Raw genomic sequence first — 113,955 nt, 5'->3', positions numbered from 1 at the left:
ACCTCATAGTTCTTGCAGCCTTGTCATTCATTACTGTAATTTAATGGATTACAGCTTAGAGTTATGTACCAAAAAATGTTAGTGAAAATAGAAGCTTGAAATTTTGCTCATCTTAGGACCTGTTTTATCTATTTTGCTTTGAGCTGCTACTGAGGAGTGTTCATAATGTTCTAAGAACTTATGAAAAGGTGTTTTAAAAAAGTTGAACTAGAAATAGACTAGTTTAATTGGATGAGGCCAGGTCACATAAGGCTGATCTGTTCAGGAGTTTAGAATCAACAAAATTATAACCTTTTAAGGAAGCCTATGTGAATTCTTCTTCCCCAGAAGTAATTTTTTTGAATTAGCAAAACATGGCCCAAGGAGAGCTTCTTTAATATCCTCAGTCAAATCCTGATCAAAAAGCATTTTTCTTACCAAATTAGAATTAAGTGTAGTAAATGTTTTGGACTGTCTAAAAAGCAGTGTTGATTAGGATTGTGTGTGTGTGTGGTGGTGGTGGTGGGGAATCACAAGAAACGAGATATTTAATTGCTTCAAACCAAGCCTTTAAACAACAACAAAAAAACTAACTAAAGGAAAATAATTATGCAATCAATAATTTATTAAACCTCCATTTTGTAAAGCCAGTTACAAATTAAACAAAGAAGTGCAGAAATAAATCTGCAATACAGTTAATGTCTGTTACATTCCCAATTGGGTTTTTAGCTGCCTGCAGCAACCCGTGAGCCAGGATATAGCAGTACAGTAGTATTGCAGGTTCAAGGGAGCAGAGGAATATATCATGGAGACTGAAGGCCAGGCTTCCTCCAAGTGGGGGTGCCCTCCATGCGTGAAAGCTTAATTGGCACGCTCCACTATACGACATGCCAGCTGCAGTGACTGGAAATTCTTGATCCATTAGGAGGGCACTTGGTTGAGAGGAAGCCTATCCTTGTCAACGTGCTGAACCGAAAATAAGGTCACGTGTCTCTTCTGCCTGTCTCCCTGGTTCCATGTTCAGAAACAAAAGATGCAAGGGCAACGGAATGGGACTCAGTCTGGCATATTAAGGCAATGTCTATAGAGAGATGAACTGTGATGTTTAGATCCCAGCCTAACCAACGTAATCACATTACATACACCAAATATTTGGGGGTGTCTCTAGTCGTTCCTCCTTGGTGGCAGAGAATGAAAAGATGGCAGTGGGGGAGTCATCTGGCCATGTTCCTCATTTGCAACCCCAGAGACAGGACAGAATGGAAGGTCACTGCTTGGGAAATCCTTTGCAGACGTCCATTTTCTATGGGTTCTGGGAGGGCTGGACATTCTGCAGCACACAGTTGGATGTAAAATGTAACCTTATCCCCTGAATGAGCCAGGTAAATGTTTTTCGTCAAGTGTCACTTCCCCCAACATGAAGCATGAGAAATTTCCAGAAGGTGGTAGGTGGACATCTCTAGCTCAGCATTCCTCAGCCAAGAGCTGAAGCTCACGCATGAGGAGAAAGCCCAGTCAGAGAAGTGTTGCTTAGCTGTATTAGGATTGGCAAACATTTGTACTGTGACTGAAAGTACAGGCAGTCCTCAACTTACGACCACAATTGAGTCCAAAATTCATGTTGCTAGGTTAGAAATTTGTTCAGTGAATTTTGCCCCGTTTTATGACTTTGCTTGCCCCGTTTGTTAAGTGAATCATTGCAGTTGTTAAATTAGTAACACAGTTGGTTAAGTGAATCTGGCTTCCCCACTGGCTTTGCTTGTCAGAAGGTCACAAAAGGGGATCACGTGACACCAGGACGCTGTGGCCATCATAAATGTGAATCACTTGCCAAGCATCCGAACGTAAATCGCATGATCATTTGATAGGCATAAGTGAAAAACGGTCGTAAGTCACTTTTTTCAGTGCCGTTGTAACTTTGAACAGTCACTAAATTAACTGTTGCAAGTTGAGGACTACCTGTAATTTAAATTCAGGACTGGGCATGGGCACACAATTCAAGAGCTTGCATGTCTCAATTATAAACTCTGAAAGAATACTTGCACATTGGGACAGAGGCTAGATAATAATCCTGTGCTCTCCAATATCTGGATTCTTATTCAGTCTCAGCTGCCATAGCTAGTAGAAAAGGGGTGGGAGAATTCTAACCCAAAGCCTCTGGGCAGCACCAAGAGAGACAGCAGCTTTCCTCTTCGCCCTGATGCCATTTATTTCTCGTAATTACTATCAAACCCAGATCAACTAGATCTGTAAGTAAACCTGTTCATTTTGCAGAAACCGCATTGAGGGTTCAGACCCTCTTATTTTCTTAGCAAGGAATTTAGAGCATTTTATAGTATTTTGTTTAACGGTTTTCCAAAATGTTTTCAGTGCAAGTGAGCCGATCTATTATTTTCTACACAAATCACATTTAACCTTAAGCTCAGAGTATCTTTCTCCAGCCTGGCACCTTTTAGATGTATTCAGTTACAACATATCCAGGAGGCATCAGACCAGAAGAGGAGAAATGCCCTCAGGCTGTTCTTTCTGTCCACGTTGCCACCAATTCTTCCCATTACTTATCTATGATGGCAGTGCAGAAAAATAAAACATTAACAAAATACTGCAAAGTCCAAACTCCTTGCCAAGGAAGAAAGAGAACTGCAGCATACAGGTGGAATATAAAATTTGACTTTATCCTCTGAATGAACCAGATAAATATTTTTTTTCTACTAAGTGGCACTTCCCCAAACATGCAGCATGAAAAGTTACGAAGGACTTCAAGAAGGAACAATGCCATGTCTTTACATTTATGCAGCCTTGTGACAGCTGATCTCCCATGTAGCAGGAGTCCCAAGCCTATAGACGTACTGAAAACTGATTTGGAATTTGAAGTCTTTGCTTGAAGCCACTGGAGATAGTAACAGTCTTAGAAAGATGACGTCTGTTGAGATGTAGCAGCTCATTCCTGAGAAATCACACATGCTCCACCCAAGGAAGAGCTAACAAAATCTCAGATGTGGAATTCTGGCTGATATTAACTTAAGCAACTCTCCTGCTGCTTTTATTGCAGAAATTTTTTTCGCGTGATGATCTTTCAAGCAAAGATGGCTCTTGCATTGTCCTTGCAGTAAGATCTGACCCACAAAGAGCGGGCTCAAGAAAAATCCACGTAAAACAGGATCTAACCTGTGATGTTCTAATTTTTATTATAAAAGGTCTGGATGTTCAACTGTAACCCTTTATGTGTCTGTCAGGCAAGATGCTGGAAGGAGAATTATAGAGTAATGTTTTCTTACAAAATGAATCTGCTACAAATTGGGCTGAGTCACACCACATGTCCTTCTCAGCAGCATAATTAACTCTGCAAATCAAATCACCTCATCCAAATACTTGCATGGCTGTCCAAGCTGGTGGCTGATCTGATGCTACAGCATTTCTTCACAATCATGTTGATGTAGGCCTTCATGATTTTAATTATTTCTCCCACCTAATAAAATAAAAAGAAGATTATCAGAACCATTTAGTAAACTATGACACCACTGTGGATTCTCTCGGGGTCCAAGACAAGTTGGAGACATTTTACAAATCAACAAAGCTGGACTTCCAGCTGACGTCATGGCGGTATTGGACGTGAGGAGTGGGTCTCCGTACAAAAGTATTCAGAGAAAGCTAACTATGGCAGTTTAAAAAGCTTATTTTTCTCCCTAATGTTCAAAAATTCAGAAGCCCTTATTGATCTATCCACAATTATATTAGAAGTTTGTAGCTTGTTTCCTGCTCTGAACAAATAACAGAAGGAAAACATGGTCTATGAAGGGGTTGCCTGATATTCTGACCAGCCACCTAACTTTCCAATTGAAGTTATAATTAGCTGCTCTGCCTTATAATTTTTCTAGCCTGGCGTGGTCTGGGAACTCCTGTGGGGTCATTAAGACCCTTTCAGGGGGCCTGCAAAGTCAAATATTCTAACCTTTCTCAGTTTTAATACGTAGTACAGTGAATATATTGATAGGTTTACTGTACTAGGATCCTTTTTCAATCGTTTTTAAGAATGTCAAGGGATCCTGTCACCAAAATGTTTCAGAACCTCTGGTCTAACCCATATCCTGCTCTAGAAGAGCCATTTTTGAGCTGTTTAAATTGTTGAGACAAGAATGCCCTAAAATGTACCTGAGGGGTTTCAAAGTACATCTCTCTTTCATCCACAGTCAGCTTGAAGGTGTTGGGCTGGGGGGCTCCAAAGAAGATAATCTGCTCATACTGGAAAGTTTCCAGAGGCTTTGGCTCTCCCCGTTTGTACAGTGACACGTTCTCTGTATTGACACTGAGCCAAAGATCGTTGGGAAATCCCCCTTCTTTGCACTATAAGAAAAGGACCAAGAAATGTTAGCAAACAGGGATGGTGTAACTGAGGAAATTGACGGAGTACGTGATGTGTAGAGATCTTTGCCCTGCTCCAGCCTCAGGCTCCTTCAACCCTTGTCTTTTACCATTAGTGCTTTTTGTAAATATGTATCAAAACAGGTGAAAAGTACTAAATTAAAATGGCTTCTTTACTCAGAAATTTTCTATGCTGTGTTTTAATACAAGGACTTCTCCACTTATAAAAGTCTCCATCTACGAAAGAAAGGAAAGAAAGAAAGAAGGAAGGAAGGAAGGGAAAGAAAGAGGAACAGGTGATTCTAGAAACCAAGTAACTTTCCTATGATCCTGAATACAAAAGGTGTCATCTGAATCTCACAATGCAACAGAAATCTAGAATCACCAACATGCATACTGCATGTTCACCCCCCGTTTCCTCCTTTTCCTTATTGCATCCCAGTTTTCTTCTTCAACTTGTCCCTCCTTTCCTTCCTTCCTTCCTTGGCAGCTGGGAATACTGAAAAGGCAAAACCTTTTGTTTCATGCTATGTTTCCTTCCTTGGATTGTTTGTCCAAATGGAACACAGCAGAAGATGTCAGGTGGATAGAGGCCAACATTTCACACATGCACCAAAACCAATTAACAGATCATGGGGGGGGGGGGGGAACACAAAACATCAGGAGGACACTTGGACTATGGGGTGGAGGTATGTGCAGAGATAGTGCTGCTGATGAGCATCACTGCGCTTTACCCCACACCTGCTTCCATGTCTCTCTTACCTCAACGTCAAAGAGAGTGGAGCCGTAACCTGACCATTCTTTCATGATTGCCATGTAAGCCACCATGGCCTGTTGCTGTAGCAACCCCTGCAGTTTGTTCCACTTTTCCGCTATGCTGGCCCGAGCTGCTGACAGTTCTTCTTTCACCCACATCTCTACCATCTGCTCCTCTTCCACTTTTTGCTTCTTCACTGAGCCTGTCTTGAAGCCGCGCTTCAGAGTGCCCTCCAGGAAGCTAGTCCGCCTTCTCTCCAGAACTTGGCTGCTGGAACCGCTGCTCTTCATGGACTGCAGAATTTTCGACTTCAGACGGTTCACTGGATAGACGCTGTCGAGGGACCAGGAGACTTTTAAATAGTCCCCATAAAGATACTGCAGTCTCAGCGATGCCAAGTGTTGCAGGGTCTCCTCTGGGCCAGGAAAGTGACCATCAATGAGACTTTCATGCGCCTGTTAAAAAGTCAGAAGTAACGATTATTCCCAGCCTTTTATATCTGTTTGTAGTGTAGTGTGGTTAATAGTATCACATTTCAGGATATACTGCACAGGTGATACTAGTACTGAAATGTGTAAAATGTGAGCTTGCAACTATTATGATTAAAACCTGTAAGATGTTCAGTAGCCTAGACTCTCCTGACCTTGGAATTCTGTTTTATCGTAATTACATTATTATGATTTGTGTCTTGTTTTCTCAGGTAATGTAGATCGACTTGGCTTGTTCACAGCGATGTGCCAAAGCATGCTAATTCTTTTTATCTCAGTCTGATCAATCTAAACACCAACCCCCTGATCTATTGGCTTAAAACCTTTGGCTCAGTCAGCTCCTCACCCAGCCCTGATCAATGCTTCTGGCAGCACATAACTCTGCATCAAAAACTCCCATTTTAGGGACTATGGAATTCCCTCCTATTTTTTTCCAGTTCTGTCTGTTTTTTTATAAGCTTCCTGCCTATGATGAAGCAAGCAAGGCTTCATCACTTCACTGCCCCCTTTCCAACTGGCTCAGTGGTGGAATTCAAAATTTCTTACTACTGGTTCTGTGGCCGTGGCTTGTGGTCATGTGACTGGGTGGGCATGGCCAACTCAATGTCACTCATATCACTCACCTGGCCCCTCCCCTCCCAGCCATTCCTTGTCACCCAGCCTCAACTTATCTATAGTTCTGTACAAATGTTCACCTTTTTTGACTTTATTATCTGCATACTATAGATGTACTTTCATGGACCACTGAAAGGAGGAAATGGCTCACATGCTTTGCCCAAGAGTGTGATAGGCAACAGGCTTTTAAGGGGCTGCCACAAAGAAGGGGGGACAATGTATTTTCCAAAGAAGCAGAATGCAAACAAGAAGCAATGGTTGTAAACTGAACAGAGAGAAGAAGCAACCTAAAACTAAGGAGAAACTTCCTGTGAGTGAGAACAATTAACCAGTGGAACTGCCTGTCTCCAGAAGTTCTGGGTGCTCAATCCCTGGAAGTTTTTGAGAAAAGACTGGACAGCCATTTCTCTGAAACGGTATAGGGTTCACCCCAAGGTCCCTTCTAAGTATTATTCTGACACCTTTCCCAGGATTTCTACTCAGAGTTTGGCATCCTCAGTTTTCTTGCCTGAGCTGGGGGTTGGACTAGAAGACCTCCAAGGTCCCTTTCAACTCTTGTTAAACACATGTGTATTTTATGTTCTGGACTATTGACACTGAATGCATGTAAACCCTGAAAAATACGTGGTAGCCCTGGGCAAAAGAAAGGCAGAAAAATCACTCTAGGTGTAGGGACAGTGTAAAATATTAACACATGATAAATAATGGAACGATTAAAAATAATAGCACAGAGTTTTCTCTGTCTCTCTCTTCCTATTTTTTCTTTCTTTCTCTCCCTCTTTCTTTTCTTTCTCATACACAAACACACACAAACACACACACAGCACTTAACAGATAAGCATTTTGGAAGCAGCTCCTTTAAATTTCTTCAAGGCTGGAGTGGATTCCCCCACCCCCTCTGTCAGACCGCACTCCTTCTCACTCCAGCGCTTTAACTCACAGGGGGAAAGCGATACTTGCAGCATCCATGGGGAATCCTTGGAGAAGTTTTTAAAAGACCTGCTTCCAAAATGCATTTCTTTTACATTGCAAAAGTGCTCCAAGGCTCGATTCACCCCCGCCCCCCTGTCAGACTGCACTTCTTCTCACTCCAGCACTTTAACTCACAAGGGGAAAGCAATACTTGCAGCGTCCATGCCTTTCTTCCTTTCCCCCGGGGAGAAAGAGGACGTGGGGAACGGAAAGCTTGGAGAGCGATCACAAGTAAGCGATCGGGCGACCGGGTTGGGGGCGTGGCCAGCCAGGGATTGCCACCGGTTCGGTGACCCATGCCAAATAACTGCTACCGGTTTGCCTGAGTAGGTGCAAACCGGTTGAATAACACCTCTGAACTGGCTGCATAGAAGGCAGCAGCAGTTTGAGAAGATGTGTTCCGATGCTCAACACCTCCTCAAGCTATTGGTACTGAACTCTGAAACAGACATGTTTTTCAGCCTCCCAATATTTCAAATTTTCTGTCAAGGACTAACTGGGTGACCTTTAAAAAATTGCCCATTGTTGATTGGGTTTGGGCATTTGCTTGGCATTGCTGACAGCGGGTAATTTCACCTAAAACAGGCTCCTTGGTTGGGCTAAAGGGAAACCTCTTCAATCGTACTGCTGGTTAAGTTTTGCCATTTGCTAACATGCTACATCCATCCTTAACCCAATGAAGTTGTATGAATCTAGCTGCTTGTTTTGTCTCATGGAAGGCTTACCTGCTCAAACATAAAGGCAAATTCCACTCCCTCCTTGGGAACATTTTCAACATCAAGAAAGCAATAGAGTTTAAAATACAGCTGCCAATGGCCGTCCACGTCCTCTTCCATGGATCCAGCAAGTCTAAAGACAAAGGAGGAGAGTTTGGGGATCATTTGGATCATGGATCAAGGGTTGTCACTGAAAACTACTTCTTGCAACTCCTTCCACAACATTTATAACAGCTCAGCACATAGTACCCCACCAACGTTTTCATATCACTGCAAATGGTAGCGTGAGTGGGACAGGGCAAATTATGAGATGTTGATACTGCTTGTGCCAAGTAACTTTAGGCATTACAGGTAACATATGGCCATGTTGGGAGGAGAGGGCCAAGAAACAGAAGGGGCTTAAAAACACTTTGTCCAGGACACATTTGTAATTTTGTGCGAGTACAGATTTAGATATATGAAGCATGGTATTGCAAATGAGCCATAGCCGCCTTAGCAAGAAGTGCAAAATATAATATTCTTAGCAACAAAAACTAAACTTAGAGGGGCTGGGGCCTTAATAATTTGTATGGATATTTTCACACTATGGACACTCAACGTTGCAGCTATGTCTTACACACACTTGAAGTCCAAGTATGGTTATTTTTCTTACCTTTCAAACTTGGCCAAAACATCTGCTACAATCACCCTGCTCTCAATGGCTTTATCTACATGTTTATTGCGCTCAAAGAGGGCAAACATATTCCGACTGTCTTCCATGGCCAGGCCCCGGATCAGCTTCTCTACCACCTGGAAGTAGAGAGAGAAAGAAGGAAAGTTGAGCCCAACCAAGTTATTCTATGTTCAACAACGGAATTGGGCTATAAGATGTGATTGGGAAAGGCTACCAACAGACTGGACAAAGGATGTACATTTTGAGACAGAGTTTCTAAGGAACTGGCCTGCAGATCAGAAGGGAAGAGAGTTTCCATTTCCAATTTTTTCATTCTTTCTCGTATCAGCCAGTGAAGAGACAGCAATGAAAGAGTTCCTAGGCAGCCCAACTTTTTTAAAAAAGTCTTCTTACCTCCCCTGCACTGGTGTGAGAATTGATAGTGATCTGACAGGAACCTCCTCCGTGGCAATAGACGGTAGTGGTCATTTCTTCCCGAGCGATAAGTGCTTGTATTTCCTCCTGGGAGGGGACAAATTCTCTGCTCTTGGTTCTCTTCAGGGAATCCGTGATGAACTGAGAATACCGGTCTACTTCTGTGCCCAGAAAGAGATCTTTTACTCTGGGATGGGGAAAAGAAGAAGTACAGTGTCCTGTAACACGTTTTGATTCAGAGCCTTCCATCATTTGTATGTGGCATAAGAGAAGCCAAACTCATTCAAAGGCCGTAAGTTATTTATCACCCACGAGACGATTTTGTCATTTGATTTAAAGACGTTATACTAATTTGTGCCTCTCCCACCAGAGGGTATTTAGAGTTTTCTGACGACAGGGCTAGTATTTTACATTTTGATTTTTATAATGCCAGGGAATAAAGAGCACAACCGTGTAATTGCCTCTCAGGAGAGGCAATGCAAACACATCACATTGAAGGTTTTACAATATACAGGACATAAAGCATATCTCAGAATCTCTCCCAGCATCTGGTCTAGTTTTAACTTTCAGCTGCGATCTACACCCAAAGGCGATGAAAGCATGAGCGTGCACAGAATACCTCTTACCTCCTGAGATGAAACTTGAGGTAACGGAGGATTCCCCGGCTGGGAAGGAAGGTACAGCTCATGCAGGTCATGAGCTGCCAGTGATGAAGATTACCAGGGCTGTTGGGCTGTGGCACATGATTGGTTTGCTTGATCAGCTGACAATAGACTTCGTCGCGGAGGCCCCTGAGGTCATGGCAGGTCTGAAGGATGCCTTGGATAATGGGGATAGGGTCAGACACTGACTCGATTTCCTGAAGGGAGTTGAAGATCTTCATGGCTTCATCCTGAAGACTGCTGTAGCCCTTCTCTTGCTGCACTGTAAGGGAAAAAGAGCCACAAGAACAAGGCAAGGGAGAGGACAATCAGTACAGTACCTCCTTGGGAAATATCTGTTTGTTAGGCAGTTTCAGGTGTAATAATCTCATGAAAATTACATATATGCTCCTCGGGGATATTGCAAAATACAGTTACTAATCTCCATTTTAGCCTTCTCTGAATTGGTATCCACCAGATGTCTAAAACTATAAATAGTAGATAAAATTTATCACAGCTGGACAGTGCCAGATTAGAGAAGGTGGCTCTACTCATTCACTGCAGTCACACAGGATAGTGTGCATAATTGTTCTCCTAGAACAATGTAGGATTCTCCACCACCTTCCTTTTTCCATCTGGAAAGGCACTAGATTCTACTCTGCTCTGAAAGGCAGAAAAAAGACAATCTGAGCTAAGAATATAACTGATGCAATAAGAAATGTAATAAAATTGATTTCATTCAAGTTAGAAAAGGGAACCAAATTACCAGCCTAATTCCTGAGGGCTCCCCTCTGTCTGGGTAAAATATATTTTAAATATTATTGCTATTATTAATTGCATTGTAATGATTTTAAACTTTGTGAATATGAGAGTGTCCCATCCTGTTTAAAAGAACAAACTCGGTTTTGCATGCTTAATCTAAAGGCAACAGCACTAAAAACATTTTTTGCTTATGTATACTTATGAATTTGTCTCACTAAAATAATGGATCTTGCTTTTTAATCAACTATCTATAGGACTACACTGTTCATTTTCAGTTTTCTAGATATGAGACTTGATACTCCGTAACTTTGCCCTGTCCTCTCACGGGCTACATTTTGACATTTTTTTCTTTTGCACCTTCTGACTCGGTTCCTCAAATGTCAAAGCCGTAGTTACTTACTGTTGATCCCAACGTCTCCATAAGGCAATGGCAGCAGTGGTGAGTGCAAGGGATGCTGGGTGTATCTCAGGATAGGATTCCTTCGGTAGATTTGCTCTACCACTTCAGAATTAGTATTATTTTCCTGAAGCAAACAGAAGGGGACAGGGAGAGAAAAGGAGATGTTACCAGTGGCTTTGCCTTTCTCCTCCCAATATACAGGGTGTACCAAAAGCCAGGCCCCCATTAGTCCATTCACAATAAATTTTATTTTTTTTCCAGAGAAAATATTACTGTGAATGTTGAAAGGTCATTACTTTTAATTACATTTAATTATTAGTTTGAATCAGCAATCTTCTACATGTGACATGTATGATGTACTAGATTTAAGCCCTGGTACAACATAATATGTAGCCTTTATTATGCTATACACACATACTGCTGTCAGTAAAGTCTGTGGTGAAAAATGTGTATGCATATAGCTATATAATATTATCAAATGCCTCTGATTTAGTGACGGGGATAGGAATAAAGGGGGTTCATACATTAAAAAGTGCATTTGTGATTAAAAACAAGAAAGGCTTGCCAGGACCCTGGAGTTGTGTTCATATCCAGAAAGAGATTGAACTATGGCTTCTGTGTAGAGCTCAATTACAACTTTGTGGAACTCACCCTAATGTCACGAATAAGTTGCTGCGTGGGTGTTTCAATGGGAACTTTGCTGTCAATGACTCCTTGGATGGCAGAGGCCCAGCGCATGGCTTCATTCAACAACTTTGTGTAGAGGTGGTATGAATGCTTTCTGCCATGCACAGTGATGTTCCAGTAACCTGCTGGCACAAACACAACTAAGGTGAGTGTGTCACTATTTCAGACCAGTAAATAACAAGCAAGGCAATAGAGAAGACGGGAAGAGGTGCTACTCAGCCAAGACATGAAGACAATATGTTCTGTTCAACTGCAGTGTGGTGCAGTGTTAAATATGCAGCCCAAAGGCTTTGAAAGCTATTGGTTCTGCTATCAGAATGCTAATTAAAACCTGTGATTAGGACTGCTCCATCATTCATTGAACATGGAAATCTATTTTGCTTCAAGAAACCAATGAATGAAATATTAAGAGCTGCAGGTTGCACAATATTGGTTTAAGAACAGCCTGGGCTCCTCAAGTATGAATGCAGAGCTAAGACCTAATTATATTTTTCTGTTTTTTTTTCCCTAGCCAGTCAGCAAGTTGTTAGTGGACAAGCAAAGCAAACCGTTTCTCCTAACAACTTCTGGATGAGAAGGGACTTCATTCTACTAACCCAGAATTCAAGGAAAATGTAAAGGAGTATTCTGTTTTTCTAAACATACATGAATATATAAAAGAAAGATCAACTGTATGCCTGAATTCAAATAATGATCTTTGTGAGAACATGGGTGTGTTAGTGTAAGAACTCACCCACCTACTGTTCTGATATAACCTGCTAATTTAGTTAGTGCTGTGTGTCTGTCTCCCAGGTTTGCTTTTCCTAGCCTGATATTACTGACATGTATCTCTTTTCCAATGTTGAGGTAAAATTGTCCTCATGGTTATCAGCATATACGGGTAGTCCTTGAGTTACAACAGTTCATTTAGTGACCGTTCAAAGTCTGAAAAAAGTGGCTTATGACCATTTTTCACAGTTATGACCGTTGCAGCACCACCATGACCATGACCATGTGATCAAAATACAGCTGGCTTGTCAATTGACTTGTATTTATGGTGGTACAGTGTCCCAGCCTCATGTAATCCCCTTTTGCAACCTTCTGACAAGCCAAGTCAATGGGGAAGCCAGATTCACTTGACAACCAGATTACTAACCTATGAACTGTAATTATCTTAACAACTGACGCAAGCAAGGTTGTAAAATGGGGCAAAACTCACTTAACAAATATCTCACTTAACAGAAATTTTGGGCTCAATTGTGGTCGTAAGTTGAGGACTATCTGTATCTTATCAAACTGTGATTTAATCTGTTTCTAGAATCTGGATGCGCCACATCTGCAACATAATTATACCTTTCCAACAATAACTGTATTTAGAATAAAAGGGAATTTTAGGGTGAGGGTATGGCTAGAGTCGAGATTAGACTAATTGTTGCTTTCATGTAATTCCATGCTCTTGTCAAGCTGCTTTACAATAGATGCTTTTAAGTTTTAATTTTGCCATGGTTTTTATATCATAAATATCTGTGAAATTTGTTGGCTGTACTGGCACCTTCTGACATTCTGCTATTCAAGGATTTTTTTTAGTATTTATTTTTCATTTTTCTTTTTCATAAGATCACGTGCACTTAAACAGTGGTGTTTATCATTACATAAAATAATAATTACGTAAAATAATGTTCACCATTTTGGTACCATGATGATTTGTAATTATTTCTGAAGACGATGAGTTCAATTTTATATATTTGATTATTTAATAAACAAACCTTAAATGTTAGAACCGCTGTACATTCTTTATTTACTGATATCATTTTTCATGCACTTTTGTTCCTTTTATGTAGCAATTCATTTTATTGTTTAAATATTTTTAAATAAAAAAATAAAATTTTGCCTATGCCTGCTCTACATGCAGCATGAAGACATTTGCATGAGGACATTTACCCAACAATGTGCTAGTTATGCCCATGTCCCATTACAAATTCAGACATATTTCCACCTATATATAATTGCACATAATGAATGCAATAAAATCCTCCAAAGTTTTTGCAGGTGTCAGAAGAACTTGCAACCTGCTTACACTGTTAGCTCTTACCGGTTTCTTTGAAGATTCTTTCATCGGGCTGGACCACTGAGCAGAGGCTGTTCAGAACAAGCGTCCCAAGCTTGGTGGCAGTGCGTTCGGAAGACTTGTAATAATCAAGGGCAGTGCTGGTCAGTACAAACCAGCGTTTCTTCAGCTTCGGAGACAATGTCTTGCTGTTGCTCTGGACCTCCTTATGTAGCCAACCTGGCAGAAAATATAGGATCCACGGACTCAGCAACAGAAAACTTGTGCTCCTTTAGTACATCTGGGTTCCTGGCTGCTGAGGGAGCTATGGTGAAGCATCAGGTCTTCCTTTTTTTAACTTTCCAGCTTCACCTTCTGACTTTCTATTTAAAGTAATTACACTAATATTGTACTATATGATACTCCCAGAGCTGCAGGTAGCTTCCAACAGTTTGGGGTATGATGTCCTCTAAAAATTGTCACTAAGTAATCATTCTCAACATGTCAAAAGAGGAAAATTATTAATCCACGGGGAATAATTATATTTCATATATTTTAAGTATATGAATTTGTATTAATATAATTGCACACAAACACACCCCAAAGTTGCATTTTCTTGAACTAAGCAGCTATTTGATTTATTTACTGGAGTTCTTATGCAACTCCAATCCAGCTTCTTACGCTTTCTTTCAATAAAAAGTCCAAAATAGCAGAGCAGTATCACAGATTATTAAATAACTATCAATAACATTACAAACAACAGCAAAACGCTCATGACTCCTGAGACACAATAACAACCCAAACACACCCAAGGGAGGGAGCTTTATATTAAGTTTAGCATGTTTTGTTCAGTATTATTTATAGAAACATAAACACCTGCCAGGTATCTTTACAGCAATCATCACAATCCCCCTGTAAGAGCCTTTCAACAGGTTGCCGGATGACCCACCTAATGAATTCCTGGCTCAGAATTTAATAGCTCGCTCTTCTAGTCAAGATTTTATCTCAATTCTCCTGGCCATTGATAGCTTTGTATCCAGCTGCTGCCAGCACTACTCTCTCTGTTTGTGAGACGGTTGAGCTGTGTTATGACTCTGGTGACTGGCTAAAAACGGCACTGTAAAAGAACCTTTTACTAGCAGAATGTTTTATCTTCCCAATTTCCTGGGGCATAAAATAAGCAAAATCTTGATAATTTTTCAATTAGTTGCTTTATTCAGCCTTTCCTATGTTTAATGACTTCATAAAAAGAACTATATAGCTCCCGCACCTACATTGGCTGGGAATTCTGAACTAAAGTTCAACATTTCATACTAAGTATTGATTTAGCTGATTGTCTATGGAAATTCTCAATCATCCAGGTCATGGTTGTCCCAAAGGTGCTTTTCAAAAGGCAACTGGATTTTCTTGGGGTTTTTTTCTCCTTGAACATGTTTTGCTTCTCACCCAAGAAGCTTCTTCTTCCATTCTGGAGAAACTGAAGAAGCTTCTTGGATCAGAAGCGAAATGTTTTCAAGAAAATAAACCAAGAAAGTCCAGTTGCCTCTTGGAAAAGCACCTTTAGGATTTAGCTGATTATTTCTGCCTTGGTCATCTCTGCATCTTCTTTTTTTTTTACCTCTCACAATAAACTCCTGCCCGTCAACCCTGGATTCGCCTTTGGGCTTCTGTAGGAGAGAGATCCAGTGGTGCATCTCTTCAGGGATGTCACTGTTGCAATGAATGACTCTATTTGCCGTGATGATCACAAAGGAATTTGGCCTGCAAAGTAGAAGGAAGGTGCTTCATCTCATCCTTGCCATGGAAAACTTACTGTGCTCACCTATTTAACATTTACATAACTTACTTCCTGGGAAGAGATGTGAACATCTCTATTTCCCAGGTCCGAGAGAGAGAGAGAGCGATCATGATGCTCACAAACATGCTATAGAAAAGGTTTCTGGTCTGATAGGCATTAAACTAATGAATACATAAATAAATAAACTGTAGAGGCCCCCCAAAAGCAGAGTATTTCCCCATAGACTAAACTGTTAGGAAGAAAACATACATGATGTAGGTTTCCACCTTGTCATTTGGAAAAAAATATGTTTAGTATTGCTTCCGTTATTGGGGGAGGTATATTTTGTAAATACCAGGAGCCAGGAAAGATAAGGTGTGAGTTTAATATTAATATTGACCTCATGTGCTGCTACTGGGCTTCCCACAATCACTGCATTTTGAGGAACACACCTGGAAATTAAAATAGTCCCAATCATCTGATCAAACCCATTAGTTTTTATGTTTTTAGCACAGCAAGCACTCTCTAACACAGGTTCCTTCCTTTTTAGATATTCTTCTCAGAGAATCAGATAAAATGGAATTAAAGACAAATGGATTATCTTGAGGGCCAAGATAACTTGCATTGACTCTCCCTTGCCCATACAGTTTAACTGTGGGCTAAACATAGATCTCTATTACAGAAAGTCTCTACCATTAAAACACCTCAGTTTATTTAGTTGCACCATTGCAACTTAAAATTCTGAAATCCAAATCTATGCCGATTTTATTGATCTTGAGTTTATGCTTCTTTTTCAAGGATGGAAAAAAACCAGGAGTCCTGTAGCTGCCAACGTTTTTGCCACTTTAGACTCACATGGACCTCCTCCTCCTCCTCTTTCCCAACAACCTCCTCTCCAGGTGCATATGGTGAAGGGCTCAAAGTTCACTCCATCCAGAAAAGCCACTCATCGCTATGGGGTGATTGTAGAAGTATGAGGACAGCCTTAGCTTCCTGCTGTGTGTAATATTTTATTCATTTATTTTATTTATTAAGAAAATCTATATGATCGCCCAACTCACAGTGACTCTTTTGTTTCTGTAAGAGGCTTACAGAAATAAATCTCTAACATAAAACCCAATACCCCGCCCCCATAACCATCCAACCAACCACCTGATTGGCTCTGTATCCTCTGGGGGGTACGGGGGGGTCCCCATGCCCATTGGCAAAACTATGTTTTTAAAATAATGCAGAAGAGGGGAACCACCCCAGGAAGGGGAATTGTGGAAATATGTTTCTCAAACATGAGTATTTGAGGGGTTACACACTATACAAATTGTTCCAAATAATCTGCTGAGGAATAAAAGAGTCCTCACAGCAGAGCTGTAAACTACAGCTACCAAATATTACTAAGGGGAGAGCAGTAGGTTTTGGCATTAATGATTACACACTAAAAAACACCAATGCCCTTGGAGAGATACTTAAAATGGGTGAAAACATTTTAAGCAGCTCTTTTTTGCAATTGTAGTTTATCTACATGATTTAAAACGCACAGGCGTTAACCACTTATTTTAAAGGAAAAAAAAGAAGAGCCTAGGGATCTAGGTTCCGCTCCTTCAGGCGTAACCGCACACGCCCCTATTGGGAAGTTTAACATATGTGGTTTATGAATTTAAATATATTTCCCTATAGCAATGCTGCTATACTATAGTAATGTTAAAATTATAGAAGGGAAAAAAACCCAATGAGAAAACAATCACAATCTAATTAAATACAAAGCTTACCTGTCAGGATTATCAGATGCACAGACAGAATCAATAAGCCCAACATCAAGGGTTCCCTTTAAAACAATAACATGAAGTTATAATAGTAAATATAGAACTGATATACTTCTGAAACTTTGTATTTTCTTTCCTGCCTTTTTTTCTCAAATTTGTTTCAGATAACCTATAATGTCCAAGGTGGCTAGGAACTAGCTGGCTTCTTAAATGACTGGACTTTAAGCATTCTGTGCCCTGCCTCTATCTCCCCTCAGATGGGGTATTAGGAACCATAAATATCCTCTTCGTGTATACACAGTATCAGACTGACTATACAAACATGCTTCTGTTCCAAGTGCAGAAGATACACAAAAGGACCTATCACAAATTTCCAGAAAATCTATATTACACTGTTTGTGGTGGCCTAAAGCAGGCGTGCCCAACTCCTGGCCCGTGGAGCAGCACCGGGCTACGCGGCCTGCCAGAAACCGGGCCATGCAACTAAGCAACTAAATCCCCCATCTGCAGGATACAGGAAGCACAAGAAACCACGCCCATTCGAGTCCCCAGAAAAAAACCTCTCTCCATGGAATTGGTCCCCAGTGCCCAAAAGATTGGGGGGCCACTGGACTATATTACCTATTGTTGCGATTGATGGCATCAACTAATGAGGGCTTTTAGTTTACAGTTTTGATGATTCTATGAGATGCCAATTAGACCATTTTGATGAGCAGCAACCGTATCACTAAGACATAATCAACTACTGAATTCATGAGAGACAACACAATCTTTCAAGCATGATGTTCTCTTAATTGTTGCTCACCACCGCATTCTTTGGATTGGCTTGTTCATCTTGCATTTCTCTCAGCTGTTGCTCTGTGGCGCTATGCACATGACTTAGGACATTAAACCAGTCACTGTCAAAATAAAATATATAATCAGAATTCATTTTAGATGGCCAGCAATACCAGGCTTATATAATTTACCAGGCAGATGGGTCATTATATCATCTTGTGGAATTATCCCCCCTGAATGTTTCCCACAAAGTTAACCAATTATTAGCTAGCTGTATGTTTTCTACGGAATCTTTATAAGGAATTTGTTTATTCTAAGTTCAACCATTACATTTATCAGGTTTTGCTTTTTTTATATGGCTAGTGAATCTGATCATGCATAATAAATCACAAGCTGTTAATCACAGTTTGTTGGATGTAGCCAATTGTTCTTTAACCAACAAACTCTCTGGATTTAGATAATAAGTCAAAAAGGAAAAAAAGAAAGTGTGACAGTGTGATAAATGACTCTGTCACTGACAGATGGTGATTGTCCAAGATGTTGGGAACAGGTCTTTCTCAGTTCTGCTATGTAACAACTTTTAGAAAGGCTTAATATTTCAATATAGATTGTATCATATGTTGTTCTCATAGTCTGACACAAGATATGTAGGATATATTTGCAGTCATAGGATAAATGTCTGCATATTTATTATAGCTGTTATTACTTTGGACTGGAATACAACTTATGAAAAAGGCAATTGTGAGGGCCAGTTTGAGTAGTCTAAAGCTGTGGCATGGAACATACAATTCACAAAGACTAAAAAGGCCATTAACGTATCAGTTTCATTAAATAAATCACCCAATTTAAACTGTAATATGGCACAAACAGATACAATACAGTTAAGTACCTTTAGATGATGAAAGCTTTACATAGTAAACAGACTACTATATTTCACTGTCAAAAAATTCAGATATTAAGAGTTCTGAGTAATCTTCTGATTCTTGAATCATAGTATAGCAACAGATAGGAAGTATCTGTAATTATGTGCTACTTTAGCAGAGATTACACATTTTCTAGTTCAGTGGGGCTTGTGAATTGGTTGCAAGGAGGATCTTATAGCTCCACAAAGGAAAAACAGTTGGTATTTCTAGGAATTGGAGCTGCGGAGGAAAAGTTTCAGAGACAGGCACAACTTTTGTTTAACCACATACCTGGCATCCTCTGGTGACTCCGCCACTATATGATAAACCCGATCACCTGTCACGATATCGAGGGCATTCTCTTTCTCGTGAATATCCACAATTTCCCTGCAAAAGACCATTCATTAAGAACCAGGCTGCCAAAGCTATCCAATAAATTTTAGGCTTTCTCTCTTTGGCATATTTGGCATTAAGGAAGTTTGGAGCTCATCTTGTCTTATAGAAGAAGCTCAGGTCATCCTTGCTGGCAAGGTCAAACATTCAAGAAAGACCAATAGAGAAGACTTTAGTATGGGTTAAGTGAACATTTCATAGTCAGAGACCTAAAAATGCTTCTTACTATAGCAGTCACCTATATGCAAATCCACGACAAATGAAGATCAAGCAGCTTTCTAAGACTGGGGAAGACAGTCGCATCCAAATCAGACTAAGTCCCCAAGTCCAGTTTCATATTTCCCAACAGTGCAAGTGTCTTGTCTGGATTTAACGTCAACTTGTTCTAATTCACCTAACCAGTATTAAGTTCAGGTAATATTGAAGTATGCTAAGTGCTTCCTTGAATTAAGGAAAAACAGAAATTAGTCTCATCAAAACACTAATAATGCTCCACTCTAAAACACCTGATGTCTCCCAGCAGTTTCATATACAGTAGCTATTGAGCAGCATGGGGAATAATAAGATGCAACATGTGAGATAAGTGAACAGCAATATCCCAGCACCATTTAAGGATATAAACTGTTGCAAAAATTTATATTCCCAAGGACCAATTTGATTAAGAGAATTCAGAAGGATATCACAGTTAGTGGTATCAATAGTTTAACACTTCTTCCATATTGCTATTTTTTCCACCTCAAAATGACTAATAATAATACATTAGTTTGTGGTTAAGGTTTAGAGCTGAGTTAACTTCTCCTTACATTTGGATACAGTTTGGGGCTCTCTAGTAGCTCTCAAGGCTGACTGTTTTTTTTTTCAGACCAAGCAATTGGAAGGATCCAAACAGGGGGTAAGAAAGTAGCCTAATATTGAAGATGGAGCTAATGGAAAGTAAGCAGGGAAAGGCGGGTAAAGAGCCTTCTTTATAAATAATGAACATCATAGAGACAAATGGGAGTCAAACTGACTAGAAAGTTTTCAGACAAGAACAATTTTGCATGAATGAGAACACTGGAATTCAAAAGTTTAAAATGCTCCCCTTCAGAGAAATGTCAATTTTCTTTCACAGCTTTTGAGCTACGTTTGAAGTACTCTCGGACTTAGATCCTAAAATTATTTTTCTGAAGACCAGGCTGCTGAGAATTTTGCTCTTTTCCTTCCAACAGTGAACAAAGAAGTAAAATAATGAGGTAGGTTAAATGGTCGAGCCTTGTTTTCCTTGAAAGGAAAGACATAATAGCATTGCCCGTACTTTGCTTTCCTGATATCAATTGTTCCTTTCAGCTTTTCTTCGCTGTCATTCTCAAAATACATCAGTTTGGCCTCTCTCAGGACAAACCAGCGCCGTTTCCAATTCCGCCGAGATAATGTGGACATGCCTCCTCCTTTCTTATAAAGCCAGCCTGACTTTAAGGCCTCCTGTTTGGCTCGGAACCACATAAAGGCCTCGTTTTTTAGGACACACCAACGCCGCCTCCAGGGGTTCATCAGCCCCCCTGCAAGAGAAAGAAACCAAGTTGGAAAAACACTGAGTATTAACCACATTTTCTCTAGCTGTATCTGACAAGATACTGATATATTCATATTTCTGTCCATGATTGTAAGACTACCCTAAAAAATTAAATACTTCCTATAAGTAGAGTTAAGATCCACCTATGGTTTAAACCAGTGGTCCCCAACCTTTTTTGCGCCACGGCCCGGTACCAGCATCACAAAATGATCCGCGGCCCGGTACCGGCATCAGCACGCATGACAAGGCAAGGTGAGCCGAGCGACCGGCCAGCCAGCCGTCCCCCGCTTCTCCCCACCACCTTCAACTCCTCCTTTGTACCTTTGTCGATGGGCTTCGCTTCAGGACGGCTTCGGGACGGTCGCTCGGCTCGCCTTGCCTTGGGTGCTGAAAGAATCCTCGCGCCTTAGTTTCATTTGAAGCCCCCCCCTTCGATGAAACTAAGGCGCAAGGATTCCTTCAGCACCCAAACTCCGCTTTCCAACCGGAAAAGCTCACCCGGAAGCACTTTCTTGTCAAACAAGATGGCGGCGCCCAGCAAACCAGTGGCCCGGTAGGAAATGTTCCACGGACCGGTACCAGTCCGCGGCCCGGTGGTTGGGGACCCCTGGTTTAAACAATATTGCTGTTCACCCCACTACTGTGACTTTGGGAGGCTGATGATGAATCAAGATAAAAACAATACTAAGTACATAAAAAGAAGAAATTACAAAAATCAATACGCATATAGGACTGATAGACTTTATTGGGCCATCAGAAGACGTGTCACTTCCGGCAGTGGGAGAGACATGGAGAACTCTAAGATCAACAGGGAGTGATCCATCCATGACAATAAACCAATGGGAATAGCTTCCAATTCACTCTGATTGCCAATATAAAAATAAAAAACTCACATCCCGTAATTTACTAACACCTATTTATGATTTTATTGAAAAAAGAAATAGGGAAAAGGGAAATTTTTTAAAGAAAGAAAGAAAAAAATACATTGCTGTATTTTTTTCCCCCTACAACACAAAGGACTCATAAAATTGATTGCTGTTATTTTTTGGGAGAAAGCCTTTTTGGTATTAGTGCTATTAGCGATTTTGAACCATTACTATACAGTTATTATAGAAGAAGCTTGCTACAATTGGGCAAACATGGCTCACAAAAACCAATGTGCCAACAATACAGAATCTGGGTTCATTTCCCCCATCTACAAAGCTCAACATATATACTCTTTTAGGAAATCCTGAAGATCTAGAATCCTGAAAAAACTTATCTGTAAAATGGGAGAAGTATCTTAGAGTATCTCTAATATGAAACCCAGTTTATCTACTCCTAAAGGTGATCTAGAAACTTGATCTAGAAACAACTTTAGCAAAAAAAAAAATCCTTTGAAACTCCTTGTCTACAATACGATATATTTTATACTGGAACGAAAACAGGACCAAGTAAGCAAAAAGAGAAAAGAAAGAATGTACCAAGTTAAGATGAGTGATTGAAGAGGCAGATAACCTGCTAAATTCATGGAACTGAGAAACCCCTTACCCTTCATGTAGAGATAGCTGTGAAAATATGCGGGCCCAGATCCATTGAACAGAGTGACCCGGCCACTACAGAATTCTTCATCTGTGTCCATATAAGTATCCCCTTCTTCATCTTTGGTATCTAGAAACTAGGAGAAAAATGAATTATTGTTATCTGGTAAACTATCCAGCATCTATTATTTCCTGGGTACAGTAACAACTGTATAGAAGTTGCATCAAAACCCCTCATTCAAGAATTCATTTAATAAACAAATAAGAAAAAAGTATGACTAGTACCAAGTTGGATGGACTCAATGCAGTGAAGGGCCAAGTTAGGAATAGAAATGGATCACCCTGGAGATAGTCTATTTATATAGTCATCAAGAATAAAAACTGACTTAATGGACATAATCAATCCATCAATTATAGCAGCCATATATAAACAACAGCATGGATGAAAATTCCAGAGGATTATATTAAAACATATCACACTGTTGTCTAGAATTGTCTAATTGAATTATATGCCTTGAGATATCTCTTTTAATAACAGAGTTAAGAAAAAATAGTGGGATCATTAATTTGATAAGGAAAATTTGCATGAAGTAATTTATCACTTTCTTGATGGGCAAAATATTTCTTCACTCAATCCCCACAAGAATAATAAACAAGATTCGGATCCGGCAAGAAGGAAGCCAGGATATATTGAGATGGATAAATGAAATAACTATTGAGAATGACTTCAGGATTACTTAGATAGAAGGAGATTTAGAATATTAATACTAACCTAATATGTAAAAACAACACAGAGGCTGGTTTTTGGCTCAGGCAACAGAACGATTAGAAGCAACCATTGAACACTATTTCAAGGTCAAAAGAAGTGTGCCTAGTTTGATATCAACTTTCTCTTATAACTTTTATAATGGAAGATATTTTCGATCATTAATGGTCTTTATGTGAATGCACATACACACACATAGAGAGAGAGAATCTCCCAGGGAAATAAGAAGCTGTAATATAAGGAAGAGTCCAGTGACCAAATATATAAAAACTGACGTAGATTACATATAGATGATCTAAGTATTCCCAGGATATATATATACAATAATGCTACAAACAGTTCATTAGGTATGCATAATAAGTAAGCCATAAACAAATGCGTTGTCACAACAGATGGTTATAACCAACAGGGTAAAAGACATGTTACGATGGACTGAACAAATTAGCATATGTGTCTCTGAGGGCATATGAAAATAATAACTTTATCCTGCCTTTCCTCCATTATGGAACTCAAGCCAATGTTGCTCATTGGAATTTATGGATTAAATTTGACAATGATATCAATTAAGGAAATATTAATGACATTATCACCTATGTAAGATGAAACAGGTTAACAGCAGGAATATTCAACTGCAATGGTTATGAAAGTTTCTCACCGAGTCCAAGCTTCCACGATTGGAATCCAAACCGTTGCTATGAGAATTGCGCAGGCCTTCCTCCCTGTTTAGTGGCTCAATTGATGTGTTGCTGACATCTACAATGCCATCATATTCCTCGTGATCATAATCTGATTCCACATCTGGAGGCAAGCTGTAAATTGGATCTTCCACCTCTACCATGTCATTCTGCGTTACTTCCGAGCCTATCCAGTATATACTTTTCAGATGTTCTTTCTGAGGGCTTCCAGCTCTCTCAGTAGAAGGAAGCAGAGCATTACCTTCTCTGTTCTCATCCTCCCCAGACACTGGCATATTTGGAGATGTGTCTTCCTCTGAATAATAGTTATCGCTGGTCCTGGTGCTACTGTCCTGGTTCAACAGACTTGGGCTGGGGACTGGCGGCCCTTCTTCATCAGCAGGAAAACCTTCATCTTCTTCTTCCTCAGCTAGTGGAGCAACAAGGCTACATTCAATGTTGAGAGTTCCTTCATTCGACAGGGAGCGTTCTAAGTTTTGCACACTTTCATCCAGGTTCCCAAAATCTAAAAGTTCTAAGAACTCCTGTGCAACCCTGGATGCTTCTTTCTCTAGTCTCTGTATTTCTTCTTCCCGCTGCCGCTTCATCTCATTCTTGGTATTCTCACATGTAATGGACACATGATCTGCCTTCTGTTGCCACTGCAGCTTCTCAATTTCCCTTTCCAACCGCAAAATCTCCTCCATTTGACGCTGTTCCTCTTCCCGCAGTGGATGGTTCTCCTTCTGATTCTCCTTCTGGGTTTTTAGTACTTCCATCTGATTTGAAAATGCAAGAAAATAACTAACTTTCATAAATCATTTTAGGCAGTCATCAATAGATCTGAATAGATTCAATAGTCATATCGATAGATTCAGGTGCTATCATAACCACCAAGTGGTGCTTCATTGCTCCCCAGTTCACAAGATTTGTTTAATTCTAACTTTTCAAAGATAAAAATATGGAATATTCATTAAATCTCCTTCAGCTGAATGTAATTCAAAAGAAGATCAGCATGGGTAGTGTATCTCCTTTGATACACTAGTATTTGTATGGTATTTACCCAAAAAACAAAACCCAAACCAAAGACAACTACTGTCTGAGGCCTGTTCTATCCATGGTTGGAACCAATGCTTTTCAACCAGCCCCAAATTAAGAGACAATAAACTGAATTCACTGGAATTCTTCTGTGAATACCTGTGATTCTAATCCAATAGAATCCCACTCAAAATTAAAACCCTGTTTTTTTAAAAAATAGTCAAAATCTTTTTAAATTTTGTAAGATTTCAGCACTATCAAATTCTGAAAATAGTTTTAGAGATGAAAGCAGAAAGTTTCCCTAGTGTGCCACCAAGATGTTGTATTAATTTAGACTTCTGTATGAATGCACAGAATCTAATTCCTAAAATATTGAATCCATTTTTTATAATTGCCTGAAACCTTCTGCATAACTTGAAAAAAAACCACCCTGTTGCTGGTTGGCTCAAAAGGAGAACATCAATTGTCACTGCGGTTTCAAAAGTTTCTGTGCGCCCTGTGTGTTCTGTGATTTACCTCATGATACTCCAGTTTGCCTGACAATCTAGTTGGCTTTGTATATAGTTGTGAAATACATTTATTTATATAAAGCTACAAGTTCGTGTCAACGTCTCTGACTTCATTTGGACATCGGCTGCTTAATTCCCTGACAGTTCTGCTAGGGTTCCTGAAGAAGAGGTGGAAGACTGGAGAAACAAGCGGACATACCTGAGCTACCTGCAGTGCTGCTTCCAACTCCTCCTTTTTCCTATTCAAAATAAAAAAGCAGTTATCCAATTAAAATACACAGCCTAGTTTGACAGGCATTTCACAAAGAAGTAACAGATAATCGCATTACCTTTCAATTTCTAGTACCGAAAATCAATGTAATTTTAAACAGTATACCTGCCTTTGTTATTTATGTCTTAGTTAAAAGCTGCCTTCAGAACCCTAGAATTTATTACAGCACATTTAATTAAAAGCTTGGGTTTTCTGAAGGCTGAATTTCCTTAAAGGTTTTAGAGCAGAAACTGACAGCTACTTGATATGTATGGACCATTCACACTATGGGCTGCCTCTGGCTAACTAAAAGAAATCAAGTTTGCCTTATGATGAATAATAATTCATCATCATCAAAAACATTAATTAAATTTGAAAAAAACACCCAGGTTAAGACAGGCAAATACCTGGACTTACATAGAACAGAAAGACACTGTTAAGCCTATTTCCCAATTCTGGAATTAACCTGGGAAACTGGAGGGGAAAGGGAGACACGTGCAAACAAAGATGGCTGAGCCTTTGGAAAAAGTTGAATTTTTTGAAAACCAAATGTAACTCCTTTTTTATAGATCCCATGGCAGAGAAAGAGGTTCATAAAAGAGCAGATGCTGCTGCTTTACAATTTCTAATTTACCTTTGCCTTCAGGATCACCAACCTTAAGTTGCTTTGGACCTGGGAATGAAATCTATTTATTTCACATAATATTATTAGTTGCATGTAATAATTTGATTCGAGATACAGAGATTTCTTTGTATGGAACTCCCTCTCTCCGACACTCTAAAATAGCTTTTTGGACTGCTTCGACTGAATCCTGGTAAGATCAGAATGGCTTTGGGTATAAAGAAACTCAAGATCCAGGACTTTTGACTTCCTTTGTTCTGGATGGGATGGCACTATCCCAGATAATTTTGGTGTGCAGATGGCAGTCGTGGCTAGGAAATTGTATAACTTTGCACTGTGTGCTAGTTGCGCCCTTTCCAAGATCAGGAGTCCTGTGCATATTCATTCAAGCCATGGTCACATGTGGACTACTGCAATGCACTCAACATGGAGCTATCCTGGAAGATCATTTGACAGTTCCAGCCAGTGCAGAATGCAGGCTGTCCTTGGGGCCCCTAGAGTGGTCCTTAGTATACTACTGCTCTGCCAGCTGCACTGACTGCCAGTTTGCTTCTGGGTGCAATTCAAGGAGTTGGTTATTACCTTTAAAGCCTTGCAGATTACTTCCCATCACAGTCCAATGGGATTGTTTCACCCCAACCAGGCCGGCAAAGGAGGCATGCTGCAGACCCTGTTGTTCAAGAAATTCTGGCTGGTGGGGTCCAGGAGAAGAGCTGTGATTCCTGCCTTTTGGGACATCTTGCCTCCGCCCCCACCAAACCAGGTGAGATCTGTTCCCATCCTGCTGACCCTCCATAAGAGAGCCTGAAGACCCAGCTCTGCCAGAAGGTCTTGGGCCCCAATGGGGGTACATTACGCTGAAGGGGGTTGACAGACTAATAGCAGATCCCACCTCCCTCCCCGCATCTTTTAATTATAAATTGTATTTTTATTGTTCTTAGACTGTATCTGTTATGGTTTTATTGCTTTTAACATTGTAAGCTACCCAGTGACCTTGCAGCAAGATGGGCAGCAAATAAATTAGACAGATAGATTAGATAGATAGATAGATAGATAGATAGATAGATAGATAGATAGATAGACATACATCTCTCAGAAATATAGCCATTGTACCTTTTCTTTTCCTTCTCTTCTTGCTTCCTTCTACACTCCCTCTCTTCTTGCCATTGCCTGTCTTCTTCCTCTTTTCTAATCCTCTCTTCTTCTCGTCTCTGCTCCTCAGCTTCCTCTTTCTGTCTCTGTTTTTCTTCCAGCAGGTCTTGATAGAGGTTGCGAGCTAGGCATCCACGCCAGTGCTTTTGCAGGACAATGGCAGATGCTTTCAGGCGCAAGAGAGACTTCTTCCAGAAGTGAGCGCGATAATTTTTTTGAATGGTCACAACACTGGCTAGCACTCTTCGATACTTCTTCCTAGTCAAAAGGCACACAAGTATGGAGGTCACACCAATATAATCACCTTTCTTCCTAAATTTTCCCTAGCTGCTGTTTTGCCCTGTTAAGTCTGTTCTGAATACCTAACACAATCAAGTTTCCATAAAGACAATGCTCTAAGAAGCTGTTTTGCCGTTCTCCCAAACTTAGCCAAATTCCAATGGAGTTTCTGCATCTTGAGACTGCCATTCATTTTCATTGTCATGCATGTGATGTGATGTGCTAAGCACAACAAATGGAATAATTTTGGGTCGATGCAAAATATACCTTCTCTATGCCAAACTCGACTTCCTAAATCTCCAAATAGGGATAGATGGGGCCAGTAAATAGTGGCATGTTCTGCAGCCCTAAGACTGTATCATGCAGGACTCTGAGAATCAAAACTTCCTTAAAATATGAATTCAATCAATAAAAATGGATTCACTTCTTTCCTGCAAAGAGGCTTATTCTCCTCAAAGATATATAGGTAAGATTTTAAAATCTGCTGAAAGCTGAGGGTTTGATCTAGTATTTAAAACACAGAGCTAGAGACCAGACCATGAGTTCAAGTTCAGCCTTGGCTATGAAAGCCTGCTCATTGACCTTGGACCAATCACTCTCTCAGACAAACTTACCTCATAGGGTTGTTGTGGGGAAAATAGGAGGAGGAAGGTGTGTTGGATATGTTTTCTACTTTGACTTAAAATCAAATAAATGCCAGTAGGAGTCTCATACCCAGGCTAGCATCAAACTGATGGACTGAGAAATGGAAGGGCTTGGTTTCATGCACTGGAGGAAGATGGAAGTAAGGAAGGAATACTGAACCTTCCTCGTGTTCATTTCACTCTCTCACTCTCTCTCTCTTCCACCGTTCCCAACCATCCCCCTTTTAGTTTGCTTGGCAAAACTTAAAAGTATTCCTATACATTCCCTATAGTTTGCAAGCAATATTATACTAACCAAAGGTATAAACAAAACCTAAAGACTTCTATTTTGCTTCTGACTGGGGGGGGGAGGGGGAGATGGGGGGGCGAGCCTCTCTCCTAGTTGGGGTCTGAGTATTGTTCATAGGTGCTTGTCTTCTTTGCAACCTTAAGGAGGTCTAAAACTGCTTTTAAGACAAACCTATACAAATCACACCAAATTAGTACTAACTTCTATGTGCAATCCTATAAGATATACCATCTATTTCTTATAGTAACGCCGCTGTACCTATGAAGGCAAGCAGTTGTCCCAATGGGCATATGCAGTACATTGCAATTTGCCTGAACATGCCGAGACAAAGCCCAGCTCTCTATGGAAGAAGAGACGATAGTAAGTTAAAAATAGAGACATAGGTAAGGGAGACACAGAGCAGGGATGAAACACAAGCCTGCATACAACTCTGCCCAGAGACCCCCGGAGTGAAAGAGGAACGGAGCGGGGCCGTTATGGCCTAGATACTGAGCTGTTCCAAATCAGAGCAGAGATTGTGCTTGGAGCTTTGAATGAATGGCAGAGAGAAGGGAGCCAGCCAGGGATCGAGATAAGGGCAGCTTCAAGGAGGACGAAAAATGCAACAGGAAAAAGTCAGAGCGCGTGGCTTAACTTTGCCTCTTAGAAACACTTGGAGGCTTTCGAGCAGGAATGGGGAAGCCAGGTAAGGAAAAAGAAGCGGGGTGGAGGGAAATCCAGTGCATGCAGCCGCAGCAAGCAGGCAGCAATGCAGCCCAAGCACAGCAGGCAATTTAGGCACTGACCTTGCCATGTAGCCCAGGACGTGGGCTCGGATGACGGTGGCCGCCTTCTTCAGCTCCTCTTCCCGGGCCTTTTCCAGCTTTTGTTCCAGAACCTCCTTCAGGAAAACCTAGTACCCCGGGGAGGAGTTTCGTCAAACACAAAGAGAGGAAACAGCGAGTCCCAGGCAGCCCCAGCAGATCCCATGCCTGCCTGCTCAGAGTAACCAGGCACAGCGGGCTTCTTTTACGCTCCTGCAGCGGAGCAGTCCCTGCTGCTCCGCCAGCCCTTCCCTTTCGGGAATCAGCACCAACAGACAAGGGAAAAGTTGAGCAGGGAGTGTCAGCCCAACCCCCGCACTGTGCTCAAGGAATGGGGGGGGAAGAGGGTGGGGGGAGTTGAAGGGAAGGAGGGGAGAGGAGGAGGCTGCACTGCTTTTACAACTCTTGTTTAACCCTTTTCCTGACAGGGCTTTATCTTTTTCTAAGGTAATTGGAGCTTTCCATTTAAAAATTCCCAAAGCAGTTTTAAGATACCATCTGCGTATAAAGATTGAGAGAAGACCACGGTGAGAGGGATGCACAGGAACACTGGTTAAAATATGTGAAGGGTCTCCCAAGACCCATTTCTGCACTACCACTAAATCATCCTCTTCTGGCTGCTAAATAGCATTTCTCCCCCATGCCAGTCTTTCTGTCGTTTTCTTGCCTGCTAAAAAGAACTGGAGTATTCCTTTGTATTGGTTTTTCCCTTCCTACAATTACCTCAAGAGCCAGGCTTAATTTGACATGCACATTAACAGATGGTGGGTTGCAATGTTTTATATGCAAATTTTCAGACCAGATTTTTAAATGGACTATATCCTAGTGGATATTCTAAAGATGAGGTATTACGATTCCAACTGCAGGGCCTGGGAATCATTCATTAATTTTCCACTCCTGCTTCTCATTCCTGGTTTATTATTTTAAAAGTGTATGCGTGTGGTAGTGGGGAGGTCTTCGTACTGAAACACCATTATTTTTTTTTAATCCACACTGAAGCAATGCACTATCTAAAAGATGAATCCCAGGATTCTTTGCAATGTCACAAAGGGTGCAAAAGCATCTTAGATTTAACATGTGACAGAAGTGAGACAATAAAAGATGGCTTTGGGCCACATTCTATGGAGTCTTAATGGTTTCTTCACCCACTCTGCTTTGGGTGACTGAATTGACTCACTGATACCTGCTCCTTATAATGGACCTTAATGGACCTCAACCAGGTATATTAAACAATAAACTCATAAAGATGAAGATAGATAGGCCTTGATAGTTTGAATGTAGCATTCTTCTGGGACTAAGGAGGAACTATGAAAGAATTTAATGGCATATCCCCAGAACTCTACTTTGGTCACTTCCATGGCTAATCTTTCACACTTCCAATTGTATTTCATATTTGCTTCTTCCAGAAACAATTAAAAAGACATCCAATGGCATCTTAGCAACACAGCTGAGTGGTAATCTTTATGGGACTCCATTCCTCAGCCTGTTTATTGAGACCTTATTTCTGTGCACTTGGCTTTCCAACTCCCTTAAGGTCAGGAGTCCCCAAACTTGGCAACTTTAAGACTTGTGGACTTCAACTCCAACTCCAGCTATGCTGGCTGGAGAATTCTGGGAGTTGAAGTCCGCAAGTATTAAAGTTGCCTAGTTTGGAGACCTCTGCTTAAGACCCTCAAGAGCAAGAGTCTTCAAACTTGGCAACTTTAAGACTTGTGGACTTCAACTCCCAGAATTCCTGAGCTAACATGGCTCGAGGAGGAATTCTGGGAGTTGAAGTCCACAAGTCTTAAAGCTGTCAAGTTTGAAGACCTCTGCTCAAGAGCAACCTGGGTCGATCTGACAATGCTCTAAAACAGGAAGAGTAGCACGGCCAGAGTATTCTACCACTATGATGTCCCATTTCCTCTTTGAAAGAATTCTCCATTTCCCATTTTGCCTCAAAAGTGGTGGTAGTGGCAGGAACCTCACAGTCACATGTATATTGTTCCAAAAGCTGTATTGGGAGTTGAGGAGAAATCACCACATCACTGAATTGCATAAATAAGCTAGATAAGCTGAATTGAAATATTAAAGAGACTGGGGGGGGTAGAACTTTGAATGCAAGCAATGCATACATAACAAAACACAATTGTTGCATATATTTTCTTGCTTATGCACCAATGTAGCAGCCTTTCTTTTATAAGCAAAAAACCCATAAAAATTTCAGATGTATCTACCACAAAAGAAAACCAGAAGCAGAGAGTACAAAATGGCAAAGGTGGCATTGAAGCAGAACAGAGCTTCTCTGATTAGCTGTACTTTCATTTGATCCCTGAAAAAACCTCAACCCTCCACAATTCACAACTGGCAGCTGCTCTGCTCCTAATGAGAAATACAAAGGCCGCCTTGCCTTCCTCTTCCTTTCCTGTGCTCCACAATTCTTTACACTAATCCCTTTCCTTCCTCCCCCAGACAATTGCTCGGTATAGAAATACCCCTTGAATACATGTTGCAGGAAGCATTTCCTACTCATTTCCCCATCCTGCTCAGCACATGTTGAAGCCAACACCCATACTTCACATATGCATCTTAACAGGGCCCCCTATTGCCCCGTAGGCAGGAACCAGAACAGGGCACACCTGGAAGGCTCACTAGACAGGGACACGGTACCTGCGATCTCACAATGCCTCGAGAAATGAAGGGGGATGCTATGCTTCCCTGCCGTTTCATGCTGAGGAAATTACAGCCCATTCCTTAGGCCAAAACAAAGGGACCACTTTTTTCATAAGATAAACTCAGGACTGTTTCAAGACCCATTTCATTATTATTTTTTTCAGAAACCTGATGAAAAGAAAGCCTGAGCTGCCCTGGGCTACAATTGCCAACTGCTTCATTTCCCCACTCCTATGATTGTAAGTAGCATGAAGAAATGCAGCCAGATTAAGTTTTTACTTCTATTTAAGGAAATGTTTAATTCCGTTGGATCGAGTCATTATCAAAAAGCACAAAATAGGCTTTTACAAGACAGACCATAGAAAGAAATACTATCATAGTAAACAAATTACTATCTAAAGAAGTCATATATGAATAACCCAACCATATGGGTGTATATATTATGCAGGCATTCTTACCAGAGATTGGATTTAAAAAAAAAAAAAAACCTGCTGTGCTCATAGAGTGAATCTTAGTTTCCTCCCATGTATTCTGTGCAGTACAATGGGATGAAAAACACATCCTTGTAAAAAGTTTTGGGCCATCTTGCTGACCTACAGATGGCCATGTTCTTTGTTAATTCTAGGAGCTTGATGGTTGGAAGGTGCTCTAGTTGGGCAAAGCTATTAAATGGAGCAATCTCTGATGTATTTACTGGTCTAAATTTAAGAAGGAAAACCTCATGCAATTCACGTTCCTTCCCCTCATCTACTCTCTGCTCAAACCCCACAAGGGCCTTCCCCTAATGAAAGGGGTTATGAGAACCAGCCCAGTATTAATCTCGTGGGTTTAAAAAATGTTCCAAGTTTCCTGAATCATACAGGGTATCACAGTCACATCCCATTGAACTGACACCGAAGATGTTTCTATCCCAATAGCACAAACGGAAAATAGTACAAATGGGTTGGGCGGGGGGGAGAATTGGTATAAAAAAAGAACATGCAGCTTAAGTTTAATATACCTGATATTTTCCCCAACCCAAAGCTTTTTTATATCTTGTCATCTCCATGTTATTCCCAAAAAAAGAATGCTGTGTGTCCTACAGGTTTTCTATTTTTGTATAATCAGTGAGCATTACTGAGTAAACTCTCATTGTCTGGTCATGAATATGGCTGTCTTATCTACCTGCCAATATCTTTCTTAAAATTGCCCTAAAATTGCTTCTATCTTATTCCTGCAGATAATGAAACAAAGCATTCAGTGGAAAGAAAAGCATCTTTTCATCCATGCTATGCCCCCCGCCCTGCTCATTCTGCAAAGAGAGGCCTACAAAGTTGGACTTTAGAACTGCCAAAAGGAGCTTGGTTTGTTTTGTACTAATGCAGGACCCGAGACAGCCAGTCCTTTTCAGATGGTCCAGCAACATGAAGCGTAAACACGTGTACAGGAGAGAAAGTCCTATTGTTCCTGGAGAGATCAAAGGCTGGCTGTCCACGCATCAGTCACTCAGGGCCTGCTCTTTTAATGGCTCTAAGGTTGATTTATTAACTTCAAGTGTTCAGCAGGCAGAAAGACAGCCATTTCCTTTTTACTTTGAAGCCTAAGGTTTCTCCACTCTCCACTTTGCTCCAGGCAGTCCCATCTGCAGGACATGGTATAATTCTGCCTACTGCCAAGAAAAATACAATCTAATGCTAAAAGGAAAAGGACAGGAAAAAAACACAGAAACAAATTACAATAGTCCTAAATGTCCTTGATTATTCTGATTAGGCCTAACTGCTTTATAACTTTATAACCACAACAATACAAGAGCACGCAATAGACACAAACTCAATGTTAAGCGCTCCAAACTTGATTGCAGAAAGAACGACTTCAGCAACAGACTGGTCAATGCCTGGAATGCACTACCTGACTCTGTTGTTACATCCTCTAACCCCCACACTCCTTTAACCTCAAACTATCCACTATTGACCTCATCTCATTCCTAAGTGGTCTGCAGGGGGCGTGCATAAGTGCACCATCGTGCCTACTGTCCCTGTCCTATGGTCCCCATTTATTCATATCTATTTCCTGTATTCTTACTCACGTTTATACTTATAGCGATTATCTTCTAAGAGATGGACAAATCAAATAAATACAATAAATAAAAATAAATAAATAAATAGCAACTTCTTGGATCACACTAGAAGCTCTTTAATGAAGAGGGTTCCCTGTCCTTTGGACCACAGGCTATTGCTGAGCTACTTCTTTGTTAATGCCCTACAGAACTGGGTTCCCCAGTGGTTTTATCGATTTAGATTTTTGAACATCTAAAATAGTCTTAAAGAAAATGTTGGGACAAATCTGGCACAGGGCTTTTGTAGGTAGGAGAGGCCTTAGTTGGATGAAATAAAGAAAGTGATGCTAGTAGCAGGAGGAATTCTTAATTGCATTTAATTGGCCTTTGTCCTAATTTTAATAGTGAGCATTCTATTTCTCTTGTGATATGAGCACTGGTAGACATGCATAAAATGGGGGAAGAATCCCTTGTTCCATATGTTCCACATATGACATACAACTGTGGCTTTGTTGTTTAGCCACAAAAGATTCTTAGTCCATCTTAACCAAAACCAGGAATTACTTCTTCTGGGTTTTAACCAAGACAATTTCTGGGCAGATCTGTGGGACAAGTAGGTCAAAGCTCCTTTCCCCTCCACCCTCCTCACAATGATTTGTGTATCAGCCCATGAAACAATTTCCCCACTGTCTTCCTTTCCCTTTTCTTCTCTCCTACAATGGATTCTGAATGCAGCGGACTCCAACTTGCCATATCAACTAGTCCCTCCACCAATCATCTCTGGGCCTTCATTCCATTCCCTTGCCTACACTTCACGTCATGCACAGTACAATCCAACCATTCACCTGCTCCTTCTTCCAATCTCCCCATAGCTTGTTTTTCCCTGCCTATCCCTGCCAGCTTTGCCTTTTCAGCACCCATAATATTTAGACCTGAAACACCCATGTATGGATTTGAGTCTGGACCAAACATGCATGTTCCATAGTCAGATTGTGGTTGTGAGTGCTTCATCACTGGAGATTTTTAAGAACAGACTGGACAGTTCCTTGTCTGAAATGTGAGATAGGGTCTCCTGCTTGAGAAGAGGGCTGGACTAGAAGACCTCCAAGGTCCCTACCAGCTCTATTTTGATTGAAAACATGCAACAAATGTATGTTGGTCCAGTCATGGACCACCTGAACTTGACTCTACTAGGCCCAGAATGATCTATACACTGAAGGTTTTTCACATCCTTAATATAGAGGAAGTTCTATATAATGAACCTGAAAAATAGCATATTATTCCTTATTTCCATCCAATACTAGTGTATTACTCCCAAAACAATGAACATACTGAAACTCAGCAGGCATTGCTCATTAAATTTCAAGGTTAAATTCCAAGCATTTCCCTAACTGTTAATTCAGACTCTTTTCTAAAGAGATACATTTGCAAAAGCTAAGCAAGGCCTTGTTAATGTGAACTTTATCTTGGGATAAGACCAATTCAGTTCATGGAAGGCAAGGAAGCCTTCCATAGGAAGCTCTTACTTTCCCATGGAAGGCTTACTTGTCTTCCATGAACTGAACTGATTTTGTATGATTTTTTTAAATTTAAAGTCTTACAATTATGGGCATTCTATTCCCCTCTTTCCAGATTTCTGCTCCAAACAGAACACTCTTCCTACTGCATGTACTAATCTACATCCTTTCAGTAAAAATTTCCTTATTGACCCCATTGTCTTAGCTGCACTGTATCACTGTATTTTGTGTCAGCTCTCCAAATGTTTTATTAAACACGTTCCAGTCGTTCCACCACTCTTTAAAAATGTGGCTTTGCTCCAAGATCTGAGGTTTGGGAAGCTTATGAGCCCCTGGTGGTTCTTTTTGTCTGATTTTGTTGTGTTGCTTTTTTCCTGGACATATATGTATGTGTTCTCTAGATTATTATTTCTTGTTTTTGAGATGCCAGCTGCCTGGGCTTGTCTGGAAGTTGGGCAGCCTCCAAAGTGAATGAGTGAATGAATAAAATACTATCTCTAGATATTTATACTGTTCAATAATGGCTGAAATATTTGGGCTCATTTCCCCAAACTTTTCTGCATTTTTTTCTTTGTCTAAATTTGCATTTAACTTTTTTAATTGTAACATTTAGTAAAATTCTTATCTAAAAAAATCTCCAAAAATATTTTTGCACTTAGCTGAGAAACTGAAGTATTGATTTAAATACAAACATAGGCACTTCAATACCCTTCCTGACCAAAATCAACATTCAGCAGAGAATAAATTTCACTAGAAATGATAAGAGTGAAAGAGGAGAGAGTGATGAACAGCTCTTCTACTGATTTTGTAAAGGACAAAATCTGGGGAAAATTGGTGCTCCAATGCACTGTTGAACCTATTTAGTATATTCTCTGTGCATGTTTAATAAACTTGTTGACTTATGTGACAGGATGGTAGGAACAAGATAGGAAAAGAACAGACGAGAGTCGAGAAGCTATAACATGCAGGACTAGAGGAGTAATGGGTCAGAGCAGCACACTGTCCCTGATCTAATGATTTTTGCTTATTTTTTAAAAATATAATATTTTATGCTCGGTAGTGTCTTGTCAGCTAAGCAATCATATCTAAAGATTCCATGCCAATGAATTCTTGAGCAGAACAGCAGGGTGCATGTTATGCTTCTCAAGAGGCTTGTTGGGAGAAAGAAATGAAGATATATTCAGATTTTTGTGATGCAAAAAATTGTGAGACTCAGCAGGTGCACAGCCCAGCTAGGTCAAAGTTCTAAAACTAATAATCAACATACATGTAGGTAACTGTGGGCAATATTATTATACGGCATTCCCAATTTACTTCTTTAGGAAAAATAAGTTTTACCTTGGTTTTCCCCAGCTTCCATTCTCTCTGGGTGTTGTCATATATCTGCAAAAAGTTTGTACATGTGGTTCTTGTGCTGTCTGGGTTGCTCCAATTCTTCAAAAGCATTTTGTATCTGTAATAACCAAACAAATGCTCTTAATCAGAAATAGGTGTGGATCAACAAATTCTAGCATTAGATGCAATTAGCTGTTCTCCTAGTCTAGTTCTCTTTTTGCTTCTGAGCTGTGGTAGAGCAAAAGGTCTTTTAACTGGCTCCATTAACTTTTCCAAACAATACAAGGGGCATCAGCCAAGGGAAGTGCTAATACCACTCTATAAAGCCTTAGTAAGACCACACCTAGAGTACTGCATCCAGTTTTGGTCACATTATAAAAAAGATGTTGAGGCTCTAGAAAAAGTACAATGAACGGTTGCAGGAACTGGGCTTGGCTAGTCTAGTAAAGAGAAGGACCAGGGGAGACATGATAGCGGTCTTCCAAAATTTGAGGGGCTGCCACAGGGAGGAAGGGGTCAAGCTATTTTCTAAAGCGCCTGTAGGCCAGACAAGGAATAATGGATGGAGACTGAACAAGGAGAGATTTAACTTGGAAACAAGGCGAAACTTTCTGACAGTGAGAACAATCAACCAATGGAACAGCTTGCCCTCGGAAGTTGTTGGAGTGGCATCACTTGAGACTTTCAAGAAGAGATTGGACTGCCATTTGTCAGAAATGGTGTAGGGTCTCCTGCTTGGGTGGGGGGGTTGGACTATATGACCTACAAGGTCCCTTCCAACTCTGATGATCTGTTATCTGTTATCTGGGAAGAGGAACTGCAACAATTCTTAATGCTGCAAAGCATTACACTTGTAAAATGAAATTTAACCTGACAGCAGAATAATGCACCAAGTATGGTTTTCAGGGAGGCGGGGACGGAAAGGATGTTTATTTTCCATACTTCAATTAAAGATAGATACTGCATATAAATGCCTCTGAACAGATTAGAAGAGTACATGTGATCATTATCTGGTTTTAGGAAAGAAGAAAAAGACCGTTTGTTCAAACCAGGGGTGGGATTCAACCAGTGTTACTACCAGTTCGGTACTTACATTTTGCACGCGCGTGTAATACAACAAAAGCTGTGCCTCCCGGACAGCTGATAAGCGCTGCCCGCGAGTGCTCAGCATTTGAAAACGCCTTTTTTTACTGCTTTTTCAATCTCAGCTGTGCCGCGCAAAGCAGCTGAGGTTGAAAAAGCAGGAAATAAAGGTCAGGGAAGAGACTGGGTGGGTGGGTGGGCCAAACAGCAGCAGACACAGAACCGGTTCTGTGTCTGCCTGCTCTTCAGAGCTACCGGTTCTATAGAGCCGGGCAGAACCGGTAGCATCCCACCCCTGGTTCAAACCCATGGGACAGAAGCAGTTTTCTTAAGCTTCCACCTCCATAGAAGGCAGTTACTCTAAACAATTATATTTGTTTTCTCTGCAACCCCCATTCCTAGGAAATACGCTGTCTCTCCTTTACCTGCAGAGGAAATCTTGACAAAGACGCCGCACAGGAAAGCCAGCTCTCCGAATCTTCACTGTCTCTAGCATACCTGAGTATCGCAGCTGTTTCAACACAACATCTGGACTGAAGAGATTTGGAGCCTAAAGAACATCCAAGAGTAGAGACCAACCAAATGTGAGGGATGGCAACTTAAAGAGATTTACTTGTATGACAGGTGGATTGCAAAAGTCATTCCTGGCATCTCAATTAATTAGTTCTGCATGCACATACATATACAATGCACACACAAGCGCACACAGAGGAGATGAATTAGATATACAAAACAGTCACTAGGCTTCAGGAAAATTTTTAAATGCAAAATTTATCTCCCAATGTATTAATGCAGGGGTGTCAAACTTGATTTCACTGAGGGCTGCATCAGAGTTGTGTTTGACCTCAGGGGTCTGGGTGGGCATAGCCAGCTCAACATCATTCGTGTCAGGGGCACCTGTGGTGGCCAAGTGCAAGACCGACCTACCTACCTTCCTTCCTTCCTTTCCTTCCTTCCTTCCCTCTTCATTCTCCTTTCTTCTTCCTTCCCCTCTTTCCTTATTTTTCCTTCCTTGCTCTCTTCCCATCTTCCCTTCTTTTTCTTTGTCTTTCCACTTTCCCTTTCTCCTTTCCTGTCCCTTCTTGCATGCTCAAATGCAAAAGGGGAAACATTTCTCCTTTTGCTTTTAGTTTGTTTTATAGTAGCCCTCTGCCAGCAAAAACAGCTTGGGGGGGGGCGCGCTTCTCTGCGTTCGCTGGCAGAGGGCTGCAGGAGGCTGTCGCAGCTGAAAACGGGTCGCGTGGCCCCTTCCCAACCTCCTTTTTCACTCGCAGAGGCACCACAGACCAGTCCTTTGCTGTTTCCAGGCCAGCCCTATGGGCCAGATCTAAGCACCCCGCAGGCCAGATCCGGCCGGCGGGCCTTGAGTTTGACACCCCTGTATTAAAGGAAAGGCAATAACAGAGTATTTATATTACATACAGCAGCCCTTTTAGAAACTAGCCTTTCTTGTATATCTGTTGTGCTAACCCTGGACACAAAACGTTTTCTTCTGGGAATCCAGAATCCCTCAGAAAAGGAGAAACACCCTTTCCGATCAGCAAAGCTTCAACTCAGCTGCCACTGAAAATCATGGTGAATCTCCCTCCTCCCTTCCCTGTTCATCTGGCGTTCCCCACCCCCAGAGCGTCACCTTTTCCAAGTTTGGTTTGATGCAGCGAATGAAGAGTGGATTGCAAGTGCTGAGAGTAGCCATTAAGGAATGTAAGGAGTCCTGGAAAAGAGCATGAGATGTTATTTCTCTGGAGAAATTCATCCTCGGGACCAGATTTACTATCATTCTCCAGTGCCTTGGACACATTTATAATTCTGATGTTAAAAAAAATATATATGAGAGGATGAAAAAGAATCTGCTGAGCATTAGCTGTCACATGGTCCAACATTTCCTACAGCTGATGCTCAGCCATGAAAAACTGCTATAGAAGCACAAATGCAGAATACTGAAACATCTTTTATGACATCTATAGAAGAAGAATTGCATTGCATTCATTGGCTTATCCCATCTCCTTTCCCAATCCTTTTTAGGTTTTGCAGCTTAAAAAACATGAAAGAGCGGAGCCTGAAAGCATAGACGATGCAGGCCTACAGTGTGAATCCTTGATGGTACATCTCTCTGATTCACTGGATTTAAAGAAACAAAAGCACATCTACAGAGATGTTTCTGCTGGCGTTTTCACATGCACATTCATGAGCCTCCTGCTCCTACCCTAAACTGGGAGCTGACAGTTGGCCTGCGTCTCTGAGTTCCCAACTTCAGAGTGTCTTCACTGTTGCAGCTAGCAACTCTTTCAAAGAGGTCGTAGATGAAATCCAGCCTGTGTGGAAAGAGAAATGTAAGAGAAAGAAAGGGACGCCGTGGAAGTTATTGTAAAACAGGAGATCGCGGGCTGCTGCTTCTGCTGTCTTAAACCAGGGAATGGATCGTTCTTCCCTAGTGATAATACGCGAATCAAGAATGTCTTTGTGAAGCACTAGAACTTAAGGGCAGACAAGCACCAAGACAAAGCAGAGACCTCTGACCAGCCATTAGGAGAGGTAACCCTTCAGTAGCTATGAAGAGGTTCAAAGTACCCAGCCTACTAAATGGCCCAAGTGACTATTCAAAACCTGTGCCCACATCTCATCTTTGGAGCTACTTTACTGAGCACTCAAGGAGTAGCTCTCCCTGTGCAAAAAATAATAAATGTATGTATGTATGTATATGTGTGTATGTATATGTGTGTATGTATACAGAAGCCTGATGATGGCAGATGAGATTCTGCTGAAACGTTGCTACAACTTTAAAAGCACAACTATAATGACATGGGAAAATACCCGAACAAAGCTGAATACCATACATATATATATTACTCCCCCTCCTTAGCATTAGCAACTTAATTCTGCTTCACTGGGAACGGCTCTAGCTTCTTTACCTGCTATCCTTCAGCATGTTTAAAATGTCATCTCGAAAGGTATCTCTGTTTTTTTCCAGAAAGCCTCTCACATCATAGAGGACCTATGGGTAACAATGTTAGACACAAATAACCAAATATGCCATGCATGGAGTCCTTCCTCCCCCACTTCCTCATTTTTTTTTTTAACAGATACACAAGGTGAGGAAAAAAAATGCTGCACAATTCATGTAGCTGTCCAAAAAGACTACTGGGCCAAATTTTTAGTCTCATTTTTAGTCTCATTCAGCTGCAATAGCTGAACCAACCCAGTGTTGTGAACAGAATGCTGGATTGGGACTCAGAAGACCTAGATTCAAACTCCAGCCCAGCCACTAGGCTCACCGTGGTACTCTGAACCACTTGTTACTTCTTACTCCAGCCCACCTCAGTCAGGGGGAAATAAATGTGGGGATAGGTAGGGAAGAAGCTGTGTGCCACAATGCTTCCTCAAAGGAAAAGGAAAATAAACATTTGCTGATAAATCAGTCCCATAATAGCTCACTAATTGTTTGACAAGCTGCCCTGTATTGACCATGGCCTATTTTCAGGCAGTAATGACTAAAACCTCATCAAAGATCCTGCCCAGTTGCCCCAAAACCGCTTCTTCCAGAACAAAGAACCTGTGGCTTGTTTACATTACGGCTATGTTCCCTAACCTGCTGCCATCCAGATCTATTGGACTTTGATTCCCATGATCCTCTAGTTCAGCACAGGTGCCAGATCAGGAAAAGCTACCCAGATTACACAGCCTTAAAACAGGGAGCGTAGTTGGCACATTGCTGGACTGTATGTCACCTTCAACAGTTAAAGAGGATATAAAGGGCATATAAGCCCTGAACACGATAGTGTGTAAGAGCTTCTAAGCCACAGCAATTCTAATATGCACTCTAGCCCTCAATAAGCCTATTATTTGTTCAAATTAAAGAAATCCGAGGCACTCTGGCCTTTTGCCCGCTGCAACCATAAAAATGCCTACTTTGAATTGCAGATTGCAGGCTAAGGCCTTATTGTTCAAAAGCTCTTGAATCCTGCCAGCTTCCTCTCAGTTATAAAGCTAAAATGTACCTACTTCTCCAGCATAATGCTGGATCCCGAAATGGAAATCTGTCACTCGGGGCTTCATGTAATACTGGTTGTTCTGAAACAGAAGTGAGGGAAGTACATTTGTTATCACAGATGCACCTGAAGTAACATTTCCAGCTAGAAACTTCGCAATACCACAACCTGCAAACAACCGCACGCTGCAGAAATGGTGCAGGGCCACTTGTCTAGGCGCGGGATATGTCATTTAACTTAAGGAGATTGCCTCTAGTTACCATGACAATTTAGCCAAAAATAGATCATTGAAAGAAGAAACATGGCAAAGGTCTCTGGGAGCAGAATTCACATTCTGAGGAGCCAGGATGGAACTTTCTAGATCAGTGTTTCTCAACCTGAGAATTTTTAGATAAGTGGATTTCAATTTCAATTTTAAGATATGTGGATTTCAATTCCCAGAATTCCCCAGCCAGCAGATCCTAGATAAATGCTTGTTTCCCTATAAACTGTTTGTCCATTTTCCATCTAACTGCATATGCATTCCCTCATGGATTCTTCAGAACATGTACCCCGTAAAGTCCACTTCATTTCTTTTAAGTTTTACCTTTCATAAAATAAACTGAACAAGGAAATCTATCCTTGCCTGAATTATTAACCTCATTTTAACTTCCACCCACTGCATCTTAGCTGCTTTTCATTTCTCAGGGTCATTTGCTTAAGAGAGAACTCTGTTTGCTTTGCTCTGAAGAGAGCTAATTGAGCTTTATCGCCTGAGCAACCTTTTTATCATATGACAGAGCTAGTGTAGAATTCCAGCCAAGGAAAACAGAAAAGATTAAATGTGAATTTCAGGTTCTGCTTGATTTCTTTCCCTGCACCCTGTTAAAAAATCCATATAGTTCTGATGATGAATGAAGCCAAAAACAGCCAAGTTGAAAGGGAAGAAAGTTTAAAATGTTGAAATTAAGTATATTACATACCTGGAGGGTTTCTCTTTCCATTAATTACAGTATGAGTGTCATTTTCTGAACTTTGAGACTATACCTTTCAGAATACTTTTATCTCCTCCATGGCAAGTGCTCTGAGTTGGAGCTTTTTGCCTGACTTTCATTTTTTCTAATGAAACAAGATCAGTGAAAGTCTGCAGATCCACATATTATCAGTGGGCAGCCTTTGGGGAGGAAGAGCAACTGGGGCCTCACTACAAACAATCAAATGTCCCTTTAGAAGGTGTCCAAAGTAGCTTTCCTGGCCTGGCTTGATCTTCCTATCTCTTCTTTGATTAGCAGGCACATGGAATGAAGATACAGAACTGGTTCCTGTTCAATATACATTATAATATCAAGGTTATATTAGTGCAATGCCCTCTAAGTTTTATTTATAAAGAGTAAGCAGCTCCAAAATGCAGAGGACATGCTACTTGCTGATGCCAGTCATAGAGATAATTCTAGTGACAAGTTTTTCCCCAAGGCCAATTCCATATCTGGTTTTTAAGTTTTATAGTTCTGAATGAGTCCCGTGCAGTTAAATAAATGTTTCCTCCTTAATATTTATCTTCTTTTGTTCATCTCATTTGCAGCTTGATAGATGGCCAATAGAATTTGGGTTGCCTTTCTATTAAACCTTACCTTTCAAGAAACTCTGGTTTGATCCTTCCTTCCTTCTTTCCTCCCTCCCTCCCTCTCTCCCTTATCTCAGTTCTTAAAATGGCTGAGCTTAAATTAAGCAACTGAAATGCAGTGGTGTGTATGCGCCTACTTACCCCATGCTGGTTGTGCAGTTTTTCCAAGAGGGTGCTGTCTGTGCCTTTGGGGAATCTACTCTCCTCGTTAACTAACGCCAGCAAGCCAAGTTTCTGCAAACGTATTACAAGGAGAAAGGTAGACCCTTTGCCACAAACAGCATAGTAGGTTGCTAAGCCAAATGGGAACTACAGCTTTAGAAGAACAGGGTAGATACACTAGAATGGATTATTCTGGGTACTATAGTCAAATCTTAATTCCAGAAGAGTTTAGAATTGGCTAAAAACCATATTTTCACAACTGTGTTTCACTTGACCAAGCATTCTTACCATGCTGGGAGTGAGGAGTAGCCATAAGAATATAACAATCCAAGGTTTATCCAGGTTGGTTCAAATGTTTTTTTGTTTCTTTTTCAAAATGAAATTTCATTATAAGATTTCATTTATTTTTTTTAAAAAAAACTTCAGAAGCAGAAAATGAAAGGTAGTAAAGAAAGTAAAATAAAAAGTGAAAGGTAACAAAAGAAGAAAAAATACCTAAAGAAGTTACTTCCAAATTTCTTTGTGGCAGTTACAAATAGAATGATTACTATCTTCACCCTTCTAAATTACAGATTATTATTCCCTTCTTCCCATATAAAGATCTTTTGAATCAATAAATCCTGAAATCACCACTTCATTTTCATACATTTTCAGCAAAAAAAGTCTATAAAGAGTTTCCAGTCTTTTATAAAGATTTGTTTGATGCTTTAATGTGCAATGCTCATTATGGTTATTTAATGGAGCATTCAGACAACCTCATAATCCTTCTGTCATCAATTTGTGTATTTTCTCTTTGTGTTTTTTCTTAATGGGGACGTTTCGCTTTGGCAGAAATACCCAAAACTGAACAGCAAATCCTGAAATGTACTTTCATTTATAGATTTGAGCACTTGACTGACATAAAAAAAAAGTCTTTATTCAAAATATGCCCAAATGATCGTTCCAAATCTGAAGAGCAAAAATGAGTAAGCAAAGTTTTTGCAAACCTTTTTTTACTAACGATTTCCAAGCTGCTGTTATCTAAAGGCAATCCTTTTGCATGCCCATCTCTCTTAGTAACTCGATCAGCTTCTAAATTTAATTTGGTTACTTTAGGCCTCCTCTTCTTCTTTCCATATATATATCCTATAAACGAAGGACAACAAGCGAGTCCCAGCCATGAAAACCAACACCAGACCTGAAACAACACGGGACACCACCACCAATCCCCCTCATCAGACCTAGGCCCAAGCCCATCCTATAAACGAAGGACAACCACCATCCAGAAAACAGACCACGGCTGCCTCGCCAGCTGTCACACCCCCCAACCCCAAAACCAAACAAGCTGACACACGCCAAGAACACAGACCAAGATCCCAAATTCAAAGCCAGACTAAAACCCAGAATGCTACATCACAGCCCCCCGCTCAGGATATCACATCAGAAAACTCAGGAAATTATACCACAAGAACTCAAGAAGTTGCAACACAGCAAACGACCCAGGATATCACAGCACAAGACCAAGGATAGCACAGCGATAAGTCTCACAAGATCATCACACAACCCATTACCCAAGCCGTTACTTCACAGGAGACTAATGGAAAAGAGATCAAAACACAAACAACCCAGGAGATTACAACACAGGACCCAGGATACCACAACAAAAGAACTCGCAAACCCATCACACAACCCATTACGCAGGCCGTTAAAACTTGAGAGGCTAATGGAAAAAAGATCACTACAAAACAAACAACCCAGGAGATTACAGCACAAGAACCAGGATTTCTCCACAACAAAACTCACAAGGCCATCACACAGCCCATTATACCAACATCAACTCCATCAACCAATCAAGAGGCAGCAGTGCAGCCAACTAGCCCAGCACACCAGCCCCCCCCCCAGTATTTATAGAGAGACGGCAGCTCCGATCACACACTGCTTGCACTGGCATGAAGCTGAAAGCACCAGCCTGAGGATGGCAAGTGGGACCTCACCAAAACGTCACCAGGATACCCTTAATCTTACATGGGAAAAGACCTGAACACACCTAGACCTACATACACACACACACACATATATATCAGTGAACATACTTATTATTACTGCCTATTTTCAGCTCTACAGCAACTCTCTGAGGGTTGAGCTAAGAGAGTCACCGGCACAAAGTCAACCAACCAGCTTTCATGTCAAGGAAGGCCTAGAACTCAAAATCTAGGTCTTCGGATCCCTGCCAAACCTACAACCGGAGCTACAAATATTCTCCAAATCTCTATCTGAAATTTTAGCCTAGCACCTTAACCTCTGCACCAAAGTAGTTCTCTTTTTTTTGGCCTATGTCATCCCACTCAAAGGCCAAATAAGCCTTTGGAATACAGTTATCGCTTAGACTCTTAGCCAAGATGCCCCCAGTCTCCTGAGTCTTGTATGAGGGTGTATGTGTGAGAGAGAGGAGGGGCAGGGAGAGAATATATGAGAGCTTATTGTTCTCTGCTGTTTTGCCATAATTATACAAATGAAACTTAATTGCTTTAAGTATTGACATTTCTAATCCTTTCAGTTGAACTTAAACATTTCCTTGTGGTGCTTGTTCCATTTTAAGAACAAGTGGGGGAAAGGGGAAAAGCAGTATAACTGAAAAAAAGCCCACTGTAAAAAAACCAAAAAAAAAACAATCTGGAATTACAAATATATTTCAAATTCATCTGATTTTATAAATATTTGACAGGGGAAACTACATTTTCACTATTCACCAAATCATTTTTTCCCATTGAATTATCATGATAGCCACCAGGGAATAAATCATTACATCTTACCCCAGACTTGTTGGAAGAGCCAAGTTTTGCAACTTTATATAAACCCCAAAAGTTGGGGCCATTTAAATGTAAAAGGAAATCATATTCTACAGAGCAGGTGCATCTAAAGAGAAGGTGTGTCTCCTAGATTTCATAAGGTAATAATGCCTTATAGGCAGGATTTGGAGCTTACAAACTCTGTCAAACCTTATCAACTGACCAGAAAGAATAGGGGAAAGTTAATCCTATAGTTAAGCAGGCTATAAGTCACGTGAGGCTTTATAGACGACAACCAACACTTGAATTGCACCTGGAATACCTTTGGTAAACAACACAGCTTCCAAAGCAAAAATATTATGTGGGCAAAATGAGGAATCTCCATAACTGCCTCCACAAGTGCATTCCGGACAAATTGTAGCTTCCAGGGTTAGCCCCATATACAGCATGTTACAGTAGGCAAAGCAGGAGATGATTAGTGCATTAATCATTTCACTTCCCAGATTTTTTTTCAATTTGGCAAGCATTATCCTCTTACAAGGCTTAGTATTACTTGCTATTTTGGTTTCATTAAGGAATTAAAATAGTTGTAACAATAAAACTAGAACTTAGACTTACTATATATACCTCTTCATAGTGCTTTACAACCCTCTGTAATCAGTTTACAGAGTCAGCATATTGCCCCCAACAATCTGGGTCCCCATTTTACTGACTTCAGAAGGATGGAAGGTTGAGTCAACCTTCAGCCAGTCAGGATTGAACTCCTGGCAGTGGGCAGAGTTAGCCTGTAATACTGCATTCTAGCCACAGTGCCACCATGGCTCTTGGGTTGACTTCTTTAAAAAAAAAATAGTAAAGTGGTTCAAGTTGATTTGGTCAACTCCCAACGAATCTCAGTTGAAGTGGGCCATCTTATAAATTATGAATTTAGAATCCAAACTAAATCTTGTGACTTGTGGATGTCCTTAACAGAAATGTGTCCTTTTATTCCAGTTCAAGGTTGAAGCATAATTAGACATAAAGGAGTAAAGGTTCTTCCATCCCTACTTCCCCCAATCCCTTCAGCATGAAGGACCTACCTTCTCAATAAGATCTAAGCATTCTGCATTATCCATCCAATCAATGGCTTCCCAGATGATTCCCTCTCTGTCAAAGAAAAATACAAAGGCCAATTAAGCACTCGTTTGCAGAGAACAGTTAAAAAACACAAATCATTGCAGTTACAGAAGAAAGAGAAAATGAAGAAAGGAATAAATGTACCACCCTTAAACTAAAAAGGAGCATTGATATATGTAAAATTTCCAGCCAGTGGAGAAAAGGATAATACTGTACCATTTCCTTAATACTCTTTCACATGGTAGAATGTATGTGACCAAACGTTCTTCCTCCTTTAAGCTGCTTTCTCATCCTTTAGCCAAAAGTAAGGCTTCTTCTAATCGCCAGAACGAGAACTGAAAATAAAAGATATCCCCACTGTTCGATAGTCTCATTTTTGTACCTGTTGTACTCAAGCTGCTCCAGGGAGAAGATGTGCTTGTTGAAGTATTCTTGGAGCTTCTCATTTGCATAGTTAATGTTAAACTGTTCAAAACGATTTACCTGTCCATGTCAAAAGAAACGAATAATTAATTTCTTTCATCTTGATCTGGGGAAAATCCTATTTCCCCCAGAGACTGTGAAGAACTGGGGAAACAAGGATGGGTTCTGGTGGATGTGCTTATCATCAGCCTATGCCCTAGAATGTCAATTGATGCAAGGGTTGGCACAAAACTTCACAAAACATAGAATGTAAGATAGAAAACAAAAGGTGTAGTAAGTCTTGAGAAAGGGTGTCAAACTGGTCCGCGGAGTGCTTAGATCTGGCCCATGGAGCCGCCCTGGAAACAAAAGGACTGGCCCGCAGTGCCTCTGCCAGTGAAAATGGAACTTGAGAGGCCTGGTCCGTTTTCGCTGGCAGATGGTTGCAGGAAGCCATTGCAGCCAAAAACAGAGCTTGTGAGGGCTGTGGAGCCTGTTTCGCTGGAAGAGCGCTTGGGCCACCACAGGCACCACCAAACAATTGACTTTGAGCTAGCCATGCCCACTCTGGTCATACCCACCCTGATCCCCCAAGATCAAACACAACCCTGATGAAATTGAGTTTGACACTCCTGGTGTTGAGGAAAACAAAACAAAAACAACACCCATACTCCTATGTGTGTTTAAGACAACATGTTCATATACCCAAGGAGAAACTTCTATTATAACGGACTATAATAACTTTCTGTCTTTCAGATTTATTGGGATTTCAACACCTATTAAGCACAAGCAATCATGTAACTATTGCTATATTAGTGACAACTGGCATTTGTAGTCCCGACATATCTATAGGAAGTATGTAATAAATCTTCATGCCCTTGTGAATCACTCTCATAATACATCCCACAATTTATACAGTCATAGACCAAAAAACCGTCCTCATTATCCAAGTTTCACAACTTTCTTGAGGACCTTATCTTGCTGATCATCCTCTCTGTGTCACCACCACCATCCCATCCCATCTCATCTTATCTTCAGATGTCACCTTAGTTTTTTTACATGCATCACTATTATCTTTGTCCATGCTACAATCTACAACAGCTTAATTTCTGACCTGGAAATTCTCAAAACCAAAGATATCCAAGATTCCCACAGATTTAAAATTTTCCTTCCCTTTGATCTTTGAGTTAATTTTTCCAATGATCCATGAGAAGCACTGTGAATAAAGGGCCATGGCAAGAGAGTCTCTGGAGTCAGTAGCCTAGGAGCAAATAGAGAGGAAGACATTTTATCACTTATCATAGTGAAAACTGATTTCTAGATAGCTCAAACATCTCATCACTATAGACTTTGTGTTTGAAAGAGGCCAAAGATATCCATAATTTTTGTCCCAGAAACCTAAAGGACCCCACCTTTTCATAGGAAGCCATAATCAAGAAACACACTAATAGGGATGGGATTCAGCCGGTTCAGACCGGGTCGGGCAAACTGGATGTTCATTTTATATCTGGTTTGGTGAACTAGTAGTTCTGGTGACCAGCTAGCCCCGCCCCAGCCAGCCCCTCCCCTCCCAGGAGTCCCCACACGGCCCATTTTAGGTCCCAGGTAAGTGCAGGGAGTGCGTGGACATGAAAAATGGGCCTCCCAGAGGCTCATGAAGAGCAAAAACGGCCCTATTTCCAGCCTCCAGAGAGTCTCCAGAGCCTCAGGGAGGCCATTTTCGCTCTCCTGGAGGCTCAAGGAAAGCCTCCGGAGCCCAGGGAGGGCGAAAAACAGGTCTCCCGGAAGTTCCAAAAGTGGACCTGTTTCTGGCCTCCAGAGAGCCTCTGGAGCCCGGGGAAGGTGAAAACACCCCCACCATCATGGTGCAAGAGGCCCACTAGGCCATGTCCACCATGTCCATGGCCACCAGGAATCAGGCAGAGAACCGGTTGCTAAAATTTTTGAATCCCACCCCTGCACACCAGAAATGTTCTGAGGTCAAATGCCACACCGGAAGCAATGTATACTTACTATACCATTATAGAATGTTAAAAGTTAATTTTTAAACAATGGGAAAAAAGAAACATGATGCCTTTAGGAGCTTTCCTCTACTCCTTCCAATTCATTGGATAGAAGTATACATAGGATGAAAGTACAATATATGAAAGTAAAGCTAGGGAAGAATTGGGCAAAATTATTTGACATGTTTCTAACTAAACATTATTGAAGATATATGGGCGACCAGGTCAGGACAGCAACTAATCTGCCAATTCAGGGAACAGCTACATAATCTGCCAATTCCCTTAATGAAGTACAAAGACAAGGGGAACCCTAGTGGTCAGACTGCACAGTCATCCCATATCTCAGTTACATCTTTCAGATTAGTGCATGTCTTTCCATATCCAGAAGTGGGACACAAGCAGGGGCAGCAAAGACACACATCCATAGGCATCCTGTCAAAGCCTTCACTGACTGCATTTAGCTCCTTCTGCTTAACATACTCTAAATGTCAAAGTTTGGAATGGTAATGAGCTTTGAGTACAATGCAAGCTGACTAAGATCTCCAGCCTTCTCGGCCAAAATGGTATTTGACAACAGCTGACTGCTATCCCTGGAGGGAGAAAAGGGGCATTCAGAAGCCAGGAAGCCTAATTAGCACGGAAAGGTTACCCTTACTGTCATGAACCATAGCTTGCTATTTTTGCACCAGTCAGGGATGGGAAGAGTTATGCATGGTACCCTCTTGCTCCTATTCATGTTCCATACAAGCACCAAAGCTAGGCATTGGCATTTTTGGAGCCTTAGCTTTTCAATGCAATTAGTCCATTTTAGGAGCTCAGTAGAGTACAAGTAGGAATTATCTGGACTGTGCCTAGATGGGGAAAATGAAAAATATCCCAGAAGAAGGCAATGATTAAATATTTCCATATTTCTGTCAAGCAAACTACATGAGTGTGTCTAGAAATCCACCAGAAGTCAAGCTTGACTCAAGGAGCTCTTGATTTTCATCCTCATTCAAAACTTACAAGAATTCTCTGACTTCCTAATAAAATATTTTGTACTTTTTTCTTTGCTTAGAATTTACACCACATACAAAATCCATTGAACTTCTCTGCGCCATTTCATGGAACCTAGCGAAAAGACTGTGGTCTGTGTCAAACATTGCCATGCTATGTGTTAACAGGCAGCTTTCTAGACGAAAGCAAGCAACAGTATTGGGGTCCCGCTGCTTTAGAGGAAAGCTAGTGAAAAGAAAGATACACCATACCATATCCACCTTGTTTCTCAGCCAATACATCAGCAGAATTCTTCTGATGTAAATAGGCTGCATCTTCTACAAAGAGTTTTTACTAGTGTAGTTTGCAGGAATGAGTTCTGCAAAATCCCTGTATTAATTTTTTCATAAACATTGTCCCACATTTCCTCGCTTACATTGTATAAATATCCATGGCAATGGTTCTGTTAACAAAGCTGATCCACCCATTCTCTCTTCCATTCTCATACCTGCCTTTATTACCCAGGCTTATTCTTAAATCCTGAAGCACGAAGAATATTCCAGGAATCTTTCTCTTCTGGGAATAAGTAATGCATCATCAAATCAAGGCATCCCTCAATGCTCATGGGAATGCTGCCATCCAGGGGCAATCTTTCTTCATAGCAAATATGAACTGTAAAGCAGCTAATGACTAACTTACCTGTTCCACAGTGAGGGGAGAGCTGATTTCCTCCCCACGTAGAAACATGGATCTTTGAGTAAGTACCTCAGACAGCTGGAAGGTGTCCAAGCCAAGCAGTTCACTGACATTATGCAGCACTAAGGAGACAGGACAATTGAGATCTGAGAATAAGAGATGGTACTTCTTTTTCTGATAGTAAGCATAAGTTACACAAATTTCTTCAAAGTGGAAACTAAGCAACAACGGTGAAGATCTTATGCTAAGAAGACTTTATTAGTATGTGACAACAGCTCTGAAATATTTATTTTCCCAAAATTTCATTGAAAGATCCTTGTTCCTCAAGGTGGAAAACCCAGAGTTAATTGGCACTTCAGAAGGGAAGAAAATTGCTCTGTATAACATATACTTTAAAAGACAAGCTCTTATTTTCCACTTTGGTGCTAAAATACTTTTTTTATTTGTTAAGCAACTAAATGGAAAGAGAACATGGATCTACTAAGACTGAGAAGTTTAATAACAGATTGGTTAGGCAAGATACATACATAAACCCTTTCATAACCAACTTGCATTTTTTTTTAAAATTTTAAATTGGAAAATAGCTGTATCCCTGGGAATCCATTTACCTGTCAACAATGCAGAAAAATATAAAATGGCCACAATTGCCATCGTCTACTTGCTTAATTATGGATATGCATCAAAATTATGAGGGAAGAGCAGATTCCAGGTGAGGATTCATTCACAATAAGCATCACGTACCAGTTTTTGTGGTAATCTGAGCTCCTCCAGCCGTCATGAACTCAATGTTTCCAAGTTGTAGAATGCCAGATATAAGTTTGAAAACGTCTCTGATCTCTTCAGAACTGAATCCCATGATTTCAAATGCAGTCTGTTCAAAACACATTCAGAATCATTATGATACTTTCAAGAAGCCAGGTGTTTCTGTACAGATAGCTACTAGTGCTTCCAGTTACTTGGCACTATTGTGTTTAAAAATATTATGCAAAGTAGCACTGGAAAAACAAATTCCATGAAGGAGGAATCATAATAAAAGCCTTGCTTGGAATGCTTGCCTTGCTCTTACTCTGGTTGTAAGATGATAATTCAAAAGCTATGCTAATACACTCATCTTCTCCATAATTTATTAAGAAAAATCTCTGTACATTTGTACATCCTCTGTAAAGATGTTCTCTCTATATTCTCTGTAATGATGTTATAAATTAAAGTTACATATCCAAACCCACAGTAGGAAGGAGCACTACAACATGTAGTGAAATTTACTTTCAAGAGGTTTGAGGAATGTAACTCTCAATTGTGTGGAATGGAACCTTAATATTTCAATAATACCAAAACAAATCATAGCTCTCACTCACATGTTCCTAAATTCTTATTACAACTTTCATGTTTCTTATAAAGTGCAAAGGTAAGTTATAATATCCTGGAATTAGCAGCTCATGATACATAGGGGTACCAATTGATTTCCAATTGTTTATGGCCAAATAGTAAATTGTTGTAGTAACAGAGTCAACATACAACTTGCTTCCTTGAATAATTCTTTAATTCTTGCCAACAAACTGTTGTTCCCCAATTTTTATTAAACGGAAACTTATTCTCAACGTTTTTGAGTTACACAGGCAGCAAACAATCAATATTTGTCATGCTGTAAAATAAATATTACAATCTGATCTCAATTTACTCAGCTAATATTTTCTTTTTTTAACAAAAGCACCATGTTAGCAATGGTATGGCTTCACATTTTGGGATTCCAATATTCCTGATTTTTTTTCCTGGAGATAATGAATACTTGAGCTTCTACAGATTTACTGAATCACATACAGGAATAATAATTACAACAGAAAATGATCATAACTGCATCTTATTAAGTAGAGGATTTAGACTTAATGGTTTTTAGATCTGCAAAGTAATTGTAATAAGATCCACTTATTTTTTGAGGCATTTGATTAGGATAATTCCCTCCTGATCCCTCCCTTTGTATGCCTGTTTCTTATCCATTGCCTACTTTTGTTATTTAGCTTCTACAGAAGGACTTCACTTTTAAAGCACTCTATAAATAATAAATGCCTTATTATTTTGTCTCTTACTTTCTCCACCTTGAAAAATAGTATCCAGATATTTGCAGACTAAATGATTTCCTCAGATATTTCCTCCAAGTAAAAGGAACAAGAATGATAAAGCAGGCATTCAAGAAACAGAAAGACAAAATACTGGTGGGAAGATGAGATTTCTCTTCAAATTATGTTACTTCAGTCTAAATAGACTCTAATTGTCATTAAACAATGCACATCATTATCAGGCACCACATTCAAGAGTGCAAAACCCTCTTAGCCTGTGGGCATTTTGCTCCCCCCCAACAATCTGCCTTCATGCAAAGAAGCAACTGGCACGTTTTTCTTTTTTTAAAAACAGGGTGGGGTGGAGGAGCAGAGGAATCCATTCACCAAATTTTGCCTGGGAAGTCAAGGAAGAAACCCACCATAACTTTGCTGAACATCTCTTGGTCATCCAGGTCCTCGTTGATTATACAGCCAGACTGGTTGAGGTAACGATAGTTCTTGGGTTCCAGCAAGTGGAGGCCTTCTATAAAAAAGCAGCTCCCAGAAGGAGAAATACAACAGTTAAGGACCAGAGCAGAAGGACAGAGAAAAGAAGCAAAGGCAATGAACACAGAGAAAGGAGACCAGCGAACATGAGCCAAAAGCACACATTAAGCAGCCTGTTTTTTTTTTCCCATGTTCTGAACCCAAAAGTAGCACATATTAACATTCCCCGCTTAACCCTGCAGGATGAAACAAAACATGCAAAACAGTAGACTGATTAGCCGTGCATGGCCAGCACTGCCGAAATAAATATCCTGCCTGCAGGGAAATAAAACTAATGTAAAGAGGAGAAGGTGGTCAGATGTTCCACTCCTGGGGAAAATCCACTTATATGGTCGCTAAGTCAACACTGATTTGATGGCATAAAATCAGTCCATCAGTTAAAGTGTTCCTCTGTGCGAAAGAAAGAGTTGATAGGATTCTGCTTATTGGAAAAGCATTGATACATATAAATGCAGGGAAGTGAGACAAATAGCTTTCTTTGGTTTCTTTGAATGAATAGCAGTCTTGGGAGGACAGTATTTTGAGTTTGAATGCATATTTTTTCCTGGGCTGGTAAATTCAACTGGAAAAGGGATGAATTTTGAGTGGAAAATATTTGTAGTATGTAGACAAAGGATTTATGTGTCTATTCTTGCTGCAGTTTCTCAACTCAACATGCGATTAGGTGAAGCTGCTTTTATTTAAAAATGGCTGCCTTGCCTTTAGGGTAAGAATACTACTTAAACCTCTATCTCATAAGCTACAATATTTTCCAGGCACTTAACTGGAAAATATGTCTAAACCTACTTACTGGCATACTAGAAAATACAGCTGGAAATCTGAAATACAGATTGTTCCTGATTGTTCTGTCAGTAGCATCTCCATCAGAGGCTGACCAGGCGAAGAATCAGATGTGTTCCCGATGTTTTTTTTTTCCTCCAGCAATATTTATTACAATACTAATTTCAGTCTGATTTCCACAATACTCTACATTTGACATGTGTTTCAGGCATATCCACAAATGATGCTGGGAACGTGAGACTTGGTCATGAACTTTGAGATCTATCAGCCTAAATAGGCAAATCTCATCAATTACATGAATTTTAATGTAAGACCACAAATAATTCTAATAACGTTTTTGTCTTTCTGAAGCAACCCTGTTGTTTTTCCTGTAGATCTACAGCTATGGTTAATGCAGCATATTAAGATGGAAACAGGCTTTCCGACACACTTATCTGAACATGTTTATGAAGACAGAGCAAAGCAATAGGAGAAAAAGGTAACTGAGAAGATATAGCAGATTATTGTAGCTGACAGACCCATTCCATCTTTTTCAGGGAAAGAAGGAAATTCTGGGGAGGAAAAAAAAAATCACCCTGCAAGACATCGAGTTTATGGGAATTCAAAACAAAAAGGAAAATGAACTGCAGGTGACTAGAAGGCCAGAGTACATAAATTAACCGTTTCATTTTCTCTACTTTTCTAATTCTGCTTAAAAACCCAGCAAGGATTTATCTTAGTTGCTATATTTGCTGACATCACGATGCTATAATCAGACCTGATTATACACTGGTGAGTCTATATGATTCGCAGAGAACGGGCAGCCAATCAGTTCTGCCTTTCGTAGCCAATAGCAGAATGCAGAAAACGTTCGGCCAACCTGTGACCACTTGCTGGCTAGTAACAGTATCTTGTCTGGTCCCTTGATTTGCATACCTAAACATATTCTCTCTAGAAACAGCTGCTTGAAATGGCACATCCTAATCAATGGACAGAATATGACTGACATGGGGATATTTTGAGAACTTTGGTCACTGCTCAGTTTTGGTATACTGTAATGCAATCAGTGGAGGAGTAATCCCACCTCACTGTTGGAACTTGGGACTGCACTACTGTTTAGAAGAGAGCTGAGACGAGAGTTATGATCAGATGCAATACTAACACCAGTCCCCTTAGCCCCTCAGGTGCAAAACCTAAAACAGAAGGTGGATTGACAAGTTTGAGACTCTCTTGCTTTCATTTCACCTGCAAGAAGAATGAATTACATAGACACAGAATGGGATCATCATCTTGCTTAGACACATGGAATTCCTTTGACCTTGGATAAAGTGGATGGGGTACTCTCTAGAACAGTGGTCATCAACCAGTGGGCTGGGGACCACCGGTGGTCCACGAGAGAATTTTGGTGGTCCGCAGAGAAATGTCACCCCCAAAGCAATTAATCCAGGAGGTCTGGGAACACAAGGCTGCGCCACCCATATGGCCCACGGAAACACAAGGCTTGTGTCGCTTGCATTGCGAACAACACGAGGTAGTGAAGGGAGGGGGGAAAGGGTACAGGGGGGAACTTGCCCCACGCATCTGGTCTTGCCTGGCCACCAGGCTGCTTCTTCCCGCTTCTTTCTTTCTTCTGCTTTTGGCTGCATTCAAGGAAAGCAGCAAAAGTCTTTCTTTCTCTCCCCCAAACTCCGCCAGGAGACAAAGGAAGACTTTTGCTGCTTCTGCTGCTTTCCTTGCATAAAGCCAAAAGTCTCTCTCTCTCTCTGTCTCTGTCTCTCTCTCCCCCTGAGAATGGAGCTGGAGATGGTATCCTGCGATCCCAAATAAAGAACTATCAATTGGTAGGAAAATGGGCTAGGGAAGTCCTGCAGACTTTTGGGGGGATTTTCCCAGGGTCTCTGATCTGTGGGATTTAAAATTTGAGCTTGGTGGTCCCTGAGGTCCAAAAGGTTGGCGACCACCACTCTAGAACATTTTCCGTCACTAATGGACTAGATCTACCCCTCTCCTTGCTCCTTTGGACAAATGGGGAAGAGGTAGCTTTCTGAATCCAGGAAATTGTTAATGCCTCACTGTGGGAGGGAATGATGTTGTTGGCCTTGAAAGAGGCTGTGGCACAGCCCATCCTGGCTGTGGATCCAGAGCTGTTAGACCATTATTTGGCCCCCATATTTCGCTTCTAGGGGAAGGTTGATGAAATGGTGGTGGGGAGTCAAATGTGGTGCACTCCAGTGGAATGGAGATAATGTTGATTACACTAGTGGGTTAGTTTTGTCAGGACCTGGATGAGGATAGTGCACCCAGTCTTGTGAACCTCTCAGCGACCCTTTGATACAATTGACCACGGTTTTCTTCTAGACTGCCTATGGGAATTGAGGATTGGACTGGTTCTGCTTCTTCCTCAGTGACTGATTCCAGTCACTAGCAATTAGGAAGGAGAAATTGGCCTGGTGGATATTCTCTTGCAGGGTGCCACAGAGGTTGGACTTCTTTCCTCTCTTATCCTCTAGCAAGATAGAGTTACTGTTTATCAAGATTCTTTGTCTGCTCCAGTGGTATTTCATATTTGAGGAAACAAGTCTATAACTTGTTTGTGTGGAGTATCCTCCTGGAACTTACAGCTCCTGCTCAAATAGCAGGTATAGGTCATGGTGCACCTATTGTTCTACTTGGGATAGAAGGACCTTACTACATTGATTCACACTTTTGTGAGCAGCCATTAAGACGATTGCAACATGTGGTACATGAAGACCGCTTGAAAGCTGCAGTTGGTTCATGGTACAGTGGCTCATGTGGTAGCTGGCGTTTGCCAATAGAAACAGATTACACCAATACTGTAAGCCCTACACTGGTTACCAATAGGAATAATGGCTCCAAAGCCCTAAAAAAAACCTCTGTTTTTAAATACTTCCAGAAGGCAATTAGGGTGGGTGCCAACTGGGTAACCCCTGGGAGGCTGTTCTAAAAGACCAGTACTGTCATTCAAAAGCAGCAGCACTGAACCTTGCCACCCCCGCTCCCCAATGGTTTCTTCCAAATAGAATTTGGCTGGTTCCAATGGGAGAATGCGGACCTGTAGATCATTTGCACCAGGTCATGTAGGGCTTTATAGGTTAGCACTGCTGCTTTAAATTGCATCCACTGCATAGCAATGAGGACCTTTGGGAAATACTATTACCTCTTTGTTCCCTGCTGACACCAGCTAATAATGCATAGAAAATGTGATAATTACGTTCTCCTGGGTTCTGGTGAACCACCCTGTTCTGTAAAAGGAAAACAGAAAGCAGTTAGCAGAAACTCAATACACATTCCCAATATTCATACGCACCGTGTTTGGGTGCTTTAAGGAAAACGAAGCACATTGGCTTCACAACTTTTTCTCCAATATACAAAAATCCTGAATGGTGTCCACATTTTTTCCCATTTAAATGGGTAGATATCTATGCAGGATGAAGTAAATTACATATCACAGTCATGGTCTATTACTCTTAATACCATTCCTTCTCTGTTGTGTATCAAACGAGGTGCTTCATTAAAAGTAAGCAAATGTTTGCATCATTGGTAAAAAATGAAAACTTGTACTACCTTTCATCAAAATTTCCTACGGTTGCATCTACACAATAGGGGTTGTAAAGCAAGTTTGTTTGTTTTGCTGAATATGCTCATGCTGCCTCTTTGCTCGTGTCATCTAGGTCAGCATTTTTCAACCTTAGTGACTTTAATATGTATGGTTTCAACTCCTAGAATTCCCCAGTCAATCTGCTCACTGGAGAATTCTGGGAGTTAGTCACAAATCTTAAAGTTGTTAGGGTTGAGAAACACTGATCTAGTCGTTAGTCTCAGCCTGCCTGATTGCAAGTAGAAGTATTTTAGACTCTCATATTCTTATTTCCAGAAAACTTCCCTTTGACTTTTTCAGTCCTAAAATAAAATGCACTGGAGGTGATGAATGTCTGAGTCAATGCAGGGTATAGCTGTACACACTGAGCAACATTAATACAACAGAGAAATTAAATATACTATCCTGGAAAAGAGAAGCATCGGAAGCTTGTTTCTGAGATGATAAAGAACTAATTAGAAATGTATCTAAACAAAACATTTGCCAATTGCTAGGGACATAGTCCAGTTTTGCTGAGAATACCCAATGATGCTGTGTCCGATATCATTCCCTGGTTGCTTTTTCACCACTCATATAAGGAGGCGTGTTGGAAAAACAAAACAAAACAAATGAGAACAAACTTCACTCACCTTTTCCAATAAATCTGAGCAACAAGTTAAGAAATAAATGCCATTAAGACTCTCTTATAACATATTCTCTGATAGCTGGCAAAAATAACCTTGGAAATGAATTCAAACACTGTTGTACCTAAATTATAAGCGATGTTTTGTTTCCTAAATCTAACGAATTAAAAAGTTACCTTTTTTTTTTTTGCTGAACTTTGAAAGAGAAAAATGCCATTGATGGAGAGCTGGGAGAATTTCATAAAAAAGTATTTATAGTGTAATCTCTCCACCTCATTTATGGAATTTGCAGAAGGCTGCTTCATCATCTACATCACTGTCATCTACAAATTAACTGTACAGAGGGGTTATTGGTTCCATTCTTTCTTAATCTAGAGGTGAGCAATATCTGAAGAGCTGCCATTCAAATAAAGGATACAGTCCGTGACCCTCCCTCCCTGGATATGCCCATGCGGAGAAAAATGTAGCTGGATGAATTTGCCAAAGCGGCTAGAATTGTTGTTATAAACTGTCTTGGCATTTCCAAAAGCTTCCAGGACTGGGCTTTAGTGAAAAAAAGAAAATTAGATTTGTTTGGCAGGAACATTTACACAGAACATATTTTTCAATAATACAAGTCTGGTTATATGATATATTTAGATGTTGACAAAGCTTTTGCTAAAAGAAAGTTTGTAGCCTTGAAAACTGTAATGATAACCTCAAAAATGCATGATAACATTTGTGTGCCTTGATCTTTACTGGCCTTATAACTAACAGAAGCAGAAAGAAAATGCAAATATTCTTGATTTTACACATTGTACATCCTCTTTTAGTGCAGAAAAGTTCTTGTTTTAAGGTAGGTGGTTTGTTGTTTCAAGTCCCTTGGGAGAATTCAATGAGGCTGGACATGATTTCCCAAAAGATTCTCCATATTGACTGCAACAATATCCCAAGGAATAAGAAATCTTGCCTCTTCTCAGAGCTCCTGTGCAACAGAGCACACAAAAGGCTGCAACCTAGGGCTGTATGTCCCTGACATTGAGGATGTCAAATGTCATCATTCTCATGATGTGCCTCTTGAGAAACAATATCCCCATTTCCCCATTTCTTGTCCACAACAGAGTTCCTTTTACCTGCTCTCGAGGATGGCTTCCTCCACATGGGTGGACTTCTCCAAAGCAGAGCTACCCAAGGAGAACTGGCTCATGGCTGACAGAAACTTTAGCAGCAATTTGGTACTCTCTGTCTTTCCTGCTCCACTTTCTCCACTGTTAATAGACAGAATGATTCTGGAGTTTTCACCTATTTTTCAGTACCAGCAGTGGGACAAATTGGGAAGGAGCAGCTTGTAGCCTCATTACTTCTCTCACCTGATTAGAATGCATTGGCTGTCATGACGCCTCCAGAGGCAGCTGTAGCACTCACTGGCTGTGGCAAAAATATGAGGGGGCAGCTCCCCCAGGCAGTGCTGTCGGTACAAGTCAATGGCGGACGCATCGTACAGCCCAGCAATGGGTTTGTAGGGATTCACAGAAACCAGGATAGAACCGATGCTTGTCTGCAAGGGAAGAGAGGGAAGGCAAAGCATTTTGGGTTTTTTAGGTTTTCTTAAAAACTGATAATTTGGAAGGAAGTGTGGTTTGTGAAGTTAACAAGATAGCTGAATGCTAGTTCCAAAGAACATAGAAGCATTGGAAGGGAGGGAAGACGTTAAAAGTTTCTGCCTTCATTTGTTCTGGGAACTTAGATTGGTCTTCTGCAAGTAAACCCTGAATGGGAGACCTCACTTGCATTTTCCATTATTATTGTATGGTAGGATCCAGCAACCTTTATCAGAAATGCTATAGAGCAGGGGTGTCAAACTCACATCATTACAACAGCATCACGTGACATATCACAACTTTTCCCCCCTTCACTAGATCTGGTGTGAACATGGCCAGTGTGTGGCGCATCCGGCCCACAGGCTGTGAGTTTGACAGCCCTGCTGTAGAAGGAGGGTGTGTGTGTTTGAAGTTAAAGAAAAACCTTACCTGAGCCCTTAATACAAGTGGTAACTCTGGTATAGAAAAGAACAATCTGGGCAAATTGTGTGTTTCTGTATACAAATACATGTGAACAAGCCTTGCCACCCAGGAATCAACTCACCCAAATATATTATAATGTATTATGTAACCTCCAATTAATTCTTTAGGAACCTAACAGAAATTCGCACCCATGTTATTATATCAACATTCCACAGTTTTATGCTTTTCTAATCCATTGAACCAGAGGTCCTACCAGCCCAGCTTAGGTTATAAGAATCCCCATATTCTGTTACCACCGTTCTTAATATAGTTGGCAGAAGTATGGGTAATTATGCAATTAGGCTGTACCCTAGGTTGCCTCTTTCATGTTACATAAAGGATCCAGAAATCAGGAACCCCAGTCAAAAAGAAAAATGAATAAAGATTTGAATTATTAAAAAAAAAAGAGAAGCCTTTAAAGAATAAATAGGAAGCCAGATCTACAGAATACCAAATAATCAAAAGAACGATCTCTTGTTTCTTTATTGTATTAAAAACATAACTGCAGCAAAGCAGAACGAAAAATACCTGCTGGTAGTTATTGCAAATTTGTTTTAATGTTTCTCCATACAACCCTTCTTAATATAGTACACTCAAAGTACATGTGATTGCAACTTTCGTCACCTCCCAACTAGCATGGCACTACTCTTCACCACTTGAAAAGATATTCCCGTGATATTCAGCACACTCTTTCCATTAAATATAATTTTAAATTAAAGATATCAACAGGGAGCAGAGCAGGACATGAAAGGAACACAGTACATAATCAGCCTCATTCATTCATCCTACAGCAAAGTCATGGGTGGCAACTTCCCCTTTTAAACTAAATTATCTTTGGACTCCATGCTTGAGAACCATGATACTTGACTTTAAGTTATGCTAATTGTACCAAATCTGAAAGAGTTAAAAGTGTTCTTCTGGAGTGCTCTGGGATTCAGAATGAAGAAATTGATATGCACAATAAATCAGAATAACAGTCTCTCTTACTCAATTAGCACTTTTAAGAAAAAGTCTCCTTGTGCTTAAAAACTGCAGCAGGGCACTCCCCATGCTACAAATACCCTTCTCAGTTGTTTTGCAGAGGCAAGCAAACAGTGCTTTGAACAAGATCAGAATCCTCAATTAAGCTCTCCCAGAGATGTAAAACTGCTATGACAAATTTTAGATGCTCCCCTGGCCTTCATCTTTGTGTAATGGTACTATAGGGGGTCATGATAATGAGTATGTTTCATTATTTCTCCTAGGCAGTTTTTAATATGGAAATTACCATTTCTGTTCAGCTATGCCCCATATGGGAAAATACATTGAGATTCTGAGGAGAATTGAGCAAAGTGACCATCTTCTGCTGAATATGTAGCTTGATCGTAGAACCAGCATGGATTCAGTGATGAGCTTTTGACCAGGAGGTATTTTTTAAGAATACATCAAAAGCTATTATCGAGAATGGAGATTCCATTATTGACAGGGGAGAAATCAATGGGTATAAGTGAAAACAATATATCGAGTGAAATGTTAAAGGATAAAACCTTGTCAGTTCATTATAAAAAGGAACATAAGAGGGTACATTAAAGGTTTCTAAAAATACATCGTTGGAGAAAGCTATTAAGACTCTGCACAATCTGAGGTGATAGATAAATCTAAAGTATCTGAAGATCAGAATACAATATGAACTCATTAGCCAAATTCAGGATGAAGACCAAAGTATCTTCTTTAATAGATAGAAATATAATTCATACAAATCTGAAGAATAAACCTTTTAGAAGCCAAGAATTTGAATTACTTTCCAAACTGAGATCTTCTTAAAGACTACTGCTCTAATACTGTTCTTTATTGAATGTTTCATGAAAAGTGAAACAGGACACATCTTCTATTTTTAGGATTTCATCCTATTTCCTCAGAAGCAGAAACCACTGAAACTGAAAATGGGGCATTACATAGAAAATGTTAAGTGGAAAATAGCATGTGTATATGTGTCTCCATAGTCTCAGGGGTGTGGTGGCCTAGCAGTTAAGATGCTGATTAACTGTTAACCAGAAGGTTGACAGTTTGACACTGCATGAAGGGGTAAGCTCCTATGCCAGCTCCTGCCCAGAGTTCAAAAGCTTGCAAATGCAAGTAGATAAATAGGTATTACTTTGGTAGGAAACTAACAGCATTCTGTGTGCCTCAGCATATAGTCATTGAACAGGAGAAACTTTTACTATTTACTTCCGTAGTCTTAGCAAGGAATTAAAGCCTCATGCCTATAAATGTTTTAAGAATCAGGAAATGAGTTCTAATACCCCATTATTTTATTTTCTTGCCCTATATGATACTACTTAAGGGATGAGACACCCTAATAGCCCAGTTGATTTATCTGGAATGTTGAGAACATGTTAAGGATGCCTTCAAAATGTAGCTGCCGGGGCAAATATGAATGTGATTAAATTCCGATGTACTTTACCGTAACTGATGCAATTGTTCCCTATCCGTCAGCCCAGGGCCACCCAGACACTCTCTTCTATACTGAATTATCCTTGTATTTTTTCCAATGGTCAGGAAAACAAAGTAGTGGGCTGCCAACTACACATATTCTTGTTTTTGAAGGAAGCTTATAGAGATCTAGGAAGGCTCAAAAGCATTGTGTAAAGTAAGATGATGATGAAAGCTATGGCTGCTTTGTTTGAAAGTGTGCCCAACTTCATTAAAAAATAATGGACATCTCTTTTCCTCAACAAAAAAGGCAGAGGGAATGGCAGGCATGTCAACCATTGCAAAAACTTAGTGAAGGTGATCATCATAGACTTCTCTAATTCCAAACCTGCTCAGCAGTATACAAAAATTGAATACTTCTGAGTTATCAATAAACATAAGAAGTTTCAACCTCCAAGATCTTCGTTTTGTTTTTTAAATCAGAGCTGCAACATTCATCATTTTGCTATCAAACACCTAGAAAGCTTGTTCTTTTTAATGTCATCCACAAGTGTCATCCATTATTCTTCTAGTCATTTCTGATCCCCAAGATAACCAAATCCCTGGATTTAAGCAAGACTGGCTGATCACCAATGATTTTCCACTACAGTAATGGTTTTTTTGAGGTAACAAGCTGTTCCACCTTAGGAAACGCAAGCCCAATATATTCAAGAAGTGTACAGTTACCCGATTTTTCATACATCTTGTAATTTTTTTTCCTTAATAAAATGACTAATAGCTAATAAAAACTTTTTTTTTTTTTTTTACAAAAAATCAGTTAAATTTTCTACAATCTCTTTCCTTTAAAGAGAAGATTTTGGTCTGCCTTTTCCAATAAACAAAACATAAAAACCGTCACAAACACCCCTCTCATTACAATGTTTCCTCTGGTTCTTTTACAAAAAGCCTTTTGCATAGAAATGATCTCTGGCTGAACTCAAGTATTACAGGATTGCTATATGTAATCTTTTAAATACACCTAGAACTGCTGCCGTCTTTCTTCTTACTAACACAAGCAATAAATTGTGCAGTGCCTGGCTCCTGCCTCCCCCTCTTTTATAGCACTGCCCAGCAGGGCCAAAGAAATGAGCAGTGTAGTGATGTCACTTCATTATGTAGAGAGCAGCTGGCATCAGATATTACACACACACACAATGCAATACACAAAAACTGGATGTAGATTCACCTCTGTAATTCTATCTGTCCCTTAAGGCAATGCATGCGGAGGTTCTGAATCAGAAAAGAGCATGATTTAAATGTTGTTGATCTCATTCCCTTTCTGACAAAAGGGGAGGGGAGGGGACAGGAGGGGAGGGGAAGGAAAAACAATCTGACGTAAAAGAGCAGCAGACAAAATGAAAGCTGGTGGATTATGAGCTCTGGACTCTAAAGAACTTTTGCTGAGAGGTGAGTGAGGGTGCAATTGTAAGCCGGGTGCAAATGGTTAAAAAAAAATCAAATAGGTTATCACTAGACAGCATAATGCATTATTTGCAAGTCCCTTGCTCACTCCAAAAGAAGACGCTTCCCAGAAAACAGGTCATTTAATTGATCATTTACTGGAATATAAAATGCCTTCAGTCCTTGTTGCCTTAGTAACCGTTGCGATGCAACAGACTTAAGATCCACATTTCAATATCAGAATTTAAGAACGCTTGGGCACAGGTAAGAAGGGAATATGCCTCATCCCTTTCCTTGTGCTCCCAGATAATCTCACAGTCATCTTGCTTGATACAGAATTACCTGCTCCTCCTCATCTCCTTTCCATATTTACAGAAGCAGGTAGAAATTGGATATTTAATGCCAAAAGAAGGAATTAAACAGCAGAAACTTTGGATTGCACTATGGATATTAACAATTCTTGGGAATACAGGAAAGGGGTATATCATGTAAAAACACTTACTTTCTCTTTGCAAATAGAAAACTAAAGTTGAGAAAGAAGGCTGAAATCTGGCAAGCACATGAACATTTATGTTTGTGATTCAACTCATATGCAGGCTGCATTTTTCAAAATTTGAGTGGTTATTCAAAAACGTAATGTACCGTATATGCCACCAATCCATTCTACCATTTGATTCCATTTGATGATAGATTAGCATGGCCCTAGTTTTACTAAGAAGCTATCCAAATATTCTCAGAGGTCTCTAACCCAAGCTTCTGTGTTCATGACCCAAAGACATGCAAAGCATCAAAGCACACTTCAGAAAGGCATGGCTCCTGCATACCTGGATATCATCTCATAGTCTACCTCTCATAGGATGAGGATACAGTCATGCAGGTAACTTCTCTTTTGAGGATGTTGTTTAGCACTCTGTTGGAAAGATTAGCAGGGCACCAGTCTAATTTGTTCACTCACATAGATGTGGTTCTGCTTGTAACGCTGGTGCAGGTTGAGCAAGATGGCAGCCTCATGAAGGTCTCCCAGCATGGACATGTCCTCCACACCGTCTACACTTGACTGATGCATTGGCAGAATTTTTTCTTTCGGCAGAGAGCCTTGTACATAGCAGAACACCTAGGGGGAAGGGAAAAATCGAGAGATGCAACACTGCAAAATGAACATATATTCTGTGTGACACTCATATGCTGAACTAGATGTGATAGTAAAGGACTTGTGTTAGATCTGAACATCAAAAGCAGGGTAAGCCAGCTAGTAATCATATGTGTGCTTGCAGCATGAATTTCTTATATTCCCACGTTTTTAAAGCAAATCTTTCAGGATCATATGGTACCCCTAAAAAGACCTTCCAAGAAATCAAAATTAATAAAATCATTAGAACAATATTAAGAAAGGAATCACGTTCAGATTGAGAAGTCAGAAAGAGTGAAGAATGCAGACATGAGTACACTACTATTTAAAGACAATAATCACTGCAGCACCAAGCACTTAAAATCATCAGGGATGGAGCATGTACAACTTCTTTGGAAATAACTCCATAAAGCCAGATACTGCTGCAGTTAAAATCCTGTCTCATATTCCTATTTTTTATAAATGATGGAATAGAAAATAGAACCTTTGATGCTGAACACAAATGCAGACTCTGTGAAAGAATCCTGCTAGTCCATTTTGTGCCAGTTGCAGTTTTTCAAGAGTAGCCCCCTATGCAACATTTTACAATGATCTAATTTAATAATAAGGAAGAATTCATCTGGTTGACTCACAGGCCACTGACCATTTCTTAAGGGCAGCAACACATAACATTGTCTGCTACCCACACCTAGGCCACTGCAAAAGGCAAAATCTGCCCATTATTTTCTCCTACACATCAAAGGTATTTTTTTAACTTCTGCTAATTCAGTTTTCCTATTGTGCCCCCTCTTCACTGGAACTGGCTACCATACACTTATCAGAATCACCTTCTCTGTTCCAATCACCAGTTACTATCCTCTGGCCATTATTTTTTAAATTAATTCATCAGTGAAACAATGAAAAGCTGGGATGGCTTTTTTTAAAAAAAATGTGAAATTGATAAGTTTTTGCCACTTTTACTTTCTAGGCCTCAAGACAGGAAAATAACCATAGTCCTTAGCCTTTACACTTATATACTGCTCCATTCTACTTTATAGCTCTGAGTGGTTTACAATGTCAACATATTATCTCCAACAAACTGGGTCCTCATTTTTCCAATCTTGGAAGGATGGAAGGCTGAGTCAACCTTGAGCTGGTCAGGAGTGAACTCCTGGCAGTGGGCAGAGTTAGCCTGCAATATTGTACTCTAACCATTGTGCCACCAGGGCTCCTGGTAAAATGGTAAATTATAGGGTTTCTTCCTTTTTTTTAATCAGCTCATGAATAGTAAAGAAGTGGGGGACTTCTTCAATCAGGGATCATGATAATGTGATCCAGACAAAACACTGGCCTGTCAGCATGGTGGAAATAGAGGAAAGAGTTGAAATGTGGAGAGAGATTTTTAAACTGAATTCCTTATCATTGGTTTACACACAGGGCTAAAGAGCGCACACAGCATACACAGCAGCTAAAGAGTCCAGTGTACAAAAATCTGAAGATTTGGACTGTTCTGTTCTTGGGTTCATGCTTCAAACATGTAAATGCCATAATGGATTGTCAGTTTCCACAGGGACAATATATTAAATGCCTGCATCTGCATCTTTGATTCCCTACTAGTAGTTGCTAATATATAAAAACACACACGCTGAAAGGATATCCATCTTTCTATTGCTCTTTTAGCAAGCTTCATTGCGATGTTGTAATGGCAGTTAGGTCACATTAAAAAATAACTGATCTGCATTAGATCATCTTATCTATATATGCAGGGGGAAATGCATGCCTCTCTCCCTCTCTAAGACACCAGATTCAGAAGGGCAGGATTTGCCTTGAGAAAATGGAAGATCGGCGATTCAAGGTATTAACACAGGATTATCTCCGATTTCAAACCTGGCCAGCTGCAGAAGTGTGAATTGCTTGGAAGCTTCAAGAGCCTGCCCCAGTCCGCTGAGGTGCGTTGCTGTCTTTTCTGAGACCTTGTGTGCTTTGTTTCAGGTTCAAAGAGTTTAACAGCAATTCAGAAAAACCAATTTGCAAGTTAGAATGGGGAGCAAAATCTTAAGAAAAATATGCCTGTTCAGGCAAGGTGACTTTACTCATCACTTGGCCATCTTAGGCAGTATGTCAGGTATCAGTTGTGTCTCCCAATGTATTTTTCTTTTTAATTTAGCTCAAATAGGCAAGGGGATTATCCAAGAGGCCTTTCTTCAGTGGTTCATTACAGTCTTAAATTTCACTTACCTCACCGTAGTCTGAAGTGAAGAGCATGGAGCCATTAGCACAGGATCCAACAGTGCAGGGCCACATATAATCAGGTTCCTTCAGCCACACGCGTGTTCCCTGCAACCAATCACTGGAGAGTTCAATCATATAGTCTTTATCTGTTTACATTTGTACACCCGAATGAGATGGGTAGTTAAGAAATATGACACATACATACATACTGTACATACATACATGCATACGTTCATACTTACACATACACACACATTTAATTATCACACTTGCTATCATTTCCTTTCTTTGCCAATCAACTGCAAAAATGTGTCATATCCAGATAGAAATACTTTAAATGTGCATATTCAGCAGTAAAGTGCATGACTAAAACATGTAGATGGCCACCACAAAGGGGCAGTCTTCTCTTCATCTTGTAAATAAGATAGTACATATCCTATAAGAATTAGAATTAAGATAAACAATTATAAATGATTGATCCTTTCACTTTTGTCTTTTTTACTTAAACTTTTTTCATAGAAATATAAGGAAGATGGCTGGACTGACCCTCGGGATCACATTCATTACAGTCCCTTTCGGAAGACTTCATGTTTAGTACTGTGACAGAAAATTTTACCCCAATCAAGTCGCCATCTGCATAATGTAAGCATATTATATACAATATAAGCATATTATAAATACTGTGGATGGCAGAAAGCTTCACTTTGCCTTTATTTCAATGCAATTGTTAATGCTTTTCCATTTATCCCAGGCAAATATGGGACTTAGCCTCCTAAGCTTGCCCCACATTTAAAAACCTTACTGAATTGTGCCAAAAGCTGTCACCAGGCTATCAGAATAAACCAAACCAAAGCAGCCTTTGTGTAAAAGTCACATTACCTTGGTATGTAGCATGGAACTGGGTGTAAACAATGGTTTCCCCCCATTCCAGGATCTAATTCTGCTGGCTTTTTGCTCATTTATGTTAGATCTACATATGAGATTCCCAGGATCAAGTTTCAGTCAATTTTTAAACTATATACTGTTTCCCTCTAACTCAGTTCACCAAGTCTTTTCAGTCTAAAAATGCTACTTTATGCTACTTAATATAAAAGGAGCTGAAATATTGTTCTCGGGTCCTTAGAGGAAAGTGTGATACAAATTAATTAATTAATTTTTAACCATTTTACATATAATCTTTTTTTTTTAAACAAGTTTTATTGATTTTACAAACAAACAAACAAAACAAAACATCATTAAGCATTAAAAACATAAAACCTCTTTCCATTGTAGATCCTTACAAGGCAGGTAACATATTGCTTTATATCACGTACTTATAATTTATCCCATTTCCATATAAACACGTAAATTCCCTTTACCAAATTCCACATTGTTTCTCTTTAATCATTATTCAATCATATTTCCTTTCTGATTTATCTGCTATCCAGTCATCAACTTTATATTTTCCTCTGGCTTGTTTATAATTATTCTCATCTAGTCTTCCTCCGAGATTTTATTGTTTAATTCTTAATTAAACACACACACATAAAACATAGACATAAAAACATAAAACTTTCTTCTAGAAAGTAACTTGGCCTCTTTTTGTATGGACTCAATTGAATTCATGCTCTTCTTATATACCATTACCCATCTTATTTACCATTCTATATCTATTATATAACTCCTCTCCACTTTTGCCTCATCTTAATTCTGTTTTATATATTTAATCTTGCTTTTAAAAAAAAAAATATTTTTATATCTTTTGTCCATTTCTCCATTTACATCTGTCTCATTTCCAATTTAAGAAAGAATAGTTTCCCCTGGAATCACTAATCGGAGTATGATGCCTTTCTATCATTCCCCTAAATTAAAATTTAAAATAACACCTAAATCCCAATCAGATTCTGCTTAGTACATTCTACTATTTCAAAAACCAATACTACAATAATAAATCCATAACAATCAACACATTAATCCATTAAACTCTATATTCAAACTAATATTTTAAACATTCCCTTTAGTATTTTATTAAAACTTATCATTCATTATTAAACCTTTTAAAGTTATACCTTGATATTTTAGTCTTTTATTAGATCTTAAAAAGTTCTGATTATCTACTTATAATACAAATACCACTATTACAATACTCATGTGTACTTTGCAGAATCCCCCCTTTTTTTTAAAAAAAAAATCCCATATATTACCCATTATCCCTGAAAAAAGTTTCCTTTTTTCCATCTTGTCTTATACCTTTGTAACTTTTTCCCCACTTTTCTCTTTCCTTCTTAGCCCTCCTAAACTTTTTACCCCCTCCTCTCCAAACCTCTGCCTTCTTGATTTCCCCTTTCTGTTGCATTCCTCTTTCCTTTTGCTTTCTAGCATTCTGTTGTTTTTGCATCTTCTTTTTCTCTTTCATAAACATTTTTTTATTTCTTAAGTCCTTCCTTTTCGCTCCTCTCTTTCTCCTTTCTTTCTTAGTCACACCATTTAGTTCATTAAAAATGGCTTCTTCTTCCTCGGCTTCTTCCAGCTGTTGTTTAATTTGCTGACACATGACAAGCGCCATATCTAGGAAACAAAGGGCTTCTCCCATAACATCTTTGCCTTCTTTATTTATTTTTAAATATTGTTTTTTTAGTTCATCAAGAGATAGAGCCATTTTAAACTGTTTCTTCTTCTCTTTCTGTATCCTCTTCTTAAACCAATCAGTTATTTCCAAACTTAAAACAGCTCCCAAAAGTCCCAAAGTCCCACAGATATCAAACAGTCCAGGCAGAGTACAAGCTTCTTCTTTTTACAATTTCTCTTCTAGGGGTGAAGTCAAATTAGGGAAAGAAAAAACGTCCAATCTGTGCTTTAAGTCTTTCTTAGAATTAATTTCTATTCTCTTTATCTTCAAGTCATCTCCTCCAGCAGAGTCTTAGAGTAAAAATTTGTTTTCCCAAGCCTCTCCCTTCCCACTTATAACAAAGGAGTTTAGGTTTTACCTTCTATCAAAAGGCTGGTTTCCCTTGTCCATTTGTTAATTCCATAAGGGAGGGAGAGTGACTTCCCCTTTTCGTCACTTTTCTTCGCAGCTGAAAACATCAATCGGGAACATTATAGCTTCCAAGTCATTACTTTCCCAGGTGTTAAATATATCCTTAAGGTCCCAGTTCGACCAAGAACAAACTTTCTTTAAAAAAAAACAACTCCTTCTCCCTCCTGCGCATTCTTTATCCAATTGCCGGCTTCTTTATGGTGGCCATAAAAGACCACCGCTGCACCGTCTTGAGAGAAGGCGGTTATTGCCGGCTGGGGGGGGGGTTGTGACGCCCCTCACCCCTGTCCGGATCCCCCCTATCTTCAGCTGCCCCAACAGGGCAGCCTTAACCTCCAAATCCGTCAGGATCGGAGGCACCAAGGCGGCTAGCACAGCAGGGATCGCAGAGAAGGCGAATCCCTGCTGTCACCGAAGCCGACAACCAGAAGTCCACATCTAATCTTGATTCTTTTTATATACCTTGCATCAGAGGTGGTATTCAACCGGTTCACACCGGTTTGGGCGAACAGGTAGTGGTGATTTGGCGTAGGTCACCGAACCGGTGGCGACCCCTGGATGGCCACGCCCCCGACCCAGTTGCCTGGTCGCTCACTTGTCCCGGTCGCTCTCCTACCATGTGGCGGCCCTGGTGCAGCTAGGGCAGATGTCCCAGGGCTGCTGCACATGCACACTGCATGTATAGCTGCTACACATGCAGTGTGCATGTGCAACAGCCCTGGGACATCCGCGCCGCCTGCCCGCCCTCCCGGAGCGTCTTTTATTCCTTCTCCTGGCAGATGCACCTCTTCCAGCCCGGCCCAGCCCGGCCAGCCAACAGGTGGCCATATGTCCTGGGGCTTCTCACCCCTCTTGTCGCGAGATGCCTTTAGCACGCCCTGTTCTATGTGCTGGGCCCAGCAAGTCCGAGCAGCTGGTGCATAGAACAGGGCTGCACTGGACCAATGGAGAAGCGGAATGGAGCCGGAAATCAGTAGCCACCTCTTTCGCAGTGCAAGAAGCCTCCGCCAATCAGCCGGCTGGTCTCTTTCTCTGCTGGCCAGTTGGGGGAGGTTTTCTGCGCTGAAAGAGGCAGCTGGAGATGGAAAAAGAGTCGCCTCCAACAGCCACTCCTTTGGCCGGCTGCTCTCCTCCTCCTCGGCCATACAGAACAAACAGGCTGAGGAGGAGGAGAGGAGCCGGCTGGTTGGGGGAGGCTTCTTGCGTTGCAAAAGAGCTACTGATCTCTGGCTTCGCTCCACTCCCCCACAGTCCGGCACCACCTTGTTCTATGCGCATGTACTCGGACTTGCTGAGCCCGGCACATAGAAGAGGGCATGCTTTTTTCAATGTGACTGCTGGACTGCAGCCGCACTGAAAAAAGCATGCAGCAGACACAGGCATCTCACAACAAGGGGAGGTGAGAAGCTCAGGGACATGTGACTACCTACTGGCTGGCCAGGCTGGGCTAGGCTGAAAGAGATGGTCCAGGAGAAGGGCGTGCCAGGGGAGGCTGGGCCGTAAGAGACTTAAAGAGCACCTCATGAGCAAGTAGTAGTGGTGGGGTGACGGGCATGTGTCCCTCCACAAGGAGTATGAAAGGAGGCAGACACTGAGCCTCTGAGGAAAAGAGGAGGTGCCGAAGCCCTGGCTGTCCCCCTGGAGGGGACCGCGGAGGGACCCATCACACACTCCTGTTGCCCCTGCCGCCGCTACTTTTGCTCTCGTTCTCGGTTTCTTCCATGGGGGCGCTCTTAAAGTCAATCTTTAAGAGCTGCAAGATGTCTGTTAGATCGCCGCCAACACATCGTTGGGAGAGGTGTAGTCCCTGAATACACGAGAAGTCTTGGGCAAAAAACCGCATCCGTGCGGTGTCTGCCTCCTTTCACGCTCCTTGTGCACACTGGGAGCGCCTAACTGGAGCGAGACAGAACAAAGTTGACTGCTATGAGGCGAGCGCCTTGGCTTCCTCTCTTGCTCTTCACAGTCGCCCTGAGCCAGAACGGTTTTTTACTTGGGCAGCCAGACACCCACAGCAGCAACAGACAGTGCCACAACAATGAGGTACAGTAAGATTTGGTGTTGTAAATTTATCTCCAAGGGGCTTCTGGCAAAAAACAAAACAAAAACCACCCCAAAACAAAACCCATTCAGCAGGCAGACTAGGCAGGCTGTCATGATCTTTAGTTGGGCTTTTTTTTTTTGTCAGCCCAAGGGTGGTGGGGGGGAAAGGTACGTAGTAAATCACCCTGTCTCTGCAGCATTGGTCATGTGACTGAGTGGGCATGGCCAACTCGACGTCACTCGCAGCAAGGTGAAACACCACCTTGCCCTTGACTTGGCCATGCCCACCCAGGCACATGACCACCAAGCCACGCCCACCAAACAAGCCACGCCCACAGAACCGGTAGTAAAAAAAATTGAATCCCACCACTGCCTTACATGGAGATTAAGTACTATGAAAATTGGCAATGTTTTAGGGACTAGAATTTTTGTGCGTGATAATCATAGAAATTACTGCTGAACCCATTGGCACATTCCGCTCACAATAACTCCTCACACAAACAAAGGGTCCAAGTTGGCTAGGATAAAAGTTCAAACTGATCAGCTGGAAGCAGACAAAAGGATAGGACAGCCAATTTATACATAACAGATACTAGAGAAAGAAGGTCTTTTGTCTTCTGAATAGGAAGAAACTGAGAGGAACACAAGTACGTCTAAAAAGTGCCTGAAATAAACAGGCAAATGAGGGGCTGCAAGACTGCTTTCCTATAAAAAGGAAAGGCATGTACTGGAATCTGTTTCTTACTGCTGATAAAAATCTTTTTCAGTCAACTCAGACCGTGTGTGTGTGTGTGTGTGTGTGTGTGTGTGTGTGTGTACACAAGTGTACTGCTACTCTTTGGGGGAGGAGGCATAACTAGAGCCACAATAGCAGTAAATGTTTATTTTACCCAAGGGCTAAGCACAAACCACTTTTAAGAAAATGATTTGGGACAGTTGAACGCTTAGTAGTTTTAATAGTTTTGCAAATAACAAGCGTAGAATTGAGAAGTGGCATCTGGGGAAAAAGCTTTAGCAGCTTCTCCCTGCCACTATCTACTTCTTTGCTCACAGGAACTCAGCTTTTGTTATTAGAAAAGCCTGGTCTAATAGAAGATTTTTGAGGAAATTTTTCAAATGGAGGCTCAGGGCAGACCATTTCTTGCCCTCTGTGGTCCATATCAATGTTAAAATCATGGCTAGCTCTGTACCACTGCTGGAAGAGATTTTGATAAGATCCCCTCCCCCCAATTTCATGGAAAATCAATAGAGGAAGGATTGATAGCAAAAACTGCAGCAGGGGAGAAGAGGGACTGGTTGAGAGCCAGGATACCACTAAGCAATATTGCCATGACTCCTGCCTGCTTTATGCCTCTCCATAGCAATTGATACTTGTCATCGAAGAGCTGCCGACAAAGATGCAACAAAGGCAATTCCTATGAAGTCATCTCACGGTCTTGCAAAATGCTGAAAGATCACAGAATACTGACTCAGAGCTAAAATGTAATTTTTGTTTGTTATGGCTTACCCCTGAGTCCTTTGTGTACATGAAAAGCTAAAAAAAACCCCACCACTAATCACTAGATAAAAAGATGGTGAACATTTGGTTTTTACTTAAACTTTTTTCATAGAAATATAGGGAAGATGGCTGGACTGACCCTCGGGATCACATTCATTACAGTCCCTTTCAGAAGACTTCATGTTTAGTACTGTGACAGAAAATTCTACCCCAATCAAGTCAAGTGAATGATAAACTATAGGATTTTTTTGAAGTATGCAGTCTTTGAGCTAATTTTCCTATGATGAAAAATTTATTAGCCATATCAGGCATTATCAGGCGTAGATAATATCAAGAACAATTTTGCATCCTATTTTGATCAGTCTTAACTTTGCTGCTTTAGATACTCATTTTATGAGGTAAGTCCTCCTCCTCCTCCTCTTCCCTTTCTCTCTCTTGTATTATATGCCCCCAAGTGTTCAAGAATCAAAATTCTGCCTTGGCTACATTACAAAACTTGTAGTGATTCAGGTAAGTTACTTATTAGGTAGCTTACGATGATGATGATGATGATTACAGTACATATAGTAGCTACAATATGGGAGGGGGTGAGAGAAGCCATAACTTCCAGATAAGGGTTGATTCGAGTTTCATCAAATGCATCTTTTGATTGATCCAGATGACCATAAATAAGTAATAGATACATCTAAATAGAAATTAGCTAATGGAAGCAGATGTGAGATGCAGCAGGTGGAAGAATATCTATTCAATCCACAAGAGGTTATCTGATCTCAAGAAAGGCAGAATGGGGGAGGGGGAATCAATTATGGCTTTCATGAAAGGGAGATCAAACAGACCGCGGGTGTGGACTTTCATTCATACTTCTTGAGCAATAATGTGCTTTTCTTCTGCCAGAGGCTGATCTCACATTGACAAATATTTGCTTTTGGGTCTGTCTAGTTTAGTGAAAAGAAGGACCAGGGGGTGACAGTGTTCCAGTATCTAAGGGGCTGCCACAAAGAAGAAGGAATCAACCTATTTTACAAAGCCCCTGAAAGCAGGACAAGAAGCAATGGATGGAAACTAATCCAGGAAAGAAGCAACTTGGAATTAAGGAGAAATTTCCTGACAGTGAGAACAATTAATCAGTGGAAAGACTTTAAGTCTTTAAGAAGAGATTGGACTACCATTTGTCTAAAATATATATATATATATATAGGGTTTTCTGCCTGAGCACGGGGGTGGGCTAGAAGACCTCCAAGATCCCTTCCAACTCTGTTATTCTGTTATTTTGTTTTGTTATTTTGTGCCATAAACTCAACAGAAAGAAAGTAATTCTGTGAGACAGCCAAAAGTGATGTTCCAAATTTCAACTTGTACGCTCTATCTCAGAATGAAAAGTTTTCTAAAAATTGCATTGTATTCTTGAATTGTTCTATCTTGGCAAAAGTACAGTAAGAAGAAGATCCTAAATTTAAGAAGGCACCACCTGAAAAAATAAGACTAGGTAAGGGAAAATATTCTCTACTTCCACTATTGCATTCTCAGCAAATTTAAGGCAACCTTCCCGCTTTCAAATCAAACTATTTTGGAGAAAACCTACCATTTTAGCTCTCAGATAAATGCAATAATAATATGCAGAAACATTCAAAAGAAAACTAATTGGAAGCTGATTTGAGGAAGCAACATGATCAATGGATCAGGTACAAGTTTCAGAAGCACAACTGAAAGCAGAAGAGAGAGAAAGAGAGACCCAAATCTCTAAAAGTAAGGACTACAGATTTAATGTTTAAGATTTAATGTGTAAGCTTAAAGGCAAAGACTGGAAATCTTGGCCCCTTCAGATGTTATGGTTGATAACCTTCTTTAAAGGCAACCATTGCGAAAACTAGACTTTCAAAGTGGTTAATCACATAATCCACTAGCTATGCAGTTCTTATCCATTTGCTATGCAGACAATTTTCTATGAATCAGTGAGGTACAACTATGATGTTTTGTTAACACTCAAGCGGAAAGTGTTACTTTTTGAAAAAATTGTTAACATGGTTGTCTCAAGCGCTTTTCCTAATTTTAGAGTTATAAATGAGTGTAGCAGATTAATGTATATTGCTCACTGGATAGTATTCACACAAAATACTGTCATAAGCTGCTGAGAATTCTGGCATGTTAGGGAGTAGCAAGTGTGCCAGAGCAGACTTCTCAATTCCTTCTACTTAGTTTTTCCCTGTATAAGAGTGCAAGGAATTTAGAAGCCAGAGTCCAAAAGTCAGTGACAAACACTGGTTTCTAATACTGACATTAAAAAGAGGGGTGAGAGGTCTTAGGCTAGACATATATAAGCCTTTCTGGATATGGATTGTGGTTGCTTCCATTTCAGGAGAAGCCTAGCAGATGCAGCTGGTCAGGACACACCAGTATGATTTGAAATAATAACAAACCAGCATTTGAAATAAATTTGCCCCACCATTTAATAACACTGTCACTATCAGAGACTGCAGTGAGTTTGGGGATGAAATGTATTTGTTTTTAGAGAACAGTACTACAAATAATGCTTATGGTAAAGTTAATACCAGATTTGTTTCTCGTTAGAGAAGCAGGAACACGTAATCCTTAAGAAGAAGGTCTAAATTCATAATAAGGACAGAGCTTACCCATCACTGTGTTTGTGACTGTTATCACATTCACATTCCTGATTTTATATATAAAAAAGACATTAATCAGCTTTCCCCACCCAAATGCCCTTAGACATGCCAGTTAAGAGATGATAGGTCAGGGGTGTCAAACTTGATTTCACTGAGGGCCGCATCAGGGTTGTGTTTGACCTCGAGGGGCCAGAGTGGGCATGGCCAGCCAAAGCCATTCATGTCGGGGGCGGCTGTGGTGACCCAAGCGCTCTGCTAGCAAAAACAGGTTCCTGAGCTCCATTTTTGGCTGCAAAGGCCTCCTGCAGCCCTTTGCCAGTGAAAATGGAGCTGGGGGGTGCACATGTGACCCTCCCGAGGTGCGTTTCACCGGCAGAGACACCAGGGGCTGGTCCTTTGCTGTTTTCAGGGCAGCCCTGTGGACCAGTTCTAAGCACCTTCAGTTTGACACCCCTGTCATAGGTGATTGATCCAATTAATCTGGTAATTAGCAAGCTGGAGAAGAGAAATTGATTTGTACTTTTACAGAGTGCCTTCTAATGTTTGCATTCTTTTCTCTTATTGTTTTTCTTTTCTAAAATTCATATTTATTTTAAAAATCATATAAAAGACAAATCAAAAGAAAACATACACATACACAAAAAGAAAAGAAAACCAAAATCAATAAATATGGAGAAATGATTTCTGACCTCCTTTTCTTGTTGTCCATCATCTCTTAAAATTTTTGCAGATCTCCTCATCTCCTGCTTTAAATGATACCTTTCTTAATCTTTGAATCTATAAATTATTGCATTTTTTTCTTCTTTTAGCAAGAAGTCCATTTAAGGTTTCCAGTGTTTCAAAAAAAAAAAACCCAACATTTTGCTGTTTGTTTTCTCGATCAATCTTGAATCTTTCCTAATTCATGGTCCTCCCATTTTCCCCACTGTAGACCACAAGCAGGCATTGGAACATTCCAAAGGTATGGGTGGGGAGGTGTTAGAAAGCAAAGGAAAGCTGAAGGTTTGAAACTGAGACGGCAATCTTGTCTCTTTCCTATTGGAACGCATAATCACTGCCAAATGATTTCCCACTTACTGGTGGCTTGTTTACTTGCAGAGTTGCTAGTCCCAACCAGGTTCATTAAGTTGGGACTACCTGTGTCTCTCTTCTGCACTGATGCCATGTTAGAACCATGACACATTCTTGAGCATAAGATCAGAGTAAATGATAGTCTACCATTAAGTTTATATGGCAGTAGGATGTAGCAACAAAATGATCCCAGCTGGTACCTAATCTGACCAGTTTTGCATAGCATAGCAATCAGGAGAAGGGCAACATTTTAAAGCAGAGATCTATTTATTTATTTTTATTTATCTGATTTTTCAATCACTTACAAGATAATAGGTATAAGTATAAACATGAGTAAGAATATAGGAAATAGATACGAATAAATGGGGACAGAAGGACAGGGATGGTAGGCACGATTGTGCGCTTATGCATGCCCCTTACAGACCTCTTAGGAATAGGGTGAGGTCAATAGTGGATAGTTTGAGGTTAAAGGAGTGGGGGGGTTAGAGGATGTAACAACAGGTAGTGCATTCCAGGCATTGACCACTCTGTTGCTGAAGTTGTACTTTCTGCAATCAAGTTTGGAGCGGTTTACATTGAGTTTGCGTCTGTTGTGTGCTCTTGTATTGTTGTGGTTGAAGCTGAAGTAATCATTGACTGGTAGGACATTGTAGCGGATAATTTTGTATACTACACTTAAGTCCAACCGTAGGTGGTAGTTCAAGGTTGTCCAAACCCAAAATCTTGAGCCTGGTGATATAGGGTATTCTGTTGCGAGCAGAGGAGTGTAGTACTCTTCTCGTGAAATACTTCTGGACTCACTTAATTGTATTAATGTCCAATATACAGTGCAGAATCCAGACTGCAGAGCTGAATTCAAGTATTGGTCTAGCAAAAGTTTTGTATGCTCTAGTTAGCAATTCAATATTTCTGGAGGAGAAGCTTCGTAAGATTAGATTTACAACTCTTAATGCGGGGAACAGAATGCTGTTACAGTGAGCTCTGGTGCTTAGGTCATTTGCTATGAGTACACCAAGGTCCTTGACAGAGTGAGGATCGTCAACGAGGTCATATCCACCTAATTTGTATTTGGTGTACTGATTTTTTTTACCAATGTGTAGGACAGAGCATTTGTTGGTTGAGATTTGGAGTTGCCAATTGTTTGACCATTCAGACATATAATCAAGGTCGCTTTGAAGGACAGTAGCATTGTCGGTGGTGTTGAATAGTTTTGCGTCATCCGTGAAGAGGGCGCAGTTGCTTATAAGGTGATCGCAAAGATAATTTATATTGAATATAAAGTGTGGATCCTAGAACGCTGCCTTGGAGGACACTGCTGTTAACTGGAGCAGGGTTTGATATAGCGCTCCCTATTTTTACTATTTGTTGCCTGTTAGACAGGAACACAGTAATTCATTTCTGAAGGGATCCGGAAATGCCATAAGAGTTTAGTTTTAATAGTAGTTGTCATGTATCACTGAATCAAAGGTTTTGCAGAAGTCTATGTAAATTACATCTATAGCTTTACCCTGGTCAAGTAGAGTAGTCCATATGTTTTTGCAGTGTAGGAGTTGTAGATTGCAGGACAATTTTTTCCTGAAACCAAATTGTTTTTTGGAGAGTAGGTTATTTGACTCTAAGTGGAGGGTAATGAATTGGTTAATGATTGATTCTGTGACTTTGCATGTGACACAACACTGTGAGATTGGTCTGTAGTTTTCAACCAGGCTTTTTTAAAGATAGGAATGACCATAGCTAAGGACCATAAGTTCAGTAAGAAGCTGGTTCTGAATGGTATCTCAAATATAATGCTTAGCAGTTCCATTGTGGCAGAGGAGAGCTTTTTTAAGAAGTATGCACATAATCCATCAGGGCCAATAATAGATAGGGCTGGTTTTAGGTTACGTGGTGCCTTTTCTACATTTATATATACGTAAATAGTTGTTATTTCCCACTCTGTAACAGAAAGAATGGGATGACTTCAGAATAAAATTAGGAATACGATACTGTACTGTGCCTACAGTAAAGAGTTGATAATATGAAACAGAGGCACTGCCCTGTCTGTAACAGAGAAATTACATGTAAATGAAAAAGTCAAATGAAAGGCTGCATTTCAAAGTGAACCAGCTGTCACGGCTCTTCCTATCTTGGAGGTCTCCTCGGCAGCACAGAGATCCATTCCTCTCATTTGTGCTGATCTTGCAAATTCTGACAAGGTCATACAGTAAGATTTGTCTGGAGACCTGCTGCTCTCGGGGAACAGAAGTCAAGCAATGCCTTCAGTTGAGTGTAATTTCTAGCCCTCTGCTTCACTAAATTAGAAGAGCTTCAGCCACAGCAACTGTATCTCCACCTCTCAAATAGAGTGACTGAGTTCTGCACGCTAGTTTTGCAAAAACATGTATCACACAAAGTTAATTTACATACTGCACATTTACGCAAAGTCAGCAGTGTTTAACAAGATCCCACTCAATGCATCAAGGCAATGAGATCAGACGGAGCAAAAATATCTTAGGAGATCTCTTTCCATATGTCTTCATTTAATCTGCTTACACAAAGGCTCTCTCTTGATCTCATTGTTTTCTATATAAATACAGCTTACTCAGTAGCTTAATAGTAGTTAATGTACTAATGCTGCCTGATGTTATGTACAGCATTACTGTAATTACAGTATATTGCATGTGGTTAGTGGCGTGCCCATAATCTAAAGTAAAACTATGGTCCATAAACTTACATCCAAGTATCACATGAGCTCCTGTTCTTGCCCCAACTCCTGCCCACTTAGCAGTCTGAAAACATGCAAATGACAAATAGGTACCGCTTTGTGGGACTGTAACAGCATTCCATGCGACTCAGTGTATAGTCATGCTGGCCACATGACCATGGAAGTGTCTTTGGACACTGGCTTCTTTGGTTAGGAAACAGAGATGAGCACCGCACCCTAGAATCGGACATGACCAGACAAGGGAAACCTTCCCTTTACCTAACCAATGGCCCGTCTCACCCAATATTATCAAAATTGACATGCTTTCCAGGTTTTCAAGCAGAATATTTTTTAGCCTAAGCTAAAATATTTGAAGGATCCTGAATCCTCTGACATTCAAAGCATTGGGCAAAAATGAAGAATTTTTGCCCAAATTTATCATAGGTACAGTAGATAGATACTGAATAGTTGCATGGCAAATTGCAAGAGATGCTCAAACTCAACATCTAGCAGGACACTGTAGTACCAATGAGCTGGAAGAAAAGAAGTTGGAGAAATGGAGAAACCTGAAATTGTACGAATATTTGAAGTGGGTCAACACAATAAAGCAGGAACTATTAACAGAGCTTTTGTTCATTGCTAGTGTCTCCTTTAAGCAACATAAACACAATTATATAACTGGACATTATTGAAAGACCAATATAAGAATCAAATTGACTATTTGGTAGGAAATTGAAAAACTCCAGTCGGATCAACTTCTGATGCAGAAAGTTTAATGAAGATGGAAAGAAAGATGGAAAGGCTATTGTGAGACTTATTACAAACGGGTTTATGAGATGATAGAAGCATGTGTAGGCAACACATGGTATTCAGCAAAATAGACATGCCAATTGTTAACCAGGAAAATGTAAGACACAAGTATATAAAATGTCTACAGAAATGTTTAAAGCAGAAAGATAAAAGACAGCAATGACAACTTTATGCCAACAAATGTTTGAATCAGTGTGATGTGGTCATCAAGATGCTGGACTAGATGCTGAGTTTTGATGTTAATGCCTTATTCTACTGCACCAAAGGGAGTTGGAAGCCAACGCTTTTTTTTCCTTTTTCCCCTTTTCTTTCCCTCACTTTTCCCTTCCTTTTTCCATTTTCTATTTTCCCTACTATTTACTGTTGTCTTTTATTTGTATGCTATATTATAAATAAATAAAAACGGTTTATATATATAAAAAGAAGTTGGACTAGAACTACCTGTGTGATTTTGGACCAGTTGCTCGTTTTCACCCAATATACCTCACAGTTATTACTGTGGGGGAAATGGGAGAAGTGTTATATACACCATCTTCAACTGAAGAAAAGGTAGAATTTGAATCTAGCTACCAAATATGAAACAAAAATATATGAACAGAAAAGATTGGTATACAGTAATATCATGAAAGAAAAATATGTACTAGATAATGTGCAGGTATCAAACCATTCCACCATTTCCTCAATTTTATTTTATTTAATATCTTACAAAGAACAGAGACACTCATGGAAATGAGAAGACAGATTTCAGAAAATACAGAGATGGCAAGATGAGATACTTAACATATGATGGATAATGAGCAGAGCAAGATAATTAGAGGAGGTAGTTTGCTTGTCCTTACAGCCAGACCCTTGATTGTGGCAGAATGTGGAATATATCAAAGCTAACAGTGTGCCAAAAATATCTAATTACTCTTCTGAGGAGTCATTATAATGAGGAAGCAATTGTAAGAGCTGAATTTGGAGAAACAGTCATTCAGAATAGGAAATTGAATAAGTCAAGTGCATCTATATACCCATGCATAATGCACAGTGAATGGCAGGAGCAGAAGAGTTGACAGCTGAAAGTCAAAACACTAACATATTCAGGTCATTCTACTTTGTCATCTGAAAATAAATATCAGTATTCTGGCACTCCTGCAAATCAACTTATATATGCAAATAAAGTTAAAAATATTCACTGTCTTTAAAATACTGTCATTTTGACATCATCCAAAATATATTTACTAAAAGTACCATGGACTGTAATAAGGACAAATCAATCAGTCATGGGTGAAATTAAATTTGGATTATTAATAATTAGAAACTCATACAGTTTGGGCATGTTATACAATGGGCAATATTTTTAATGACCATGCAAAAGCAGAAGGAATAGAAAAGGGAGAAAAGAAAGGATAAATATTGAAACAATCAAGGTACTCACCAGAAAGTCCTTAAAAGGATTACTGATTGCCATTGAGGACAACTCTTGTGTTGATATATTTGTCAACACAATTATCAGGAGTCAGGCCCCACTTAATGGCAATTAACTCACTAAACTTACATTAGATAACAAATAGTTTTCCCCTAATTATTATCTGTTTTCAAGACCCAAATACTAGAGTTGATCTCTAGGTACAGACTATACCAGAGATGGATCAGAAATCCTTATCATTTAATTTACCTCAACTTATACTGTCCACATAACTAATCTAGATACAGGGAGTGTTGATGAGGTAAAGAAAGCAGGGTAACAGTTCAAGTTTTTCTACAGAAAGAAAAGTTCAACTGTTTGGTTTTCTAAGGTTGTCTAAGATGTGTTAAGCCTACTTGAATACAATTTATGTACACATATATGATCTATTAGTTACAGGTAGTCCTTGACTTACAACCATTCATTTAGTGACCATTCAAAGTTACAATAGCACTGAAAAAAATGACATTTATTTTTCACACTTACAACCGTTGCACCTCCCCAAGTCATGATCAAAATTCAAACAGCAACTGACTCATATTTATGATGATTGCAAATGTCCCAGGGTCATGTTATCACCTTTTGCAACCTTCTGACAAGCAAAATCAATAGAGAAGCCAGATTCACTTAGCAACCATGTTACTACAGTAACTTAACAACTGAAGTGATTCATTTACCAACTGTGGCAGGAAAAAATGTCATAAAATGAGGCAAAATTCACTTAACTGTTTCACTTAGCAATGGAATTTTTGGGCTCAATTATAGCCGTAAGTTGAGGATTACCTATAACAGCTTTAATTGTAGAAAACATCAATGAACGTCAGCTGTGTGCCATCATGTTAGTCACTGCAGTTTTCTCAATACATGAAAAAGATAGGCAATTGATATTTGAAGAAATTTTATATTACTTGCATGGCTACCAAGCAGTAAAAGAAGTTTGTGAAATTGAAGATTGAACAGCAGAGATAATGAAGGAGAAGCTATATGTGTATATTCAACCTCTTTCTATTTTGACCAAAGTCCTCCTTTACCAAAATACCAGACTTCGTGGCTAGTTATTTACTATAGGATTTTAAAACCATGTCTGGAAACAATTGTGAATCCTTTTTTTTTTTTTTTTTGCCACTCCTTGATTCTGATTTTTTTTCTGGAACATTTGCAAAATATTGAATGCAAAAATTTGGAAGGTTCTAAATGTGAGGAAAACCAATTTTTTGTAGCACTAAGAGTGGATCTTGGGAAATGATGGACAAAGAAGAAAAGCCCCCTCTTTGAGGAAATCCATCTAGCGGGACCAAGAAAAGGGCCTTTTCTGTAATGCAAGTCTTCCCTCCCTGTGGAATATCATCACTCAGAGATAAGATTGGTCTCCATTCTGACACTCCTTTGCAAGGCCTTGGTTCTGTCAATGGGCCTGTGGACCTCAGAGTGATATGGAGCCCATCTGATTGTTGTCACCAGAGGGTAGGGGAATTATTGCTTTTTGTATTGCTGTGTTATCCTTATCAGCTGCCCAGAATCACTGAAAGTGAGTCAGGCGACCATAAATTTTCTAAATAAATAATTTAAAAAACTAGAGTGGAAGAATGGCTGCAGGAAGAGACTATCCAAGTCGAAGAATGTAACAATGATGAGAGGGGTCTGAATGTGGAATCGGCCACTTCTGGTAGTGACTCCAGGGAGAGGGGGAGATGGACATGGAAGAAAAGGGAAATTTAAGAAGTAGAGAGGTTATAGGAAGATACTATTCTAACCCCATACAAAAATATATCGGAAGACAGAAAGGCTACAGGAAAAGAATTCCATACAAAAAAGTGTGGGAAAACAGATTAATCTCTCAAGCAGCGGAGGGAAAGAAGACATAACAAATCAGTGAAGAAAATGTGATGGCTGCTTGGAAGAGAACAGAAAATAAGTAGTCCCACAGAAGTGTGTGTCATTCTGGTAAAGATAATATGAAAAATTGATGTGTATGAATGTAAAAGGCTATGGTTAAGTAAAAATGAAAGTAAAAGAATGGTTGCTGCAAAAGAATGAAGATAAGGTATAACATGTTTATAGAGAGAAAAAGAGACTTCAAATAATGCCATCAAAGGCATGGTTAATACTGCAAAAGGCAAAGTAAATCCAGAACAATGTTGATGGGAATAAAAAAAAAATAGAAATCCATGCGGAACAAGCTTCCAGCAGAATAAATGGGATTAAATGGTAAAAATGATTAAATTGTTTGGAATGAAATTGATAAGGAAATAATGCAAGAATGAGTTTTTCAGAGATTTTGCAGGCAGATGTTAGAGATATGTTGAAAGATGGCATTCCTTATTCTTGGTAATTCATATGGTACCCTCTCCTTTGTCATAGGAAGGTGACAAATGTTGAGCTCTTTCGTAAGGCTTTTAACTCACATAAAACTGCTATTAACTGGGGAGTTTGGGTTTAGTTTACTTTATTGTCATTGCACCTCGTACAACGAAATCAAACACCATCTTCAGTCACATCATGACCATGAGTATGAAAATAAACACAAACACACATCCTCCACCCTTCACACATTGAACCGGAAACCCCCAACACCACACCAACACTGCACAATACAGCAGAATTCAAAAGAGCTACTGCCCTGGGATAGAAGCTGTTTTTCAGTCTATTTGTCCTTGTTTTTATTATTCTGTACCGTCTGTCAGATGGTAATAGTTCAAAAAAAGGGTTCCCAGGATGAGATGGATCTTTGAAAATGTTTTGAACTTTCTTAAGGCAGCGGGAGCTATAAAGCTCTTCCAAAGAGGGGAGAGGGCAACCAATGATCTTCTGGGCAATGACATTAACCCTCTGGAGTGCTTTCCTATCTTGCCACTGTACAATTGGCAAACCATACAGAGGTGCAGTAAGTTAAGATACTCTCTCTGGTGCAGCGGTAGGTCACCAGCAGTTTCTCATTCAGTTGTTGTTTTCTGAGAAGCCTCAGGTAGTATAATCTCTGCTGGGCCCTTTTGACCACTGCTGCAATGTGAGCACCCCAGGTCAGGTCCTCTTTTAGGGTAACACCCAGAAACTTAAAACTGGCCACTTGCTCCACTCGGTCTCCATTGATAAACAAGGGCTGGATGTCTGATCTGTTCCTTCTATAGTCCACTATAAGCTCCTTGGTCTTATTGGTGTTGAGGACCAAGTTGTTGTCTCCACACCATGAAAGCAACTGGTCCACCTCATCTTGGCAGACAGACTCATCCCCCCCCAGAGATAAGTCCCACCACTGTTGTATCATTTGCAAATTTAGCAATAGTATTACTAGCATGAGTGGGAATGCAGTCATGCACATACAGAGTATAGAGTAAGGGACTCAACACACAACCCTGTGGTGTACCAGTGTTAAGAATAAGGGCTGAAGGGGTATGATTACCTAATCTGACCCTCTGTGAGCGGCCAGACAGGAAATCCATAATCCAAGGCAGGTTGAATTAGAAAACCCAAGATGCGGAAGTTTAGACACTAGTCTATGTGGAAGAATTGTGTTAAACGCAGAACTAAAATCCACAAAAAGCATCCTCACATAGCCCTCCCACTGTTCTAGATGAGTCAGAGCAGTGTGAAGAATGATGGCTATAGCGTCCTCTGTAGATCTAGTTTTTTCTGTATGCAAACTGGTGTTTATCAAATGTATGCGGAAGACCAGAAATGATGTGCTGGCAGACCAATTTCTCAAAGCATTTCATGATGATAGGAGTGAGTGCCACTGGTCTGTAATCATTGAGGTTATTGATAGTGAACTTCTTTGGCAGCAGAACAATGGTGGAAGCCATTTCATTTACTAATGGTAATGTGTTGCTTTTATTGTTTCAATAGAAATGCTGTAAACCATAAGAGTGTTTTGCTTTACTGTAGGAACAGTAAAATAAATGGATGAATGAGGTACATATGAAGGCTATATATGTGCCTGACAACTGGAAATTGTTATTGCTTCCCTTCACAAAGAGAAAAGTAGCAGTGGTGAATACAACTAGTACAGTGGGATTAATTTGTTGAAATTACTTGGAAAGGTATTGGCAGAGCATCAGAGATAATGAGCAAATTTGGAAAATGCAATGTGTCTTTTACGTAGGGCAGGGCATGCACAAAACCAGATTTTCACTCATTGAAAAAAATATAAATGAAAGAAAGAATGTTTGTGGCATGTTTACTGGTTTAGATAAAGTATACATTAACATGAATAGGCTTAATTATGGAAAGTTTCACAAGCATAACTGAACTGTGATGGCACAGTGCTTAGAATGCAGTATTGCAGGCTAATTCTGCTGAGTGGAAGGGATTTAATTGTCCCGGGCTCAAAGTTGACTCAGCCTTCCATCCTTCCGAGGTTAGTAAAACGAGGGCCCAGATTGCTGAGGGCAATATGCTGACTCTGTAAACCGCTTAGAGAGGCCTGTAAAGCACTGTGAAGCGGTATGTAAGTCTAGGTGTTTTTGCTTGCTATAAACATGAAGGTCCGCTGTTGGCTACGTTAAAGACTGAATATGATATGATATGATATAATATGATATGATATGATGTAAAATGCACAGGAGGACAAATGGAATGCAAATGGTTCAGCACTGAGGGTAAAACAAGGAAGTCTCACGCTCCTCTTCTAGGCTTGAATTGATGACTGGTAAAAGATCAGACAATTCCTGTAACCAGAGCTTTTTATTGCAATTATTTTATCAGAATAAACATGTGAATACAACTGTGAGGTTTCAAACTCTTTTGTTCGGGTAAGTATACAGGTGAAACTCAAAAAATTAGAATATCGTGCAAAAGTTCATTTATTTCAGTAATGCAACATAAAAGGTGAACCTAATATATGAGATAGACTCAGTACATGCAAAGCAAGATAGTTCAAGCTGTGATGTGTCATAATTGAGATGATTATGGCTTACAGCTCATGAAAACCCCAAATCCACAATCTCAGAAAATTAGAATATTATGAAAAGGTTCAATATTCTAGGCTCAAAGTGTCCCACTCTAATCAGCTAATTAAGCCATAACACCTGCAAAGGGTTCCTGAGCCTTTAAATGGTCTCTCAGTCTGGTTCAGTAGGAATCACAATCATGGGAAAGACTGCTGACCTGACAGCTGTGCAGAAAACCATTATTGACACCCTCCATAAGGAGGGAAAGCCTCAAAAGGTAATTGCAAATGAAGTTGGATGTTCCCAAAGTGATGTATCAAAGCACATTAATAGAGTTATGTGGAGGGGAAAAGTGTGGAAGAAAAAGGTGCACAAGCAGCAGGGATGACTGCAGCCTGAAGAGGATTGTCAGGAAAAGGACATTCAAAAGTGTTGGGGACTTTCACAAGGAATGGACTGAGGCTGGAGTCAGTGCATCAAGAGCCACCACACACAGACGGATCCTGGACATGTGCTTCAAATGTCGTATTCCTCTTGTCAGGCCGCTCCTGAACAACAAGCAATGTCAGAAGCGTCTTCCCTGGGCAAAAGAAGAACAGAACTGGTCTGTTGCTCAGTGGTAAAGTCCTCTTTTCTGATGAGAGCAACTTTTGCATCTCATTTGGAAACCAAGGACCCAGAGTCTGGAGGAAGAATGGAGGGGCACACACTGCAAGATGCTTGAAGTCCAGTGTGAAGTTTCCACAGTCTGTGTTGATTTGGGGAGCCATGTCATCTGCTGGTGTTGGTCCACTATGTTTCATTAAGTCCAGGGTCAACGCAGCCATCTACCGGGAGATTTTGGAGCACTTCATGCTTCCTTCCGCAGACGAGCTTTATCGGGATGCTGACTTTATTTTCCAGCAGGACTTGGCACCTGCCCACACTGCCAAAAGCACCAAACCCTGGTTCAATGACCGTGGGATTGCTGTGCTTGATTGGTCAGCAAACTCACCTGACCTGAACCCCATAGAGAATCTATGGGGCATTGCCAAGAGAAAGATGAGAGACATGAGACCAAACAATGCAGAAGGGCTGAAGGCCGCTATTGAAGCATCCTGGTCTTCCAGAATACCTCAGCAATGCCACAGGCTGATAGCTTCCATGCCACGCTGCATTGAGGCAGTAATTGCTGCAAAAGGGGCCCAAACCAAGTACTAAGTACATATGCACGCTTATACTTTTCAGAGGTCCAATATTGTTCTATGTACAATCCTTGTTTTATTGACTGCATGTAATATTTTAATTTTCTGAGATTGTGGATTTGGGGTTTTCATCTTCATCACAATTATGACAAATCACGGCTTGAACTATCTTGCTTTGCATGTAATGAGTCTATCTCATATATTAGTTTCACCTTTTATGTTGCATTACTGAAATAAATGAACTTTTGCACGATATTCTAATTTTTTGAGTTTCACCTGTACACTGAAGATGGTATTTAATTCCATTGTATGAGATGCAACGACAATAAAGTAAACTAAACTAAACTATGTTACTTTCTTTGATGAGAAGCTAACAGTGCTCCATGTTTCACTGCATGCTATGTGCTACGACGTGATGTCATTGACCATCAAGAGCGCTGACTCAACAGCCTAGAAACAGAGATGAGCACACACACCCAAAGTTGGCTTTGACTAGTGGAGTAAAATCCAGTGATACCTTTACCTTTGCTTTACAGCCAGCTGTAACTATTGTAATTTGGAGAAATGGGATTTTGGTTGTTGAGCAAAGTGATCATGTGTTTGCTTAAGAACCAGCTTGTTGAACAACTGAGACTCCAGGACTAATCGTGGTTGTAAGCGAAGTGTAGTTTTATCCTTCCTGGGGAATTGATTTCCTGGTCTGAACTACTTCCCAGGGGTTGACAGTTATGAACATGAATATTTATGTATTTTTGCATGGAGACAATGCCATATTGTCAGCTGAGAGCCTGAATAATTTGCACTGATTACTGCAAAGATTATATTAGGTAATAAGCAATATGGATCTTAATATGTTAAAGACCAATATCATTATGTTTGACAGGGAATATGAAGGTAATTGCAAGTTGTACATAAATGATGAGAAACTAGATTAATTTTGGTAGCTTGGTAGAATGTTTATGGATGATGGGAAAACAGATGGAGACACTATAAGATATGCAAATGCTAATGTCAAAGAGTGGTTAATATATAGTCTGTGATGAAGAATCATGTTGCAAAAAGTAAACGTGGCTGTGTATGAAAGTGTGCTTCAATTATCTTTATCATAAGGAAGTGAGAGGTTGGTAGATCAAGAGAAATATAAAAGTTAATTGAATGCAGTGGAAATAATCATTGCATGTTGTACAACAAGTAGGACTAAGAAGCAATGGGTGATATAGATTGAATTCAAAAGAGAATGAATAGTATGAAAGAAGAATATTGTGTTGATTTTGTCATATAAAGAATATGGATGAGGACTGAATTATAAAACAAATAAATGAAGGATGAGTAAATGGGTTGTGATTAAGGGAGTTGATGCAATCCTCAAAGAGAAATTGAAAGTCTAAAGAAAGCAATTACTAACTAGATGCATTGGAAACAAGGATAGTTTACAACAATATAAAATATGAACAGGTATAATAAATGGTAATGATGTTACCTAGATTTAGCTGTATTTCCTTTTCTTATCTTTTGCTTTTAATTTGTTTGGCTTACTTTTTTTCCAGCCTTTTCTATGCTTTATAATGTTGCTCAACCCCCTCCCTCCCAATTGTCTGATAGGCATGTGTATATCTCTATATACTGTATTTACTTATGACTGGCACTCTTTCTTCTACTATTAGCAGGCAAGCAAAGAAGTGCTAATTGGGTTTCAATCAGATCCCTTGAAGATTACTTCTGCCCGTTTCAGATTGTTGATTCCTTGTCTTAAAACATTGGTCATACTTGTATCTGGATTAGAATAGAAATAGTTATTGTACTTCAGGAGTGTGGTACTAATGTAGAAAAAATGCTACATTAATGTTGCATTAAAATGGCTACATTAATTTTTTTCCCAAACTCCTGGTTTTTACCAGCATTTAAGTACAATTTTAGAGAATCACGGGATCATTTTAAGTTATCGAACCCAACCATCTGCATAACGTAAGAAGACAAATTAAGGAATCTTAACCAATGAACCATTACATCGCTGGGTAATTGGTCTACTGCTGAAGTTTCAGGGTTTTTTTTATTTTTCTGAAATTCAATTGGAATCTGTCTTCCTGTAATGAATTCTGTAATTAATTCAATATCCTGCACTCTAGGGTGATAGAAAACAGGTCACGGTCTTCTTCTGTGTGACTTTCTTTTAGATTTTGGCACTATTCTATCAAATCTGTTGTTTCTAATCCCTTGGTCATCTCTCCTCTCCTCTTGTCTGAATCCTTTTTAGGTGTAGTGCCCAGAACCGGACTTGCTACTCAAGGCAGAATAAACAAAGAAATACATAAAATGAACTATTCTTTTCTATAATTTTCTGTAACAAACTATATATACCTTTGTTGATGCAGCTTGCTGGCTCACGTTCAAATTTAATTAACTACTTCCAAATTCTTTTAATTTAACTTCCAAATTCTTTTTCACAAGTACTATTGCAAGCTAGCTATCCTTTGCCCTATATCTACCTGAGCATTTAATTTCTTCTCCTAAAGGAAGAACTTTTCATTCCATCCTGTTATTATCAATGCCATTTTGAATTTTATTCCTGTCTTCAGTTGATATCAGCAGTCCCATTGTTATCCAAAAAATTCAACTCTGAATATCTTCCATTCCTTGCCAAAGTCAATCAAATTACTGCTGCTGAAGACATTTACAGATTCTCAGCTGCCCTGAAGCCTTCTTACTTTCTATGTAACCTTGATAATGTAGAATCCTGACTCACATAGAAAGCAAAAAAAAAACCCATACAGCTATAAATATGAATGTTTAATTGCTCTAAATATTCATAAACTATTAATGTAGCAGGTGGCATTAAGTAAATATGACATCAGGATTGGGAACTACTAGAATGCTCAATTCTTAAGTACTAGGCAAGATTCTCAAATAGATTATTAAATGATAAAGCAAATATTGTCACACTATTTCTTTTATTCTAGGGCAGAAGTGTCAAACTTGCATCATCACAGCATCATCACATGATGTATTGTGACTCCTCCCCTTTGCTAAACTGGGGGTGGGCATGGCCAGCATGGTGACACATCTGGCCCGTGGGCCATAAGTTTGGCAGCCCTGTTCTAGGGGAACTACTTGTCTTGTAGAACAAGGTTCCCCAACCTCCAGTCCATAGACTGGCACCATACCACGGCATGCCAGAATCCAGTCCGTGCAAAAAAGCAAAAACCATGCTCCTTCCAATCCCCAGAAAAACCTCTCTCCACAGAACTGGTCCCTGGTGCCCAAAAGGTTGGGAGCCACTGTTGTAGAACATGGGAACACCATGGTATATTATATATAAAGGACTGGTGCCTGCTATTGTTAGATAAATCAGCAGCTGGTAAAGTAGTCGTTTTCAACAAATGCTCTATCATGACCAGGCAGAAAGGCTCAAGGGATGCTGCAGGACTTTGTCTTGTGTCCTGTACTATTCAGTCGTTTTAAAATATAACTTAGTAAGGCTATAAAGAGACTACTTATTAAATCATCAGGTGACACAAAAAATGCATGCTTCCTAAGTCAAATCAAGATTCAAAAGAAAACAACTTTGAACATCATGCTCAAACCAGTGTTCTGGAATGTAAAGTAGTGTTAAAAACAAATTTAAAAAATGATACACAAAACAGGGGTAATATCACTGGAGAGTAGGACATACAGAAGTGTTTTAATGCAGTGGTTGTCAACTGATGGGCCGGGGACCACTGGTGGTCCATGAGAAAATTTTGGTGAGAAAATGTCGCAATCAATCCAGGCTGTGCGGGAACACAAGGCTCCGCTGCCCACATGGCCCGTGGGAACACAAGGCTTGCATCGCTTGCATTGCGAACAACACAAGGTAGTGAGGGGAGGGTGGAGGGGGGGAACTTGCCCCACTCACCCCACGTGCCTCACCTGGCCACCAGACTGTTCTTTCCACTTCTTTCTTCTTCTGCTTTTGGCTGAATGCAAGGAAAGCAGCAAAGTCTTTCTTTCTCTCCCTCAAACTCCACTAGAAATGAGTCTTTGGGACCCTGCAAGGCATCCTGCTGCAAGAGGCTGCGCCAGCAAAGACTCATTTCTGATGGAGTTTTGGAGAAAGAAAGAAAGACTTCTGCTGCTTCTGCTGTTTTCCTTGTATGAAGCCAAAAGTTTCTCTCTATCTCCCCCCACTCTGAGAACAGAACTGAAAAGCAGGTTAAGAATGTGGCTTCCTTGGAGGGTGTGTGTGTGTGTGTGTGTGTGTGTGTGTGTGTGTGTGTGTGAGAGAGAGAGAGAGAGAGAGACAGAGAGAGAGAGACAGAGAGAACATCACCGCTAGCCCTCTAAGGTTAGATTGGATCTCTCTCTCTCCTTCACCAATGTCAGCAAGCCACCGCCAGTCAAAATTCATATTAGTGGTCCAAGGAATTTAAAATTACGAGTTTGGTGATCCCTGAGGTCCAAAAGATTGGCAACCCTTGTTTTAATGGATCACAAACTTAACAAAACAAGCTGGCATAGTGTTGGATGGAATTAAAATAACTATTATTTCCAATCATTGCAAATTAAATTCTACTCAGATTTGTCAGGCTATTTTTGGAGTAGTGCATTCATTTCTTAGCATCATATTTTCAGAAGAAAATTTGCATACAGTATGTTGTTAAATAGAAGACGAAACAGAATGTATCTCTATTACTCCAAATGGCAAGTTTAGAAGCAATAGGTAGAAATAACAGGAAAGCAGATCAGGAAAAAAATCCTAATGTTGATGCATATTTGATCATAAATCATATTGCCTCAAGACCTGCTGAACTCTCCTTCAATGGAAGAGCAAACAGAGGTTCGCCATTATGTGCCAAGAAAATTGTATCAGAATTATGAAGTACAGTTCATGCCATGATAAAGTAGTTTGATCACATCAGGTGAACACAATGGTGGTATTCTACTGTTTTGGCCCGATTCTGGCGTACCAGTAGCACCGAAGATCAGCAGAGACTTCTGCTGGAGCTGTTGTTGGACCCACTCGCCCGCCTGGGCTCCCATATTCCCTGCTTTTGAAGCGCAACTGCTTTGTGCAGGGGGGAAAAATCATTGATGGTTCTTAAATCCTACCCAGTATAATTTCTCTTCAGTACTGTGATAGTAATTTGTTTAGACATTCATTTATTTACTACAATCAGAAGTTAGCATTTAAACTTTGATTCTAAGAAGCATTCATAACTTGATTGTCTCATCTAAAAATCATCATGGGCAAGGGTCACCTGTATTCAACTTTTCATCAAAACACAATCTCAGATGCTTTACACCCAATAAAACGTATGTTATTGTACTGTTTAGCTGTTTTTTTTATAACAAACCATTCATTAATATATATTAGCCGGGTGCAATTTGGCAAGGAAACATCGGTTCAGAGAAATTGCCATAGGGAGCAGCATGTTTTTGAGCTACCATGTGAGCTCATAGTAAGGAGATTTGCCAATATGGCCTATTGAAGATTACGTTCTTTTTGAGCATCCCTTTCTCATCCCGCAGCATAGATCAAAACAGACACCTTATCAAAACTGGAGGGAATATGTTTGGATGGTGTAAATGTCTGTTGTCAGATTTGTGCTGGCTATTTTAACACCACACTATCTTTTCTGTTATTCCATCCCTCAACTGAGAATTGTGATTTGTTCCAGAAAATGACTAAAAATCAAGCCAACTTAATTTGGTCCTGATTTGGTCTCTCACCTGAAAAAAAAAAAAAGTTAATTCTTCTTTCAATCTCAGGGATTGCCAAACACTAGAACAGGACATGATTGTAATTCAAAAACAACCCTGATCAAATCCAAATGGTGGTTCTTATAAATTGTAAAATAAAAAGGATTATGTGGGATTAAGGTTAGGGAACTTAAAATCTAGTAAACCAGAGAAACTCACTGAGTGGCCTTCCCTCTCAGTCCAGACTTTCCTCACAAGAGTTGTTATGGTGGGACAGATAAAAATAGTAGGAGGAAGCACTATGTACCTTCTGAATAAAAGGCAGGATATAAATGTAATAAAGAAAGATGGAAAAAGCTAATATTGGGGTGGGGATGGAACAGGAAAAATGGGATTAGATTCAAGGTTGACCACTAATTTTAATAAGGACCTGGGACAAAGGGTGCCAGTTTGGTTTTGTGGATAAGTGGCTAAATTTCTGGAGTAGGAGCAGGGAAACTAGAGTTCTAATCCTGCCTTAGGCACAAAGCCAGCTGGGTGATTTTGGGCCAGTATTTATCAGCCCTATGAAGGAGACCACATCAAACCACTTCCAAAATGTGGCCAAGAATGCTAAGTAGGGATAGCTTTGCTTAATAACCAAGTTGCCAATCCCAACTTTGATCACTACATAAGGACTACCTATAATTTCCAGTTAATTAATTACTCTCTAAACTAAACTGTCATTTGTATATATTTAAACTGTCATACACTAGAATTTCCAAGTCTGTGATAAAATGGGATGCTTTGGTTTTTATCCTATGATACCAGAAGCACAAGGGTGCTCTGCCAAGGGCAAGTCTAAACTATGCCATATTTGTCTTTAGGGCTGTACTCAGAAAACAGTGCATGTAATATGCTTCACTTATACACTTCAAATAGATTATTTCCTAGACTTTAACATTGCATTTTTGAAGTTATTTTTTTATTTGTTAAAAATCTCCTATTTCCAAATAGTTAATGTGTTTATAATTGCTCATGGTACACAAACGTAAAAAAGAAAAGAATTTGTAATGGTTGATTTACTTTATCAGCTGTAAGCTCATCACTGAACACATTAACTGACTCAGATGAAGGCAATTGGTACATGAGGCGATGTCTGATTATCTTTCTATATTTGGTGATATGAGAGACATAACATTGTAGATGAACAATACCTTTCTGTATATGACTGCATCCAAAATCTGTAATAAAGGACATCAACACTTAGAAGCATCTGCAGTTATATGAGCAATTTTTATCCCTGACGTATATTTCAAATTCAAGTTATTTCTCTCAGGATGTGATTGAATCACATCACTGTAAGCCAAGCTGTTTAAAGAAGATTAATAAATGAATCTTAATAGACTGGGTTTTCATACCCGACTAACTCCAGTATCTTTTCGGAATAAATATGTAAGCTTTTAAATAACATTAAAGGTAAAAAAAACATAAACATCTGGAGCTGATAGTTACTATTGGATTAAGACTGGAAGGCCCTAGGTTGATCAAGTTCAACTGGTAAATCTTTGATTCTTCAGAGTTATCAGTAAAGGTTTCAGACTCCAAGTATCTATGAGAAAAACCCTAACCCTACCACCCAAAGTAGGGTATGGCTGCGGGAGAGAGAAGGCTAGAAATTTAATATTTATTCAGTCTGTTGAGATACTGATTACAAATTTTAACATCAGAAATTTTTCTTGCGCCTTCATTTTTAGTGAATGCTCTCCTCCATTGGTATCTTGCAGGTAGCTGAAATTCTCTCTAATTAGCCCACATAGCCCTCATTTGGAAAGTTACCTGGAGAACTTGGACCAGTCACTCTCTTTTCTCTTAATGAAGACTATCTTAAATAATGCAATAAAGTTCAATGGAATGAGAGAACCAGGTCTCATTGTGAAACAGTGCAAAGACAATGGGTGCAGATCAATGTCTTATCTGAGTCAATTGTTAGATAAAACAACCTATTTATTAACATTTGGATTCACCAACTAAGTCACTCAAATCTTCTTTATAGAATCCAGAGACTATGGTAACAATAGACTTTCATATAGATCATAACCACTTCCGTATCTGGCAAGGCAATAATTTACCTGAGCAATTATGGACCATTTCTAATCATCATCTTCTAGCTCTTTACGTGGAATTTTACAGGTCATCCAGAGTGGCAGCATCATGAACTAAATGAGTCAACAGAAGGATACCTGAGACTCCATTGTTTTCCCACACAAAACAAATCTCTGAAAATAGGTCGTCATTCATTCTTCAGACTGTACATAGAGGCAGTCAGCAAGGCTCAAACCACTGGGAGAGCAGACAAATCCAAGCACAGTAATACTGGTTCCAGAAGATGACAGCAAACTTCCATTTGGTTTGACTCTGCTCTTCCTAGGGCCACACCTAGAGACATATGTACTATTATCAAAGCACTGGTCCTCACTTGCTTGGTTTCCTCAAAACTATCAGGCAATGCAGCACATCACAGACAAAGCAAAAATATTAGCATCAGCGAGCCACAATGCGCAATTCGTATGCAGGGAGATCTGCTTGAAGCTTAAGAAGCCATGGAAACGATTATGCTTGCCGGGGCAATCATTAGCCACAGGGTTACCACTGAAAAGGAACCTAGGAGTCTGCTGCTCAGTTCGGGCCAGTTGCAACTAGTCTAGAGAAAGACATTTCTCAGGACCTGACTCAAATATCCCTGTTCATCCCAAAACCTACAGACATAAAAAGACTGAGAGTCTGTTTCACTCATTTCTTGCCTACATACAGGCAGGCAAAGAACAATCATTGGGCCAGTTCCCTTGGACTTCCTATTTGCTATTCCCTCTTGCATATCTCTCTCTCTCTCTCTCTCTCTCCCTCCCCGGAAGTTATTGTTGTTAATATAACCAAATGTTTGCCTTCCCTAGAATTAAAACTCCCTTCCTCCCCACACTCCACTCCTCTCTGGTTGAGTAGGATTTGGCCACATCTAGCAAGAAGCCAAAGCTCAATTTCATCCCCTGGTTCCTGCAGACAGAGAGCTAAACAGAAAAAAGAGCAAGTAAAACAGAAGAGCTCTCTAAAATTTGCTCCCAATTTCAACCTGGAATTGCCCAAGACTGCTGGCAAGAGTCCCTCGAGAGCAGAGCAGCCTGCCTGCAGCATATGCTGAGGTAGTCAAGAAGCTGGCACAATGGGCACGGTGCCACTACTCCCCATCGGGATGCTCTTTCAAATGAATGAGCTTGTTTTTAAGCAATGTTTTTAAACACAGCAATGATCTGCTACTTGAAGCCAAGGATGCAGTCCGCAATAACAATAATTACCACCGTCACCATCACAATGCCAAGAAATATAAGAAGAGCCAACTAACAGGGGAGTAACTAGAATAGCTCTATGTCCAGAGGGATGAGTGGCCCAAGGTGATCCACTTGGCATTATTCCCAAGGCTAGATTCGAACGCATGGTCTCCCAATTTCTAGTCTGATATCTGAGTCATTACACCAAACTGTTTCTCTGTTTAGTCGATTATGTTTGTTTTAGTTCTCACATTCATTTCCTAATTTGATTCTGAGAGTTTAAGGATATCCACATGGGCTGGGAGTTATTCTCCTCTAATGTTATTTTCATATCAATGACTCTGTGAGAAACGTTGGGGTGCTAGAAAATAAATTTAAAATGGGATGATTATTTCAAGTCAAACTCAATTCAGAATGATTTTTTTTTTAACAATATGGAAGTAACTTGCCATTCCTGGATGCTTTCTTTCTAGCCTTCAGCCTCTCCAAGTATTAACCAGATTCAACCTTGCTTTGCTTTTTGATGTTAAACCATAGTTGGCTAGATGCTGCTACCTGCGGTACCCAATAGACCAAGGATCTTCAAACTTGGCAAGTTTAAGACTTGTGGACTTCAACTCCCAGAATTCCTGAGCTAACATGACTGGAGAAGGAATTCTGGGGGTTGAAGCCCACAAGTCTTAAAGCTGTCAAGTTTGAAGACCCCTGCAATAGATCATAACTGGCCCAAAGTCAGCCACTGAGTTCTATAGTCAAGTGGGGACTTAAATCTGGTCTTATCAATTCCAGTCCAATTGTATTCAAAATGCAACCACCATTGATTCTATTCTGCCCATTCATTACAACCTGCTTATCTTACCATCCTATAAATATTCTCATTGGAATTTGTATTATCATTAACCTTCCCTTTTTAAATCTATCTGTTCTCCGAAAGCTGAGGCTTAGCTGCAAGGGAAGATATGGAATGGGCTCTTTTCAACCATTGGACACAAAAGAGTTTGGAACTTCCATCCCTCAGAAGATTTGCTATTTCATTTCTTGCCCTTCAGCAACTGCCGTAAACTCTACAAATCAAAGAACATTTGTTAATGTTTGGCCGTATCCATTTTAAAAAATATGATTGGTTTTAGACGGTGATTTTTTTTTTGTTTCTTATACTTTGCTTCTTATTGGATTTAGTTTTTCTTCTGTTTAAATTTTCCATTATTATTTTTGTTACATGAGGTTTTTTATAGGTATTTATGTTAGCAATCTGGGCTTTTTAGTCAATAAAAATACAATGTATTTAAAACGTACAAACTTAAGTTATTGGTTACCTGACTTGGTTTGTGTTAAGATTTAGTCCCAGAATATGTTGTACAGTAACAACAAAACTAAGTTAAGAAATTATAAAATAATAAAGGTTTAACAATACAAAATCATAACGCCCAACAAGCAATTATGTACTTCGTACATTAATATCCTGGAGTTAATGCATTTGCCCCTCCCTTTTTAAAAGGTATAAATTGGTAGCCAACATCATGCTTTATTATGAGATGAAAGACATGGCAAAATGATATACTGTATAGCCTCGCATACAATACTCTGGCACTCCAGGGACCTGCTGAGACACAGAGCAAGGAAGATCAGAGTAGAGAAACGAAACGCTCTTTGGCATTACAAAATGCATCAGGCTAAAAGATCTGCAGCAGATACTCTTGCCAATTTGACCTAAACTGCTGGTCCCTTTCAAATATTCTACCTATTAGGCCCCACATTTCTCAATCAGGAGTTAATCCAAAGAAAGAAGCTGTCAGAAAAATCAAGTGTGTAAGTTACAAGAAAGTCCCGGTTTGGTCACTGACTATATAAAATAAGTAGGCTCTATTCCACGTAGTCAAAGAAAGAAGGAAAAGCATGTATTCACAAATTATCAAGGTTAAAATCAACTTATCATGGAGATAAAATAGTAGAAGCCAGTTGTGAGGCTGGGATGCTCCTGCTGTTACCAATCCATATTTCCAACCTTTTTTCCAGAGTGGCTATGGTACAGTAGCTATTGAAAAAAGAAACCAGGGGGAAGATGCTCTCGTGCAAATCAAGACTTCCCACAATTACAGCCAGACACCAGATGACCTGCACAGATTAGATTAATCAGTTAAAGAATATAGCAGCTCCTAATTACATTTTGCAGAAAGAGAATCTGGGAGAGGCAACAACAGACAGAGTTTGTTGGGTGAGGATGGGGAGGTAGACTCCATAAAATCAAGCAGATGTTTGGATAAAATAAACCAAGAAGTAACCCCTTAAACTCATTATCTGCTCCTGTTCCATTAATGCTCATACACTTAGCTTAATGGCTGAGAAAGGAACCAAGATGGGAACCCCTCAGGACTAATCAAGGGGAACCAAAGACTGAAGAGCCTCCAAACCCATCAGCCCTTCCCCTCCTAGAAAGTCATCTGGCTTGGATAAAGCAGCTGGGCCTCTTCCTTTCCACAGAAGAAGAGAGAACTACATCTATACATTATTATATTGTCCAGGGAGCTTCTATTGTTTCATGGAAGGGGAAAGCCAATGAACAAAAGAGTGCAGAAGCCTGCCTCATAATCACAACAAGGTTACTGCTAGCTCTTGGTTCACTGTGGACAACTTCTGGGCTAGGATCAAGAGACACAAAGAAGTCCTACTGATAGGCCTTGTTGTATAAGTTAAGCATTTGGTTGCAGCTTTGGGTTATGTAGGTTGAATTAATCAACCAAGTCAAAGCTTTGGAGCAAATAGCAGATAATGGCTTCAGGCAGATCACAAAAGTTAAATGTGCATCAGGACACATAGAGCATGAAGCCAATGAAGCAGCTGCACAGCAGTAGAAGCATCTAGCTTTCCCCAATCCTGGTAATCCTTGGTTCCACAACTCTGAGGTTACTACGGTATTTCCATCAGAACTAAGGTCATTACACTGAAGAAGGCAACTTTATCCTGTACTCAAGGGTCTGGACAGTTCAGAAGTCACGGAAGTAAGACTAAAAAGCACAAAAGAGTTCATAGCCTGGCTTCCCTAATAAGGTGAAAGAGCAAGGATGCTGTAGATGTAGAACAACAGTTTTCAACATTGACTATTAAAGATTTATGGCCTTCCACATGCTGGCTGGGGAATTCTGGGATTTGAAATCCACACATCTTTAAAATGGGTAAGGTCAAGAAATACTGTTCTAGAATAATAGTGTCACCTTTCCCCATTTCTGGATTTCTTAAACAAAAGACAATTTCATAAAGAAATCATCACAACCTGGAAATTAAAAGAAAACTCCAATCCTAAGCCTGTGTATTGGGAAATTAATTCCATCTGTACTGAACTTAACTGTAAGTGTATAATAAATAAAACTGGTAGTATTACTATTGTCAAAACTCATATAAAGCATTTCAGAGAGAATATACTTAGAACTGGAAACTATTGTCATCTTTTTTTCCTCAGGAATTTAACAGGCAAAACAAATCTACCCCATGTACTTTATTTGCTTTGCATCTATCATAGTTTTTTGTCTCATGGTTCCATTGTGCACATTCTCGGAATATAGACAGGTGTGCCTACACCTATACATACCTGCCATTGCCCAAAGTCTCTGCTGCTATTATGATGGAAATTTCTCTGGCATAAAAGTTGACAGTCGCTAATTGTGGAAGAAGGAAAGATGAGCGTGCAACAGTCACTTTGAATCAAGGAATTACCCTTGCTGGTTCTTTTTTGCCTCCTCCATACAGAGAAGTAGATGCAGCTTTTATATACCTGGCAAAAGGCAAAAGTCTGCACAGTAAAATTACCCAATATGTAGAGATGCAGGAAAGAATCATGAAGTCTCCAGGAAGTAAGGAGCAACTGAAGGTTCAAAGCCACCTTTGTCATAAACAGAGAGGCATGTTCCCTGTTAAAAGCAGGCAGAAGGGAGAAAGACTCTAGCCTGAAGCAAATTGTATATTGATGGTTATCCAAGGCAATAAAATGCCCTTCACTCCCTCCTAGAGTTAAGCCCTAGGCTGAAGCTATTTCCTCAGCTAAATGATTCACACATAGGATTCACACATTATACTAGTCAACTCTTTAGGCCTAAACCTGCCAGCATAGAATTTCATTACTCTCTTCAATCAGAGCCAGCATTTCTGCTCCAGTCCTGGCATATCTATATAAAAAAAAAACCCAGACATCATTCGTAATCCAAGCATTCAGTTTCTGCAGCAGCCTTTCCCAACAACTGATCTATCAGCCTCAATTAGTCATGTATCAGGGATGTTTGGCAATTGTAATCCAAGCTATTTAGATTGCCTAGGGAAGGGAAGGTCCATGTAGTCTTTCCTTGAAGGATTGACAACACAACCCAGCTATACTCTCTGCTCCTGAATTTAATGGAATGGCCACTGGACTGCAAGTGTTGGTCTTTTCTCTTTAAGGGCAGTTTGCAATGGGGATCTGGACTGATTCAACCCTTCTCTTCCTAAAGGCAGATTTGATGTCTCCGGCTGCCTAGGGTGCAAAGGAACCGGGACACGTTGGCAAAGAAGGGAGGTGAAAACAAGGCGCCTCTTCTGCATCTCCCATAGGCGAAGTCGGATGCCCCCTGGCAATGCCAGCTGATAGACCTCCGTCTCAAACAGAAGAAGCTACTCCAACCTCGACATCCTTGGCAACCTTGCTCAGCCCTTTAGTTGCGATCGAGTCCAGCAGGCTGTCGGGGTGGGAGGGCATCAAAGTCCAGCTGGGGAACGGCCCATCTCCTTGGCTAGCAAACCACATCTGCCTTGGTCAAAAGAGAACCCAGGCCTTTTCCCTGCCCGCCCCCCTTTCCCGAAAAAAAAAGGGGGGTGCGATGAAGAGGAAAATCTCAGCGCCGAGATGAGCTCAGAGATGGCGAGACAGCAGTCAAAGACCCCCCACCCCAGGCGCGCTCTTACCTCCTGCAGCTGAGGGTCCATCTGCTTCGGAGGCGCTTGCCGGGAGGTGGAGAGGCTTTCCCGCCGAGCCAAAAGGCAGGCGCGACTCTAGCGCATGGGAGTCCGCTCGGCAGGGCTTCAGCCGGTCTGGAGCAGCAACGACAAAAACCTTCTAGCGCCGATCGGGTGCGCTCCGAAGCGGCTCCAACATCCCGCAAGCAAGGGCGAAGCGAGTGGCCGGTCCCAGTTCCGACTCCGCCTCAGCCGCGTCTGATTGGAGCGCGGGAGAGCCTTGGGTGGCGTCTTTCCATAGCGAGAACTCCGGCCTGCGGTCCCTTCGCCGCCTTTACCTTCTTCCACCTCGAGGCGTGGCTGCGGGAGCGCTTGGAGGTCACTGAAGACCCAGCTCCAGGCTTATGGAGAATTTAGAGCCCGGAGGTGGGGGTGGGGAAACCAGTCCTTCTAATCCTAAAGCACTCTGGACATGCTCAGAAGTGCTGTTTCCAGGCCTTGCTCTGTATACGTTTCAGGACGTTGAGATCAGAAGGCTGAAACCTTGCAACTTTTGAACTTTTTTGATCCCTCGATGTTTGATGGGCGCAAATAGAAGCATGCTAATTATATATTTTTTTTAAAAAAAAAATACGAAATCTCTTTGAGAACCTTTCACTAAAGGCGCTTCTCTGCGGCTGCGTGTTGTATTCATTCAAATACACAATCGCTTCCCCAAAATCCAGTGGTTTTGTTTATGTCTCTCTCTGTGTGTTGTCGTTTTGGTTAAAATACAAACGCGACTGAAGGCGGGGAAACTCTAATTGGGTTTTGGTTTGAATACCCACCTGCAGCTGTTGTGTCTGCTGTTCATTGTATGCTTCTCTTAGGGTTGGCTGTTTCACATCAGCTTTAATTAAAAAAAGATACACCAACTATAAATTTATAGAGATTTATTGTCGCTAGACACCTTGGGGAAGTAGTGAAAGCCCCAGGAACAGACAATGTTATTAACTCAGACTATCATTTATACAGAATGGATCCCAAAGAAGATAAAATAGAACCAGTGATTAATTAGACGGAGAGGAAACACATCACATGTATAGATGTTTGATACGTGCCTATATAATGCTGCTCTTTCCCAATTTAAAAATTAATATTTTAAAAAGAGTTTTAAATAATGTATTATGGTTAAGTTTTCATAAGAGAAAAAATGCATTAAAAGCAAAAAAGTACTTGGAGTGGCCACAGAGAGCATTGTCAAGTGTTTTTCTTTCCAGCAACAATGACATAACCTCAGTTAGCTTCTTCCAATTGCAATTTAGTTAAAATTACTTCTATTAAAATGAAAAGGTTTCAAAATCTGGAGAGCAGCTTTAATCATTACAGTATTTAAAATATATTAGGTACCCTGCTATTCTCAAATTTCAGTAATGAGGAAACTATTCAGCCTTTTTTTTAATAGTCTGGCTACAAGAAGAATGGGACCACAATGTATAGGTTCATCGATTGAAGCTATAGATAATGAGAGTTAGCGTCCACTACTTATGGATAAAAGCTGCATTATGCCAGCAAAAATCAAGTTATGCCATTGCAATGATAAGTGCAATTTTCTTCCAATAGTTAAGTGAATCAGTGGCATTTCTCTAAATCTGGCTTCTAATTGTAATGGAGCATACACCTGGTAATTAAATAGAATTACAGATTAACTGTCCTAGAATCTTTGTGTGGTGCATTCATATCTTAAGTGGAGATCATTAGGTATCTCATAGATTGGATTTTAGTCTGTGAAAAAGTATGCCAATCTCACAATAAATCTGTGCCACATAATTTAATTTTTCTTTCAGCAAATGAAAGACTACCCCGCATTAAATAATTGACTTTGAGAACATAACACAAGTAGAGCATTAATAGTTATAAAGGATGACAATTGATCAAAAGTTCAAATTGTAACGATAATACCATGTGCAGAAGTATAAAAGGACTCAACCCCACATGGAGCTGTAGCAAATGAAGGACTATTTGTCAAACATCTGCAATATCTGTACAAGTGTTAGAAAAACTGTTCAGCCACAAGATAACAACTAGAAATGTGAGAGAGGAAAAGGCTGACAATATGATTTTATTTATTCACTAGATGTCTACCTTTATTTTTGGTCAACTAGAGCAGCTTATGTAGCTAATGTTCCTTCCTACAGTTACAGACCTGTGAGAACTTGAACTCATGGTGTCCCAGTTTCTAGCCGAGCACTCTTGTCACATCACCAAGCTGACTTTCTTAAGGCTTGCTCATCCAATTTCAATCCACCTCCATATGATGATTTTATGCACAGAACGGTTCATGCTTACGATAAGTATGTACCCTTTATTTTGGTGGTACAAATAGTCCTCAATGAATAACCACAATTGGGACCAGAATTTCGGTTGTCAAGCAAGGTGGTTATCTCTGGTTATCTGTTAAGTGAGTCGCGCCCATTTTTCCATCCTTTTTTGCCACGGTTGTTGAGAGAATCACTGGAGTTGCTAAGTTAATCACACGGTTAAACAAATCTAGCTTCCTCCATTGACTTTGCTTGTTGGAAGCTGGCTGGGAAGGTTTCAGATGGCAATCATTTGACCCTAGGATGCTGCAATTACCATAAGTAAATGAACTTTATCTCATGACTGGGGATACTGTGACATTGTGAGGATTGTAAGTCATAAGTCATAGGTCACTTTTTTCAGTACTCTTGTAGCTTTGAATTGTCGTGAACTACCTGTATTTATGTGCAAGTCTATATGGAAAGGACAATAAAACTGAAAATTGTGTATTGGAGAAAGTTAGCAGCTATCTCTACTTTAGTCAAAAAATTACCATGAAAGGTATATATCATGGAAATCAACCCAGAAATTTGATAATTTTTCCTCTTTCAGGATTAAAACCACCACTCCTTCACTCATAACTTCTCTCCCCTTCCTTACCTTTATGTTGTACAAATGTTAGCCAGGGTCTTGTAAAAGACTGTATTATAAAACACAAATGTTCTAATGCTTTTATAATTATGTACTGCTAAAGCTGGTGAAATGTTTATAGCCAATGAGTACAGTAGTTCCTTAAGGTATCTTAGGGTAACCTCAAAGATTATAGACAATATGATCATATATGAGTGCCACCAAATTAACCTGTCTCATGACCAATAGAAATCTCTGCTTTGATTGAAATGGGTTATAGTATAAGCATCCAAAAATAAATGAAAGAACTAAGGAACTTGCAGAATAGCTCAAAGTAGCACTAGCTCTTTCACAAAGGAAGAGCTGAAGAGCAGCTTCCTGTCAAAAAGCCTTGACAATTTGTGCTGTTTGAAAGAGGTTTATGGTCCCTAAGAGATTGGGGAAGATAACATCAGCTGGAACATCTAAAGTGCATGTAGAAGACAAACATATATTATCCAGAAACCAGAATATATTACCAAGAGATGATTAAGACAAGACATTACATAAGAGAGCAGGGATATTCAAATGCTCTGCAAAATAGAACAATGATCCCATATTTAATATTTGGTATACTTCCAAATCAGGGTAACATAATATACTGTATAAATCATAATGCATGTCAATAAAAAATAAAGCAAGCAAAAATCCCCAAAGCATTAAAACAATGGCACATTAAAGCTAGTGCTTAAGGTTAATAGCAATGGGAAGATCTAAAAACCCTTTGTTTAAAAACCCAGCCTTAGGCTTAAGAAACCATATTCTGTTGAGTAAGCTTTGTGATCCAATGGAATGTCTTTCCCTAGGAGTGCACAAGAGCCTGTATATTTAATGATGTGCTCAATAGCTGTGTTTATATTGCCAGTGGAGGGAGGGGTGATGAAAAAAATATCAGAAGAAAAACCCTTACGGAAAATATTTAGTTAACGGCAATAGCACTTTGACTTATATACTGCTTCACAGTGCTTTACAGAGGCTCTAACAGGTGTAGATACACATGTTAAAACAATTTCTTGTATATTTATTTAAATAATATATAATGCCATGGAAGGTTGTGATTTAGTAATAGTAAGTGCATTTGCTTCGTCTGCTTCGTAGTTAATTCCAAGTTTTTTGTATGTTTGCCCGTTCCTTAAATTGGACATAGAACAAGCAGGCTTTTGAAAAAAGCTAGCCTTCCTAAAGACAAGGCCATTCTAGATTTGGTTAATCAGTGGATATCAACTCTTTCATTGAAACAGGACTATTTGGCCATGGTTTGCTTTTTATTTGGGAAAGGTTCAAGGGCATGCTAATTCTGAAAGCGATATATCCCAACAGTTCTCCAGCTATGTGCCATAAAAAAAGAAAGAAGGTTCAGCATTTGAATTACAGAGTGGTACTCATACCCTGAGACCAACAGTAGAGATGCTGCATTGGGATTTGGTTCTCCTTTTCAAAATTTAAAAAAACAACAACCATGGTGCAGTTGCACAAGTCAGGAATAATTCTGGGATGCTCTGCAGCTCTGGAGAGGCTTTTTTTTTTCCTCCAAAGCAAGGAAACGGCATTGCTGAGATACTGGAGGAAACTTAGTGCTCTCTGAGTTTGGTTGCTTGCTTGCAAATGCTTCATTGGTAATATCATCTAGGTATCATCATCAGTGCACTGACGATACCACCTAGTCAGATAATAAAATGTCTGGAAACAAACCAACTCAGAGACCACCAAAGATTCTTCATTTCAACTTCTGAGCTACATATGGTTTCTTGGATATTAGATTTAAAAATGTCTTGCATCTTCTTTTCTCCCTTCCTTTGAGCCAACTTCTTTTTGCTTCTGCTTCTTTTGCTCAGAATCTAGTCCTACTGTGAATGCAGACAGTTTAGTTCAGGATTTCTCAACCTTCACAACTTTAACAGGGTGGACTTCAACTGCCAGAATTCCCCAGCCAGGTTGAGAAACATTGGGATAGTTATAACAGAATATGCTACAGACCAGAAAAAGAAATAGAATTTTCCTCCCTCTCTTTTTTTCCAATCAAGTCCTCAGCCAGGACATGTGAGAGGTAACCCAAAAACAATCTGACAGGGACACTAAAATAGCATTGGAAGAGTGACGTGGCTTTCAGTATAATTGGAGGTTTTGGATACTGTTGATGAGGCAATTCCCATTTCCTTCTTGAAAGGCAGCCACAAAGCCACAGAAATGAGGTATCAGTGAAGATTTCATTTTGGCTGCAATAGCCAAGCAATGGCTTCCGGCCAGGGTCAAGATAAGTTGACTTGAACAGTTAAACTCTTCAGTTTCATCCGCTTCTTAAACGATCCTTTAGACCAGGATGGGATCCTTTAATTACACCAATAAATATATGGTACCAAAATAACATTCAGGAATTTACAAACAACATTAATAACTGGTAATCGTTAATCATTCTTTCATTGTGAAATCAACACACAAAATATTACTATTGTTGCTAAGGTTATTGTCATAGTTATTGAATGATTAGTTTGAGTAATGCTTCACAGACAATACAACCCATGTGGCTCATGGTTTAAAGTCTGACACATAGAAATAATGGAAGAATGGAAAGGGAGCAAGAACTTCCTTTCTTCCATGTTTATGTGAATTTTGCAATTGCATGAGTTAATTAAAGCGTGGGAATCAAACTATTCCACAAAGATACAGGTAGTCCTCAATGTATGTCAACTGAGCCCAAAATTTCTGTAGCTAAACAAAGCAGTTGTTAAGTGAGTTTTGCCCCATTTTAGAAACTTTCTTGCCACATTTGTTAAGTGAACCACTGCAGTTGTTAAGTTAATCACCCAAATGTTAAGTGAACCTGACTTTCCCATTGACCTTGCTTGTCAGGAGGTCACCAAAGGTGATCACGTGGCCCAGGGACACTGCAACCATCCATAAATATGAGCCAGTTGCCAAGTGTCTGAATTTTGATCAGGTGACCCTGGGGATGCTGCAGTATGCTCATAGGTATGAAAAAGGTTATATATGTCATTTTTTTCAGTGTCATGGTAACTTCAAATGGTCACTAAACAAATGATTGTAAGTCAAGGACTACCTGTACTGGAAAGGTAGTTTTTGCACACAGAGGGAGCTCTGAGATACTGTAGGACTGCATAGGACAGAAAACCTGTGTTTCAACTTAGATATGATATCGAGTATATTGAAACAATTGAGGAACTGGCAGTCTTGGAAGGAATTAAAAGGTGGGTTTACAGTAGAGCTGGGACACAGAGCTAAGTCTCTTAGAACAAGAAGCCTTCTTCCTTGGTTCTTCTCTTTCTAAAATTATTCTTATCATGTGTTCTGAATGATAAATAGGCGATTGGTATCTAGGACACTCTTCCTTGGCTGGAAGGGAGCCATCCTGTTTGCCTGGAACTGGCAGCTGGCTGGAGATGCCTGGTCACTGACACAAACCCATCAGCACATCAAAGGGCCTTGTGAGCATCTATTTCCTGCTTTCCTGTTGCAACCCCTTAGATGATGTCAGAAAAGTGGGGGGAGGGAAAGAAGGGAACTGGGATTAGTCTGGGACACTTCCGAGGCATTTGTGGGCTTTGCAGTCCAAATGCAATTTTCTGATCACAGGACTGCACCTATATTTTTTCCTCTCATCTGGCTGTTTCCAATTTCTACCTGAAAGATTCAGGAAGCACAGGATATACAGTATATAGAGGCCAACCCAGTTGCCCAGGTGTTTAGGTTTTCCAGTTGAGGAGACCACATGAGTCACATACCAATTTTCAAAATACAAGTGGAAACCATTTTCTGTGGGTGACTTCTGTGTTACTCATGATGCATTTGGATTCCATATTTAGAAGGACATAATAATCCCAGAATGTTTGCTCTGAGTCCATTGTTTATTCCATTCCTTAGGCTTGCACAGATTGAGCAACACAATTATCAGATTTCTGCTTGCTTCTCCTTATCCTTTTTGATAAAAAGGATTAGTATAAGAATATAGGAAGTGCCTTTCACTGAGTCACAGACCTCTGGTTCCTTCAGTTCAATATTCTCTGTGGTTACAGGCAGAAATCTTCCCAGCCTTTCCCAGAGAGATGTAATGCTAGGTTTTACTTCCAATTAGACTGCATTCCAATCCTAAAAATGTTAACTCAGCTTTACAGTGCCTAATGATGAGAATTGTGGCAAAATATATATTTCTCTTTTTATCGGTTATTTTTCTTTGTATATGGTTGATTATAGTACATACCTGATTTTCATATGCAGTTGGTCATACACTGCACGTTAACTTGTGGGATTGTTGGGTTTGTTTCCTGCATTTATATTTGCCTTTTCTCCAAACATCTCATATCCTTTCCCATTTAATCTCCAAAAGACTCTGTGAGAGCTAGGTCAAACTATTGGTGCAAGTTTGTACCCAACAATATCCATGATTTTGAAATCATACTTCAATTTTTTTATGACCATGATTCTCCTGTAGAATACAATGAGAATCATACTGATTCATCAGGAAAAAAATATCTTGAAAATTCACAGCTAGATAAAACCTATATTAGGACTGACCAAACTCTCAGCAAATCATTAACAAGAATTCCACAACCTCTCACTCTTTTGTGATATTTTGCTTGAAGCCTGTGAAGATATTGCCTAGTGCAGTGAATATTGGAGATATTTCTTCCTGTTTATCCTATGATTTCTTAGTAGTTTCCAACTCCTCAGAATTCACACCTATTGAATTCTACTTCAGTACTTTGATATAAGAATCAATTACCTGGTCCTCTTAAACAGGATCAGATTGTGCATGGGTTGAGCCTCCTATTTCATAATGTAAATGGTAATGCAGTAGCTTTAGAATAGATGTTCTACTCCTGCTAATTTGGGTTTTCCTTTGGTGATGAATTTTCCTCCATCCCCCTCAGCTAATCAGGAGATTGTCTAGCCTACATGTTAATGATGCATAAGAGTGGATTGCATTTCCTTTGGGTTTAGGTTTTGATCTTACCAGGCCCAGCAATGCGTGGAATTGAGGTTCTCCAGCATTTAATTTTTTTCTTCTGCGTGGTTAACATCTGTAACAAATGCCTTTGGTTCTGCCTGTGGTTGCTATATTAGAGCACTGGGCAACTAAAGTTACTTCTTTGCATACAGAGTTGTAAGCAAAGAATTTATTATACACATCAAAATATCACAGAGTAGTCATATTTTTAGCACTAAAATGTATTTTATTAACTTGACCATACTGTGGAATGAGAGCCATATTGAGTTGGCAGCACGTTCAATGCCAGAAAATATTTCTTATACATACTATTACTTATACATATTTAGCAAACAATAATATGCCATATCGGGTACCTGTTTTTAAACATGTATTTAAACTGGCAATGATTTTGGATTTTTATCCAGCTGGTACTGAACATTTTGATCAACAATATCCAGCAGACCCAGGAACTTCTGTGTGGTTCCTCTGTTTTGTGATGTGCATGTGTAGCCATGTTCAGTCAGGGTTCTAAGATGGCATATGCATGTGTGAGGAAAGCCCTCGGCTTGTTTTTGGTAGCATTCACCGTGTGACCTTTTCCGGAGTGCTCCCCACCGCTCCCTTCTATCCTCTTCATTGTTGCTTTTATAAAAATTACATCTTCTTCCCCTGGGAGAGGACCCTGTTCATGCACCAGCTGTGCCATTGCTCCAGAGGAATGAGATTTAGGGTTGGGAGAGCTTTTTACAGGATCAGGGAAAGGTAGCACCTGCTCTCACAAAAAAGGGAGGGAAGGATATTTCTATCCCAGGCAAAGCTGCCAGATGGTGGTATCCTGATTTTAAAAAACCATGGCCACAAGGTGAAAACAAATGGGGACAATGCAAAACTACCTCTTGCAACAGGGGGATTTTTAGAGGGGCCGTTGCTTCTGCGTATAATTTCAGTAGGTATTTTGGGGCTTCTTGCACCTTTCAATCCAAAATTCTTCCACAACTAGTCCTCGACTTAGGACCACAATTGAGTTCAAAATTTTGATTGCTAAGCGAAACATTTGTTAAGTGAGCTTTGCCCCATTTTACGGCCTTTCTTGCCACAGTTGTTAAGTGAATCACTGCATTTGTTAAGTTAGTCATACGGTTGTTAAGTGAATCTGGCTTCCCCATTGACGTTGCTTGTCACAAGGTTGCAAAAGGTGACCACATGATCCCAGGACACTGCAACTATCCTAAATATAAGTTAGATGCCAAGTGTGTGATGACCCAGAGTGTAACACAAACGTAACAAAATCCAAAACGTAAATAAAAGTCTTTAATGTCTCCAACTTGGCCCCGCTGTTCAATAATACTCAGTTGGAGATAAAATGTACTCAAAAATAGTCTTCAAAAGAAAGCAATACAGTCCAAACTTAATGAGCAGTTAGAGGTGAAATAACAAACCAAACAAACTACAATGATGAAATTTCCATGACAGAACAGGAGAAGTATTTACCAAATTTAAGGAGATAACAAGGCACAGTCTGTTGAAAGGACACCAAACAAGATAACTTCAGACCAAAATAAAACATACTTTGTTTCCAGCGTTTGACAGTACACAGGTCCAAACTCTTATTCAGTTCTCACACCTGCAGCCCATGAAGAGGATCAAGGCCCACTCCACCTGAGGAAACCATGTCTCTCCCTTATCCTCTCCTCCCAGCGTGCCCTAGGATGGATAGGGGATGGGCCTGGGTCCTCCTCTGACTGCTTAGCCAGTCTCTGCCCTTCCCCAGCCTCCTCCACAACCTCCGGAGCCACACTTCCGCTCCCTGTTGGCTGTTCCTCCTCTCCCTCAGAGTCAGTCTCCACCAGGGGCATGACACAGTGTCTGAATTTTGATCAAGTGACGATGGGGAAGCTGCAAGGGTCATAAGTGTGAAAAACGGTCATAAGTTCATTTTTTCAGTGCTGTTGTAACTTCGAATGGTCATTAAATGGACTGCTGTAAGTCAAGGACTGTCCTTTCTAATGAAAAGGTATAATTAAAGCTGTAAAAACAACATAAGTATTAACATTGGCAGAATAAATCGAATGTAGCTAATATTATTACCTCCATGATAGATGAGCATGACCCATCCCAAAATGGCATTAATTAAAGCAAAAGTTATTTACTTAATTCAGTTTATCCTCAGTTGACAACTGATTCATAGAATTATCCATAACTTCCCTTCAGTTTCCCACGATTGGGAGTGACTTCATCAACCATTTTTGGGTGTGCAGAGGAGTCTTGCTTCATGTAAGAACCAGAGTTGGTATTCAGTAGGTTCTGACCAGTTCTGGAGAACCAGTAGTGGAAATTTTGAGTAGTTCGGAGAACCAGCAAATGCCACCTCTGACTGGAGATTTTACAGTATCCTTCCCCTGCCACGCCCACCAAGCCACGCCCACAGAACCAGTATTAAATTTTTTTGAATCCCACCACTGGTAAGAACATTAGAGGAAATACAGTATTTTGCATGGTTTTCCTCATTCTTGGAAAATGACACT

General features: G+C 40.1%; 2 protein-coding genes and 1 long non-coding RNA gene across 5 annotated transcripts; 1 reads left to right on the top strand and 2 right to left on the bottom strand.

The window, feature by feature from the left end:
* Positions 1-3,170: 3,170 nt before the first annotated feature.
* LOC113441087 (unconventional myosin-X-like) lies at positions 3,171-58,151 on the bottom strand. Of its 3 annotated transcripts, none has more exons than XM_087920642.1 (34): positions 58,073-58,151; positions 54,009-54,112; positions 52,274-52,403; positions 51,536-51,654; positions 48,973-49,119; positions 47,839-47,939; positions 47,420-47,486; positions 43,552-43,644; positions 41,821-41,889; positions 40,731-40,813; positions 40,025-40,133; positions 39,452-39,532; positions 38,244-38,368; positions 36,739-36,853; positions 29,179-29,285; positions 27,143-27,439; positions 25,345-25,396; positions 23,592-24,365; positions 22,181-22,307; positions 20,393-20,636; positions 18,997-19,092; positions 17,832-17,925; positions 17,033-17,088; positions 15,111-15,253; positions 13,538-13,732; positions 11,431-11,591; positions 10,780-10,903; positions 9,603-9,900; positions 8,956-9,163; positions 8,542-8,678; positions 7,899-8,022; positions 5,104-5,553; positions 4,132-4,323; positions 3,171-3,448 (listed from the first exon to the last, which is right to left on the bottom strand). In XM_087920642.1, the coding sequence occupies exons 2-34, from the start codon at positions 54,024-54,026 to the stop codon at positions 3,335-3,337; spliced, it is 5,250 nt and encodes a 1,749-aa protein (XP_087776768.1). In that variant the 5' UTR covers positions 54,027-54,112; positions 58,073-58,151; the 3' UTR covers positions 3,171-3,334. The 3 variants fall into 3 exon arrangements, with proteins under 3 accessions (XP_087776768.1, XP_087776767.1, XP_026563671.2); XM_087920641.1 differs by having other exon boundaries at positions 23,592-24,389; positions 25,357-25,396; XM_026707886.2 differs by having other exon boundaries at positions 11,431-11,588; positions 23,592-24,389; positions 25,357-25,396.
* LOC148128039 (uncharacterized) lies at positions 28,951-38,356 on the top strand. Its single transcript, XR_015740845.1, has 3 exons — positions 28,951-29,078; positions 32,013-32,087; positions 38,221-38,356. It is a non-coding gene; the product is annotated as an uncharacterized LOC148128039 (long non-coding RNA).
* Positions 58,152-59,486: 1,335 nt separating the features above from the next.
* On the bottom strand, positions 59,487-103,744 carry LOC148128038 (unconventional myosin-X-like). The gene is made up of 6 exons (XM_087920644.1): positions 103,546-103,744; positions 68,377-68,475; positions 65,986-66,144; positions 60,486-60,673; positions 60,249-60,383; positions 59,487-59,679 (listed from the first exon to the last, which is right to left on the bottom strand). Exons 1-6 carry the CDS (start codon positions 103,564-103,566, stop codon positions 59,508-59,510), a joined length of 774 nt encoding a protein of 257 aa, XP_087776770.1. The 5' UTR covers positions 103,567-103,744; the 3' UTR covers positions 59,487-59,507.
* Positions 103,745-113,955: the final 10,211 nt, after the last annotated feature.

The sequence above is a fragment of the Pseudonaja textilis genome, chromosome 1 (genome assembly GCF_049901715.1).
Source record: "Pseudonaja textilis isolate UNSWEBS1 chromosome 1, rPseTex1.2, whole genome shotgun sequence".
Classification (NCBI taxonomy): Eukaryota; Metazoa; Chordata; class Lepidosauria; order Squamata; family Elapidae; genus Pseudonaja; species Pseudonaja textilis.
The sequence above is the reverse complement of the archived record's forward strand: the minus strand, read 5'-3'. Positions and strand labels throughout refer to the sequence as shown.

What these genes read in the sequence shown, in the direction of transcription:
- LOC148128038 (XM_087920644.1), bottom strand. Translation starts at nt 103,566, where the DNA reads ATGGACCCTCAGCTGCAGGAG. An exon ending in TCACTTCAGACTACGGTGAG is followed by an intron (nt 66,145 to 68,376) that starts GTAAGTGAAATT and finishes CCTTCCCCCTAG; the next exon opens with GTGTTCTGCTATGTACAAGG. An exon ending in GAAGCCATCCTCGAGAGCAG is followed by an intron (nt 59,680 to 60,248) that starts GTAAAAGGAACT and finishes TTTTCACTAAAG; the next exon opens with CCCAGTCCTGGAAGCTTTTG.
- LOC113441087 (XM_087920641.1), bottom strand. An exon ending in CTCACACCAGTGCAGGGGAG is followed by an intron (nt 8,679 to 8,955) that starts GTAAGAAGACTT and finishes CTCTACTTCCAG; the next exon opens with GTGGTAGAGAAGCTGATCCG. An exon ending in GTTTTGGCCAAGTTTGAAAG is followed by an intron (nt 8,023 to 8,541) that starts GTAAGAAAAATA and finishes CTTTGTCTTTAG; the next exon opens with ACTTGCTGGATCCATGGAAG.